The sequence below is a fragment of the Puma concolor genome, chromosome E1, assembly GCF_028749965.1.
Source record: "Puma concolor isolate L17-30 chromosome E1, mPumCon1.1.hap2, whole genome shotgun sequence".
Classification (NCBI taxonomy): domain Eukaryota; kingdom Metazoa; phylum Chordata; class Mammalia; order Carnivora; family Felidae; genus Puma; species Puma concolor.
Genome location: NC_141680.1, coordinates 39,542,193 through 39,664,088, shown reverse-complemented (window position 1 = coordinate 39,664,088; position 121,896 = coordinate 39,542,193). Strand labels below are relative to the sequence as shown.

The window sequence follows — 121,896 nt, the reverse complement described above, 5'->3', positions numbered from 1 at the left end:
CGGCCTGGAGTAAGGGAGTTGACCCTGCGTGGAGGTTGGAGGGGAGTGCGGGCTATTTTTTTTGGAAAAGGCCGCTGCGGGGAGGTGTGCCCGGGCGAGGAGACAGACGTAGGCTGGTCGGCGCTGGGGCCCTGCGGGCAGAAGCCCGGTGCGGCCTGCGGAAGAGCCGGGAGGACGAGTCGTGGCGCGCTGCCATGGCAACAGGACCGCGGGGCGCAGTCCGCGGCCGACTGGTAACTGGACCGAGCAGCGGCGTTTCAACACAGCGCTCGCGAAACCGGGTGAGGTGCCAACCAAGAGGCCCAAAACGCGACGGCAGGCGCCGCCAATCTGGGCGTCACTGGCCGTGACGCTCGCGCTGCTGCGCGTCAGAGTGCGAAACGTCATCATCCCGCGACGCCGACGCTGTAATAGGACGCCCTCCCGGAAGTGGGCTCTAGATCTGGCAGTCGAAGTGGCAGCCGGTGGCCTCCGAGACCAGATCCGGGGAGGTCGCAGCTGAACTGTTTGTCTACGTTTCCTCCGGATCCCTCCTGAATCCTCCAGGCCCGCGCAGAGAGGAAACTTCTCCGTCGTCATGGGGGGCGGAGATCTGGTAAGTGGGGGAAGCCTGGGCGGGAGAGGACTGAGCGGGAGACCGACCGGGTCTGGGGACGGAAATTGGAGGGTGTGGGAGTGGGTGACCATGGCTACACAGCCGTGCTTTCGCGAGAAGGGAGCCGTAGCCTTGGAGAGGGGACCGATCTCTGGGGCCACGGAGGGACAGGGTGGAGACTTGGAAAGGTGTGTGAAGCGTGTCGCCAACGGTGGCGGCAGGTGTTTGCGTTGTTTGTTCGCGGGGACTCTCCCGACTGGAAATTCTGGGAGGGGGTGGTGGTGGTGGTGGTGATGGTGGAACCATGCTTACGAAAGGAGGCAGATATCGAGTCACGCAAGCTTTACTTTGTATGTCTTGTCTTGGGACACTTCTCTCTTCCTCAGCTGGGAGTTCAGTCATATTTTGGACTATAGTAGGAGTGGTTTGTGCCCCATTCTCTTTGCCCTTGAGCCGTATCCAGGGGTCTGTTTTAAACCTGAAGAGATCTTCTTCATGTCCACCTTTCTGACTTCCACTCCTCGTCAGTGCTTCATTCTGATCTGTAGTGACAGAGCTTTCTTCTGAATTTATAGCACTTAAATATAAGTGATGTGGCAATTTCTCCTGAACTGCATAGTTCATTTGTAGGGTGCTGAAGCCCCCGACGGGGCAAAAGACCCACAATGGCATGGTGCAAGGTCAGAAAGATGCTAATCTCTTTAAAGTGTAGCTGATTGAATCAGCAAATAGATCAATTCTACCTATCCAGTATCTGTATTAGAGTTTGTTAGGTGTCACTGATTAGAATGACACCTAATTCTAATGCTGAGTGTGGCTGGATCCCATGACCCTGGGATCATGACCTGAGCTGAAATCAAGAGTCATATGCTCAACTGACTGAGCCACCCAGGCACCGCTTTTTGTTTTGCTTGTGTGTGTGTGTGTGTGTGTGTGTGTGTGTCGGGGGTGGGGGGATGATGGCCCTATGCATTGTAGGATGTTTAGCAGCATTCTTGGTCCCTAGCCACTGGATACCAGTAGCACTCTTCTCTGGATGGGGCAACCAAAAATGTGTCTGGACATTGTCAAATGTGGAGTGCATGGGGGGGGGGGGCAAGATCACCCATGTTAAAGGAGAGAGAGGAAGACCAGTAGGCTAAGGCCAGGGATGGGGTGGGGACAGGGGATTGAGTGACCTGATGAAGGGAAAGGAAGGACAAGGAGGAAGAGAGAAAAGAAAGAAAAGAGAGCCCTCATTGACGGAATACCTTCTCCATGCCAGATACCTTGTGTTGGTTTTCTCATTTAGGCCTCTTAACCGGTCTCCTGGTCTCCAGTCTCTGCCGTCTCCAATCCATTCTTCACATGATAGCTAGTCATGCCTGCACTGTTTAGTGTTTCCTACTGTCCACAGGATAAAGCCCACTCCATTAACATGGTTTATAAGGCCCTTATTCTATTGCTTTCTTAGTTGGTTTTGTTGATTTCATCTTGGACCCCCACCCCCCGCCCCATCCCCCTTCATCCGCTTGCATGCCATCTTTAGCCACACGAAATCATCTGTGCTGTGTTCTTTGTTGCCGCTGGGCCTGCGGTTGTGTGTGCTGTTCCCTCTGGAAATCTGCCCCCACTCTACCCTGCTTCCTGCATCACTGGGCTAAATTGTAATTGTCCTTAGATCATCACTGCTTCCAGGAAACCTTCCCTGGTTGGGAAGCTGAACCAAAGTAGTGGCTTATGGGGAAGCGGGAGAGGAGAAGCATTCTTGAAGTCCGTCAAGGTGTAGTGCGAAGGGGAGCTCAGAACCAAGGGGAGAGTCCCAGGAAGGAAGGGTGAAAGAGGTACTCGGTGGGGTTGTAAACCACGAAAGGTTGGGGTTGTAAACCAAGGTGAAGGCAGGTTAAGTGGACTCGAGAGAAGGAAGATTGTGTTCGTGAAAATGAAAGGTCCCCTGCCAAAGACACTTGAGTTCTGTTGCCTTTTAGAGTTTACCTTCCCACCTCTCTGCCCATTCCCCCTTTACTGTCATCACTAACCCTTAGTTCAGGAATGGCCCGTGGAAGTCCGAGTCGTGTGCATTCCGAGTGAAAAGTGTTCAAAGGGAACCCGGACAAGGCCGGAAGGCTTACATACTTGAACAGAACCCCTGGATGTGTGGGAGATTGGTGGGGGCCAACCTCGCCGTTGTGAACGATGCCTTGCCCCTAGATGTCTGCCCTGGCACGCACAGGGAGCAGAGGGGTCGGTGGTGGTGGGGCCCACGCACCCACCGGCTCCCCGCATCGTCTTCTCCCTCCTTTCGCCACCACAGAATCTGAAGAAGAGCTGGCACCCCCAGACCCTCCGCAATGTGGAGAAGGTGTGGAAGGCCGAGCAGAAGCATGAGGCTGAGCGGAAGAAGATCGAAGAGCTGCAGCGGGAGCTGCGGGAGGAGCGGGCCCGGGAAGAGATGCAGCGCTACGCCGAGGACGTCGGGGCCGTCAAGTGAGGGGGCAGCCGGGGCTGCGGGGAGGTGGCGGGGCTGTGGGTGTTCCAGGGTGCGGGGACGGCCCCCAGCGGCATCATCCTTTGGCTGCAGACCTGCTGGTTAAGAGCATGGGTTTGGGAGTCGGCCCGGCCTGAGCGCTGAGGCTGGCTTGGGGTGTCCTGGCCTCACTGTGGCACCGAGAGCAAGTTCGGGGCCTCGGTGACCTCGGTAGGACCAAGGAAGGGAGAGTGTCCAGTTCCCAAGGTTTGTGGAGGATCAAATGAGATGACACCCAAAGGGCCTAGGGCAGGCCTGGCTTGTGGCAGGCGATCGACCAATAACCAGGCCTGAGGATGATTGCCCCCCACCCCGCCTCTCGGGACGTGTCCAGGTCTCAGACCTGCTTTTGTTTGTTTACGTACCGCGGACTCATTTCAGGGGCGCAGTGATGCCTCGTGGAGGGAGGCAGATGGTGCGTCTGTCCGTAAAAGCTACGTGAGCATGGACAGTCCCACCACTCGGTTTTACCTTATTTCAATTTCCTCTTGTATAATATGGGATAGGAGTAGCAGATAATTACCAGGCTACCCGTCTCATAAACTGAGGTGGGAGGGCATGAGAAAAATGCAAAGCATAAAGCGTACAGCGCGTTCTTAAGTTTTGCGAGAACAACACAGAGCCAGAAATGGGGTAATCGGCACCGTCTCCTTGTTCATTCTCCTCGTACGTTTGCCTTGCTCGCGTCCTTGTGGGCAAGTCCCCGGGGTGCCGTGTGGCATACTCTCCCCACTGGGTATCTAGGGCTCTTCCTTAATACTTGATGACAGGGTCTGTGACATTCAGGGTTGTGTGTGTACGTGAAACTCAGTTTCACTTCATGGAAATGGCATTAGGGACATTCTGGGGGCATTCAGGATAATGGATTGGGGAGAAGGCCCTTCTGACTCAAGTATGAAACTTGGAATGTTTTAAAATAAATAAGAGTTTTTAGGGGCACCTGGGTGGCTCCGTCCCTCGAGCACCCAACTCTTGGTATCGGCTCAGGTCATGATCTCAACGGCTTTGTGGGTTCGAGCCCTGCCTTGGGCCCTGCACTGACAGTGCGGAGCCTGCTTGAGATTCTCTCTCTCCCTCTCTCTCTGCCCCTCCCCCACTTGCGCTGTCTCTGTCTCTTTCAAAATAGATTTTTTTAAATTTGGGGAAAAAAAAGAATTTTAGAATTTTTAAATACAACAAAATATGACATTAATATATCCAATGAGATAAGGGGATGAAGTTTTATGTTTTTTGGTACCGTAGACACGCCTTAAATTATTTTACTTTATCTGCTTTATGTAAATTAAAGCCTGTAAAGCAAAAAAAAAAATTTACTTTTTTTTTTTATAGAGTGAGCAAGAGTGTGTGGGGGAGGGAGCCGAGGGAGGGGAGAGAGCGAGAATCTTAAGCAGGCTCCACCCTCAGCACGGAGCCCGAAGTGGAGCTACATCCCACAACCCCTGGATCATGACACTGAACTAAGCCACCCAGGTGCCCCTAAAATTTTTTTTTTTTTTTTTTTAGGTAAATTCTGCCCCCCGTGTGGGGGCTCAGACTCACAGCTCTGAGATCAAGAGTTGCATGCTCTACTGACTGAGCCAACCAGACACCTACGTTATAATTTAATGCAAATAGGGGCACGTGGATGGCTCAGTTGGTTAAGCAACCAACTCAGCTCAGGTCATGATCTCGTGGTTCATGAGTTCAAACCTCGCGTTGGGCTCATTGCTGTCAGTGCAGAGCCTGTTTTGGACTCTCTGTCCCCCCCTCTCTTTCTGCCCCGCTGACTCTTGCATGCTCCATCTCTCTCTCAAAAATAAGTAAAAATTAAAAAAAAATGTTTAATAAAAACTAATAATTGAATGTAAATAAATTTCACACACTCAAATTAATTCCTGGGCAGCTTACAAAGTGAACACACATTGTTCTATGTGAAATTTTAGACTTTGTGAACCCTTGATTTTCAAACAGGTACCAATTTTAGATTCAGTACTCACTAGTCATAAGAGTTTGCTTTCCCACTAACCAAAAGTAAAAAAAAAAAAAAAAAAAAAAAAAAAAAAATGTGAAATTCTCTCTCTGTCTTTTTTTTTTTTTAATTTTTATTTTAAAGTAATCTCTACACCCAGCATGGGGCTCAAACTCACAATCCCAAGATCAAGCACTGCATGCTCTTAGGACGGAGCCAGCCAGGTGCCCCTTGAAATTTTTATTCAGCAAAGCATTACACATCATATGCCTGATGTGTCTTATTTAATCCCCAACAAACCTGTGAGGTAGGTACAGTTTTATCCTCATTTTACAGGTGAGGACACCAGGGCTCGGAGAAGGTGCTTGGCTTTAGACCTGGGGTTCAAATCCCTGTTGCCCGACTCCAGAGCTAGTGCTCTTAACCATCATGTTGATTATACGGCCTTTCAGGAAAGTGAGCTTCCTAGAATGTTCTAGGCAACACTGATCTTCCTACTCAGACATCCTTAAGATCTGAAGTGGTCTGCCTTTCACAATCAATTCTTTTTTTTTTTTTTTTCGCCCCAGGCACAGAAATCCCAAAGGAAATGGTGGCCATGTTTCACGGTTATTTGCCCTTTGTCCTTGACCTTCTAAGCACTTATTATATATATTTTATTTTAATGCTATTGGACATTTACTTTAGTCACAAATACAGTCCAAGGGTGGATAAAGAAATGTATTCTCTCTTTACACCTCATCCCCTTCCCCCCGTGTGCTAAATGTCTCTTCATAGCCTGTTTGGCCATAGTTATCCTATGGTTTAAAAACAGACTGTACCTTGGTCTTCCCAAATCCTTCTTGAACTGCAACTTATTCTGTTAAAGAAGTCCTGGGAAAGAAGTCCTATTGGCATTGTCCATATAGTCTCCAATGGGGAGAGTGGTCACTGGGTTGAAGGCAACTGGGAGGAGTCTTCAACAAACTAAGGACCATTGAGAAACCACACAAAAGCAAAATAAGTCAGTCAGAGAAAGATATATCCTATGTTTTCACCCATATGTGGATCTTGAGAAACTTAACAGAAGACCATGGGGGAAGGGAAAGGGGGAAAAAGTTACAAACAGAGAGGGAGGGAGGCAAACCATAAGAAACTCTTAAATACAGAGAACAAACTGAGGGTTGATGGGGGGTGGGGGAGAGGGGAACGTGGGTGATGGGCATTGAGGAGGGCACTTGTTGGGATGAGCACTGGGTGTTGTATGGGAGCCAATTTGACAATAAATCATATTTAAAAAAAAAAAAAGAAACTGCACAAAAGCAAATCTTGTCAACCAGATACCACCTCGTCCAGTTAATCCTTGGATCACCCATCACAGCTGACCCAACAACCATGGCCGCTGGTCCATTTTTTGCTGCCAGTGTGGCTCCTATCAAGGCCGCACATGTGATGGAGTTTCAGAGGCCTTCGTTCCCTCTATCTTGAACCACACAACAATCGATCGTGGAGAACAGACCTCTCCAAACTACAAAGCTACCTCCCAACTGCGGAGGCCTGATTTTAATAGCTGTCAAAGCCTCCTGTAGTCGCTGGTTTACTCCAGCTGGAGAACGGTAAGAACCTTTCATTGCTCGAAAGACTCCACTCCCTGCGGCACTCATTGGAAAGGCCCCACCACAATCTCCCACAGTTCGCCAGGGCACGGCCCTGTCTATACTCCTCCATCTTGACTCCAGTGGGGCGAGTGAGGCTGGGCAAGCTGGGTGGAGCCCGACCCCAGTGGCCCACAATCAGTTTTTAATTATAGACCAGAGGGTTTCTCAAACCGCTCCTTTTCACAGGAAAAACAAAAACAAAAACAAATCTAAAACGAAAGCATTGTGACCCTCCATTGTTGGGTTAAAATATTCTTATTAAAAATGTCCAAAGACCTAACTAGGAAGACTTTCCTTCTGCTCATAGTTGTTACGTAATCGCAAACAAAAATAGATACGCCAGTTTGGAAAAGCCATATTCAAAAAACATTGAATTTCATGTTACGGGTAATACTGCTTTTGATGAAGCTACTTAGCCGCTCGCAGTGTAAACGTGCCATCGGCTGCTGCGGCGCATGCACTTAATTTGGCGTGCCTTTGCCGTCTGTTGCGGGAAGGTTCAGTTCTCCCACCATTTTTTCCCCCTCAGAAGCACAGGGCCATGTTTGTTTGGCAAATACCAGACATGACTGACATTACTGATACTGATAACTCTCTTTTGGCTTGAAAGCATAATTTCCTTCTTCACTTACCTCTGGTCTTTTCTCATCATCTTGAGTTATCTCAAATGTGGAATTCCTGCTTGTGCCCACGCTCCAAAAGACACCTCGAACAACCGCACACGTGCTCCCTGAAACTGCTCTCGGTCACGAGGTGATGCAGAATCTCTTTATTGTTTCAGATGATCCTCAAAATGAAAGCGTAACATAAGGACTTTGTAAAGGAGGCTTGAGAAGCCCTGAACAAAGGTCCGTGTCTCGGAGGATACTTTCTTCACAGAAATTGCTTTAAGTGTGGAGGAACGATCTCTCCACGAAATGGCGAGCTCCATGCCGGCAAGCACCATTTCTTCTCATGTGCCACGAGGAGCACAGCGTTTAGTCCCTACTAGGTGCTTGGAGAATGAGTCGTGCTCTTGCCAGCTGCCATCTCTGCCTCGTGTTGGGGTTGTGTGTGCAGGTCTGCAAGAGCCCTACGCTTCCTTTGATTGTAGTTTTTTTTGTCTTGACCTAGGAAAAAAGAAGAAAAATTGGACTGGATGTATCAGGGTCCTGGTGGGATGGTGAACCGTGATGAGTACTTGCTGGGGCGCCCCATTGACAAGTACGTTTTTGAGAAGATGGAGGAGAAGGAGGCAGGCTGTTCTTCGGAGACAGGACTGCTCCCAGGTTCCATTTTTGCCCCATCCGGTGCCAATTCCCTCCTCGACATGGCCAGCAAAATCCGGGAGGACCCGCTCTTCATCATCAGGTACTGGCGACGGGCCGGGGAGGGTTTTTTCATAGTTGCTCAGCTTTCCAGTCGGTTTCCTCTTGACTTTGGTCTGTTCTGTAAAAGGATTTGTCTCCATTTGGGCTTCCTGATGTTGGGAAGGAGGCTCCATCAAGTGTGTCTTATCTAGGCCGTATGGTAAGAGATGGCAAGTAGACCAGGGCAGACCAGATTTATTCATTTACCTTTGGCCCTTGAACAAAAAATAGGATAGAAGCAAGGTAAGGGGTACGTGGGTAGCTCAGTTGGTTAGGGGTGGTTTCGGCTCAAGTCATGATCTCGTGGTTCGTGAGATTGAGCCCCACACCAGGCTCTGTGCTGACAGTGCGGAGCTTGCTTGGGATTTGCTCTCTCTCTCTCTCTCTCTGTCTCTCAAAAAATTAAAAAAAAAAAAAAAAGATGAGAAAGGCTGGCAGCTTCTTGGAAGTTTGGGGATATGTATATCGTGGGATAGGTGGGTGAACGGGCCTTCTACCTACCCCCCGGCCCTCCTTTTTTGTGCAGCCAAACCCTTTAAAAAGAATCTGCCTCGAAACCCTAATGTGTAATGTATCAAAGTGGAGTTGCATTTTGCCATATGTATAAATTTGTTTGGTTTAATTTGCAGGATTTTATTTCAGGTGGATAGGTTGAACATTGAAAAACCTTTGTCATTTATATTTCTTCTTTTGAAAACATTTTAAAGTTATTTACATATTGGGGCACCTGGGTGGCACAGTCGGTTGAGCGTCCAACTTCAGCTCAGGTCACGATCTCACGGTTCGTGGGTTCGAGCCCCGCGTCAGGCTCTTGCTGACAGCTCGGAGCCTGGAACCTGCTTCAGATTCTGCGCCTGTCTCTCTCTCTGCCCCTCCCCAACTCACACTCTGTCTCTCTCTCTCAAAAATAAATAAACATTAAAAAAAATTTTTTTAATAAAAAAATAAAGTTATTTACATGTTAAAGGTATTGCATAGATATATATATAAAGGTATTGTATAAAAATTTATTTATTTTGAGAGAGAGAGAGTGTGAGTAGGAGAGGTGCAGAGAGAGAGAGAGAGAGAGAGAGAGAATCCCAAGCAGGTTCCGTGCTAACAGCTCAGAGCCCGACCTGGGGCTTGAACTCAAGAACTGCGAGATCACGACCTGAGCTGAAATCAAGAGTCAGACGCTTAACTGACTGAGCCACCCAGGCGCCCCACCATTTTGTTAGCCTCTTAATTAATTAAATTGTGGTAATTGTGTTAGCTGTGCTGACAGGTTCAGAGCCTGGATCCTGCTTCTGATTCTGTGTGTCCCTCTCTCTCCGCTGCTTCTCCACTTGCACTCTCTCTCTCCCAAAATAAATACGTTAAAAAAAAAAAAGGTTTTCACCTTACAAAGCTGAAACTCTTTACTCATGAAACAAGAACTCCACATTTCCCCTTGCCCCAACTCCTGCGAACCACCATTCTCTTTTCTTTGAGTTCTACTACTCTAGGAACGTCATATAAGTGAAATCATACAGTAGTTATCTTTTTGTGGGACTGGGTTATTTCGCTCAGTATAATGTCTTCCAGGTTCGTCCATGTTATACCGTGTATAACATGTCCTTCCTTTTTAAGGCCGAATAATACTCCGTTGTATACATTTTGTTTGTCTCTTCGTCTGTCGATGGACATTTGGGTTATTTCCACTTTTTGGCTATTGTGAATAATGCTACTGTGAACATTGATGTACAGATATTGTGCACATTATTTTATAAGCCTTTTTTTCACCTAATTATATATAGCAAGCATCTTTCTACGTCCCTATGTTTCTATAATACCATTTTTTATGTCGATATTGTGTGGTATACCATAATTTTTTAATACTCTCTTATGAGTTCCCTAATAACCTGTTTCTGAATTTTCATTGTTTTTTTTTTTTTTTAATTTTTTTTTTTTAACGTTTATTTTATTTTTGGGACAGAGAGAGACAGAGCATGAACGGGGGAGGGGCAGAGAGAGAGGGAGACACAGAATCGGAAACAGGCTCCAGGCTCTGAGCCATCAGCCCAGAGCCTGACGCGGGGCTCGAACTCACGGACCGCGAGATCGTGACCTGGCTGAAGTCGGACGCTTAACCGACTGCGCCACCCAGGCGCCCCTGAATTTTCATTGTTATAATATGGACGACTCTGTAGGGACCTCTTGATTATATCCGTACAGTAACAAATTCTTGGGAAAGAACTGGTTAAAGAGTGTGCATGCAGTGATAAGTATTGCCAAATTGTCTTCCATGAAGGCTGACCAGTTTACCCTCATGAATAATGAGAGTAAGACTCCTTTTTGTTTTTTTAAAATTTTTTTTAATGTTTATTTATTTTTGAGAGAGAGAGAGCAAGTGGGGGAGGAGCAGAGAGAGAGGGAGACGCGGAATCCGAAGCAGGCTCCAGGCTCTGAGTTGTCAGCACAGAGCCTGACGCGGGCTTGAACTCACAAGCTGTGAGATCATGACTTGAGCCCAAGTCAGATACTCAACTGACTGAGCCACTCAGGCATTCCCCATACTCATTCTTATACAACAGGGAGCCAGTGTGGACTTGCCCCACACCATTCAGTCCCTTCTGCAGATTTGAGGAAGAGTCCTGACTTCCACACCATCATGTAGCTTTTAACACACGTCCTGTCTGCGTGTATTTGGAAAAACGATTGCTATATGGATGGTCTTGTGGAGAGTACAATGAATGACTTAATCCCCTTCCCCAAAGAGATAGTCAGGATTTTTATAATGTTCTCTTTCTCTTTAGGAAGAAAGAGGAAGAGAAAAAAAGAGAGGTGTTGAATAATCCCGTGAAAATGAAGAAAATCAAAGAATTGGTAAGTAGTGCATCAAGTTAGGCACCAAGAGTGCCTTTTAGCTACTTCTCGTGAGAACTACTCACCATTCACTCTTACCTTGTGAGAGGGCAGACAGAATGGCTTTTACATTCTGGCTTTTAGAGACCTTCCCTTGGTGATTTTATGCAGTCTTCATTATCGAGCTCAATTAAGCTTATCTTCTCTTTTATTTTTTTGATTGGAAGAGCACCACGTGATGTCTTTTTTTGTTTGTTTGTTTAGAAAAAGGGGAGTATGGGATAGGCCTGTGCAAGTCCTAATCACACAGTGTGTTCAGGGGATCAGGTGATATCAAGCCTCGAGGGCCCATTTGTCGTTCACGTGACATATTCCGCGATTGTGTTTTGGATTAGTTGGCAAGGAGAATGGAAAGCTGGATCCTGCGGTCCCCGATTGCTTTCGGTGTTGCTGGGAGTTCCTCTGACAGATTGGAAATTCCCAGGCACCGGTTCTGGGGATGGTTTAAAAATACAGATTCCTAGCCCCACTCGCCAGAGATTCTGTTCAGTAGTCTAGGGGCTGTTTATGCACCCCCCAAGGTAAGACTCGCCCCTTCTTGTTGGTGGGGAAACTCCGCTGGGGTCCTGGGCCTCTGTAGTCCCAGAGGACGAAGTCAGGTAGTTTCGGGCGTGAACCAGGCCCCTCGGAGGGACCGACAGGGGCCTTCGTGATCTTGCATGGTTATGTTCTGGGTGTTTTGTAGTTGCAGATGAGTCTGGAAAAAAAGGAGAAGAAGAAAAAGAAGGAGAAGAAAAAGAAGCACAAGAAACATAAGCACAGAAGCTCAAGTAGCGATGGCGGCAGCAGCCAGGATGAGCGCAGCCGGGGGAGGTGAGCACGTGGGGGCGGGCCTCCATCATTGACTCATTCACTCATTCATTCCCCACGTAGTCACGGCTGCTCTAGGCGGGGAACTGCCAGGCACTGGGGTTTCAGTGGTGAACGCTCGTACGTGGGCCCCGTGCCCACAGAACTTTGCCATCTAGCACCAGAGTTCCTTGGAGGTCTTGGCATGGCCCCTAAAGGGCTGCCCGTAGCCTTGTAGGTCTTAGCTCAGACATCCTGGCTGTGACTTTCGTCTCAGCTTATGACTCCTCCAAGACCAAAGTGGGTTTTGTGTAGGCCTTTTTTTTTTTTTTTTTTTTTTTTTTTTAATGCATTAATGGGCCCATCTGGGTGCATTCTGTGTGCCTTCTCTGTGGGAACAGTGAGCATTGTCACCGCTGACTCACTCTTAGTCGCTGGAATAGCAAGCAGCACGAGGTGAGAGGAGAATGTGTTCAGGCGGTGGGGCTGAAGAGCCAGGCCCACGTGTTTTCACAGGAAAAACATGACTGTGCTGATGCATCTTCCAAAGACAGTCCAAAGCGAGAGCCACGCTCCCAAGTAATAGAAGAAGTGGGGAAGGTCACGTTTGAAGCAGGAGGAGGCGTGTTTCAGCACGAGACATTTAAACTAGACCTTCATACATTTTCTTTTTCAATGAATGTGTGTTTTAATCTCTTAGAGCTCAAAAGAAGACGGCAGATTCTTCCCCTGTTTTGTCCAAAGCCCCTGGATACGGCTTACAGGTAAGGGTGTGGGCGTCTCAGAGGGAGTGACCGTGGACCAGGGAATGCGTTAACTTGAGAGCCTTTTTGGACAGAGAGCATTTTGAGCAGCCAGTCAGGCATCACATGGGAAAAAGGGAGTTTGGGCAGCCAAAGCGGGCACCGCTGGGGAACTGGCCCATTCCTTGTCCTTGAGCCTCCCACCGGGGCTGGGGGCCCTCTGAGTGGAGAGTCTAAACCACCAGTGGGGCCTGCAGGCGTTCTGCCCGTCTCTCTGCAGATAACTTATGTGAAATGCAGGCATTTTAAGCCTCAAGGTTGATGACTTTTGACAGATGGACATCCCTCTGGATCCCTTTTTCCCATAGTAGGTTTAACCTTAGGGCCTGTTCTCCACGCTCTGTCTCTTGCTCCTGCTCAGGCTTTGGTGAAGCGCCAAACCAGTGGAGGTGACTGGGTGGGTACATTCTCTTAGGGGACTCTGCAGATAACTTTGCTAAGTTTGTGTGGTTCTCTGCGGTAACTGTGCGATGGGATCGGTACGCCCACTTAGCTTCGTACAGACCCTCATTGCTCATTCGTTTCCTTGCTTCACTGCATTTCCTCCTGAGCTGCACATTTTCCTCTGAATACCTTTTCTTCCTTTCCTTGGTGCTACAGATCAGGGACTCCTACCACAGCCAGGGACTGCAGAGTCCTCTGACGGCCAAGCAAAAGGGAATGCACGGGTTGAAGAATTATTCCAGGTCCAGAAGCTCCTCCCACTCACCTCCCAGACATGCCAGCAAGAAGAGCAGCAGAGAAGCAGGGTCCCGGGACAGGAGTTCTCGATCCCCAGGCAGAAGGTCACGGTCCCCAAGGCCAAGCAAACCGTGAGTGTAGGAATTCACTGGGAAATGGCTTGTAAGGGTGGGGGTTGCTCACCGCAGGTATTTCTGTTCATTCGTTTTTCCAAACGCCTTTGCTTTATTTCCTTTACATCATTTTCCCCCACCGCTATGTAAAGCTCAGTCCCCTAGAACTACATATTTATATATGTAGGCTCTTTGGAGTGAGTTTAGTACCAAATCTTCTGTTTCTTTAGGTATTTGTTTTTCTTCCACCTCTGCCCTCTGTTCCCTTCAATTTGGATTGCAATTCTAAGACTGTTAGCTTTTCTTCCATCCTTTGAGGGACACGATAAAACCCCTACCTTGAAAAGGCTTTTCTCCTTTCTGCCCTCTGTGTGTCTGTCCCAGGCACAACTCTAAGGTCAACAGGAGAGAGAGAGGCCGCACTAAGAGCCCATCGCCTAAAAAAGAGGTCTATCAAAGGCGCCACGCTCCTGGATACACCAGGTGAGTCAAGAGCCCCGTAGGTGAACTTCAGACTCTGCGGGCCTGAGTCTTGGAGTGGCTCAAACCAGGGCAGGTGGATAATCTAAATCACCTTTTTTCTTTCTTTTTTTAATTAAAAAAAAATTTTTTTTTAATTAAAAAAATTTTAACCCAAACCTCTCTCTTTGAGAGAGAAAGAGACAGTGCGTGAGGAGAGGAGGGGCAGAGAGAGAGGGAGACACGGAATCCAAAGCAGGCTCCAGGTTCCCAGGTGTCAGCAGAGAGCCCGACGCGGGGCTTGATCTCACAAGCCATCAGTCAGATCATGACCCGAGCCAAAGTTGGACGCTTAACCGACTAAGCCACCCAGGCACCCCTACATCACCTTTTTGCCAAACCTGCTTTTATTCTTCATGTCAGCTTTTTTTTTTTAATATTTTATTTTTTATTTTTGAGAGAGAGAGAGAGAGAGAGAGAGCGTGAGCAAGGGAGGGGCAGAGAGAGAGAGGAAGACACAGAACTTGAAGCAGGCTTCAGGCTCTGCACTGTCAGTACAGGGCCCAACGTGGGGCTTGAACTCACAAACTGTGAGATCCTGACCTCATGAGCTGAAGTCAGATGCCATCCAGGGGCCCCTCTTCCTGTCAGCTGTTAACAGTCTGTCTCACCTCCCTACACTGCGCACACCGAAAGGACAAAGTAAGAGTTTTAACTTGATGAACAATCGATTAAGCGACTGTCTCTGGACATCTAAGCATGTTAATTCTCTCAAGAGATTTCCACCGAGAAGCTTTTCTTGAGAGAGTGCTCCTTTCTTGAGGCACCAGCTGAAGGAGAAGCAGGGTGCTCTCCTTGAGGGCCAACACCCTACGATGGACTCCGTGTTCACGTTGGGTGTGTAGTGGGTCAGACGGAACAGGGACATAAAGCCCTGGGACCTGAGGGGAGTTGGTTGTGCCCATGAAAGGCTGTCCCTAGGGGTCCGTCTTGCTCTTAGAATTTAGAGGAGCCAGGCAACTCTTGTGAACTTCCTTTTACTGCCCAAATTGGCTACACGTTCGAATCACCTGGGAAGCATAAAAAAGAAAAAATCGGGGCGCCTGGGTGGCTCAGTCGGTTAAGCATCTGACTTCAGCTCAGGTCACGATCTTGCGGTCCGTGAGTTCGAGCCCCACGTTGGGCTCTGGGCTGATGGCTCAGAGCCTGGAGCCTGTTTCAGATTCTGTGTGTCTCGCTCTCTCTCTGCCCCTCCCCCGTTCATGCTCTGTCTCTCTCTGTCTCAAAAATAAAAATAAACTTTAAAAAAAAAAAAAAGAAAAAGAAAAAATCCCATTACCCAGCTACACCCCAGCCCTACCACATCAGAACCTCTGGGGGTGGGCAGCCAACGTTGAGAACCGCCGAGAGTCTATACCCACCTCTTTTATTCACTGTGTTAAAACAGAGGCAGACCCTACATGTCCCTTGCAACTCTTAATTGCCCGACTCCCTGAGTCTCCAAGGAACAGAAACTTTTAAAAGGTTTAGTCTTGACTGACAGCCTTTAAAAGTATGTTATATATTTCCCTGCCTTCCCAGACAGAGTATGTTACGTAGAATTTGACCTATTATCAGTTGGCAGTTTTTCAGCTGTGCTGTAATTCATGCTGCTCTTAGGGTAGATACTCGTGAGTGTAAGTATTTGTTTCTGTGTTTTAAGGCTTGTGGGCGGCAGGCTTTTTCAGATCCTGCTTTGTTTTTCTCTCTTTTGCCATCTACCATCACTTTAAGTTTATGTATTTATTTTGAGAGAGAGACAGCATGAGCAGGGGAGAGGCAGAGAGAGAGGGAGAGAGAGAATCCCAAGCAGGCTCCACACTCAGCACAGAGCCTGATGCGGGGCTTGAACTCAGGAACCGTGAGATCATGACCTGAGCCGAAACCAAGAGTTGGATACTTAACCGACTGAACCACCCAGGTGCCCCTCACTTTAGTTTGTTTTATTTTATCAGCCTTCCTTACCTCCCTTTCAATTTGTGTTGAATTTTGTGACGTAAATGGTTTAGAGCCCTCAAGACCTCTCTTCCCCAGGAGTAAAAGCACAGAAACTTTAACGCATAGACTTTATGATTTCATTGTCTGTTTTGGTTTGGTGTTCCAAGTGGTCAAGGTTGTTTTATGTACTTAAGATGATGCTGAATTAAGAAAAAGAAAAATTAGGGCCATAATTGAGAATTCTGTGAGAACTCTTTCTTTTGTGTATTTTAGCTGGTGATCTAAAATGACTTTCTTAATGGCTGAAAAGATGAAGGTTCTCTTTTATAGTGAGATGCTCAATTTAAAGTAATTTTTAGGGGCGCCTGGGTGGCTCAGTCGGTTAACCCTCCGACTTCAGCTCAGGTCACGATCTCACAGTCCGTGAGTTCGAGCCCCGCGTCGGGCTCTGGGCTGACGGCTCGGAGCCTGGAGCCTGCTTCCAATTCTGTGTCTCCCTCTCTTTCTGCCCCTCCCCCGTTCATGCTCTGTCTCTCTCTGTCTCAAAAATAAATAAATGGTAAAAAAATTTAAAAAAATTAAAAAATAAAGTAATTTTTATGGGCCAAGACTGTATTTTTTCTTGTAAAAAATTTTCGGGGTCTTTTGGGATTCCCATTTAATTAATATTAGTTTTGATTGCTTTTGAAATTTCTTACAGGCAACACAGCCCTTTTATAAGTTAAAAATATATGTGCTCAAAACAGACTAAAAAACCACTACTATGATGTCACACCCCAGAAATGCCTAAAATTCCTTCTATTGGGCTTATAAATTGCCCAGAATAAAAGTGGCTACAGGCAATAAAAAATAAAGCTATTACTCTTATATTAATTACTATTATTTTAGAGGCACAATTACTGTTATTATCGAGGCTTAAATTATTTTGATCAGATAATACCCTTAAAGATACATTTTATTTTATTTTATTTTATTTTTATTTTATTTTATTTTATTTTATTTTATTTTATTTTATTTTATTTTATTTTATTCTATTCTATTTTATTTTATTTTATTCTGTTTTGTTTTGTTTTCTTTTCTTTTATTTTACTTAACATTTTATTTAGTTTTAAAGAGAGAGTGAGCACAACCGGGAAAGGGGCAGAGAGAGACGGGGACACAGGATCCGAAGCGGGTTCTGTGCTCTCAGCACAAGCCTGATGCGGGGCTCAAACTCACATACCGTGAGATCATGACCTGAGCTGAAGTTGGACACTCAACTGACTGTGCCACCCAGGCTCCTAATGGTTGTTATTTTTTTTATTTTTGAGAGAGAGACTGCGAGTGGGGGAGAGGGGCAGAGGGAGAGGGAGATCGAGAGAGAATCCCAAGCAGGGGCTTGAACTCACAAACTGTGAGTTGATGACCTGGGCTAAAATGAAGTCAGAGGCTTAACCGACTGAGCCACCCAGGCACCCCTAATAATACACATTTTTAAAAGTTAAAAACTATTAAAAATCTTCTCACAAGAGGTGCCTTGTGAGACCCAGAGCCTGCTTCAGATTGTGTCTCCCTCGCTGTCTCTGCCCCTCCCCCTCACACTCTGTCTTTCTCTCAAAAATAAAATAAACATGAAAAAGAAAAATCTCACAAAAACTACCAGGTCCTTGCTCTGCCTGACCTCACTTCCAGTCATGCTGCCTAGTGGCAAACACTTTCAGCTTTTTGAGTGGTTTCTTTTGGCAGCTACCAGTCTCTAAAAATATGCACATGTTGCTGTCTCTTAAGTCATCAATTTTATGTATGTATGTATGTATGTATGTATGTATTATTTATTTATTTTAAGATTTGATTTTTTAAAGTAATCTCTACCCCTAATGTGGGGCTTGAACTCACAATCCCAAGATCAAGAGTCTCATGTTCTACCAACTGAGCCAGCCAGGCACCCCTTAAGTCATCAATTTTATCTATCTATCTATCTATCTATCTATCTATCTATCTATCTATCTATCTATCTATATTTGTATCTATTTACTTATTTATTTATTCCTATTTATCTATTTATTTTTAAGTTTACTTATTTTGAGAGAGAAAGAGCACAAGCAGGGGAGGGGAAGAAAGAAGGGGAGAGAGAGAGAGACAGAGAGGGAGAGAAACCCAAGCAGGCTCTGCACTGTTAGCACAGTGCCCGACACAGGGCTCGAACCCACAAACCGTGAGATCATGACCTGAGCCAGAGTCCAGAGCTGGGCGCTTAACCGATTGAGCCACCCAGCTGCCCCTTAAGTCATCAATTTTAGACATTAGGTATTTTCTTACTATTGGAGTAAATGAGCTCTTATACACTCCCAGTCCCATATTTCTTCTCCCTCCATTTATTCCATTAGGTAAATATCACAGTTTTTGGTTTTGTCAATAAGTGGATTCATGTTCTTCCATTATGTAAATATTGTTCATCGATACTTTTCATCGCCAAGCAGAATATTGAGGTTATATCCCTTTTCTTGTATGAGTTTCATATTTTTTCTAGGGTCAATATTTGCCTCTTTCAGTTTTGACTTACGGATTTTATTTCTGGGAAATGTTCTTGTATCATTTCTTTGATAACTTCTTTGTTCTCTCTGATTTTTCAGAGCTCTTGTATGTTCTGATTGTTCCTTTTTAAAAGCCTTTCTCGGGGTGCCTGGGTGGCTCAGTCTCTTGAGCATCCAACTCTTGGTTTCGACTTTGGTCATGATCCCAGGGTGTGGGATTGAGCCTTGCGTTGGACTCCGAGCTGAGCCCGGAGCCTGCTTAGGAGTCTCTCTCTCTCTCTCTCTCTCTCTCTCTCTCTCTCTCCCCGCCTGCCCCTTTCCCCTGCTTGCAGTCTCTCTCTCTCTCAAATAAAAAATTAAAAGCAAGTAAAACAAAAGCCTTTCCCATTTCAATGATGTAATATCTTTTATTTATCATCTCTGAGTGAGATTTTTAATCACTTTTTGTTGCCAATTTTAAATAGTTTTATTTAAGATGAATTGTACATTTTTTAAAAGTTTCGTGGTTTATCTTTGTTAAGTTCTCTTTTCCTCTTCCTTTGGTCGCTTTCATGTGAGAGGCTTTCCTGAAATGTTTGGTGATATTTCACTGTCTCTTCATAGGCATTAAAAAGCTGAGATCACTGTATTGTGTATGGGCAGGGCTTGTCTACTGGTGGAGATTGGTTTTTTGTACTGGTTTTTAGCTGGGGACATTCTTATACCCTCTGGTTACCTTTGGTTCTCCTGTCAGGAACCATTAAATGTTTGTAGAAGAAAAAAAAATCCCCTCTGGTTGCCTGACCAATGGCTCTAACTCTGGCTGCTGGCATTTTGGGACGTTTGGCTATGCCGGATACCTCTGCAACTTCTGATTTCCTATCTGGTTAATTCTTCAGACACTACAAGAAACGTCTCCCCTTTGGAGGGTCTCCTGTATTCGTTTGGGAGAAAAATCACTGGCCTCCCCCAAGTTAGGCATGAGGTCCCAGGGTGTCTTAATTGCTTCCCATACAGACTTTAAATCATCCCCTTTGTTTTCAGCCTTACTGCCATCCTTCAAAGTACTGGATGCCTGCAGTCCTTGAGCCTTTCCTGGATTTTGCTTCTGATTAGTATTGGGCAATTTATTTATTAAAAAAAAAATTTTTTTTTAATGTTTATTTTTGAGAGGGAGGGAGACAGAGCACGAGCGGGGAAGGGACAGAGAGAGAGGGAGACACAGAATCCAAAGCAGGCTCCAGGCTCTGAGCTGTCAGCACAGAGCCCGATGCGGGGCTCGAACTCACAAGCCGTGAGATCATGACCCGAGCCGAAGTCAGACATTTAACCAACGGAGCCACCCAGGTGCCCCCTAGTATTGGGCACTTTAAAGGGATTCAGGGGCGCCTGGGTGGCGCAGTCGGTTAAGCGGCCGGCTTCAGCCAGGTCAAGATCTCGCGGTCCGTGAGTTCGAGCCCCGCGTCGGGCTCTGGGCTGATGGCTCAGAGCCTGGAGCCTGTTTCCGATTCTGTGTCTCCCTCTCTCTCTGCCCCTCCCCCGTTCATGCTCTGTCTCTCTCTGTCCCAAAAATAAATAAACGTTGAAAAAAAAAAATTTTAAAGGGATTCAGTTTTCTCTAACCTGTTAAAGTAGTTACCACTTCTTTATCCACTTCCATCTTCCAAAAATTTTTAGACATCTCTTATCCAGTGTCGTCTCCTCTCCCGTTCTCTTTGTGGTTTTTTTGAAAGGGAGCATTGCCATTTCACTGTAGACAACCGAATGTCAAGTTTTAGTGTCTTAAGTTTGTTTCTCAAAATTTGGCTCCATTTATGTATGTATGTATGTATTTGTTTTAAAGTTTTATTTATTTATTTTTCAACGTTTTTTTTTTTTTTTTTTTTTGGGGGGGGACAGAGAGAGACAGAGCATGAACGGGGGAGGGGCAGAGAGAGAGGGAGACACAGAATCGGAAACAGGCTCCAGGCTCCGAGCCATCAGCCCAGAGCCCGACGCGGGGCTCGAACTCACGGACCGCGAGATCGTGACCTGGCTGAAGTCGGACGCTTAACCAACTGCGCCACCCAGGCGCCCCTATTTATTTTTAAGTAATCCTTATGCCCATTGTGGGGCTTGAACTCATGACCCTGAGATCAAGAGTCACGTGCTCTTCCGACTATGCCAGCCAGGCACCCCTTATTTTTTCTTTTAAAGGGGGATCTTTCATGGGGTACCTGGCTGGCTCAATCTGAAGAGCTGCGACTCATGATCTCGGGGTTGTTAAGTTTGAGCCCCACGTTGGGTGTAGAGATTACTACAAAAAAATAAACTTAGAGAGGGATCTTTTTTTTTTTTTTTCTCTAAAGACTTTATTTTTAAGTAACCTCTACACCCCACATGGGGCTTAAACTTACAACCCCAAGATCAAGAGTCGCATGCTCTACCAACTGAGTTAGCCAGGCACCTCTAAAGGGGAATCTTCCAAATGGGTACATCACACCCATTTGAGAAGCAATGGATTCCGATTTCTCATGTTGTTAAATAGTGATTGAGCTCCTTCATCACCTCCTCTTCTTGCTCTGACTTCATTTTCAATGAGTGCCGGGAAAGACTTACCTATTACTTTCTGAGGTTAAGTTGAGTTGACTTGAATTCTTCAGGCATCTGGCTTCTGGCTTAGTCCTAAAGTGGTATACTCATGGGCTGCGTCCATGAATTTCTACGCATTTCCAGTGGGTAGATGGTAGATGTCAACAGTCACATGGCTAACTTAGTCCTCCATACTTCGATAAGTTGTTGAGCAAACAGTGGAATATTTTGTTTTTTGGGGGGGAATATTTTGTTTTTAATGTTTCGGAATAATCACTCCAGGGATTATTGAGAGGGTATGGAATCCTTCATTACAAGTCTTTGAAATTTGGATGAAACCACCTGACCCAAGATGTTAGGAAGGAAGGAAACTCATGCTGAGTTTGGCCCTGGGTTGGGCATTTCCATGGAGAGAGCAGTGCGATGGAGAACCTGGGGTCCTACCTGATTTCTGTTCTCCCTGAAGTGTTTGGGTTTTTTTTGCTGGGAGAGAAGTAGACCTGATGGTTTTTGTGTTCAACAGAAAGCTCTCATCAGAGGAACTAGAGCGAAAACGGCAAGAGATGATGGAAAATGCCAAGTGGCGGGAGGAAGAGAGGCTAAACATCCTCAAGAGGCACGCTAAGGATGACGAACGGGAGCAGAAGCTGGAGAAGCTGGGCTCCCGAGATGGAAGGTTTATCCAGTGAGTGCATCTTCCTGCTGCCTAAAGGCTTTCATGGCTATGGTTCCAAGGAGGCAGTTGGGCAGCTGACTCACTCATCGTGTTCCTGGTGTTTCTGTGACTATGCAGAGAGAACGGGGAGGTCAGCCTCCAAGCCACCTTTGTTACTACTCCCAGCATCTAGCCAGACAGTGGGATGGTTTTGATTTGAGGAGAGGAGAAGTGAATTAGTATTTTCATTGAATCTCCTTGCCTTCCATGTAAATAAGAGTTCATGGCCCAGGGGGCCTTTTTCCTTTTCTTTTTTTTTTGTCTTTTTTTCTTTTTTTGCATGAACAGGGGAAGGGCAGAGAGAGAGAGGGGCGGGGAGGGAGAGAATCCCAAGCAGGCTCCACGCTGTCAGCACAGAGCCTGACGTGGGGCTTGATCTCACGAACTGTGAGATCATGACCTGAGCTGAAATCAAGAGTCGGATGCTTAACTGACTGAGCCACCAGGCGCCTCTCAGGAGGCCTTTTTCCAATGAGGCTTTACTTACTTTCCAAAACAGATAAATTTGCCCTTAGGGATATTGGTTTAAAGAATGGAGTTCCAAATGGACTCACTCCAAAGTTATCTACATGGGCTTAAAAGAGCTTGTATTTCTACATGGGCTATATGACTGGCAACCCGTTTCTTCTAATTCTGCCAAAGAGTTGACCAGCTGACAAATATTTGTAACTCATATTATTCTCCTCTCTTCTGTTCCTAGTCGCATGAAGCTGGAGAGTGCATCTACCTCCTCCCTGGAGGACCGGGTAAAACGGAATATCTACTCTCTGCAGAGAACCTCAATAGCTCTGGAGAAGAACTTTATGAAAAGATGAAAACCATCCCCTCTTTTGTTGGTTTTCCTGAATTTTCCAGGGAGGCTGCTGATCCCTTAAAAATTCTCTTTATAAGAGTTCAAGTGACTTCTTCCACAGTTGTCAAACCACCACTGTTCAAAGTGACTCTCCTCCAGCGATTGCCGAAACAGCTCACTTCCTTTAAGAACCAGTGTGACTCGCTTTATGGGACCCTCAGTAACTTTTGCTGGGTGCTGAGTGGGTTTTGACTGTGTTTTTAATGAGTGGGCACTGGACCGTGTAGGTGTGAGCACTTGCCCTGCCATGGAAGGGCTGCTCCCTGTGGTCGTGATACTGATTATGCCACTTCTTTCCCACCCGTGTAAACTGTGTGCCTCGGTATAGACCGGACCTTTCAGAAACCTCCCTCCAGAGTCACCCAGGTAGATGGCACCTAGTGGGGTAAATGAACATTTACTGGGTTTAGTAGATAATGGGACAGAATGATGTCTGCTTAGGGCAGAGCGAAGGGGGTGACAAAGAATCTGGAAGGGAAAACAATACAAAAAAGCACTGAATGAGCTGTTGAACTATTTGGACTATCTTTTCAACTGTAAAAGTGTAGTGTGTATGTGTATAAATGTATAATTTTTACAAGCTTTTTAAAAAGTTAGCTTTGTGAGAATATCTTGTTCGGTAAGTGACTTTACTATGTCATGGAAATGTATCTTGTTATCGAGTAATACGGTAAGGCAGGTCAGCTTTTTTTCCCCCTCTGAATCCAGCTAGCTTAGGAGAAGCCTGGGTTTGTAGATCGGATCTAGTGTATCTATCCTTTTACGCTGCTTATAGTCTCCCATGTGGGCAGTGCAGTGGTGAAGTCAAATGATTTTAGGAGTCAGGACCAAATTACCAGTGTGCTCCCACCCTGGCTCTTAAAAGAAAATAAAATGGAAGCTGTTCCTTTCATGGCTTCCTTTTTATCATGTAGTAATCTTATTACAATGCTAAAATTTCAGGAGGTGTTTGCTACTAATTTTTAGTCAGGTATTAAAAAAAACCCAAAACTCATGGGACCGGTCTCCTGTCTTTACTCCTTCCCCTTTTCTATTCTTTTACCAGAAGCCTTTCATTTGACCCATGCAGTCCTAGGCCCTGTTGACCCACACATTAGCTGGGCCAGTTCCTTGTTCTGCCAATCCCTAATTCTGCTTAAAACGACGTTGGATCTATATTTTTGAGCACTTACGATGCCAGGCACTGCAATACTTAAAGCCCAGTCTTTCCCCAGAAAGAAAGTAACGTACACTTGTTATTCATTTAATCACCTCATCGTGCTTCTCTATGCTAGAGTTAATTATGTCTTTTATTTTATTACTTGGTAATAAAGGCTACATTTATTTTTTGTAACTGTTTAAAGAGCAACCACGCGCGGAGTACCGAATTTACGAATTCCCCCACAGAACGATATTGACCTGTTAATTTGTGTCGAATGTATGGAGATCCTTCGTCCAAGAGGAATTATGTAACAAAGCGTGGGCAGTTTACCGAAAGATTTCATGAAGTGAGCCAGAGAATAAGACGATTATGTTTCTCGGCTGTAGGATAGAAGTCTTAAGGTGCCGCCGGTCTTTTAACTGGACCCTTTGGAGGGAGGAGGCCGAGCGGCAGGTGGGTGGACGCGCGACCCATTCATAAAACCCAGGGCTCTCGGCTTGCTTCTCTCATTGGCCCCGGGGGGAAGGGGCGTGACCCGCGGGTGGAGCGCGCTCCAGGCCCCAGGGAGCGGGAAGATCCACGCTTGGGTGGAGCGAGGGGGCGTTCCTTAGTTTTCCCGGCAGGACTGCCTTTTCCCCTCGCCGTGTTCCTCCTCTCTCCCCTGGGGTGGGATGGTACGTCCCACCCTCCTCGCATTCCCGCCCCCTCCTCCTCTCCGGAGCTGTGGCGCTGCCGCCATCTTGGCACGTCAGGTTGAGGGAAAGAGCCAAACCCTGGCTTCAGGGGGCCCGGACAGGAGGGACCCTCCGGCGGTAGACAGCGAGCCCTACCCCCAGCCCTCCTCCCGTTTTTGCTCCGGCGCGGGGCTCTGAGGCGTCCCAAGGCCGGCCGGTTCCTGTCAGGCCCGGGGAGGAGGGGCGGGCGGGGCGGCCTCTGCCTCCCCGGGACGGGCGCTACCACCCGGGCGGGGAGGAGAGCGCCTGGTGACGGTGGGGCGGCGGCGGCGCCCGGGGGCGGGGTGCGGAGCGAGCCGGCCGACTCCCTGGAGCGGAGCGGGGCGGGGCGGGGCGGGCCGTGGGGGCGGGCCGTGGGGCGGACGGAACCACCGGGGCGGGGTGGGGAGGTAACGGGACGGGCGCTACCATGGCGCGGTGAGGGAGCGGGGGTGGGGATCGGTCCCGGGGAGGCCTGGGGCCGCTGGCTTGTGCGCCGTCTCGGCCGCCCCCCCTTTTGCCGCCGCCGCCGCCGCCGCCCCGGGCATGTCGTCCAACTGCACCAGCACCACGGCGGTGGCGGTGGCGCCGCTCAGCGCCAGCAAGACCAAGACCAAAAAGAAGCATTTCGTGTGCCAGAAAGTGAAGCTATTCCGGGCCAGCGAGCCGATCCTCAGCGTCCTGATGTGGGGGGTGAACCACACGGTAACCAGCTCCCCCGCGCGCGCCCCTCCGAGCGCGGCGCCGCGCGCTCCCACGCCCCCCGCAGGCCCGGCCCTCGCCCCGCGGGCCCTGCCGGTGACGCCTGCAGCCCCTCGCCAAGCCACTTGCACGCCCACCCCACCCTTGCACGCCGTCCCGGCCGGGTGTGCACTCCCCGAGCGCCAAGCGAGGCCTGGTGTCTCCGACGGTGGTATGCCGTCGCCCCCTCCCTTCCCTCCAGCCCCTCTAGCTTCCTGCGTCTGGCTTGCTCGCTTCGGGCAGTCCCTGGAGCGCTGGGGGAAGGCCTGGGTGCGGCGGAATCGCTTTCATCCCTTCACCCTGTTTGTTGCATGTGTTTCCCCCCTTGTTCCTTTAACCGGCTGCCAGCTCACTGTCCAGTTGACGGAGCAAGTGGCATTGGCCTGCCTGAATATTCCTCTATTTCTGGTTATTTGGTTGGTGTGGCTGCTTAAAGTTTCCCACCCTGCAGATCTCCCTACCCCTGACTGTGGAAATCCTTCCTGGGTTTCCTTTTTTTCTTCTTGAACAAGATGTATCAACTGGAGAAGCACAGGCTTCCTTGAACCACAGACACTTTACCAGGGTCTTCCTTGGTTAGGGAGAAGAGAGAATGTAACCATTTGAGAGAAGGTGAGGCCTAATTATAAGGAGGGCTATTCATAGTAGAAATAATGTGTCTTCTTGCATTCGCCTATGGTGTTCATGTCAAAGACACTGACTTCTCTTTTGATTGAGCTTTCTGTTGTATGGTCATGAAGGGTGTGATAGTGGATGGTGGTTAGGGTGAGAGGGCGGTCCCCTGGACCTTTGGGGTGCTTTGAGATTGTCCTAGGAAGTTGGAGCCCAGCATTAGTGCTTGAGCTGGAAGACTTTGTGCCCTGATTGTTTAGGGTCTTTCTTTTCTTTTCCATCCACTTGCTCCTTGCCTTCTGACCACTTGCACTGTGAGTCCCTACACCAGGAATGAGCAGAGGAAGTTAAAGGACCTGAAACACCAACTTCACCAACTGGAAGTTTGGAATGAGGAAGATGAAGCTGATGGCTTGGGTTTCCTGTGAATTTCAGTTTAGGCACCTGACTTTTCAGAGCACTTGCAATTATCCTCAAGATCAAATGATGACAAAGGGGCCTGGGGCCAGCAAGACTTTGTGCTTTGCTTTGGTAGAGGAGCCTTCGGCTGGAGATCGATGAGCCTTAGTCTGAGCCAGGGCTTTAGATCTTTACATCTAGTACAGAAAAGTACATGCATATGATGAGGTCTTTGTTGGTGTTTTGGTCTTGGACAGGTTACGGTTTTCAGTAACCTCACTCAGGCGAGGGTCCTCCTGGCCAGGGGTAGGGACTAGCATTGCCTGGAAGCTGCTCTGGGCGAGTAGTCCAGCAGACTTTGTTTCTCCTGCTTCCTGCTGCTTCAGGGGTCATCTGACAACATTGCAAGGGAAACTGGGTCATCAAAATGTGAACCTTGTGTCCCTGCCTGGAAGTCAATCCTTAATTTTGTTCTACAGCCTGCTTCTCACTAGAAAGCATCCTGTCTATATAGAGAACTGGTGGAGGTCTGAGAGTCAGGAATATTGCAGCTAACTACCTTGGGTCCATATTTTATACACGAAGAAATGGAGGCCTCAGGTGGGGGATTAGCTCACCCATGGCCACGGCAAAAGATGCAGCTCATTGTCCGACACCATGGGCTGTGTTGGCCACTGGTGGTGCTTGAATGGCAGGTCTCACTTTCTGTGCTTCCTGTTGTTCATTCCATCTCTCAGCCGAGTGCCAGGATAGGTGGGGATTATCGTCTTGTTGGAGAACCTGAATGCACCCTCAGGTATGTGTGCTTGTGCACGCCGTTTCTTGGGAGTGTGTGTGACGTTTGGCCATGAGTCTGCCCAGATGTGGGCCTCTGAATGGCAGATGGATAGGCATCTGTTGATTCTTACTTTCTTGGACTAGAGGGTCACCCTCCTTCATTGCTAACTTGAAGAAAGTTCGTTTGAGGGCTAGTTGGGAAGGCATTGACTTTAAGTAAGGCCCACGGTTCTGGGTGTACTGAGTGAGCACCTCAGGGGAAAGGCACTGGGCACCACTCCCTGGACAGGCCAAGCAGCACAGGGCAGTTAGTTCCAAGCTTTATTGCATTCATCTCGGCCTGCCATAAGGTCTGATACTTTAGGGTCCCCATCTGGGAGATGGAGGTGTCTCTGCAGAAGAAGAGTGGTATAAAATCTTGCAGTTCTCTAGGGGGTCAGGACTGCATTGTTCTTGGTGGATTGCTAGCCTTTCTGGGAGGTTACCTTCCTTCGGAAGCCCACTGTTGCCACTCTTTGCAATCTGAGGTTTCAGATACCACGTTTCTTTGATTCTTTAGTCTCTCACCCACTTAGGCGTTTAGAGCATGAAGGTCTGTGACTGATGGTGCATGGGATGCTATGTCTTTATCGAGAGCAAAAGTCAGTTACTCTGTCCTGAAGTGGTTGATTGACTTCTAGATGGAAAAAGACAGGTTTTTGAGCTTGGTGTTGTTACAGGAGCTCCTCTCCTGGACAAGAGATGCGGCCCGTGGACTTTGTGGAGGGAGACTGAAGGAAAAGGAGAAGAGTCAGAAGACTTTGGATCTGTCAGGGAAGAACTAGTAAAGAGAGAAAACCAGGGTTTTTGTGGATGAAAAACAGTTTAGAGGCTCTTGAGTTAGGGAAGAGATTGTCTTGGAGAGGGGCGTGGAAACCAGAGATCTCCAGACCTGGGTCGATAACCTGTTGGCCATTTCAGGAATCAGGTATGTGTGAAGATTCACCCAGGTTATCAGAAAGAGTGGGAGCAATCCATGGTAGCGATATTTAACCATACAGGAAACTGATAGACTGTTCTACACCATTTTACATTTCCCCCAGCAGGGTTGTGGGGTTTCCAATTTCTCCTCATCCTTGGCAACACTTGTTATTGTCTGTCTTTTTTATTATAGCCCCCCTGGTGGATTTGAAGTGTTACCTCCTTGTAATTATGATTTGTGTTTCCTTGATAACTAATGGTGTCGAGTATCTTTTCATGTGCTAATTAGCCTTTTTTATGTTTTCATTGGAGAAACATCTAAGACCCTTTGCCCGTTCTTTTAAAAACACTATTGTCCTTTTTTTAACTGGGTTGCCTTTTTATTACTGAGTTGTAAGAGTTCTTTATGTATTTTCGATACAAGTCCCTTATCAGATATATGATTTGCAAATATTTTCTCATATTCTTTGGATTATCTTTTCTGCTTTCTTGATGGTATCTTTTGAAGCTCAGGTTTTTAATTTTGATAAAGTCCAATTTATGTATTTTTGTTTGTTTGTTTGCTTGTACTTTTGGTGTCATATCTAAGAAGGCTTCCCCTTATCCAAGGTCAATGAAAATTTACTCCTATATTTTCTTCTAAGAAAAAGTCTGATAGTTTTAGCTCTTACATTTAGGTCTGTAATCCATTTTGCATTAATTTTTGTGTACGGTGGAAGGGACAGATTCATTCTTAAGTCTGCTCAGTTCTCCCCCCACACTTCACCCCTGTTCTGCCCATGTATTTTCTTTGCCTAATGCAGAACCTCTTCTACCTGCCTTTTTGTCTTGCTCTGCCACTTTTAAAACCTTCAGTAAATATTCCCATTCTAGTGAGGCCTTTGGATAACTTTGCCCTTTGCCAGGGCTTCCCACCTCACCGAGAAGAAAAGGAGAAGAAAACCCACGGTGTGCAGAAGGACGAATAAACGTAGGGGTGAATTTGTTGGCACGTGTGGCTCTGTCCGTGCTTTTTTCCTCTCTGGTTTGAGGTCTTGCTTGGACTTCCTTGGTCTTGGGAGTGTGTTTTTCAACACAACATGTTTTCTGATGGAGGCAGGTGACACATGATTGTCAGCGGTAGCCAGCCCATTGCTTGAGCCAACCACAGAATTGCAGGACAGGTCAGGAAACCAGCACGTCCTGCCCACGCCTTCTGTGTAACAATTCCTATGAAGGTCACACAGGGAAGTAGAGGCTTCTGGAGTCAGAAGTTCACCAGACGAGAACTAGCGACTGAATTTTCATCTCCAGTGGGATCAGCCGAGGGCGAATTCTCTGCTCCTAGATTTCTCACTCAGCTTGTTTAGCCTCCTTATTATTCATGCTGATGGCTCATGGAGTTAATCATGTGGATAATCCAAAAACCACTTACGCGATGTGAGATACAACAGATTTACCATCCTAACACGTTGTATTTAGCGTGATACTTGGATGAATATGCATTCCGCAAGTGCACTTCTGCTGAAGGGCAGAGGGGTTGGTTGGCCCAGAAATGTGCTGGATAATAAAGGAAAGGCACATCTTCCTGAAATGTTGCTTTAAGTCATGACCTTTCGGGTTTCGAAACTTTTAGTTACTCCCCTTTACCTACCGAATAAAGTTTCTTCTTCTCTGCCTGGTATTTAAGACTTTTTAAGGTCTAGTCATAGCCTTCTCCATAGCTGACTTAATCTTCGTTCCCATGCTCCAGACCATGAGTCTTTGGCAAAGTCACAACAGCTTTGCTGTCTCTCTTCTCTTTGTCCCGGTGGTGCCATCCTTCAGTCCCCTTTTTCTAGCCATGCATCCCTCTGGCCAACATTTAGTGTGCAATTACTATGTGCCAGTCATTGTGCTAGGGGCATAAACATGGGTAAGGTGGTCTCTTCCTTCTAGGGGCTCACAGTCTAGTGGAAAAATCAAGCATGTAAGCAAACAGTTACCCAAGTGAGTGTGATATTTAGGTTATAAAGATGCACAGAGGAATGAATAATTAATTCAGCCTGGGAAAGACAGAGTGGGTCTCACAGAGGAAGTGTCATTTAGCCAGATCCTGTATGATTCTCTTAGCTTCATCCTTTCCTCAATTCCTGCTGCCAGAGTCTGTCACCTGAACTATTGTAATGGCCCCATAAATGGTCTTACTGCTGCTTATTTTTGCCTTTTCCAGTCCTTACTTGATTTTGATTCCAGGATACCTTTCTGTTCCATTTGAACATGTGAATTCCCAGACTTAAACCCAAGAGGACTTCCCATTTCCTGCCTAGTTAAGTCCAGATTTATATAGTGGACAAGTCTAAGTTCAAATCCAGTCTCTGCCCTTTGTTATAGCTTTGGAGCTTCATTTTCCTTTTCTATAAAATAAGCAAAAACACTTGCCTTGCAGATTATTAGAATAGAGGCAAGGGATGGAAAATGCTTCCTTAGTCAAGGTAGCTATCCATAAGAAGGATCACACAGCACAGTATAGGGGCACCAGACCGACCTGGGAGCAAATCCTGACTCTGCACATCCTGTCTATGTGACCTTGAGCAAGGTACTCTGAACTTCTTTTGCAAAATCAGATTAATAGCAGTTCATGTGACCAACCAGGTATTAGAAATAATAGCACAGAGCAGAAAATATGTGATACATGTGATATCTATGTATTTGTATATACAATATATGATAATATAAAGCACCAGCCACTTTTAGGTATTTGGTAAAAAGAAGCGGCTGTTCTTTATTAATACTGATAATATGAACATGTTAGACCAGTCACCTATCTTCCTATGTTGTCTCCCTCCACTCCTTAGTGCTGCTGACCTACCCTCTCACCCTCCAGCCTTCTCACCCCCCAGCTCTGTACTTAGGCTGGGCAATAGACTTTTACAACTCTGAGGCTTGGTTCTGACTGTTCCCACCACCTGGGATTCCCTTCCTCTTATTTATTTATTTATTTTTTTTTTTTGGAGAACTACCATCCTAGGCCTTTCTCACACATTCTCCACAGCTTCCTCTAGCCAGCAACTCTGACTCCCACTCCCAGGCAGCACCAGTTTCTTAATCTGTTTTGCCACCTCCCTTTATTCATAACTCCATAGCACTCATCACATTGTATTCTTTGTTGTCTGTCTTCTCAGCTAGACAGAGATCATGCCTTTTTATTTTTGTATCCCCAGCTCTGGCACAGCCCTGGCACATAGAGTAAGGCCCTCGGTACACTGAGTGGAAATTAGCTGAAGAGGAGTTTGGCAGAGTCTGAGCCAGGTCAGGAAAGGCCTTAAATGTCAGGCTAAGGAGGTTTGCCCTGCGGTTGATGAAGAGCCATGGAAGATCTTAAGTAGGGGTGTAACATGATCTTGTAGATTCTTCCAGTGTCAAGTGCCCTTGGCAATACCAGGAGAGGCATTGGGTGCCCTGTTTCAAGCCTGATGTGTGAGAGCCAGGAGTCTTTGTGACCACATTAACCTCACCCTCTGAGCCTCTCCTGTTCTTGATGTCTCTGTGCTGTGTTCGCACTTACTTGTATACTACTTGACTTTGAATTTCTCTTATGTCACGGGTTTGTCTCCTCTCCCTGATTAGAGGAGAAGCCTCCTACTTCTTTTGGGTACATAGTGTGCATGTTTCCCCCGCTGTGCGCCCCCTCCTCCCTAACATGAAGTGAAGCATGTAGTAGGTATTTTAGTAAGTGCTTGTTCAATTGAAATTGAATAGAACTCTCTGGGGATGTAAAATTTAGCACAACTAAAAAAAAAAAAAAAAAAAAATAGTACAGCTAATCCCCAGAGTGAATCATCTACATGGGGCCCAGTGGAAATGAGAGGTGAGTCTCCATAGTTCAGATGTATGGATTGTTCGCCAAAAAGTATCTCAGAAATTTCCTCCCGTTGGGTTGTGTAGTCAAGAATAGAGATGAAGGGAGAGCTGAAAACCAACCAACTGAACAACCACTCGAACTAGGCTGAACTAAAAGTTAACAGAGAATTAATGAGTGTTCCTGAATAGCTGCTGTTAGAATAATCCCCCCCCCCGCCCAGCTTGCCGCAGCTGACCCTCTCAGGCAAGGGCTTCAGTCTTTTCTAGTCCTCGCAGCATCAAGCCCTGCCCTGGCACCAAATCTGGATTTGAGACGATCCCAGAATCTATGGATAGCAAATACTAGAACATTTTGGTATAAAACTATACTCTTGGAGCCAGTGGTGTGTCCTTTCTAGTGTGGAGGTGTGAACTAGAAAATCCGGAAGCTGCACATGCTCTATGAACTTCTTAACTTCTTTAGCTGTCAGAGCCGGGCAGTATATGCTGGGGCGGGGGCGAGGGGGGCAGGGGGAGGAGGTGGGCCAGCTACCATGAATTGTTTGTGTTGGCAGGAAAACAAGGAAGTAGAATGGTTTCCTCCGTAGGCACAAGCTTAACAATCGGGCTCCCTTGTGAGCAGCCCCTGGAATGGGAAGAGTGTGTGTGTGTGTGTGTGTGTGTGTGTGTGTGTGTGTGTGTGTGTGTGTGTGTGTGTGTGTGTGTGTGTGTGTGTGTGTGTGTGTGTGTGTGTGTGTGTGTGTGTGTGTGTGTGTGTGTGTGTGTGTGTGTGTGTGTGTGTGTGTGGCTGGTAAGCCAATGGCAGGCATCACAGACCTGAATGCTGGGAATTTTCAGGTCCAGTCTGATGAGTTTCGGCAAATGTATATAGCCATGTAATTATCAACCCAAACAACATATAGAACACTTCTGTCACCCCAGAATCACACCTGTCATGTCCCTTTACAGTCAACCACCTCCAGCCCAAACCCCAGGCAGCCTCTTTTTGGATTTCTCTCACTGTAGATTTCTGCTCTAGAATGTCATGTAAATGGACCCATACAGGATATACTCTCGTGTGTATGCCTGTCCGTTTTTGCCAGCAGTTTGAGTCTCTGCCCCACTGCCAACTTCTGCCAGTACCCTGCTTACCCGCCCCCCCCCCCCGCCCCTCCGCCACATATATATGCCTGTGCCTTCCTTCATTCCCCCAGAAGCAAATTAGGTTTTTCACTAACTCTAGGAAAATATCGTTCCCCAGCCTGGTTACTGCATTAACTTGAACTTCTATGCTCTGACATTTCTAAATAAAAAAGGTTTGGAGCATGAAAGGGGCAGCAAATTAAATGCTGTTTCCCCCATTCATGCTCCTAATGACTCTAGGTTATTCCCTCACTGCCACATGGGCCTCATTGAGATAATAGGATTTGCAAGGAAAGTCTCTGGGAGACATAAGGCTGTGCGTCCCCTCCCCCCCAGCCATTAAGGCAGACCTAAGGTTTCCTCTGTAAATCCTGAATGCATTAGTGGCCACTGGGTAGAGGGTCAAGTGTCAAATACTCTGCTGTGAAGGGAGAGGACATCTGTGGCTAATTAGACCACTAATTGGCTAAGCTGGGGACAGGGAAGGGCAGGATGAGCTCTCAGCTCTGCACCAATGGGAAGCCTGCTCTCCAGCAGCCTCCTGCTCCCTGAAGGGAGAAGAAAGCCCATGGGAAGGTTTGTAAGGCACCCCACCCCTTCTCCCCCAGTTTAGCAGAAGGCAGGACCTGGCTTTAGGAACTGGCCCTTTTAATTTTTAATTATTTAAAATTTATTTATAGTTTTATTTTTTTATTTTTGAGAGAGAGAGCATGAACATCCATGAAGATGGAGTTGGGGGGGCGGCGGGCGACAGAGGATCCAAAGCGGGCTCTGCGCTGACAGCCCAGAGCCCAGTGTGGGGCTCGAACTTCACGAACTCTGAGATCGTCACCTGAGCTGAAGTCAGACACTCACCCAGGCGCCCCTATTTTTAATTAAAAAAAAAAGTTTGGGGCGCCCGGGTGGCACAGTCGGTTAAGCGTCCGACTTCAGCCAGGTCACAATCTCGCGGTCCGTGAGTTCGAGCCCCACGTCAGGCTCTGGGCTGATGGCTCAGAGCCTGGAGCCTGTTTCCGATTCTGTGTCTCCCTCTCTCTCTGCCCCTCCCCCGTTCATGCTCTGTCTCTCTCTGTCCCAAAAATAAATAAACGTTGAAAAAAAAAATTTTTTTTTTAAAAAGTTTATTTATTATGAGAGAGCACAAGTGGGGGAGGGGCAGAGAGGGAGAGAGAATCCCAAGCAGGCTCCCTGCTGTCAGCTCAGAGCCTGACATGGAGCTCAATCTGAAGAACCTTGAGCCGAAATCAAGAGTTGGCTGCTTACCCAGGCACCCCAAGAACTGGCCCTTTTTTAATCAGGAGAGTGAGAGTGAGCCAGTGGCCAGATGTCTACCTCATCTTTTCACTTAGTCCTTTATTCTAGGGGCACCTGGGTGGCTGAGTCGGTTAAACATCTCATTCTTGATTTTGGCTCAGGGCATGATCTCATGGTTCATGAGTTCAAGTCCTGCATCTGGCTGTGTGCAGGCAGCAGGGAGACTACTTGGGACTCTCTCTCCCTGTCTCTCTGTTCCTCTCTCTCTGTCTCAAATAAGTAAACTTAGGGGTGCCTGGTGGCTCAGTCGGTCAAGCGGCCAACTTCGGCTCAGGTCATGATCTCGCGGTCTGTGAGTTTGAGCCCCATGTCAGGCTCTGTACTGACAGCTCGGAGCCTGGAGCCTGCTCCCGATTCTGTGTCTCCCTCTCTTTCTAGCCCTCCCCCGTTCGCGCTCTGTCTCTGTCTTTCAAAAATGAATAAATGTTAAAAAAAATTTTTTTTTAATAAATAAGTAAACTTATAAAAATAAATTTAATCCTTCACTTTGGAGATGAGTTATCCACCCACACAAACTCATCCAGCTGCTTTAGTACCATAACCTGGTTTCTTGAGTGACCTCAATTTGTATGAAGATGTTAAAGGCCACCATACCCACATAGGTTGTGTGATGTTTCTTCATTGATCTACTTATTACTACATTTGACAAATATTTGTACAGTATCTGCCAGATGCAAATCATGGTGCCAAGCACCATGGAGCCTCTGGAGATCAGTTAGATGACCTTTGCTTACAAGGATCAGTAATAGGGTCTTGCCTCGCTTAGAGTCTAGCAAGCTTGTGAGGTTGATAAGCACTAACCGCAATATGAGGGAGGCTGTGTGATGGCCCAAAGGACAGATGCAAACACGGCTTCAGGAATTCCAAAATCAGAAAGAATATTTATGGTCTAGAGAATCACGGGGAGCTTCCTGGAGGGAGGTGCCTTTTGAGCTGGACCTTATCAGGTGGGGAGAATTTCAGTAGGTAGAGATGAAGTTGGGAACTTAACTTGAAGAGAAGAGCAGAAATACAAAGACCAGGAGGGACTCCATAGACACGTTTTTAGTGAGATGGCGGCATTCACGTTTGTAGCATATCGCGTCTCTTGCTTTGCAGATCAATGAGCTGAGCAATGTCCCCGTCCCTGTCATGCTAATGCCAGATGACTTCAAAGCATACAGCAAGATCAAGGTGGACAATCATCTCTTCAATAAGTAAGTTACCTACTGAGTGGGCTCAGGTTTATGTGGGCAGTCCTTTCCCTCAAGGCAGAGAGCTTCTGAAAACTGGCGCACGATAGTGCCAAGCCAGCGCCTGGCAGGGTATGACAGGGACACCTGGATCTCAGAGCTGACAGACTGGCAGGGAAAATCCATTCATTATGGGCCTCTCCCCTTTGCGGTGTTCTGTCATCGCCTTTGTCTACCTGCCTCCAGTGTCCTGCGGGGCATGTGGCCAGGCCCAGGGTGATTCATCTGGGGCCAGGTTAGGTAGCAGTGAGCTGCTCACGAGCTGTGGTGTCTAGTGTGAGGCTGACAGCAGTGGCCCTATCTTGATCTCCGTCTGAGGCAAGAAGCTGCCAGACATGTTCCTGGCCCGGAATGCAGCCAAGCTCTTCCCTCTCCAACGGGTGTGTGAAAGACAGGCCGAGCATGGGGCCCAGGGGCGCCATCCAAAGTAATTCTTCCCACTTTCGTTCACTGTGGCTTCTGGGATCGGCACTGGGGTCGGAAGCTTGTCTCAGGTTGTTGGAGCAGCCATCTCACCTGGTCCAGTGTGGGGCTGGCTCTGAGCCCTCTGGAAGCCTCACGTTTTCATCCTACTGTGGGTCACCCCGGGAACCATTCGCTGTGCACACTCCCCTCCGTTCTGCATTTGCATCCTGGCTCCACTTTCCATTGCCCCACCGTCCCCGCACCTCACCAGCTGGGCTCTGTCACCCCACCATTGCCAGACTGCTAGCCTGGAGGGAAGCTTGATTTGAAAATATCCCTTAGTGGCCTCTCTGCCACAGTAAGTAATAACGACATCTTATTCTAGAAGACATCTGTCTTCATGGCTAAGCGGCCACCTGTATAGATGGAAAACTCCTGTGTTTCTCACACCACTACCACACGTCACTTCACTGGGTTTTCCACACGTCAAGCAATTCTGTAGGACACTAGTCGGGTGCCCTGCCAATTCAGTTCAGCTCTGACACTGTCCACCTGCAGTTAGCATCAGGCCCCACAGGTGAAGAGCTTAGTCCCACAGAACTGCCCCCCACCTTCAGACGCCATTCGCAAATCTAGGTCGTCACCTGGGCTTCTGACCAGCCTGCTGTGGGGCCCATGTTCCCCCGACCCTCCCCCTTGGGTTCGGTTAATTTGCTGGAGGGGCTCACAGAACTCAGGAAAACAGTTTATTTACTTGATTACTAGTTTATCATCAAGGGTACAGCTCAGGAAAAACCAGTTAGAAGAGACACATGGGGGAAGGTATGTGGGAAGGGGTGCGGAGGTCCCATGCCCTCTCCAGGTACACCGCCCTCCCCACACCTGCATGCGTGCAACACCTGCGAACTCCGGAGCCCTGTCTTCATTAAGAAGGCATGATTGAGGAAATCGACTGGTGATTGGTTCAGCCTCTAGCCCCTCTCCCCTCCCTGCCATCCAGGGAGTGGGACTGAAAGTTCCAGCCCTCTCATCCTGGTTGGTTCCCCTGGCAACCAGCACCTATCCTTTGAGGCTTTCCAAAAATCACCTTATTCACATAAGCTCAGATGTGGTTGAAAGGGGATTGTTATGAATTAAAAAAAAAAGACCTCTTTATTGCTCTTATGACTTAGGAGATTCCAAGGTTTTTAGCTGCTCTGTGTCCGAAACAGGAATGAAGACCAAATATATATATTTCTTATTATACCACAATATCACACCCGGTAAGGAAGAAGAGGCAGCCCTTGGCTCTGAGGCAGGAAAGGAGATTGTTCTTTCCCAGGGGTCAGGGCTCTGGAAGTGGGCATCGAACCACTGCCCATTTCAGGGTCCGTGGCCTCTGGTGAAGTTCTGGGACCTTGACATCTTGGCCTAAGGCAGAGCATCAATTTCTTCTTTTCTTTCTTTGTTCCTTTTGACCTTCCAACGACTGTTTATGTGCTAGTTATTAGCCTGCAGTGCTCCTTACTAAAAGATGGGTACATGAGGCAGACCAGGCCCCTGCCCTCATGAGAAGCCACTGCTTTTTTATTTCCTCGAAGTATATCATCCTGGAGTAGTCAGAGGGATGTATTTCTCAAAGGGACCCCCCAAGGAAGGTGGCCATTGTAAAGACGGAGGATTTGGAGGAGGCATCCCTTCAAGGTGATTCTCTACCCTCCTGGGAGTCTGAGTTTTTGACCAAGGAGTGGGAAGGGTTGAGGTTGGTGCCAGCAGCCCACAGACAAGGCTTCCTGAAAAGAGAGGATTCCAGTCATTTGAGATCTCTTTAATCCGAAGCACCCTTGTCCTCTGTCCCGGGGGAAGCCCAAGGCAGGGCCTCAGGACGTGTTGATAGCAGCGTCCCCGAGGAGAGGGTCCCGTGGTGGAGGAAGTCCGCTCCGTTTAGCAGTCAGACTGCTGTCTGCCTCACAACTGCTGTTCCCATGCAGCCATTGACAGGTAGCAAGTACAGCTCTCGTGCAGGAAGGGCCTGCACTCTGTCTCACTTCTTGGCAGGTAAGGTTTTTTCCCTTTAATGTCGATTTCGTCTAAAGATAACACACAGGAAAAGTACACAGATTGTAAGTACACAGCTCGACCAATTTTTACCAAGTCAACACAAGGGATGTAAAGTTTTAAAACTCTTACGTGCTCAGAATCACCAGGAGTATTTGTTAAAAATGCAGTTTCCAGACTCCTCTCCAGAATTTCTGGGGCCTAGAAACCTCCATTCTAAGTGCCACAAATTGTTCCGATTCTGATGACCTGTGGACCAAACCCACAGAAGTTCTGATGTAAGGATTAGACGGGCAAGGAGAGGCTCACAAAGACATTTCTCTGCTTTGCCCTAGGGAGAACCTTCCCAGCCGTTTTAAGTTTAAGGAGTACTGCCCCATGGTGTTCCGGAATCTCCGGGAGAGGTTTGGGATTGATGATCAGGATTACCAGGTACCGGGTGTCTTTGCAAAGTCGGAGGGGTCAGGGAGTGAAGTGGGGCCAGGAAGCCACAGGACGAGGAGAGGCAAGACTGGTCCACCGTTCTTATGCTACATCTTCCTGTCCTGTCCTGCTCCCGCCCACCTGGCGGTCTTTCCCCCGGTGCTGGCAGGCTTCTGGAGGGGTGAGGGCCCTGGAAGTGGTTCTGAAACTGCCTCGAAGGCTCAGGCTGTCTCCCTGGGAGGGAGAGGCGCGGGAGGGAGAGGGCTGCGGAAGCTGCTTCATCTCAGTCTGACATTCCCAGTCTAGGCCGAAGAACCCTTCTCCTTCGTAGTTTGACTTAAAAGAGAATTGTTGCCAGCGGGAGATGAGGCCTCTTAAAGCAGATAAGACAGAGTAGAAAAGGAAGACTTCAAGGGTAGTGTAACCTTGCCAGGTATGAGTGCCACCTCCTAAACTTGTCCCCTGTCCTCTGTTGGGAGGGGGGGATTGGCGAGACTGGTGACTGCCCCCTCCAGGGGCTGATAATGCCATAGAGGCCTTTGGCCTGCTGGAAGGAATCAGTCCCAGTATCAGGGACGTTATAGTCTGACTCCTAGTGTGTGGTTTCTGTTACTGCTCCGCCTAGCACCTTCCTTGGACCTTCTCCCCCTGGCAGATAGCCTGCTGGTGATGGTGGGAGAATTTTCCACTTCACTTTGGTAGCAGTTAAGAAATACAACTGACTTTCAGTTGTCTGGGGGGGCAGGGGGGGAAGAAAAAAAAGGAGTGTACAGCCTACTGAAATCGAAAATGGACGCCCGAATCTTTTTAGAGACCATAACACCTCCCGGCCTGGTCCCAGTAAGCCCTTCATAGCGTAGTTCCTGAGGAGCAGAACGCGCCTCGGTGAGTCCCCCTGCCCTCCCCCTCCGCTCTGGAGGGCCTCCTGCAAAGACGCCATCCCCGAGAGGAGGGCACGGGGATGTGGGAGGAGGAGATGCCAGGCCCGGAACGGTCAAGAATGGCTGTGTCTAGGAGGTACTGGGAGGTCCCTCCAGCCCCGTCTGTTCGGACTGAGCCCTGAGCTGAATCACGACCTGATTGGAGCTGGAGGTTTTCTGAAAACTCTTGCCACTACTGCAACCCCACGTTGCTCGGACGTCTTCCTCCCGCCGTGGCCCCTTCCCTTCCCCTCGGTATTCTAACCACATCCTCTCGGTGTCTGCATTTTTCCTCTAATAACCTTGTGGGCGAATGATTGTGCTCACAACTGACAGAGGCAGGGCGGGCGTAGTTCAGAGAGGGGACTCGAAGGATTTGGAGTCAGAAAGCGCTGCCTGCAGACAAGGCAGCAGTGGAACCTTCCTTTGCACCTGGGCTGGAGGCCTGCATGTCTGACTGGGAGAAGGACCAGGCTGGGAGGGTGAGGCCCTCAGCTGTGTAGCCTACTCAACATTTCTGGGTCGGGGACACCCTGCTTTGGGGATGCCCTTTTAATTCAGGGAGCATCTCACCATGTCACATTTCAGTCTCCCCATGACGGTGGTGCTCCCTCCTTCCCCCGGGGTCCCGTGAGGAGGCATTCAGTGAGGGGAAAGCATCGAATCCTAGGTAAGAGCTGAGGAAAGGGCTTGGAGAGGAGGCGTTTCTGTGAGCAGATCCCCACATGTGTGCTTGGGAACGGGGACATCTGGGACCTCCCTCTCTGCCTCACCTTGCAAAGGTCTGCTTGGTGAACACATCCCTTTGGTTGACTCACGTGTCCCCCGCCACTCCCTCTAGAGGCTTCTACTGCTCTCTGATCCTAATGGGAGTAGGGCCTCAAGGAGGAGCGGTGGCACTAAGCTTTGTCTTTGTCGCCCCAGGAAAGTGGGAAAATCATCTCCGTCTGCCTCGTGTTCCAGGTCAGGGAATTCAGGAGTGGACAAGTTAAATGGCTCACCCAAGGTCATGTTACGTGTGAGCGTCAGGATTCAAGCTCAGCCCCAACGTCTGAGGCAGAGATTTAGTTTACAGGGCAGTTCTAGGGGGTCAGAATGAGAGGAAGTGTCTCATAGTCAGCCCTCTTCCCACCCAGTCAGGGATTAGGAGCTGGTGGAAAGGAACAGCTCTTGTCACTCTGCAGGAGGACTTTCGGGAGAGAGGTGAACTTCCGGTGAGGCAAGGGGTGGGTAAGGCCCTGCCTGTCTCGGCGTGGCTGGCTTCAGAGCAGTCTGGCCCAAGTAAAGGTCAGAGTCTTTGTTCCCCTCCCAAGACCAGCCCGCTTTTGTCTTGGTCCGTCAGAATTCGGTGACGCGCAGCGCCCCTATCAACAGTGACAGCCAGGGCCGATGTGGCACACGTTTCCTCACCACCTACGACCGGCGCTTTGTCATCAAGACTGTGTCAAGTGAGGATGTGGCTGAGATGCACAACATCTTAAAGAAATACCACCAGGTATGGTGAGTCCCGAGCCTGGGCGGTGGAGGAAGGATGGCAAGAGGGAGAAGAGAGCCCCTGGGGAGGGACGGGTCCTCTCACAGCGGCCCACACCTCCTGAGAACCAAGCACTTGGCCCTTCCCGGTGCCATGTGTCTGTGAGCTGAAATGCCTACTGGAAAAAAGGGAAAAAGGAGACATGAAGGCGTGTTACCGATTCAGTCCCATCGAACAGCTGCTTCTTGTCAGAGTCGGGAAGTTTCACACTCGGGCACCTGCCGCGTGTCTTCTAAAAGAGGCCCTGTGGGCTCGGCAGGCTCGCTGCTTCCCCCTTCTGACTCCCCGCTCATCAGGAACCGGTCCCGGAGAAAAGCAGGGGGCGGTGCGGCGGCCTGCTTGCGTCTTCAGGGAAAGCTGGCTTGTCTCTGGGGCCCCTGAGAAGTGGTGAAAGGGACTCCTGGTCTTTGGGGGGACAACGAAAACCCTGCCCGTGGCATGGCTGAGGCCTCCCGGTGCAGGGCCGTTCATTTTTCCCGGACAGCCGGACGGCAGCCCCGCCTCTGCACGCCCCGTGCCCTCCGGCTTGCCCGTTCAGGCCGGCAGAGGAGAGGCCAGACCCGTCTGAGGTGCTGACACACCTCTGAAATGGCAGACACGTTCAGTGGCGTCCCAGTAGTGCGAAACCAGAAGGGCTCTGCGACTGCCTCAGCCTCTCCCTCTGCCATGCCCGCTGGGGGCGGGGGTGGCCATGGCCCGCTGTATGTCCAGGAAACCCCTGTGACTTCACAGGACCCCTTTGAAACCGACCGGTCTGGGAGCTAGACTCCCTGGGAGCGTCTGAGCCTGGGGCGAGCCCCGTCCGTCCTGGCACCTTCACACGTTCCTCAGCATCCGCCTTCCTCCCTTCGCTCTAGTTCATTGTGGAGTGTCACGGCAACACCCTTTTGCCGCAGTTCCTGGGCATGTACCGCTTGACCGTGGATGGCGTGGAGACCTACATGGTGGTCACCAGGAACGTGTTCAGCCATCGGCTCACTGTGCACCGCAAGTATGACCTCAAGGTAAAGGGCTCTGTGGCCGCCCTCCCACGTGTCGGGAGAGCCGGGGCACGGTTTTGGCGTGGACGGGAGACTCGGGAGTTGATGTGCCTAATTCTTACGGGTCAAAGGCTGTTTGAGGTCCAGATGACAGTGACAGGGGGTTATTTATCGTACCATATTTATGGCACGGTCGATGTCCTTCAACTCCTGTCAGTGGGACGTGCACGCCGAGGGCAGCGCTTTAGGGACAGGCTGTGCTGATACACGCACTCAGGCGTGTGTCCGGGCCCCGCGGACTGACAGCACAAGCACGGTTCTGGACACGGAGAGGAACACGCTTGTGACTGTGAGCCACCGTGCTCCACTGTTCTCGAAGCTGGCTTCCTGACGTGTCCCCTCACACCTCTCTCTCCCTGCTACAGCCATGAGGGTTTCTTTCCATTCCAGTGCCTGTGCTCTCCTCCTCCAGCAGCTCGCGCGGGCTGCCTGGCCTGCGTTCCCTCCCTGCCCTTTTCTCCACCTCCACCAGCTCCCACCTCATTGCTTCCTGCTTTCCCTTCTGGGCTCAGCTCAGATATCACTTCTTGCAGGAAGCCGGCCTTGGCCTCCACCGCTGTCCCTCCCCAGTCTGGACCCGCCCTGTGCTAGTGCTCTTGGTGTCCTCCTCCCTCGTACCACCTAGTACTATTGTAACTAACGGATTAATTAGTCGCATAACTGCTTCTTACTGCCTGTCTCCCCTGTTAGAAGGAGAGTCCCCTAAGGGCAGGGACCGGGTCTTGGTTCGGGGCTGTTGGCCCAGCACGTGCCTAGTGTCCGATCAGAGCTCGGTCAGTGGTCCGTGACACGGGAAGTGAACAAGTTGCTGCCTCCTGGCCTCTAGGACTCTAACCAGCCTCCTTCAGTTCACCTGCTGCCTCTCCCCAAAGACTGGTGCATGTTTTCTCGCTCAAAGGACTTTGCCTCAGCTGGACCTCTCCTGACGGCTCTTATCCTTTCAGGGCTCCACTGTTGCCAGAGAAGCGAGCGACAAGGAGAAGGTATGCCGGGACCTGTACTGAGCGAGTGTGGAATGGGCTGCTTGGAATCAGAAACACCTTCTGTCGGTCACCCTGTCCCTTCCTCCACCACAGCCCCCAGCCCAGTTCCCAGACGTGTGGCCTGTCGGTGCTGTGTCACCGAGCTCCCGCCCATCCTCATCCTCGGCCCCGGCCTCTCTTTCCAGCCTTTAATCTCTACCCTTGCTGGGTTGGTCATCGTCCTACAGGGCTGGCGATCTCTGTCTCATAGTCCAGCCTGAAGTGGGGAGTGGCTGCCTGAGCCCCGAGGTAGTTCCGGCTCAGCAGGAAGACGTGCTTTGGTCAGTCCTCAGTGTCTGACGTATGTCAGATATTTGCCATCCCTGCCTGCCCGAGGCCTGGGACTGTAGCCTCCTGCGCCGAACCTATCGATTGGGCAGGCGACCATCTGTGCTCTAAGGACCCTTCCCTTTCCTGTACCATCACCTCTGGGGGTGAATGGTACCCAGCCTAACACACTGCTGTTGCTCTCCCAGGCCAAGGACTTGCCGACATTCAAAGACAACGACTTCCTCAATGAGGGGCAGAAGCTGCATGTGGGAGAGGAGAGTAAAAAGAACTTCCTGGAAAAACTGAAACGGGACGTGGAGGTACTTACTAACCCTCGTTTTCACCTTGGTTGAGGAGGCCCCCTCTTGTCCTCAGAGCAGGAGCCTGTTCAGCCTTAAGAAAAATTGAATCCGCTACTTTCCAGGAGTGTGGACAAAAGGAAGGCTGGTGATTTGAACAGTGTGGGTGCGAATGAGTATTCCATTGCGGGGGAGACATTTGTGCCGGTGGAAGCTTTGTAACTCAAGTTGGAATGCTTTCCTTCACCTCTTCGCTAATCTATTCCAGCACCTTTTTCAAACGCCCCGAAACTTTCTTTCTGGAGGTGTCCCTGTAGTGGAGAGGGTGGCAACGAGTTGCTGAGATCCACCAAGCAGGCCCTTCTTTGGCTCCCATTCTCCACTTACCCAGCAGCCTTCTGGTGGAACGGGGCTTCCCGTGGAGAAGTTCTTCCAGGGCGGGCAGGTGCTAAATAGTGAACGCGTTACTGGACCGCTTGATAACCCAGTGTTTCCTATTTTAACAAATTGGGAGCCTGCTCATTAAAACGAGACCCTACAAACTTTTAAAATGTTTTCTTTTTTTTATTATTGTGGCAAAATACGCATAAGATAAAATTTGCTGTCTTAACCATTTGTGAGTATATCGTTGAGTGACATTAAGTACATTCACGCTGTTGTGCAGCCGTCATCACCATCCATCTCCAGAACTTTTCATCTTCCCAAACCGAAACTCCGTACTCATTAAGCACTAATTCCCTGTTTCTCCTTCTGCCTAGCCCCTGGCAGCCGTCACGCTGCTTTCTGTCTCTGTGAATCAGACTTTTTTTTTAATGTTTATTTATTTATTTTGGGGGGGGCAGGAAATGTGATTGGGGGAGGGACAGAGGGAGAGGGAGAATCTCAAGCAGGCTCCATGCTGTCAGCGCAGAGCCCAACATGGGGTGTGATCCCATGAACCACAAGGTCATGACTTGAGCCAAAATCGAGGGTCATATGCTCAACTGACTGAGCCACCCAGGCGCCCCGTGAATCGGGCTATTTTAAGTGCTTTATATATAAATGGATTCATACAGTTTTTGTCTTTTGCATCAGGCTTATTTCACTTACCGTCATGTCTTCAAGGTTCATGCATGTTATATATAACACATGTCAAAGTGGCCTTCCTTTTTAGGGCCGAATAATATTCCACTGTATGTTTATACCACATTTCGTTTACCTGTTCATCCATCAGAGGGCAATTGGTTAAGGTTCTCCAGAGAAATAGACTAGGGTGCCGACAGATAGATACACAGACAGACAGACAGACAGATGTTTATTATAAGGAATCAGCTCACAGCTGTAGCTGGCACATTAGAGACCCAGGAGAGTGGGTGGTTGAGAGTGTCGCCCGGCTGTGGCTTTCTTTTTTTTTTTTTTTTTTTATTTTTAAAATTTTTTTAATTTGAGACAGAGAAAGAGAGAGAGAGAATGAGCGGGGCAGGGGCAGAGAGAGACGGAGACAGAATCTGAAGCAGGCTCCAGGCTCTGAGCTGACAGCTCAGAGCCGGATGCGGGGCTCAAACTCATCAGCTGTGAGATAGTGACCTGAGCCAAAGTCCGACACTTAACCAATAGAGCCACCCAGGCAGGCGCCCCGGCTCTGGCTTTCTTATGGGGTGTTTGTTCCCTTTTCTTTTCCTCCTCATTTTCATCCTGACTGTTAAAGAAGCTGAATTACATAGTTTTTCAAGCTTTGCCTGTGCCCCTCAATTAGAAGTACATTTTACCTCACAGCCCAACACGCACAACTGAAACACCGCCTGCCTACGTCGTGTTACATATGTTTTCTATCCTGTTCCGTAGTATTTAATAATAAAAACTGCCCAGTCCCAGCCAACTAAATTAGATTTCTGGCTCCCAGTGGGTTGAGACCTGTGGCTTGAAAGCCACTGCCCCGTCACACCCACCTCTCCAGCCTCCGTGCAGTGTGGGACTCCTTTCTTCGCTGGGACTCACCACAGCGTCTCTCGGGCGGTTTCCTCTTCCCTCAGTGTTCTACGTCCTCCCGCAGCTTCTGCCTGCCTGTCTGCTCCTCCTCCGTCAGGCCGCCTGGGCTCCTCTCCCCAGAGAGGCCCCTCTCCTTGCTGCCCTGGCTCCCGCAGCTACTTCCCTTGAGGGACGGCCTCGTCCCTCGAGGGACAGCCGTCTTCCCCACTGGGCACTGAGCTCACTGAAGGCGGAGACTGATGTTTTATTCTCACCCAGGGCTCAGAATCGGAGAATGGACTTGAAGGGAGTGCCTTTTCTCCTCTTTCCAGGGGTGTCCCTGTAACCTCTCCCTCCCATCTCTCCCTCCTCACCCTCCCTAGTTCCTGGCCCAGCTGAAGATCATGGACTACAGCCTGCTGGTGGGCATCCACGACGTGGACCGGGCGGAGCAGGAGGAGATGGAGGTGGAGGAGCGGGCAGAGGACGAGGAGTGCGAGAATGACGGGCTGGGTGGCAACCTGCTGTGCTCCTACGGCACGCCTCCGGACAGCCCCGGCAACCTCCTCAGCTTCCCCCGCTTCTTTGGTCCTGGGGAGTTCGACCCCTCTGTTGACGTCTATGCCATGAAAAGCCATGAAAGTAAGTGGGAGCCGCGTCTGTCTGGCCACGGGGCCAGCTGCTTACTGCCCTCCTCCCTGCCGCCTCTTCTTCCTTTCCTGCTTCCCTCCCCTGCAGGTGCCCCCAAGAAAGAGGTCTATTTCATGGCCATCATCGACATCCTCACGCCATATGATGCTAAGAAGAAAGCCGCGCACGCTGCCAAAACAGTGAAGCACGGGGTGAGTCCTCCCTGCCACGTCGAGGCCCGGGGCGGGCAGCCTTGGGCCTCCTGCTCTGAGCCGCTCCCTACCCCGCCCCCACAGGGAGCAGGCCCCCTCCCAGCCTCCCGGTTCTCCCTGCCACCCACCCCTGTGCTCTCCCCACCAGCTGATCTGCCCGGCCCAGTGGCCCCTACTTCTCAGCTTATCGGTTCCGTTCCCAGAGCTGCTGGGCAAGTTGTGCGTCCTGTTGCCTGCAGGGAATAGCTCTGTGTACACGCCCACGCTGCTCCCCAGAGGCCCTTTTCCCCATGGACTTGAAGTTACTGTCTCCAAACACAGACCCCGCCCAGAGATCCAGTCTCTCCACCACCTCCCCACCGCCTTGCCGCTACTCAGTGGGTTCAGGCGGGGGCTTGTAAGTCAAAGGAGCAAGGCCACGGTGGTTCTGAGACGGGAACTGCTCCTCGAGGGCCTGCCCAGGCGGGGGTACAGCATTCAGTTCAAACGCTGGGCCAGAGACTTCCGGATACCCAGGCTCCTCCCGGCTGTAGGCTCTCAGGGCCAGGGAGCTCGACCTGAGTCAGCCTCTGTGTGTTACAGGCGGGGGCCGAGATCTCGACTGTGAACCCTGAGCAGTACTCCAAACGCTTCAACGAGTTCATGTCCAACATCCTGACGTAGTTACCTTCTACCTTCAGCCAGAGCCGGAGAGCCGGATGTGGGGTCGGGCCAGAAAAGGGAGAGGGTGTATTTGGGCTAGATGGGAGGGTGGGGAGCGTGGGGAGCAGTGTAGGGGGAGGGGAGGGCTTCAGTGATGAGACTGCAGCCTGTGACATTGAAAGACTCTAGCTGGGGAGGAGGGGATGTGCTGTGTGAGCACGTACCCACAGGGTGTAGCCTTGATCTTTCCCCCATTTGACCCAGGTTGAAAAGGGGTTTCCTTTTTGTTCCCTTGTAACCTTTTTAACAATACGTTGGGGCTAGAGATGACTTTGTGGGTTTATGTGGGTTTTGTTTCTGAAATCTCATTGCTCCAGGTTTGCTATTTATAATGATGTGTGTCATCACCCCATCACCCTCCCCATCCCTGCCCTGCTCTCGGTTCCCTTCAGTGAAAGAGGCACCCCCATGGACCCGGCCAAGGGGCCTCTCAGGGCCAAGTGCTCTGATGGCAGAGGAGAGGTCAGACACTTCAGTCCTGCTGCATTTGATCTTGTCTGGATTAACTTTTTCATTTTATGGAGTATTGTGCACAAACTTCCTCCACCTTTTCACCTTGGATCCAAGTGAAATGTTACCTGATTCCTCCATCTAAATGCTGTCCTCCAAATCAACAGCAGGCATCTTGGATCAGAATCAGAGATCTCACAGGGGCGTGAGTTCATCCTCATGGGATGGTGAGGGGTGGGGGTAGCGGCTGGGCTCTTGGACAGCTGGTTCTCACAGAACCCTGCGATCATCACCCACGCCTCTGAGCTCCTTTGGCTGCTGGAGTTCAGATGTCCTCTGTCTAAAGCCTGCCTCCCGTTGGTCAAGAGGAACTAGAAAGCATCTTTAGGTACAGCAGGAGCCTTCATGCTTCGATGGTTATTTCCCCTTGGGAAACCCCCAGAACCTGATGAGTATCCAGTGAGGCCTTGTGCCCTCCATCCATTGACTTCCTCCTGACCTTCTCCCACGCACCCTCCCTTGTAGTTGAGCTTTTAGCTGGGGGAGACCTCCACGTGCCTGGGATGCTCCTTGCAGAGAGGCCTCCTCAAGCCCCAGGGCCACCATGTAGATAATCTGATGCCCGGTGCCTGTGGTCTGTCCCCCTGGACGGTTTTGGCCATCAGGGAGTGCTGCCCCCCACCGTGGAGTGTGGCACCCAAGCCTGAGCTTGCCGCGGAGTCACTTGAAGATGTGACCCAGGAAATCCAATGTGGAGGCCTGAAACGGGATTCGACCTGGCCCAGCTTTGGGGCTGTTTTCCTTGATGCCCCCGTCTTAACTCTGAGCAGATCTGCCACCCCAGGGGTGCTTCGGGAGTGGCTTCCTGCAGCTTCGTGCAGGGTCCCCACCCACCTGCTGAGCTACCCAGGCCTCAGAACTGAGCCGGGTGTCATTCTGTGATGCCATCAGAGCAGTCTGGTCTGGCTCAGAGAGAAGAGCCCTGTGTTGGGGGAGGTACATTCCTGCACCTTCTCACCCCCTCACCCGGAACTGGGGATTTGGGATGATCTATGGTAAAACTTTTGTAGATAACCCCACAGGTGCGATGAAAGTTTATGGAAACATTTCAAATGGATGGATTGGTTTCCTGTGGCTCCCTCCAAACCTGGCCAAGTTCAGCTTCTGGAGCAGGAACCACCGCCTCCGTGCCCTACCTGCAGCGTTTAGGTGAGGGGGGAATGGAGGCAGCATTCTTGGACTCCAGTGAGGCTGCTGGAACTGTTCTGGAAGAGGCGAATAGGTCAGACAACCGCCCCCCGGCCCAGGAAGGGGCCGTAGGCAGCTCTGAATGATCAGCAGCAGCAAGGCCATGAAGTGACTTGGGGAAGAACTTGGAACCAAGTGGCTCACGGAGAAAACAGATCTGACTTAGGACGGGATTACGTAGGAACGATGTTTGGACTTGATTTCCCCACCTCCTAATCAAGAATGGAAATTTGGATCTGTCCCTCGGGAGGCCCGCATCTTCTGAGCTTGGCGGGCTGTCCTCCAGCAGAGGCCACAGCCTTGGGCTCCCACCGGCTTCCTGCCTTTGGTCTGCTGATTATGTTGCCATCATGTGTGTGAAAAGTGTAACACAATCCATCGGTTAAAAATGAGCTACCAGGTATCTAACTTCTTTAACATTGAGTTTTGTGTTTTTTGTGGGGTTTTTGGGGTTTTTTTTTTTTTGTATATTGTTTACATTTTGAGAGTAGCATTCTGTTTCAAATGCTTTTTTTTTTTTTTTTTTTTTTTTTTTGACAGTATTGTTGTTTGGGTCAAAACATTTGAGCTGTGGTCGGGTGGACTTTAGATTTTTTTAAAAGGTCATTCTCTGTGCTATCTTCAAAACCTTGGGTTTGGCCCTCTAATTCCTTTGGCATTCAAATGTTTAAAAGCTATTTATCTTGGTTTATGCCAGTTTTCTTTCTCTTCTTTCTGTAATGATGCCGATGTGTTTGGTTTGTGGTCTGAATGTGGAGAAAGTGAACTGATGGCCAAGCCTTTGTCTGCCCCCACTCCTTTCTCAGAGCCCCACCTTCCCGCTCTCCCTGCAGAAGGCATCCGAGAGCAAAGGACTACCCTCAGCCTTCCTCTCTGGAGCCCTGAAGAAAAGCTCAGCTGTCCCACGGCACCCTAGAATAATTTGGGGGTCTCCTAAGAACCAGGTGTAAGGATAGGACGTGACGGACTGGGTGAAGCCCGGGATGGGGGTCAGGGCAGGATTCCTCTCCATTCCCCCCACCTTGACCACCTAGCCAGTCGCAGCTTCACCCGTCCTGAGAGTCTGGGGCTGAGAAACCCAGGCTGGTCCTCTGAAGACTCCGCGTAGACCACTAGATGAAGGCCTCTGGCCCTTGTTCCTGTTAGTGAACCACTGAGTCTTTGTTGTCCCCCCCCCCCCGCCCCAGTGCAAGCTCCTTCCCTGTGCCCTGCGGTTTGGGAGTACAGGGCGGGCTGGGAAGCCAGCAGTTCTGGGAGCAGACTGAAGCAGCGCTCCATCTCTCCTTATCTAGCTCAGGGGTTACTGGTCTGTGGCGGGTGCCACGAGTCGCTCCTGTGGCTGTTCTCAGTGGCACCTTCTAAGTTCCCACCACAGGCAGCTCTCCCTCCCCTCTCCCAACTCCTACTGTTTCTCTCGCCTGTGCTTTAGGCCTCAAACAGGTCCCCTGGTAGCGCTCAGGGCTTGGGACTAGACTCCTGCCCTAGTTGACTTTCCCTCTTCAGTCTGCCAGGGTCTGCCCTGGGGAGGTGGACCAAAGACACAGGACTTCTCTCAGTAGCCAATCCCCACCCCCCCCAATTGTCTTACCAATTCAAGTTGGGAGGGAAAAAAACTTCAGCACTCCCTAGCACCTGAGCTACTCGAGTGTTAGGGGCCAGAAGGGACAGTGTGTTTAAATGGCCCTTACAGCTCTGGCCTTATATGGCTCCCCCAAGTCTAGGGACCTCACTTCTTTCTGGCAGAAATGGGGGGGCGGGGGTCCAGCCTGAGCACATAAATCAAAGGGAAAACACATCCGAGCAACTGCCCCCAAACCTACCAGCCACCTGCAGGGGCAGTGACTGCCTAGCTTTCCTCTGAGATGTGCCACGTACGAAGAGTGCCTCCAGAGGGAAGGGGAGACTCAGCTGTCCCCAGCGAGTTGTGCCGAGATCCTTCAGAGGCTGGGGAGGAAACTTCCAGAGGAGTTCCTTCCCCCTCGCTCAGAGCTATTTTGTGAGTTGTGAACCAACAAACAGCCTTTAGGGGGAGGCCGGTGCCGCTCAGCACACCTCAACATCAGGTCAAATCATTGTAATCAAAAAATGTGAATGAAGCTGAGATTCAGCTTTTGGGGGAGCAGGATAAATACGACCCCTTCACGTGTGTGTCACTTCTCGGTTCTCACCGCACTCTCCATTTTTTAAATAGGAATTTTCAACCCCTTGTGCTTGTCTAATGTCTGCTCGGAACAGTTCGAGACACTGTTACTGTTTAAAAATGCATGCATGTGAAGATGAATCTCCAACCCAAGGAACAAATAAAACTCAAAAAACTTTGTGTACACATCTGTCATGTGTCAGTCCTTTGGAAACGAGCCTTTATTTTTCTCAGAATTAAAAGGTTTTGGCCCCAGTTTCAAAGGCTGCTTGGGTGAAATCAGTGTCTGGCTTGAGTTTGGAGAAAGAGTATATACAGGCCGTGACTTTGGCCGCCTGCTTTCAGATGTGGCTAACAGAGCAGCGGTTAAGAGCACAGGCACCAGAACTGGGCAGCCGTCGTGACCTTACTGCGCACATTGAGAAATGGACAAACCACCCGCTTCTCGCCTCTCTACGTAAAACCAGCACTGGCTAAGAGCCACACACAACTACCACCCCTGTCCCAGCTCTCCCTTGACTGGCTATGTGGCTGACTTTGAACAGGTGACCTCTGTGTACCTCATGTTCTCCATTTAGATTGAGCTTAAAAATCTAGTGATCCTTCCGGTGTGGTTCTGGGTGAGCAGGATCAGCAGCGCCTGGGAATCAGAAATTCCGTGTCCCTCTGCAGATCTGAATCAGAAAGTTTTTTTTAATTTAATTTTATTTAAATCCAAACATGAGGTGTAATAATGGTTTTGGGTGAATCAGTTTTAACAGGTCCTCCAGGAGATTCTGATGGAGGCTGAAGTTTGGGAGCCGCCACCACAGGTTGGAAGCTGGAATAATTTGGGGAACTTTTTGGAAAGACAGGCACCCAGGCCTTTAAAAGCCAGTTAAATCAGAATCTTGAAGGATGGTATCAAAGTATCTTTGTGGCTAATGTGCACCCAAGGTTAAAAGACACCTGGGTGGCTCAGTCGGTTAAGCGTCCGACTTCGGCTCGGGTCACGATCTCCAATTTGTGGGTTCGAGCCCCATGTCGGGCTCTTTGTGGACATCTCGGAGCCTGGAGCCTGCTTCGGATTCTGTCTCCCTCTCTCTTTCCCTTTCCCCTGCTTGTATTCTCGCTCTTTCAAAAATAAGCAAACATTTTAATAAAAACAACAAAACACTGATCCATAAGCCTATTACTTGTAGTTACTTAGCCAAATTTCTACCTGAAACTATGAAAGATTTAAGAGTTTTCCTATAGGGGTGCCTGGGTGGCTCAGTTGGTTAAGGGTCTGACTTGATTTCAGCTCAGGTCACATTCTCATGGTTTGTGTGTTGGAGCCCTGGGTCAGGCTTGTTACTGACAGTGCGGAGCCTTCTTGGGATTCTCTCTGCCCCTCCCCTGCTCATGTGCTCACTTTCTCTCTCTCTCAAGGAAAAAAAAAAAAAGTTTTCCTGTAGAATTGAGTGCAAAGCATTCTAGGCTTTGGGGTCAAATAGAATATGGGTTTACATCTTTGCTTTACCATTTATTAAAGTCACCCTGAACAAGTTAACTGCCCATAAAAGAAGATTACGTCAGCTGCCTTAAGTCACCATGATGATTAAATTCTAGAATGTGTAAAGCACTTTGTGCCGGGCCTACCACACAGCAGACGCTCAGCAAGTGACGTGTCGATGTTCTCCCCACTGGTGTACCGGTAGAGTTGGCTGCAAGTCCAGAAGAAAACCCAAGGGCTGAGCTACACCCTGAGGAGCTATCTGTAAGTGCCTAGCGGGGATCAAAGATCTCGGGTAAAAGTCCCAAAGACAAAGAAGCAGAAGTGAAAGAAAAAAACTATTTTATTTAAAAAAAAAAAAAAAAAAAAAAGTAGGCTCTGAGAACAGAGGGTTAGTCCATGCGGGCCTTCAGTGTCCTGGTGGTAATCCTGTCCTTCTCACTGCAGAGGGAGAAAAGTCACAAAACATCTATGCCATTCTAGACTGCAGAACGGAGCTGTCCAGCCAATTCTAGGTTTGACTGTCTTGCTCATGTTCCACTAACCTTAGCCTGTCTGCTCAGCCTGGGATGAGGAAGGGGGGAAAGACACGAGACTAGTGACAGCTCTCCAGGGCGGGAACCACCAAGAGTAAGAGGACGGCCTGACTGCACAGCCCGCCGAAGAAGGGTAGGAGCTCCCCCAGGCCCGGAGGACCAGTCATTTAGGAAGGACGTTTCATCCCAAGGAACATAAAAGGGCCCGAGGGTGAATTGTCTGCTATCAGCCCCAGTCTGTTTTTCGTGATAATTGAGCAAGCTATCCCATAACTAAAGGGTCCAAATGCTTATTTGGGGATGTGCCCAAGGAAAGCTGTCAGGAGGACATCTACTTCATCCATTCAGGTTCCTGGTGACAGCTCCAGACGAGAGGAAAGGGGATGGCAGTTAGGGAGCCGGCTGGGGCTGGAAAATCATTCCCAGCGCCCGGAGCACCAGCCAGTCATGGCTCAGAATGTCACCCAGAGGCGGGAGTTGGGAGAGGAGGGAGTCACCTAGAGTCTTGACCAGTCTGCAGTAGCGCTGCTGTGGCTCATCCCCACACAGGTCCCTGAGACTTTGGGGACACTTCCTACTGTGAGCAAGTAGGGAGGAAACTCAGGGTCACGGAGCCTCACCTGACAGAGGCCAGGGGAACCGCAAGAGGCTCCTTGCCGCCACCCTTGGAGAAACATGGATTTCTGCTATCCCAAGCCTGCCACAAGCACCTTTCCTCCCTCACTCCTGATCAGGGGGATGGGAAGATGGGGTGTTTGTGGGGGAGGGGAGAGGCAGGTGTACGCAAAGCTTCTAGACTTTTTCCAGCTCATACTCACATGACGTGGACAATGACTCCCATGCCTGACACTGCATCCCGATCCACGGCATTCAGCATGGCTTGTGAGATGGTTTCAAACAGGTGTTCTGGATCCTGCCAACAAGCAGAAGCCTCAGACCCTAACCTGGTTGAACCCTTTAACTCTCTCTTTTCTAGGCTCAAGATCCCCAACTCTGGCCACCCTCACGCCTGAAGTGAGGGACGGTTCCCGGGATGTGGGAAGCCCCCTCGGCCGCTCAGAAGGAAGCAGGTTACGTAAGGGAAAGCGAAGCCCTGAACTGCCTCTACTAACCAGCAGTGTGACCTTGGACAAGTCACATGTTCCTTCGCTAAGTTCAATCCCCCTTCTGTAAAATGGGGAGAATCCCTATTTGATTTCCACGTGCTTTGGGAGTTGTCTATGGGCTCTCCTCCTGGGTGTCACACAGGTACCTCAAAACTCGATCTGTCCAACCGTCAACCCACTCCCCAGCCCCCCAAACCTTCTCCTTCTCCTACGTCCTCCATCTTGGTTGGCTTAGTGAGAAAACTCACGACACCCTCATTGTCTCCACCTCCCTCACTTCTGGTTGAAATGACCAAATGCTCTAGACGCCAGAGGCACCCCTGCCCCTCCCCTGACGATCTTTGCTCAGGCCTCACTCAGCGCCTCCTGCAGGCGAGCACGAGAGCCTACGGCATCTACCTGCGGGTGCCGGTTCCTACCTACCTTTGACATCAGGTACCGGGGAAAAGTTCAGACCCTGGAACGGCATTCAAGGCCTTTTGAAGTCGCAGCCCACTCTTGCTCTCCGCCATCATCTCCCCCCACAGAGCAGCCACAGCAAGCTCTCTCATCACCGAACACACTCGCCCCTCTGGTACCTTGGCACAGGCTGTTTCTTCCGCCAATCAGACCTTTTGTTTCCTCTCATCCTGGCAAACTGCATTTTAACACGCGTTTGGGGGTCTGTCTTGCTTCACCAGACTGCAGTGAGCCCTTGAAGACAGGCCAGCGGGGCCCGGCAGAGCTGGCACAACAGCCAACCCTTCCCATCAGGGACCGTTCCAGTCTTCATGTGTTTCCCTCACACTGCCCCTCCTAAGGTAGACTACGCTGTTATCCCCATTCTACAGCCGAGGTAACGGAGGCACAAAGAGACAAAGTGACATACCTGAGAACATAACTAAGTGACGGGTGGATCCAGGTTTCCAACCCAGACAACCCGGCTCCAGAGCCCATTCCGCTGACCCGCCTCGGCTGTGACCCTACAGCTTGTTAAATGTTTGTTCAACGAACGGGTGTGAAAAGCCCGTAAGGAGTTACTCCAAGGTAAGGAACCATCTGCTGTTGCGGCAAATATCTGACCGGGGTCTCCTGACAGATGCTGTTCTCCCTGGAGCCAGCCTGCACCAAGGCCCGGCCGTTTCTGGACACCGTCCCGAGGCCAAGCAGCTGTGGCTCTCTCCTACCTGCGTCACTCTCTTCATCGTGTGCCACATAAACACATTTTTCCCCGATGGCCAAGGGGTGGACACCTCAGAGCCCGGCCCCACTCCATGCCACCAACTCACCATGTTGGGCTCCCAGAGGGACTCGCACATCCCATACATTTGTTCGGAGCAGGTGCCGCTGACCACAAAGTCGTCAGTCACCATGGGGCAGCCGATGAGGTCTAGGGAGCAGATGAAGGGCTTGAAAGTCTTCGGGTCCAACCCGGCGATGACTGGCTCTGTGTAGTAGGGGCCAAACCTGTGCAGGCCAGGAGCAGAGAGAAACCAGGACTCAAGAACAATCGCCTTCTTGTTCAGACCTACCCAGAAGACTTTTTTTTTTTTTTTAATGTTTATTTATTTTTGAGAGGGCAAGCGAGCATGAGTGGGAGAGGGGCAGAGAAAGAGAGAGAGAGAGAGAGAGGAGGGAGGGAGACACAGAACCCGAAGCAGGCTCCAGGCTCCAAGCTGCCAGCACAGAGCCCGACGCGGGCTCGAACTCACAAACTGTGAGATCACGACCCGAGCCAAAGTCAGTCGCTTAACCGACTGAGCCACCCGGGCGCCCCTCAAGACTCTAAGAGTCACATGTTCTACTGACTCAGCCAGCCAGTTGCCTCCCATAGGGCCAGCTTTGATTCACCCTTTGATTCACCCACCTCCTGGCATCTGACAATGCTTTAAGACTTCTTTTCCCTGACACCTGCCTTCATAGCCTCCGCCCCCCTGACCCTCTCTTCCACTTCCTATTTCTGGGAATTCTGAGTTCTTCTACTCTTCCCTATCCTCACCAAAGTCCTACCACCATTCAATTCTCTATTCATGTATCTACCTGTACCTCCACTCCTTTCGAAAACGGACTTGAAGCAGTTTATAGGAAACACACTAAAAAATAAAAATCATTAAAACAATAACAAGACACCCAGGCTGAACACAAAGTTTTGTTCTGAGTCTCCTGGCAGACAAGGCAAAGAAGGATACTCAGGAAGCTGGGTTATTTTCGTTGTCTGCCTACAGGAAATAGGAGATTATCGGACACTTGTCCTAGACCCTGAGCTCTGAGTAGAATTAATCTCAGAAATCTATCATAAAATACTCAAAAGCTGGGACACCTGGGGGGCTCAGTCAGTTAAGCGTCCGACTTCGGGTCAGGTCATGATCTTGCAGTTTGTGAGTTCCAGCCCAGAGCCTAGAGCCTGCTTCAGGTTCTGTGTCTCACTCTCTCTTTGCCCCTCCCCCACTCATACTGTGTCTCTCTCTCTCTCAAAAATAAACATTAAACCAAAAAAAAAAAAAAAAAAAAACGCAAAAGCTAATGGCCGTTATTCTCAATAAAAATAGTAAGTAAAGATGTCTTATCTTTATTTTTAAAAAATGTTTATGGGGGCGCCTGGGTGGCGTAGTCGGTTAAGCGTCCGGCTTCAGCCAGGTCACGATCTCGCGGTCTGTGAGTTCGAGCCCCGCGTCAGGCTCTGGGCTGATGGCTCAGAGCCTGGAGCCTGTTTCCGATTCTATGTCTCCCTCTCTCTCTACCCCTCCCCCATTCATGCTCTGTCTCTCTCTGTCCCAAAAATAAATAAACGTTGAAAAAAAAAAAAATTAAAAAATGTTTATGTATTTGTTTTGAGAGAGAGAGAGCAAGCACAAGCAGGGGAGGGGCAGAGAGAGAGGGAAAGAGAGAGAGGGAAAGAGAGAGAGGGAAAGAGAGAGAGGGAAAGAGAGAGAATCCCGAGCAGACTCCCCGCTGACAGTGCAGAGACCAACATCGGGCTAGATCTCACGAACTGAGATGATGATCTGAGCCGAAATCAAGAGTCGGACACTTAACTGACTGAACCACCCAGTCGCCCCATCTTGTCTTTATTTACCCATGTCTTATATTGGCTCTCAGTAATACCTAAGAGCATGACCTTAAATTATAGCTCCGTAAAAAATAATTCTAAAAAAAAAAAAAAAAAAAATCCTACTTAATTCTCAGGTGAAGGAAAGGGTTGAGACAGTGTGCTTTGGTCTTGTGTCTCTCCAACAGATCCCTGGGTATCAACTTCTGTAAGAAATTTAAGATCTTGTATGTTCTTCTCAATGAAATGGAAATAAACTTAATCTAAGAGTATTCGAGACTGGCTGGGTAACAACCTTAAAACTAAATACAAGGGACGCCTGGAAACCAATTTGACAATAAATTTCATATATAAATAAAAAATAAATAAATAAATAAATAAATAAATAAATAAATAAATAAATACAAGGGACGCCTGGGTGGCTCAGCTGGTTAAGTGTCTGATTTCAGCTCAGGTGATGATCACTTGGTTCGTGGGTTGGAGCCCCACATCGGGCTCTCCACTGTCAGCACAGAGCCTGCTTCGGATCCTCTGTCTCCCTGTCTCTGCCCCTCCCCTGCTCACACTCCCCTGTGCTCTCTCTCTCTCTCTCTCTCTCTCAAAAATCAATAAACATTTCCTGAGAAACTTAACAGAAGACCATGGGGGAGGGGAAGGAAAAAAAAAAAAAGAGGTTAGAGTGGGAGAGATCTATGCCTGGATGGATTCTCTGGGATCCATGAAAACTTTTTTTTTTTTTTTTAATGTTTATTTATTTTTGAGACAGAGAGAGACAGAGCATGAACGGGGGAGGGTCAGAGAGAGGGGGAGACACAGAATCCGAAGCAGGCTCCAGGCTCTGAGCTGTCAGCACAGAGCCCGATGTGGGGCTCGAACTCACGGACCGTGAGATCGTGACCTGAGCCGAAGTCGGACGCTTAACCGACTGAGCCACCCAGGCGCCCCAAAACTTTTTTCTTTTAAAAAGACTCAGGGGGCGCCTGGGTGGCTCAGTCAGTTAAGGATCTGACTTGGGCTCAGGTCATGATCTCCAGGTTTGTGGATTTGGGCCCCACATTGGGCTCTGAGCTGCTGGTAGACAGCCTGCGTGGGATTCTCTCTCTCTCTCTCTCTCTCTCTCTCTCTCTCTCTCTCTCTGTCTGCCCTCCCCCCACTTGTGCTTTCTCTCTCTCTCAAAATAAATAGATCAACTTAAAAAAAAAAAAAAAAAGGTTCTGTCCACTGCTCAAGTTTGCAAATCACAGAATTAGTCGATCCTGCTAGAAAATCCCTGACTTCAGGTGGGCTTGTACAGAAAGCTCCCGGTTAGCTGAGAAGCTAGGACTTACCAGGTCAGCCTGAAAAATCCTGTAGTGTTCTTTTTCTTGTTAAAAGATTGTTTTAAGTTATCTCTACGCCCAGCATGGGACGCGGACTCATGACCCTGAGATCAAGAGCCGCGTGCTCTACCGCCTAAGCCAGCCAGGTGCCCCCGTATTTTTATTTCCAATAAACACCATGGGGCACTGGCTCAGTCAGTAGAGCATGTGACTCTTTTCTTTTTTAAGTTTGCTTACTGATTTTAAGTAATCTCTGTACCCAGCACGGGGCTTGAACTCACTACCTTGGTTGTGAGTTCAAGCCCCGTGCTGGGTGTAAAGTTTGCTTGTTCTGTGCTGACGGTACGGAGTCTACTTGGGGATTCTTTCTCTCTCTCTCTCTCTCTCTCTCTCTGCCCCTCCCCTACTCTCTCTCTCTCTCAAAACAAATACATAAACATGCTAAAAAACAAAAACAGAAACATGAGCCATTATTCATATACTTAAATGTGAGGTAATTTTTACAGGTGTGAAAGACATTTCCCCCATCTACAATCAGTTTAAAAAATTGTTTAGGGGCACCTGGGTGGTGCAATCCGTTGAACATCCAACTCTCGAATCCGGCTCAGGTCGTGATCCCGGGGTCATGGGATCGAGCCCTTCATTGGGCTCTACGCTGAGTGTGGAGCCTGCTTAAGAGTCTCCCTCTTCCCCTCTGCCCCTTCTCCCTGCTCTCTGTAAAATAAAGTTTAATTTTTTTTTTTAACATTTATTCACTTTGGAGAGACAGAGCGTGAGTGGGGGAGGGGCAGAGAGAAAGGGAGACACAGAATCCCGAAGCAGGCTCCAGGCTCCGAGCCGTCAGCACAGAGCCCGATGCGGGGCTCGAACCCACAAAATGTGAGATCATGACCTGAGCCGAAGTCGAACGCTTAAACAACTGGGCTCACCCAGGCACCACACTCTAAAAAGACATCTAAGGAGCACCTAGCTGCCTCAATCAGAGTGGCGTGCTACTCTTGATCTTGGGGTTGTGAGTTTGAGCCCCACGTTAGGTGTAGAGATTACTTAAATAAAAACTTAAGACAAAAATCATTTAAACCTTTTTCAATTCGGGATTTTGATAAACACAGTTACACGTGGCAGACAATTCACAGCTGAGGATATTAAAATACACCTAAAAAAAGGTAACCCTTCTTACAGTTTTTAGCTTTTTAATACTACAAAGGCAACAGTATCGATCCAGGTATGAAAATGGCAACGACTCAGCTTTGAAAGCTAAAGAGTACTTCTGTGACTTTTCCATAAAGTTCAAAATTATTTCAAACTAAATGATTTAAAAAGAAATAAAGGGGAAAAAAAAAGAACTCCACTTGTCATTTTGCTACCCAGCTGTGCCCAGAGATGAGTAGAAAAGTCCCTGTGGGGGGTGCCTGGGTGGCTCAGTGGGTTAAGTGTCCGACTTCGGCTCAGGTCATGATCTCACGGTTTGTGGGTTCGAGCCCTGTGTCAGGCTCTGTGCTGACAGCTCAGAGCCTGGAGCCTGCTTCGGATTCTGTGTCTCCCTCTCTCTCTGCCGCTCCCCTGCTCGCACTCTGTCTCTCTCTCTCTCTCAAAAATAAATAAACAGTAAAAAAATTTAACAAAAAGAAAAAAAGAGAAAAGGAAAGTCCCTGTGGGGCTCTCCTTTGCTTCCATCCCAGCTTCTGCACTGGATTCTAGAGCTAGGCCTCTGCTTTCCTCGTCACAAAGTCTTCAAAGAAAACGGACAAAATTCAGGTACCCAATTCCTAGGTCCCGAGACTCTAGGGCACACTTTGGTGGGGTTAATTCTGCTGCCTGGAAGCAAGTTTGTCTGCTGTGTGCGTTCCCTGCCTTCTTCTGAAGTAGCCCTTTCTTTCCTGGTTGGTCGTCAGGCCCACAGAAAACAGACCCATAAAACAGGGTTATCACCCTGCAAATAAGAAATGGGAGAGGGAGGAGGAGGAATCATCCTCCAGCCATGACCACGTGGCCACAAAGTCCCGGGCTACACTTCCGCTCACCGTTTCTCATACAAGAGGTTGGCCACCATGCTCATGAGGGTGTAAGGCTTGATCTGCCGACCTTCCTTCAGCTCGTACAGGTTCAGCCGGAACTTGAGGCGCTGGGCACTGTGACAAGAGGAGAAAGGAGTTAGGACGTCACTCCTGAAGGTGCCCGAGCGTCCACTCTGTGGAGGGCAGGAGGTACGTAGGGAAACACACAATCGCCGCCCTTGCCAAGCAAGACTCCTCTCTTCCTCTCCCGGTGATTTTCTCACCAGAAGTCCGGCCTCATGTCCACGTTTCAGACTTGCCCAACAAAGGCCACCAGTGCCACAGCTCTGAGCCCAGGACAGGCCCTGGCAGGGAGGAGGAGCAGACCAATGCCAGAAGCAAAGCTGCTGAGTGGGTCAAAGGACGCCAGAACAAAGAGCCTTAGACACAACCTGAGCTTCTCTTACAGGTGAGGAAACTGAGGCCTTGCGAAATTAGCAGTTACCTCCCACAAGCCTACAAAGGCGGTGAGAAAGCCTCCAGAAGAAAAGGAAACGGTGTGAGGGGCGGAGAGGAAGGCTGACGGAGGCCTTCACAGTGACGGCAACTTGAAGCTGTTGCCCTGATGCCAGAAGGAAGCATTTCCAAGTCACGTGTTCTTGAGACTTAGGGAGCTTCGACGGAGATGAGAGAAAACGTTCTGACCAACTTCCACCCACATTAGTGAACTAGTCTCTTGATCTTCTAAGAACTAAGTCCAGGAACTGCTGTTCTTTGGGCCACCAGCTTCCTGGAGGACATGCCACTTGTGACATCTTCCCTCTTGAAACCCTAACCTGATCCTTTTCCTCTGGCCTCTCGTCTTCCCCCACCACTAAATGTACAGTTCAGCTCTCGAACGGCAGCTAATTTTTCTCCTCTACATATTCTGTCCAAAATCTGTTCCCAGAGGTTTAAAAAATCACCGATGCCTCTCTAGCCCCGAGATACGATTTCAAGTTCCCAACTGCCTGAAAGATGTTCCTTAGGTCGCCTCGTCCCTTCAAAAAATCAGTCATCACCTTCCCCTAAAACTAGCCCGCCCGAATTTCTGGATTTCGGTCAACACGCTCAAATCAAAAATCATCTTTAAGACATTTCTGGATCACCTATATGCCAAGTAGTAATCTAGACACTAGTAGCAGATGAAAAAGACACAGAGCCCACCCTCAGTGAATGACTCTTTGGCCTCACAATAGCCAAGCAGCCACTAAGGCTGTTACACTCTCAGAAATGCCTTCCTTTCCTTTCCCATCACTACCATCCCATTAGGACAATAACCCTCATACCTTTTTTTTTTTTTCTTTTGGACCAACACAATAGCTACCTCTTTCATCTCCCAGACTCCTCTTCCTCTTAAATCACAGGGCTTCTATCCACTAGATGAGGAATCTAGCAGTTAATATGCACTCATCTTGGATCAGGTATCTTTCTGTATCCCTTTCCCAGCTAGACCTGAAGTTATTTAGGGACTGAGCACAAGCCCCAGGAAGACCTGCATTGAGATCCTGAGTGACATTCATCAACTTGCACCTTGGGCAAGAAACTCTAAGACCTTCAGTTTCTTCATCTGCAAAATGGGACGGCAGCATGGTAATGTACTTAAGCGGTTTAAATGAGTCCCTGCATGTAAGGTGCTCCGTGCAGAGAAAATGAGTAAATGCTGGTGGAAGTTGGCTAGGATACAATTCTTTATGGCTTACGGTGTGTCCGGCAAAGTCTCTGATTCACTGGTGCTGTTTGGTAGATGGCTGATACCTGGGCCACTCAAGACACCAGGCAAGGCTAGTCCAAGAAGAGGCCTGCGTGTGGGCGGGGACCCCCGACACTTACACAGTCTGGACATCGGTGGCCAGTCCGGCCAGGCCTATGTACAGCCGATCGCCCATGGGAAAGATCTTCTGGAAGTCCGTGGTCACCATCTGGGCCTGGATCCCGAAGCGCCTGTCGGCAGCGATGGCCACACAGTTCTTCCCCTTCATGGCCATGACGGCCCCTCCGTTATAGGACATAATAGACTGCGGCAGACAGAGCGGAGGAACTCAGCGTGACGGGCCAAATGCGGCCAGAGCCCCCGGCGCAGCCCCTGATCCGAAGGCTCCTATGTGCACCGTCCTCCCCTCTGGAGGCGCCTGGACACCCCGAAGCCCAGCTGTGACATTAGCGCTGTGCAGCTGCGGGGAGCCGCCTTCGAACCCCTGGTCCTCACCGCGGTCGGCTTCCCTTCAAACGACCACCAGGCCCTCTCCGCCTCCCAAAGCTCCCGTGCCCCCTCCCCGTTCTTCAATCCCTAACCCGCGTCCCTTCTCGCTCCCCATCTCACCATGACTGCGGCGTACTGGGACCTGCAATCGCCACAATTCCACTCAACCGGCTGAGGCCCCCGCTGCACAACCACTCTTGCTGCCTTTTCCCTGTTCGCCCAAAGGCCGACCCTTCCGGGACATTTTGACTTCCTACTGGCTGTGCCTATCTGTCAGTCATCAGAACCGGAGTTTGGTTGAGGAGCCAAAACCGAGAATGGGAAGGCGGAAAGTGAAAAGTCACTGTTGAGTGCGGAAGAGCCTGGCGCCGCGGTGCAAGCTGGGATCGCGGCGGAACGGGACTCCCGGCTCGGAGGACCTGGGCTGGGACCTGTGTGCACGTGGGCTGGTGAAGCCCAGAATGGGGGCTGCGGTCCCAGCTGAAGGACCACGGTGTTGTGATCGCGCCGTGTGGCTCGGGTGTATTACGCTAGCTTGTTTCATTTATTCTTTCCAGAAATCCTTCCGTCTCTTATGTGCCAGGTACTATGCTAGGCTCTGCACATTCGCTGGCCTAGAACGGTGCCTGGTATTTAGGAGGCGCCGATTCAGCACATATTTAATGTTTCGAGGGGGAGGGGCAAAGGGAGGGCGTCGCGGATGGGCTGCGGCTGCAGGGGTTCAGGTTCAAAGGGGAGGTTTGGAGACCAAACGTGGTTATGCTTTTTGAGACCCCCCTCCCCACGTATCCCCCAAGACTCAGGTCACCCTAAAAAAAGGACGTTTCGGGCTTTTCCATCTTCTTATCTTCCCCTAAGAACGATCCAGAGGAAGCCCCGACTACCCCTCCCAGAACCAATAGAGGAGGGACGTAAAGGTCCCTCCTCCTCCCTTTCCTTGATTGGGACCCTTTCCTTTCTCCCCAGGGCCTGACTGCTTTCGCCCCGATTGCAGGGTTTCCGTTGGATTCCTGCGCCGTCATAGGCTCGCTCCCATTGACTCGGCTCACCGCCACGCTGGCAGTTGTCGCAGTCTCTGTGGCGCAATCGGTTAGCGCGTTCGGCTGTTAACCGAAAGGTTGGTGGTTCGAGCCCACCCAGGGACGCTGCCTTTTTTTTTCTCCCCCCCCCCCCCCTAAAAGAAAAACCTAAGCGGTATCCTCCCAACATCTAAGATGCCAAATTCCGTTTTGAAACGGCAGATGTTTTTATCTATAGCAAGTCAGAGGGTCATTGTGATTGAAAATTCCTTGATGTTCGGTCAATGATGGGATTATTTCTCCAGCACTTTCCTCCACCGCCTACCTCCCACCCCGCCCCCAGGCTGGATTGCAGGAAAGGCAAAGACAGAGGTTTTTGTCTCGCTGTGCAATACGTTTCAGGTTGCATTTTTCGTAGGATTAAGAATGAATTTACAGTGGAGGTGGGACAGTTTTCCATTGTCTGCCTCAATCGATGTTACCCTCTCGAAATACTATGTTTGGAAGGGAAGAAAGTGGCGCCAGAGACAAAGGCAGGAAGAAATTGTGGGATGAAGCAAAAGGTGAGAGACAACAGAGCGGTGATACAGAGAGACAGAAAAGGGAGATGACGGGGAAATAGGTGCGGTGAGTGGAAGGAAGACACCAAGAAAATGGAGGGAAAAGAGAAGCAGTTCATATGCGAAGCCTCCAAAAAAGGAAAACAACAACAACAAAACTATTTTTTCTAGAAATACCGAGCAGTGGGGCAGAGAAGGAGAAACAGAAGCAGAAACTGACAAACGACATTGTCTTGGGGAGAGAGAAGGAGCGAAGGACACAGAGGCAAAGACAGTCATAAAATCTCTAGAGGAGCCACCCTCTCCTGCCCTTGTCATCATCTTCTAGGGGATCTTAATTTCACAGTAGCTCTTGGCATGTGCCAGAAATAATTAATTAGATTTCCCAGCGCTCCTGCCCTCTGGAGGCTTCTAGTCTGTGCCAGACACAGTGATTCTTCTGATGAGAAGTCGTCAGCTAGAGACCCCTGTGAGATCGTACAACTAGCACAGAAGGCAGGGTAAGCATTGGCACCTAATGGCAGCCGGAGGCACATTCCAGGATGAAGAGCTAAGTAAGGGACTCAGGCAGTTCTCTTGGATATCTGGTTTCTCCTCAAGATTGGGCCCAAAGGACACCTCTTGTGAAAACCTTCCCCAGTGCTTACCCACCCTTACCAGGTGCTCACAGGGCTGGTGCGGGCAACCTGGAGGGATACCCAGTGCCATGGAAGCTAATGGGACAGGCTATGTAAACCCACTGGGCCGTGAGCTCCTTGCAGGCTAAAGCCTGGCTCATCAGCTTTAGGTCTCCAGTACCTAGTACAGTATTTCACATTGGTACATGACAGGTGCTTCTTTGTCAAGAGACCAGAGAGCTTCACATGTGAGAAAGATTGGCTCTCAGAAAGTTCTCCTGATAAGTCAGAAAGGCCAGGGAGGTGGGGACTGGTTGCCCAGGATGGAAACGATTAAAACGAAGTTTTAGTGAGTAGTAGGGTGTTCATCCCTCTGTCTTGTGGTTTGCTAGTGACTCTCCTAGGAACGAGTGGATGGACCGGCGTGAGTGTGATGGGCCCCCTAGCTGCAACACTCCGGGATGAAAGGACCAAAGTGCGGATTTATCAGCCCTCCTCCTCCTGGCTGATACCTGTCCCCCACCACCCCCCACTCCGGTACACACACTTGGAAGGCAGCCCTAGGTGCCCCTGTGGATCGTGTGTAGGATGGAGGTCTTCGGGAAGCCCCTACAGGTTTCTCTTGCCCCAGGAATCTTTTAGCAGGAAAGGAGTGACACTCCCTGCTGCGCTCCCCTCCCCACAAGGCAACTGGGGGACAGTAGAGGATGCGCGAGTCTTCCCTGGCAGAATTCGGGTTGCTGTCGACCCACTTGCCCTGGGGACAGTGGGTGTGTCCATGCCAAAAGCCCCCTTTCCAAGAGGGGCGGCAAACTCCTGGTATTCCCGCGTAAGGACAGGGGAGTAGGTGACCGGGCTATCTAACCCCTCCCCGCATCTTCTCCCGCGGGTTCTCCGAGCACCCCCTCTAAGAGGAAATCTCTCCCGCCCATCCTCTTCCTCTCCGCCCCATTTGGCTGCTGTGGGCTGAAGGCTGAAGCTTCTGAGGTCACTTGGCGGCCAATGTCCGCAGGTCTCCTTGTCGCCGGCCAAAGGGTGAAGGCATTCAGTCCAGGGGGGCCCGGCTTCGGGGCGGCTTGAGCTGCGAGCGCTTAAGGAAGCAGGAGGCAGGCGCTACGAAGCTTGCGGAATATTTGTCTCCTAATTTCCTAACTCGAGCCACCCACCGCCAGTGCGCTTAATGGCCCTTCTGGCCGGATAATCAAGCTCTCTGGAGGGACAGACCCGGTGACCATCTCTAATAAATCTTGAATAACGAATAAGCGAATCGACCGTCCTAATGAGGCAGGGCCCGGGTCGTCGCCGTAACGGAGTATCGATTGGCTTTCCCGGCGCCAGCCTCAGCCGCTCCTCCCTGCCTTTCCAAGCCTCCCTCTTCGTTTTCCCCTCCCAGCGGGAGCCACTGGGGACGGGAGCCCGAGCGCTGGGAGGAGCCGGGAGCGACGGTCGGAGGCGGACTGGCACCAGCCGCCTTTGCGCTCGCCCGGCTCCTCCCGCCGCCGGGGCGAGGGAGGCGCACCAACCGCGCAGGGCTCGGAGCGCCCCGGCGAAAAATGCGGGAAGCAGCGCAGGGGAGGAGAAAAAGCGCGGGCCCGCTTTCGGGCCCCGGCGCCTGGTTTTCTAGTCCAGTCGGGCCTCTTGCATTCGAGCGGGTTATTGTGTCCCGGACCGGGAGTGAGTCCCGGTCTTCAGATGGTCTCCCAGCCCAGGTTACGTTCCATTCTTCTCCGCGCGAGCACGCGGGAGGCGCCAGCCTCCACCCCAGCAAACCGACCCCCCCCCCCCCCCCACTCAGACTACCCCCTCGGCCTCTCCCTCCGTCCCCCGGCAGTTCGCTTCCCCCGGGCGCCCTGGCTGGGTCCCGGGCGGTGGCGTTTTAGAGCCAGTGATCCCGCCGCCGAGAGGGGCCAGGGGGGTGGGGAGGACACGCTCTCTTCCCACCGTTGCAGTTGTTAATTTTAAGGGAGTGTCCCTTAGAGTGAATGAAAATACCCTGGACGCGTGGCCGGAGGTGTCGGGTCCCCCGCCGGAACCCAGCGCCCTTTGGTCCAGGCCGTGTAGGACTGCAGAACGAACCACATCTCAGCCCGGTCCCCCTCATTTCACCATTTTCCAGGCGCCCCAGCTTAGAGGCGGGGATCGCAGGGTCAGGGGGTTGGGGGGCACACACACAACTTGGGGGGGGGAGGGTTAATTGCAGAGGTTAACAGAGAAGAGGATACATCCTCCAGGGTCAGGGTCTGTTTGGGAAGAGTGAGGTCGCATCCTAGTTTAGGGGGCCCCGCACCCGGTGTGGGGGCAGCCGCGTTAGCCTCTCCCCCTCCTCCTCTTCCCCTCTCCGCAAACACCCTGAAGGAATGAGGTCACGTGGGTGAGTAGTGGGCGGGACCTACTCTTGTCTGGAGGAAAAAAAGCCATTTTGTACCCCCCCAGCCCCGGTCCCTCCCCTCCCCCCTCCGTCCCCTCCCCTCCCCTCTCTCCCTCCCACCCCAAGCCGCTTTCACAAACTCCTTTCTTACCGTAGGTTTCTCCCCTCCCGCCGCCAGAGCGAGCGACACGGCTGCGGCCCCCCTCCCCCCCTTCCCTCCCTCCCTCCCATCCCCCCCTCCCCGAGACCCACCGGACCCCGAACCCAGGTAAGTGGAGGCAGACTCCCTGTCCTTTCCTTCTCCGCAACTGGAACGGGGCTGGGGGGCCGGTCCATCCCTCCTTACACACCCCTGCGGGAGGGGGAGACTCCGAACCGGGCCTGCTTCTCGCGTCCCCGCCCCACCCCGCCAGCCCCTATCCTAGCTCGCCCCGTCCGCCTTTCTTTCTCCCTTTTCTCTCCCCTTTTCCCTTTCCTCCCTTCCAAGATGGCCGAAATGGATTCCCCCTTTTAGCGATTTGGCGTCTCCCTCGACCACCACCTCTTTGTGCCGCAGCCCCCTCGCAGACCTGCTCCTGAGGTAGCGAGGGGGAGGGTCCGAGGCAGCCACCAGGGCTGTGGGCTGCGCGCGGGGCCGGATCTCTGCCCCCCTCGCCCGCCCCACGAGCCAGAGCGGCCTCTGGCCCTGCCCCACTACCCCTTTCGGTCTGGGGAGGGGTCGCTCTCTGCTTCTTCCGTGGGCACTGGGGCGTCGTGGACGCGCAGGGACTTGAGACCGGGAGGAAAGCGACATGCCTTTTTGATCGCTGCGGGGCCGGGGGAGGGCGCTCCTCCATGCCCGGGTCCCCGGCCTCTCGGGCACCTCCCCCAGCGGGTCCCTTTCCCCCCAGCCCCGGACTGGGCGCCCCGCCCCCTCCCCGAACCACCCGGGCAGAGCCTCTTTCTCCGGAACACCCCTCCTTGGGCTCCGCCGAAAGTTTGACTCTAGGGAAGGTAGGAACGGCCACCCGGTAACTGAGGTCCCTGATCCTCTGACCCAGGCTCCGGGGGAAGCCCGGGAGGAGGGAGTAGAAGGGAGAAGGGGGGAGAGTTATCGCGATATTTCCCATCGCCAGCGGAGGCAGGAGGGGTCTGACCGACTGGCCCCTCTTCCACCGAGGAGCCGGGCTGCCCCCTCCCTCCCCCGGCCCTCCTTCCTCTAGCCCTGAGGGGGTGGGACCTCTTGGCCAGCAGACACCCCTGCCCCTCCTGTCTCCACAGTGGGCCTAGGCATGCCTCTCCCCCTCCCCCACTGCCCCCATCTGCCCAGAATTGCTTCGGATGGCTTGAGGTGGGGAAGGAAGAGGCCTGGGGGTGGTGGATTTGCCTGTAAATATCGTGGAAGTGTTACCCCGCGCTTCTTCCTGGTCTTTGTCTCTTAGAGGAACCCCCACCATACGTATATATGCCTCAGTCTCTCCTGAGCTCCCTGTTGCTTGGGGGGCGAGAGGGGGGGAAGTAGGGGGTTTGTCTCCTGGTTGTCTCCCGCTGTCTTCTGATGCCTCCTTCTCTGGGCCTCTCGCAGTTTGTATCTGTTCCTGAAACTCATTTCTCTTCTTCTCCCCGTCTCCACTCTGTTCCAAGGTGTTAGTACTTGGAGAAGGAGCATAAAGCCGGCTCTGTTGCAGCTTTTGGGTAGGGAGGTTTTCCCAGGGGCTCCCTGGTTTGGAGTTGGAGGTTGTGGCCTTAGAGCTGTCTTTGGAATGAGGCCGGAAACAGACCCCAGGTGAGACCTGGGACTCAGTATCCACCCTGTGTGGCTTGAGTGGAGTTCAAGTTGGAGTCTTTGGGGGTGGGCAGGAGGGCGGGGGGGCTCTCTGCTGCCCCTGGCCTTGCCTGAGAGGTCTAGGTTGATGGAGCTGTTGCCATGGAAATGGAGACAGCCTGAACAGGAAGAGGCTACATCTTTGTGCAGGTCAGATGCCCACCCTACTCCTCCAGCCTCTGGCCCCCCGAGTGGAGGTTGGGAGCTGCACTGCCTTTGTTGCTGGAAGACTTATGTTATAATTTATCCTGGGTGGACCGGGGATGCACAAAAGGTTAGTGTGTATTTCCAGCTCTGGTTTCAGGCAGGGATGTCAGACGGTGTGCTGCTGGGGTGGGTGGGGGTGGCTTATACATCTGGCAAGTGTGGGCCTGGCTCTGGTCTGGCTGTATGTGTGATGGGGTGTGTCTGGCCTGGTGTGTGTGTGTGTGTGTGTGTGTGTGTGTGTGTAGTGTCGTGTCTGTCTGGCCTGGTGTGTTGTGTGAGAGAGATGGAGGGGGTGTGTCTGGCTTTGTGTGCCTCTGTGTATATTCGGCAATGTGTAGCCCTGGGTGTATATTTTGGGTTTTGTCTTTGTTTGATCTTAGGAAGCTGAAGGGGGAGAGCAGAGAGGGGACAATGAGCCCGGCTTCAGGAGACTAGAGGATGTTTTTGACGCCGCTGGCAAGGAGGGGCAGATCCCGGGGTCAAGGATCAGGGAACATCGAGAGGTTGACATTGTCCCCAGGCGGACCCCTGTGCTCCCCCTCCATACACAAATACACAGAGCTTGTGCAGTTGGACCCACACAGCTACCAGAGGAATGCACCTAGTACATTCTGGCTCACTGTGCTTCCATGGAGCCTCAGTTTCTCTAACTGTTCCGTGGAAGTGGGGTGAGGCAATTAGTCTCTGTCCCTCTTCCTACTTCAAGGTGAGAATGTGTGCTGATGGTCATGTTTGGGCCAGACTCTGACCTCCCCCAGAAGGCTCACTGAGCAGTCTTCTAAGGAACCTGGAGTCCTTCTGCCTTCCACCTGCCTGGATGGAGTCAGGCCAGGCTTATTGGTTTCTTAGATGAGAGGGGAGCCTGGCCTGGGTGCCAGTGTGTAGAGAGCACTGGAACAGGAGCCAGGCAGTTTCTACTCCTAGGACTGCCACTGCCTTACTGCATGACCTTAGCTAAGTCACTTCTTTCCGAATTTCTTCATCTGGAAAATGAAAGGATTGGACAAGACGCCTTCTAAGATCCCTTCTACTTCCGCAGTTCTAGGTGTCTGCATGTGACCTTGAGTGACTTTTCCTAAGACCTGGTGATTTTCTAGTGGGGAGTGGGGCTAATTTCACGTGCAGGAAAGGCAGAGCAGAGAATGCTGTCGTGGGGCATCTGAAGGAGCAGAGACCTCTGGGTTATCAAAGACAGCCAGTTTTGCAGAAGAAAATCAAAACAACACAAAACAAAAACAAGAGAGCCCTAAAGTGCAGAGAGCTTCCAGAAAAAGACTGGCTAGAATGGAGAGATGGGGGTGGTCTCTAATTAGTAGGGGCTTTGAAGAAGGGGAAAGACAAAGCTCAGGCTTGAATGGCAAGGAGGAGCTGGCGCTGGGTGCTGACCCAAGCTCCTTTCTTGCCACTGTGGCCAAGACCCGGATCCCCAGGGGCCAGGATGGGCTGCCCAGCCATCATGCCCTTGCAAAGAACAGTGGTTTGGGGACAAAAGGTGTTGAATGACTTGGCTGCAGTTGGGCATGGGGGACAGGGCACAGGTCCACTGTGGTGGTGTCAGTGGGACTGACCTGTTAAGGCCCCCAGAGCTCCACAGAAGCCACTTCCAAATGGCCCTTGGCTCCCTTTTCTGCTTCACGGAACTTCTCTGTCTTTCTCCCTCACGCTGTTTCCCATCTCCCAACCTCTTCCCTAACGTGATGACAGCTAGAAGTCCAGCCACCGTCACCCCTCTTCCGTCTCCTTCCGACGATACACCCGCCAGTTGCAGCTGGGAAGGAATTGGGTGTCAGGTGTGGGGGGCGAACAGTGGGGGAACCAAGCTCCTGTTTACAGTTGTTCTTGGCACCTGCTGGCAGGGCCCTGCAGGTAACCATGGCAATCAGGTGAGGAGCCAATCAGTGCTTCTCCCCACCCCCAGCCCCAGAGGTAGCAGTCTGAGGCCCCTGGGGATAGGGTGGCGGGAGCTGGGAGTGCGGGCGAGGGGGGCCTGCTCTTACACCAGACAAGGAGGAATATTTCTATACAGTCAGCTCCACAGCTCCTTCCTTCTCCCGCGCATCTAGAAAGGAGCTTGAGAGATGATCTTGGCCCGAATTCTCACAAATGCTCACGGAAGTGAGAGGGTAAAGGTCACGGCCCCTTGCCTAGGAACTCCTGCGTGTTGAGGCCACAGTCTACCTGGCAGGAACTGCATGCAAGTTCTTAAGAGCCAGTGTGTGTTGTGAAAATCCAGCCAGTGTGTGAATGAGGTGACTGAGGCAGTGGGAAGCGCCTGTGTGTTTTGTGTGTACGTACGTGTGCGTACGTGAGAGGGAGAGACAGAGCCGGGTGTGAGATGCGCTGATAGCAACCAGCATCGACCAGAATGTGTTGTTTCTGTCTGTGCATGCACACAGAGGTTCATTTGGATACACACACACACACACACATGCACACACGCACAGGTCAAGCAGTCGTACAAAGTAGTTTTGGAAGCCCAGACATCACGTACACATCCAATGGATATTACACACACTCAGCGAGACAGCCACTTGGAGTTTGTTCTCTCCTCTGGATGGTTGTAATAATATTTGGGCATCTTGCCAGGGACAGGGTTACTATGGAAACGACCAAACAGTGGAGTAGCCAGCAAGCCTTCTGCGTAATTGTTAAGGGGGGAACCCTTGCAGGGAGGCCGGCCTAGGCCGCCCTCCTTGGGACAGGAGCCCCTTTCCTTCCTTAGGCCGCTGTGTCTCCGCTGGCTCTCTGGGCTTGCTTGGTCCCCTCTGTCTGCCCTGCAGACTTGGTGTCTCTCCTGCGTGTGGCCTTTGTGTCTGTCTCTCCATCTCTTTGGGTCTCTGGCCAGCCTCTGTTGGCTGTTTGGGTCCTGGCCAAACTCATCCTGGGGTCTCTATAGAAACTGTTGATCCTGGCTGTGAATTTCTGGTCCTAGAAAACCCAATATGGTGGCTTTAGAAATCTCTCTGGAAAGGAGAGAAGGGTGTATGTTGTGAAGGAGTCATTGGGGCTTGGCCACTCTCCCAAGCCCCACGCCTTGGGCTTTTACTCTGGGAAAGAGGAGGGAGGGAGGGAGGGAGGGGCCTTCCCTTCTAGGTGCAGGTTTGGTTTTTATACCGAGAAGTTAGGCATATCAGCCAATTCAGAGTTGGGCTCTGACTGACCTCCCAGGTCCCTGCCAAGGCCTGGCTGGGTGCTCGGGGCTGCTGCAGAGAGAACTTTCTGCCCAGCTTTGGCGGGCATATCTCTGAGAGCCTGTGATGTGTCACTGGACAGCCTGGGGACAGGCAGCCGGAGTGGCAGCAGTGTCCACGTGGAGAAATTGCTGTGTGTGCCTGGGAGGGAGGTCCCGGACTGCGTGTGGGACCGGGGGACTTGCACGGTGGGCCGTCCAGCGGGGACTGTGCAGAAGGGGCAAGAGCAGTCTTTTTTGCCCAGGCTCTTTGCCACTACCTGCAGGGTCAGGGCTGGGGTCAGGCTGGAGCTGCGTGCTCCCAACTTCGGGCGTGTAAGGACCATCCTCCGTGTTTCCTGGCTGAGCGCCATACCTGCATGGCCAGCGTATGGTGGACCTCCAGGGAGCCACTCCGGGCCCAGTCTGGATGTAGAGCTAGGAGGACGAGGTGGTGCGGTGCTCCCTCTAAACCTAGGGTATCCCATGGCCACAGTGTTTCCGGGACTGCCTTCCTGGGGGAAGGGTGATGGGGTGGAAGGAGGGGAGGATGGAGTAGAAAGACCGAGGCAGGGGCCTTGCACCTGGGTAGAGGGGGGTCTAAGTGTCCTCAGCTCCTAGCACTCACTTCAGTGAATGTGGATTGGGATCAGGGACATTTTGAAAAACTCTGTTCTCTTCAATTTTCCTGCCTCCTCTGGAGAGTTGGTCTAACTTCATCTTTCCTCCTGCTCTTGAGATGGAGCCCGATGGTGTCGCTCAAGGTGGCACGCATCTCCAGAGCCCCCGTACCCGGTGAATACTCAAGAGGGGCCAGGAGGAGCCAACCCCATGCACGTAGCCAGTCTGGCCTCGGAGGCAGAGAGCAAAAGCCTTGGGCTTCGGGACAGACGTTGGGTGGTGTGGACTGTGGGAGGGGCTCTTGGGCCTCTGGGTTTCTGATTCCACTTTGATTTCTCAGGGTGACGCTCCCCAGGCCCCCTGCCCCCCACCCCGGCATCATGCATCGGACCACACGGATCAAAATCACAGAGCTGAACCCTCACCTCATGTGTGCCCTCTGCGGGGGGTACTTCATCGACGCCACTACCATCGTGGAGTGCTTGCATTCCTGTGAGTTGGGCAGAGGGGCCGCTGCTCAGGACGGGCAGTCTTTGGCCAGGTTGGAGGGGCACTGCCTGGGGAGGGCAGAGCACAAGGCCCTGCCCTGGAGAGCACGCGCGTCCGTGCACCCCGTGGCGGTCCCTGGCCGCAGAGAGACTCCTGAGGGGCAGGGGGGAGACGGGAGGGGTCAGCCCGGAGGTTTATTTCAGGAGCTTTCACCTACCTGACCCCTCGGTTCCCTCCTCCATCCTCTGGCTGGAGCTGCAGCCCCTGAAGATGCACGTGCCCCCCCACGTGCACACTGGGCTTGGTGGCAGAGGTCCAGGACCCTGGGAGGTGTCCAGCAGGCGGGCTGTTGTTTTGTACTCCATCGGACTTGGGGCTCCCCTTCTGCTTGGTACATGACACTGGCCTGACACCCGCACGCATGCACTCCCACGGCCCCTCCTCCCCCAAGGACGGAGGAGGGGTGAGACCAGGACCACGTTGAGCCTTTGAATGGGCTGAGCTGCGGGGACAAGGTGGAGAGGAAGGGATACCTGAATCTGAGCAGAGGCCGTCGGGGGCTGGTCCTGGATTACGAAGGGGGCTCTGACTCTCCTTTCTTTCTCTACCCCCCACCCCCAAGTCTGCAAAACCTGCATCGTGCGCTACCTGGAGACCAACAAGTACTGCCCCATGTGTGATGTGCAGGTCCACAAAACCAGGCCGCTGCTGAGCATCAGGTGGGCCCGGCACTGTCCCTCCCGCCCATGCGGACTCTCTGGGTCATCTGCCCTCTGTCCCTCAGCCCTCTTTGCATCCTATAGCCAAGGTGGCAGGTGGGGGAGAAGCAAGGCCCCTCCCCTCCCTCTGTGTCGTATCCGGCTTGTCTAGGCTGAGAAGTACTAGAGGGGTAAAGACCGTGCCTCTGGGGACCCTGGTGCCTGTGCCCCGGATCTAAGGAGGGGAGGTGGGAATAAGGGTTTCTGGCTGGGGAGAGCAGGGTGAGGTGGTTGCTGACGGGACTCCATGCTGTTTCCAGATCTGACAAAACCCTGCAAGACATCGTCTATAAACTGGTCCCTGGGCTTTTTAAAGGTATCTACCTCCGTTTCATCCTGCCCCCAGCCCCACGCTTCCCTGCCTAGTGCTCCATCCTCACCCTGCTTTCCTCTTCCAGATGAGATGAAACGACGGCGGGATTTCTATGCAGCATACCCCCTGACTGAAGGTGAGCGTGTTCGCTTGCCTGTTCCCCTGAGCAGGTGGTGCCGCCCTGGGCTGTCCGCCCTGCACGTGCCGCCGCGTCACTGCCCCGGCCCAGAGGATGGTTGTGCTCACCACCCCCCACCGAGCTGTGAGATCCAGGGTCCTTGGTGGGGCTCCTGTCCCCGTCCTAGGCCAGCCCCTCAGCTCTCTCTCCTTCTGCAGTCCCCAATGGCTCCAATGAGGACCGCGGCGAGGTCCTGGAGCAGGAGAAGGGAGCTCTGAGCGACAACGAGATTGTCAGCCTCTCCATCGAGTTCTATGAAGGTGTCAGGCAAGTCTGAGCCACGCCTGGTTTTGGGGGTCCTAGGTCTGGCCCCCTTCCCCTAGCCCTGGCCCCCTTCCCCACCCTGGCCCCCTTCCCCTAGCAGGAGAAGGTGTCTCCAGGAAGGTCTTCTGGATGTGTGTGTTGGGGGATCCTGCCTGCTTCAGGGGTTCCCTAGCTTCATTGTTTCTCCTCCCCCAGGGACCGGGAGGAAAAGAAAGGTCCTCTGGAGAATGGGGATGGGGACAAGGAGAAGGTGAGTGCTGGGGACCTGCCTAGGGGTGGGATGCGGACTGGGAGAGAGTGCCTGGGGCGGACCCCAGCCCTTGGGTGCTTCTCCCTCAGCAGACAGGGGTGCGGTTCCTGCAATGCCCAGCAGCCATGACCGTCATGCATCTCGCCAAGTTTCTTCGCAACAAGATGGATGTGCCCAGCAAATACAAGGTGAGTCCCTGGGCCCTCTCAGAAACTGAGTGCCTGTTGTGTGGCTGCATCTGGCAATCTGTGCATCCCAGCCACTGTTCTGAGCAGGCTGGGTGACACGAGGACCTGCATGGTTGTGTAATTGAGCTGAGTAGAAGGGTAATTGAAACCAAGATTAGGGTGGAGTAGTCTTTGTCTGTTGAAGCCAGTGTGCAGAGATGCACGGGAACCAAGACGGAGTGTACGTGTGTGTGTGTGTGTGTGTGTGCATATGTGTGCACATGTGCATGGTTGCATGTTCAGAACTGTGGCAGAGGTATGTGTGCAGAAATATAGGGGGTTGTCTGGGGCCACCTGGCTGAAGGAAGGCCAGTCTGAAATTCCACTGGAGGTCTTGGACAGCACTTCTCAAATTCGAATACGTCACTGGTTCTCTAAAGATCTTGTTAAAGCATAGATAGGTTCTGCATTTCTAGCAGGTTCCCAGGTGTTGCCAATACTACTGGTCTGTGTACCACACTTTGGGTATCAAGGCTCTAGGACAACGGATCCCAAACTTTGCTGCAGATCAGAATCGTGTGGGAGGCTTTAAAACTTGACTCATGTCATACCAATTAAATCAGAATCTCTGGTGAGATCCAAGCATGTGTTGTTGTTTTTTTTTTTAATTTTTTGTTAATGTTTATTTTTGAGAGGGAGAGACACAGAGCGTGCGTGGGGGGAGGGACAGAGAGAGAGGGGGTGCAGAATCTGAAGCAGGCTCCAGGCTCTGAGCTGTCCTCACAGAGCCTGATAGGGGGCTTGAACTCATGAGCGGCCAGATCATGACCTGAGTTGAAGTCGGACGCTCAACCGACTGAGCCACCCAGCTGCCCCAAGCATGTGTTTTTTTTTTTTTTTTTTTTTTTTTTTTCCAACGTTTTTTATTTTATTTTTGGGACAGAGAGAAACAGAGCATGAACGGGGGAGGGGCAGAGAGAGAGGGAGATACAGCATCGGAAACAGGCTCCAAGCTCCGAGCCATCAGCCCAGAGCCTGACGCGGGGCTCGAACTCACGGACCGCGAGATCGTGACCTGGCTGAAGTCGGACGCTTAACCGACTGCGCCACCCAGGCGCCCCAAGCATGTGTTTTTTTAATGCGTCCAGGGTCATTCCACTGCAGCCTGGGCAAGAGCCAGTGCTCTGCGAGATCTTTCTCACCTGGGCTTTTTCTTTGCCCCCCCCCCCGCCCCCCCTTTATCTCTGGAGGACCTGCCAGAGATTGAGGGATTCAGACAGCTGTGTGGGTGGCGGGAGGCAGGGGTTGTTAATGATGTGGGTATCTTCTCTGGATCCTTCCTTCTCCGTCTGGTGGTCTGGAGTTCGGTTGGGACAAGCCTGACCGGGAAGTCAAACCCACCGCGAAACCCCAAAGTAGTAAGGGAATACCTGCAAGTCCCTCCTCCCCATCGCCCCACTTCCCACCCCTAGCTAGGAGCCTCTCTGCCAAACGGCTGGAGCCTTGAACCTGAACCGGGTAATGGTGTTCTCCATCTCCTCCTCCAGGTGGAGGTTCTATACGAGGACGAGCCACTGAAGGAGTACTACACTCTCATGGACATAGCCTACATCTATCCCTGGCGGCGGGTGAGCTGGGCGGGAGGGTGCAGGGCGGGGCCGGGGCCGGGAGGGGAGCCCTGCAGGGTCTGGCATTGGTCTGTGGCCACAGTGACCACATAGTGACCAGTAATCACGGTTCATGCCTTGTCCCATGAGCTGGGCACGTCCAGGGTGGTCTGCCACAGCAGGCCGGCCGCTTCCGGCCGTCTTCCGATGATGGCCTCCCACACTCTAAAGGGAAAAAGGATCCTTTGGCAGGTGACATGCCCTGATTTGGGGCAGAAAGCAGGGTCGGGTGGCCGTGGAGGAGCGGATGCTGCTTCCTGCCTTCCAGCCTCTCTCCTCTCCGGTCCCTGGCCTTGCACGTTCTGTCTGCCTCTCTGGGTCTTTGTGTGCCCCTGTATCTCTGGCCTTGCTTGGTCAGTCTTGTTTGCCTATCTGCTCCTCTCCAAGGCCCGGACCCCGTTCCTCTATCTGGGCACTGTGGGGTGAGGGTTGGGTAGCTTCCTGGGTGGCCTCTTTCTCCCGACACCCTCCCCTTCACTGCCTCTCTGCCCCCTCTCCCTGCAGAATGGCCCTCTCCCCCTCAAGTATCGGGTCCAGCCGGCCTGCAAGCGGCTCACCTTGCCCACAGCACCCACCCCCTCGGAGGGCACCAACACCAGCGGGGCATCTGAGTGTGAGTCAGTCAGCGACAAGGCTCCCAGCCCTGCCACCCTGCCAGCCACCTCCTCCTCCCTTCCCAGCCCAGCCACCCCCTGCCATGGCTCTCCCAGCTCCCACGGGCCCCCGGCTACCCACCCTACCTCCCCTACTCCCCCTGCGACAGCCAGTGGGGCCACCACAGCTGCCAACGGGGGTACCTCGAACTGCCTGCAGACACCATCTTCCACCAGCAGGGGGCGCAAGATGACTGTCAACGGAGCTCCTGTGCCCCCCTTAACTTGAGGAAAGGGACCCTCTCCCTCCTTTTCCAGCCATGCCTCTCCACCCCTCCACTTTTTCTGGGCCCCTTTTCCACCTCTTCTACTTGCCCCAGCTCCTCCCGCCTTCGGGGTGGGGGGCGGGTTTTATAAATAAATCTATATATATATGTACATAGGAAAAACCAAATATACATACTTATTTTCTATGGACCAACCAGATTAATTTAAATGCCACAGGAAACAAACTTTATGTGTGTGTGTATGTGTGGGGGGTGGAGTGTTCATTTTTAGGGGGTCTTGTGTAATTTGCCCTGCTCTTATTTTGGGGGTGTCTGGCGGTGGACCCGAAGGGCCACTTGAGGCTCAGTTAAAGCTCTACTCCATCCTCCTCTTTCCCAAGGCAGATGGGGTGTTGGGGGAGCCCCACCAGCCCCCAAAGCTTTAGGCACAACTCCAGCCGGCTGTGAACGGGGTCTACCCTCTCTCTTTCCCCATTTTGGCTGCTGTCCGGCCCCACCAGCACCCCTCCCCCCCCCATTGTTGAATGTCCAGAGACTTGCTAAGACAGTGCCTTTTACAAATGCAGTCTATCCCCTGGTTCTGAGGAGTGAGTGGGTGGTGAAGATGGCATCTCCCTTACCTCCTCCTCTTGCAGTGGAAACTTTGTGCAAAGAATAGATAGTTCTGCCATTTTCTTTTTTTTCCTGTGTGTGTGGCCTTTGCATCGTTATCTCGTGGAAGAGAAGATTCGGGCCATGGGAGGCCTCAGCCCTTGAAATTCCACCGTGGCTTTAGCAATGTGAACTGCTTCACCCGGTTCTGCCCCTGCCCCCCACCCCACCCCACCCCACCCCGAAACTCTGACTAGCAAGGCTGGGAGGAAAGTCCCATCTGGGGGCCTGGAGTGCCGTGGAGAGGCGGAGTGGGGCTAACCTCAGACAAGCACAGACCCCAGATTGTGCCAAAGGCCAGCAGCCCTCCAGTCCCCTCCCCACCCCCAGCTGAGGCAGAGTCAAGAAAGAGCGACAGAGGCATCTAAAAGCACAAGAAGACAGAAGCCTGTAGGCTCTGACCTCTGCTCCGTCCCGCGAGGTCAGTGGGCTGCCCCCTGAAGGGCAGACCCCACCAGATTCCTGCCCACCTGTTTTCCCTCCAGTGTACATAGCTCAGATCGGGGAGGAGGTGAGGAGGCTAGACTTCCTTGCAACTTAGGTGTTTGGGGTTGGGAGCGCCCCCCCCCCCCCCCCATCAGGTTTGTCTGTGTTTGCACCTTGTCCTGTGTCTGAGGTGCTGTGACTGTACCCTCCTGCCCTGGGACATTTGTATCTCCTGGCTTTGTAATAAATGCTGCATACTCTCTGGACCTGTAGTTCTTTGGGGGACAGGGAAAGTGGCGGGGGGGTCCTTTGCCCTCCTCCTCGTGTCTCTCGTCTCTGGGCTCAGCCTGCCTTGGGAGACCCCGTATGGAATGAAAGTGAGCTGCTCCCTCCCTATGGCCAGTGGGATGCCCCATCCCAGGTTAAGATCCCGAGCTGGGGTAGGCCACGCGCCTCACGCCAGCGACCACAGGAGCACCATTTCTGGGTGGGTATTCTGTTTAATGCCATTTTCACCAGCAGGCGTTGAACCAGGGGCATGTTCCCCAGCTGCCCAAGAGACCTCAGGAATTGGGAGCAAGCCCTTCACAAGCCAGCAGTGGGTACTGGGGTCCCTGGGTGGTCCCTTCTTGGGTTCAGCAGTTTCCTTCCCCACAAACGGGGTACCTGTCAGAGGCCTGGGAGCCACGCCCTCAGAGCGGGGAGCCCACTTCTGCCTTCTGCACCCGCTCACTCCTGTGAGTGCCATCGCAGTACGGGGGTTTCTGGGTGGCCTTGCAGGTACAGAGGGCCACTACACGGGTCTCCTGGGCCTTGAACTTGAGTGGGGATAGGCCAGTGCGTTGGAAGAAGTGGGAGCCATCACAGAAGGGCTGGTAAGGGAAAGACAAGTTAGAGACACAACCCCACCTGCTGGGCTGAATAGCGCACAGTGTTTAGGGCTCAGGCTCCTGAATGAGACTGCCTGGGCCCCCTAGTTTTACCTCCTTCATCTGCAGTGTGAAGGTAATAGGAGAGCAGTCCCTAGGCAGTAAAACAAATAATGGTTCTTTTGCATTTTGCCTGTAGGAAGCGTTAGGTTAAGTATGAGTCTTTAATGCATTAGTCTCTGGGGGATCCAGAGGGCCAGGATAAAAGGGCAGAATTTTCAAGGTGAAACAGCACTGATAGGTTTTTTGATTTTTGAAGGTTTATTTATTTATTTAATTTTTGAGAGAGAGATGGGGCACAAGTGGGGGGGGGGGCAGAAAGGGGGAGAGAGAGAGAGAAGCGGGGCTCAAACTTACCCAATTCGGAGCTCAAATTCCCCCGATGCAGGGCTCGAACTCACAAACTGTGAGATGATGACCTGAACTGAAGTCCGACGCTTAACCGACTGAGCAGTTAAAACCCCACTGATAGGTTTTTCTAAAACATCTCTGATGGGGAGTTTGGGTGGCTCAGTCGCTTAAGTGTCCCAACTCTTGGTTTCGGCTCAGGTCATGATCTCAAGGTTCGAGAGTTCGAGCCCCACACAGCATGGAGCTTGCTTGGGATTCTCCATCTCTCCTTCGCTCTCTGCCCCTCCCCAGCTTGTGTGCTCACTCACTCAACTCTCTCTCAAAATAAGTAAACTTAAAAAAATAATAAAGTAAAATGTCTCGGGGTCTCCACCGGCTCGTGAAATTCATTTCCATCCACATATTCTATGGGTAAAAACTTCTCCGTGTGGGAGACAGCCTGCCATGTACAACGCTTTAAGACTGGGGTATCAGTTTTGTTCGGCTCCAGGAAACATGGGCACACGTTACAGGGAGTGGATGTTACAGGGAGGAAGGGGATGTCCCACGGGGAACTGGCTGCCTGTTGTAGGAATATATTTCCCATCCTTCCGAAAGCTGCTCAAGCAGAGACTGGGTAATGGAAACTGAGGCCTGCCTTGACTTGCTAGTTAGTTAGGCAGGCCTCCTGACCTTGAGGTCAAGGTAGGGTAGGAGACGAGATGAGAGAAGTATACAAATAAAACCCAGCAACCTGTCCCAGAGGGCAAAAGCCAAGAAGGCAGAGTGCCAGGCTGTGCTAGGCCACACTATGGTTGGCATTCCCTAGAGCTGCTCCACCCTCACGAGGACCCGCTCAGGGTCAAGAGAGTGGCAAAGTAGGACTTGGGACCCTGGGCTGGGGCACCACATGACACCGCTTGGAGGCGCACAGTTCAGAGCTCAGTTTAGGAAGGAAAGGGGCTCAGAGGCTAAGAATGTGGGTCAGGTTCCTGCTGGAAGGAAGGCTCCTGGGGCGGAAGGGAGAGGAAGGTGAGGGCAGGCAAGGCGACCAAGGAAGCCCCATCACTAGAGGCTTTGCAGAAGACACTGGCAAGGGGCACCTGGGGGTCTTCCCAATGTTGGGGTCCAAAGCCTGGGAACCTTTGGCTCAGATGCTTCCTGGAAGGGGGAAGAGAGGGGGAGAAAGACAACCCAGACTCTCTCCTATGAGCGGGGAGTCCAGACCACGCCTCCGAGGGGTCGCACCAGAAGAGGGCAGAGCCCTCTCAGAACTCAAGAGAGACTGAGTTTCTCTCTGGCCTTGTGTCAAACAGTGGATACAGAGAACAGGGAGCTCAGGGCTGTGGGTGGTGGTGCTGGCCAGACAGCATTCTTTCACCCCCAGCCTCCCTTTTTGTGTGTGTGTGGGTGGGCGGGGGGAGGGGGGGAGGAAGAGGAAGGTCTTGGGCAGGAGCTCCCAGGAGATACCTGCTGTCCCAACCAGGGGTGTCATATGTTAATGACAGGGGGTAGGGGTCTCTCACCTGCTGCTTGCTGCGGCCACACACACACCACCTGTAGGTTTTCCCAGCCACCAGCTCCACCCTAATGGGTGTCTTCAAGGCCACCACGGACTTGGCTGGCGTTTTAGGGAACCATCGGGCCTGCGGCAAGGGAAGATGAAGGGCTTGGGGTCAGCCCCATGCCCAGCAAGCACTTTCCTGCCTTTGGACTTGTCCAGTTTCCCAGTGGCTTAGGGCAGGCTTCCTCTGCAAGATGCTGATCTGATGCCACCCCACAAGGACATTCCCCCAGGTTCCCACAGGACACCATAAGGACCCTGAGCTCCAGACAGGGAAGAGATTTCAAGCCCATGTAGGCGCTCCAGCTGGCTTCTGGGCCCAGCTACCTTCCTTTCAACTCCAGGCTCCCACTTGGGGACTAGGAAGGGAAGGGCCAGGATCCTGCCAGCCTAAGCAGGGTCACCTGCACCTGGGGCTGTGTTTATCAGGCGCTGCTGTTCCCAGCGTGGAAGCCTGGCTCCCTGCCCTGTGCCCTCTGGTCACCCTACCTCCCCTGAGCCAGTGGGAAGGTGGCTACAGTCAGGGCTTTCTGAGGTTGGAGTCAGGGAAACAGGGCCGACTCTCTCGTTCCTTCTCTGATCTCTAGTTTTAGGGTCTCTGGGACTGGGGGGACTTGGGCAGAGGCAAGGGGAAACTGGGTACTTACCAGCCAGGAGGAGACGCCCCGCCTCTGATTCAGCGTCTGCAAGGTATGTAGGCATGACTAGACGGTGGTTTGGAAACACACAAAAAGAAAAGAAAGAAAAAGTGGAAAGCGTTGGACTTCCAAAAGGGTCATCTGGGAGGGACGACAGGACCTGGCGGGGGAAGGGGGAGGTAGCAGAAATAAGAGAGTAAGAAAAAGGGGTCACAAGACAGGAAGTGGAGTTGCTGGAAGGTGCGGGGGGCACCCAGCCTGCGCTCAGCGGGAGAGGGCCGCAAGGCGCCAGGCGAAGCGGGACTTGGGGACGCGCAGCCGCGGGACAGCGGGGCGGGGCCCTGGAGGGGCGAAGGGGCGAAGGGGCGGGGGTGGGCAGGCGGCCGGCGGCGCGGGCTCGGGGTGCTCACCCAGGCCGCGGGCCGCAGGGGCGCCCCCACGCCACCCATGCCGGTCCCCGCCGCTGCGCCGCGCCGGCTCCGCCCCGCGCCCGGGTCACCTCTCGCTCCCGCCCTCCCGACCGGCCCAGCCCGCCGCGGCCCGGAAGACGCCGCGGGGCTCCGCGAGGGTGGGGGCCGGGGCCTGCGCGGTCCGGTGCCCGCCGCCGCCGGAAGCCAGGCCGCCCTCCCCCCACTCCCACCCCCGCCCCGCAGCCTCCCCGGCCCCCCCGGGGGCGTGTGGCGGGGGCCGTCCCGGCGTCCGCTCCGGTTGCTGCGTGCGCGCGGAGCCACCGGCGGGGAGCTTCGCCTCCGCCTTCCTGGCGTCCCCGTGTGGGCGGGGACCTCCCGGGAGCCGGCCTCTCTGGAGAAGGCCGAGGCAGCGGCTCCGTCTCCTCACCCAGGGAACCTGCTTTTTCAACAGATTCCCGCCTGGCCCAGGCGTACACATCACGTCCCTGTGGGTGGGCACAGGTATTTGGGTCTTTGGAGCATACCGGTGCGCGAACTACTCACTCTAAGTGCTTAGACAAATGGAACCGACCCCCCCCCCCCCGCCCCCGCCTCCCTCCCGAGGTTCCCACAGTTGGCACGCCCCTCCCTTTCCCTTCAATAAAGCCAGACAATGCAGGGGTCTTTGGATTTTTTTTTTTTGTAAAACATTCTTTTATTAAAAGAACAAGTGCTGTTTACGAACTGCCCTTCGTACAAATAACATCCGTTATACAAAGATACAAGATCCGGGTTATGCACAATTCCAGGCTCGGAAGTGAAAGGAGGGGGCATTGCCTTTTGGGCTGAGGATATAAAGGAGGTTCTAGAAAGAATGTAAAAGGAGCCCCTGGGTTTGCAAACTCTGGCTTCCCCTCCCTGCTCCCCTAGGAAGGGTCTGCTACATTGAGACAGGCTGGGATGGACAGAGGGAAATGGGGCTGGGAGTCAGGGTTTGGGTCTCCAGTCCTGCCACCTGAGTCCCAAGTTGGGCTGGAGGAAGTGAACAAAGGACAATGAAGGCACCCCTCAGTCCCCAACTTTTCAGTAGATCAAGTCAAAGTGGTCGGGAGCTGGACACACTTTGATTCCAGATTGATGTGACTGGAGGGAGCCAGGGTACTGTGCCCTGCCCCCTCCACATTCCCCACTGAAGGGACCTTAATCCCTCTGGGCACCTCTCCCCAGGAAAAATACATTGAGATAGAGGAAAATTGGGAGCAAGCTGCCTACTCCTAACTTTGGCCCACCGCTCACCAGGGAAGATGCTCGAAGTTGGCCAAGGGGAGCCCGTGCCTCTGAAAAGTTGTCTGCATTTCCAGCTCAGGGGGGAAAGGGAAGTGTGGAGGTTACCCTTTCTCAGAGCTGGCCCCTGGCTCTGGCTCCCCTCACTTGCCTAGGCCTTCCCCAGGAGTACTTCCCTAGCCCTCAGTACAGGAATGGGTGGGGTGCTCTTGACCTCAAGGTTAGGGCACCAGGAGGCAGCAGCAGACCCAGGAGCCTGAGGGGAAGACACACACAAATAGGAAAAACTTAAAAAAAAAAAAAAAAAAAAAGCAATCTTTAAAGTGTCATTGTCTATGGAAAGGATCCATCAGCTCTGAGCTAAGACAATCAGTGCTACATAGATACCCTCCCACCTGGGCACAGCCCTGCACTCACACACACAGGGACAGACAGACAGCCACATGGAGGTGGTGCAGTGGGGGGCAAGAGAGCCCAGGACCAGGAGGCCTGGGTCCTGAGGGCTGGTCCTGGCTCTGCCCCGAGCCCCTGCCCCTCCTAGGCTTGGAGCTATCACCTGTGAAGCAAGGAACTGGCTCAAACCACCCCTAAAGACAGGTCCCTTCCAGCTGTGACATTCATGCACCAGTCGTGACTTCGGAGCTGGACAGGGGTTCTGCATGCACAGCCCTCACACCTCCACACTGAGCGTGATTACACACGAAGCTCTGCTCATGCATTTTCAGACTTCATTTCCGCCCTGCAAACCACATCCTTTCGCTCTGCTAGGTAGAGATATACAAATCTGTGTCTTTTTCCCACTCCCCATCCAAATTCGTCCTGGAAAAAGGGACCAAGGCTGGGAAAGGAGGGTGAGGTCAGTATAGCCATTCCCCCTGCATTGGGACCCTGAAGCTCTCCAGAACTTTCTTATAAAGCTCCCTCCGAAGAAGGAAATGTACTCTCTCTCTCATGCCCCTCTGTCCCAAACTGAGGGACAACAGCAATCCATACCCAGCCTGGGTCCCTTCTTCAAATCTAACCTACCTGGTGCTGCACCCCAGCCTGGGGAAAGCTGGAAAACAAAAGACTCTTGGAGATGAGAACCCCAGACTCTCGGGTGCTGGGAGGGAGGGGGGAGGTCTTGGTTCCAGTGCACTAAATCATAGGGACCTCTCACTCTCTGCCCCAGCAGCCTTGGAGCGGGTTTACTTTCCTCAGCATCCAGAACAGAAGTTGACTTCAGTTCTTAGAGGGCCGGCCTTGGGCAAGGGTGTGAGTGTGAATGGGCAACTCTTCTAAGAACCTCTGAAGGTTATTTTTCTTTTCAGGGGTTCGGGGGCAGGGAATTAGAGAGCTTAATAGATGAAGATGAATAAAATGCTGAATTCTATCGTTTCTTCCTAATTGATATTTAGCATTAATAAAAAGTGAGTATTTCTGAGGTCATCACAACTGCCTTCCCCCCTCCCCCCAAGCCCTTGCAAGTGCCTAAGAAATTGCCTCTGAAGGATTCCCACCCACCCCCTCCTTTATCAGCTCCCTAACATCTTACAAAGTCTTATCAACAGGAATATTAATATTATTTTCAGTATCAGAAAAAAACCAGTTGAGCAGCACAGGCAAAAATATATCTGCACTACGTTTCTGTCGTTGCCAAAAATATACACATCTTCTTTTCTTTATTTAAAAAAAAAAAAAAAAACCAACAACAACAAAAACCCAAACGGAAACACACACAAAAAAATCCACACATGCAAACACTGACGAGACATGAGCTTCAGGGAAAGCTGGAAAAGCCTTCTCCTGGCTCCAACCCCAGTGCAACTGAAACACAGACACAGGCTTCACCCTTGCCCTTCTCTCCTGGCTGCCCTACTGGCCCCTCACTCAGCCTTTGCCACCAAAGGCTCTGAGCAGGTGGGGGCTCTTTAAGGTGAGAATTGCCCCCACACCCTGAGGGGGGGAATAGCTGGTGGGTGAAGGGACAGTTGTCAGGTCAGCTCAAGCTGAAGGCTCCCCTGGTCGGTGGGGGCAGGAGTGGGGGTAGGGTGCAGGGGAGCAAGCTGGCTAATTCAGGGAGGGAGGTTTTCACTAAAGGAAGTGGCACTTTACCCCCCCCTCTTTGCCCCATCCCCCCATCCCTGGGACTCCCTTCGTGCCAGGGAAGCAGGACAGACCATCAGCGGCGGGGGGGGGGGGGGGGGGGAGAGGGGAGGTTTGAGGGGGCACTGAGACCATGTGGGGTCTGGGGGAGGGAAGGCAGGATATTACCCTGATTCAAAGCCCCCAGCCCCCGGTTACTCTCCAATATTGGAGTACTGTTCTGGTTTTGTTAACCATTCACGCCCCAGAAAGGGACCAAAGTTGGTGAGGTGGGGAGGGTGCAAACAGAAGCTGGGAGCCCCCTTCTGGTGCCGCCTCATCTGAGCACTGCTCCTATCCCTGCCCTCGGCTGCCCCAGGTCCAGGGGGAGTCAGACAGACAGACGCGAGCACACACACACACATACACACACGCACGCAGACACACATGCACAGGCTCACAGGCACACGCTCTCTGAGTCAGGCAGCTCCATCTTCCCACCCTCCGCACTCCTAAATCCAATAGTGCAAACAAGGGACAGGGCACTAAAGGGGGCTGGGCCTCCTCCCCTGCCCTTCCCCAGCCCGTCACTGGGGGCTCCAGAGAGGTGGGGAGGCCTGGGCTGAGTTTGATGCCATCCTGCCCCTTCCTCAGCTCCCTAGTGTGTGGGCTTTTACAAGCTCAGCTTGTAACCCTTGTTGGGGTGCAGGGGCAAGGGACCGGTGAGACACAGTCCAAGGGATCTCTTCTGCCACCTGCCCAAGTTGGGAAGAAACTGCAGGTAAAGCAGGACTATTCCTTTCATAAGAGACTTCCGCGCAGGGGCAGGCCCAGGGCCTATCCCTCCCCGCCTCTCCCCACTCAAGTGCTGATCCATTTTATGTGGAAGGTCCAACCAACCCCCCACTTATGCCATGGCCCACTTTGCTCTTGGAGGACCTCAAAACATTTGCTGAGAGTGGGGGCTCCTAGGTGGGCTTGGAGCCTGTCCTCCCTCTGAGCCCCTCACAAAGGGGTCAGTGCAGAGGGAGAGGGGGCCAATGGAAGGGGCATCCCTCTCCGTCTCAGTCCTCGGCACCAGGAGCACCCCACACTCCCCAGGCCTCGGCACATGATCTGCGCTGAGGCTCTCCAGTGTCTGGGTGCAGGTGCCTGCTCCAGGCTAGGACCCCTCAGGCCAAGATCTGCCCCCTCCATCTGGGGGTCAGGAGGGGCTGGGTGGATTTAGCCTTTTTCCTGGTTGGCTGAGGTTCCTTTGTCAGCGGTCTGGAAAGAGAGGAAGGGAGGCTGGGGGTTTAGGAGGTGTCTGGTCCTAACACCCAGTTGAGAACAGCTGCCTGGGTCAAGGAAGCTGTTGTAGGGTACAGTGAGGGAGCCCCGCTGAAGCCCCTGCCCTGGGCTCTTGGGCTAACGTGTTCTTTATTTCGTGGGTGTTCGTGTGTGTGGGAGGGGGGGGAAGCGGGGAGGGGGGGCAAGTTGCCCTGCACAAGGGCACCCAGCTAAGCAGGTAAGTTCCAGCCAATACCAGCACCCTGGGCTCTGCCTGTATACCTTAAGAGGAAAAAGAGAGGACCTTTCTCCAAATGGGCCACCCAGAGCATCATCTTTTTCTAACTGGTCCACTCAAGAGAGGAAACAGACTTTTCTAACTGGTCTTCCCAGAGGAACACTATTTTCTAATTGGTCCTTTTTCTGTTAGCCCATGCTCAGAGTTTATCGTGGATCTAGCCCAGGCCCTGGGGTCTGGGGCAGGGCACTTTGCTGGCCTAGGGGTAGTTTCCTTCCTCCTGATGACACATCTAATGATGTACCTTCTGATGTTCCACCTCTGCCCATCCCGGAGAAGGGAGACAGGAGGACGGCCTTGGGCCCCCTACTCACCCCTCCTTTGGGACCACTGCCGTCCGCCCCCGACAGGCTGAGGAAGGGGTTGGTCTGGGCAGTGAGGACTGGAGGTCCGCCCGCTGCTGCTACTGCTGCGGCCGCAGCTGCTGCAGCCATGAGACTCGTGTTGTTGCCAAGCGAGGGAGCCACCAGGGCTCCGGCGGGCAGCAGAGGTGGGGCAGACGCCGTGGGCAGCAGGCCAGGGGTGCCCGCGGACAGCAACGGGGTGGAGCTTCCTGCCAGCAGGCTGGCCATGGGCAGCTGGGAGCCCCCGGCCATCTGCAGCCGCTGCAGCTCCCGCTTCTGCTGGATCTGCTGGATCATCTGGTAGACAACAGTCTGGTGTTCCTGCAAGGGGGCCACACCACTCATGGGCCAGTGGTCCCCAGGGCTAGCTTGCCCTGCTTGGCCCAGGCCCCATCCCATCACCCTGGAACTATGAGGAAGGAGACCTGGGGGACCGTCAAGTTTCTGTTTCCATCTCCCTACCTGGGGACTCAAATCTTCCCATCTGGATCAGAAAGCAGTCACTGCCATCAGTGTTTGGCAACTGGGGCACTACTGGCCAAGTGCTGGAGGATGTTTAACATCCTTGGCCCCACCCCCTCACTGAATCAGTTCCTGTTGTTATGACAACCACAAATGCCCTAGGGGTGGCACGACCCCAAGCTGAGATATAACTAAGCTAGGTCAATAGTATTCCAGCCCCCCCACCTTTTGTTTTGTTTTGTTTTGTTTCATTTAAGACTCATTTATTTTTGCTTTAAATAGGCAAGGCATTTTCAGTGTTCCAAAAACCAAAACAAAATATCAAGGTTTACCTTAAGAGATCTTGCCCCCACCCCTGTTCCCATTGGGCCCCTATAGGTAACCAGCTGAATTGGTTTCCTGTGTATCTTTCTAATGTTTCTTTAAGGGAAAATGATTATGTTTTCTATTTTTTCAACTCTCTCCTTTTTAAAAGGAAGAACTCCTTTTCTCCACAGGAAATCTTAGCAGAACCCAGCATGTAAGACAGACCCAAAAGGGGCTGCTCTGGTTGAGAGGGTGTCACCTGCTCAGCCACAGACCCTGAAGATCCCCCTGAAGATCCTTGGGGCTGGGATTGGAAATGCTCAGTAACTGAGGACCCACCACCCTCCAGACCTTGTCACTAGGATGTTATCTGGGGCCACTGGAGCACCCCTTCCGCAATGCCCAGGGGCCTGAGAGCAACCCTCATCCCCTTTGCCCCCACATGTCCCACAGGGGCCCAGCCTGGGGCTGCCCTCCCTCCTTCTATGCTGGCCTGGCCCAGGCTGGCCCAGCCCCTGACATGGGCCCCCCCTACGGAGCTGGAGCAGGCTGGGAGGGGCGGGCATTACCGGGGTCAGCTGTGGGGAGGCCAGGAGCTGTTGGAGCTGCTGAAGCTGCTGCTCTTGCTGCTGCAGGAGATGTCTCTGCTGCTCGGTTAGGCTGAGACAGGGGGACAAAACACACACTATGGAAAGGGGCAGGGACATATGCCTCCCCCCTCCCCGCCAAGTTCCCGGACTCCCTCAGACCCAGGTGGAGAAAGGCAGGGATGTTGCGGTTTTGGAGGGCTAAAGAGAAACAGAGCGAGTTCAGATACTGCCCTGGGAGGGATACAAGTCAGATGGAAGAGCTTTCCCAAAAGGGAAATCAAGATTGGGGGTGCAAGAAAGAAACCGGCGACTTTGTCCCTGGAGAGCTACCATCCAGAGGGCACTCACATCTAACATCTGGGGAGTACCTGGGACCAAGAAGTGACTAGATTCTATACCTTGTGAGACTGGAGAACATTTTTCCTTTAAGGGGGACTGTGGGTGTTTGGGGGAGTCCCTCCCAGAGCCAGCCTCCCCGTTCCCTTCCCCAGGCTGAGCTCTCCCTCACCTGTTAAGACAACCTGGCAGCTGCAGCGTGGGGGCCCCGCCAGCCTGGCTCAAGCCCGCAGGGTTGGGGGCGGCAGCCCCATTCAACCCCCCCAGGAGCCCATTGAGGGGCAGGGCCCCGCTGCCCGCCAGCCCCCCCAACAGCCCCTCAGCCATGGGCATGGCCCCCAGTCCCGCTGCCCCCGGTGCCCGACCCAGCCCGTTCTGCGGCTGGGGCGGGAGCGGGGCAGGGGCCCCGGGCAGGGCCAGGGGCAGAGTAGCAGGGCTCTGCTGGAGCAGGGGCAGCGGTGGGGGCGTGCTGTGGAAGGACAGCGACGAGCTGCTGCGGCTGGGGCAGCCTGAGTGTGGGTCCTGGGGAGGGAGGGGGAAGGGAGGGGTCAGAGGGGCAGGGGGCCAGCATGACCTCTCTGGCCCCCGGCCCAGCACCCACCAGCATTCTCACAGAGCACAGCCCCCCTCCACCTCACCCAGCAGAGCCACCCAGGAGAGAGAAGCAAGGCCCAGGGATAAAGGCTAAGAATCCAAAGAGTCCTTCACAAATCACGTTTACAAATCACTTCCTGGGGGCCCAGCACCCCTTGCAATCCTGGTTTAATCATGAACAGTGACGATGGTGGTGGCCATCTAGCGAACCAGAGCCAGGGTTCAATGTGTGACCTGTACCATCTCGTTATTCCCACACATGGGTGAAGCCATTGATTCTTAGACAGGCTCTGTTAACTCTGCAGGCAGGAGAGCAGTGGCTGGAGTGAAAGGCTCAGGTTCAAACTCTATGGTCCACAATTCAATGGCTTCACTGGCTTCTGTGTTAGTTTACTCACAATGTGGGGGTGATGGCAGTCCCTACTCCACAAGGTTATTGTGAGGGCTAAACAAGCCAATGCTTTGAAAGCCTCAGCACAGGACGTGATTTCAGAGAGCGAGTCTGTCATTAATATTCGCTATGATGATGACGGTGATTGCGCAAGTATGTTAAGAAGCCAGTTCGATTCCAGTAGCAACCACCACATAACAATAGCGACCGGTACCCCAACCCCCACCAATTACACAGGGATTGTTTTGTGTGAGGCACTGTGATAAGCCCTTCGCAAATACTTCTCAGGGGCCTTCCCTAACCACCTCATAACTCCAGAAGGACCCCACCCCCACTCTTCCTCACCACCCTCAAATTATTTCCATTTTAGCCCCTTTCCTGGTTCGTGATTATCATTTTCTTGGATTTACAGTCTACCTTCAGGAGCAGGACTGCGTCCATTTTGCTCACTGATTGCGTAGCCAGTGCCTGGCATCAAAAGTAGGCACTTCATAATCATTATTTATTGAAGGAATGAACGGATCAGTCAACCAATTGCTCGGCCAATCACTTCACTGCCCAGCCTCCAATAGCTGTAGGGTGGAGATGAGACCAGAAGGCCCTGGCGCTTCCCCTCCTGCCCCCCCTTGCCTCTCCCCGCGGCGCCCACCTCGGAAGACGTGGACAGAGAGTTGTCCAGGCCAAGGCTGTTCTTCCCCGGGGGGCTCTTGCTGGTGCTTAAGGAATCGCTGCTGCCGGCTGAGGGAGGGGAGCAGGGAAGGAGGTCAAGGGCTGGAATCAGGGCCACGTCGCATCGCCCAGCAGAGGCCCCTACTCCCAGACTGGGTGGGAGTCCCCTTACCTTGGGGAGGCAGGCCATAGGGCCCAGGGACTGGGCCGTTGGCGGCAGGCAGGGCGGCAGGCAGGGCGGGGAAGGGCACAGAGAGCTGCACGTTGAGAATCTGCAGCCGCTCCTTCTTGGCCGTCAGGCTCAGAATCTGTTCCTGAAGCCGCTGGTTTTCCTTCTGCAGCGCGTGCAGTGCCTTCAGCATCTCCACGACTGCGGAGAGAGGGTGAGAGCGCCTGAGCCCGCAGGCCTGGAAACGGGAGGCCAGGCCTGGGGGCGGGACGAGAGAACCGGAGGCGGGGCCTGGAGGGCGGGGCCTGGAGGAGGAAATCGGTCTGAGACCTAAAAAGAGAAGGCAAGGCGCCTGCCGGCGAGACTTGGGTGAGCTCGGAGAGGCGGGACCTCGGGAGCCGGAGGTGTGAGGACTGGGGGCGGGGCCTGAGGTTCGCGGGTAGAAGCTGTGATAAGGGTTGTGGAGGCCGGAGGAAGTTGGAGCATAGGAAGGTAAGGGCCAGGAGGCCGCGGGGGCCGAAGGCGGGGTGCACAGGTGGCGGGTCCAGGTGCGGGGCCTAGCAAAGGTTAAATACAGATCAGGCCCGGGTAGCCAAGAGTTAAGGCCGAGGCGGGGCCAAATGCGGAATCTTAAAAGGTCTGGGGACCTCGGAGAAAAAGGTGACCGAGTCTGGGGGTCCTAGGGCAGGTCTCCCAGCCCGGCTGCACCCCTCCTCACTGTTGACACCGGCCTCGCCGTCGCCCTGCTTCTCCAACAGCTGCTCCATGTTAGTTGTTCCGGGGGCTGCTGGGTCTAATTGGCTGCCCCCGCAGGATGCAGACGCTGTCTGGTCAAAGAGTGCGGGGAGGCTGCTGATGGGGGACCTGGGGTCAGAAGAGAAAACCAGGGTCAGGCTTACCTCACGTCCCCACTCCTGCCTCCCTCCTCCTCCCTCAGGGGTTCCAGTCGTCCCCTTTTGGACCCCACCCTCTCCTGGCGCCCTTCTCTCCGCCCTCTCCTCCCCTCAGTGTCCCTCCAGCCCCGCTCCCAGCCCCTCCCCCAAGCCGCCGCCCCCTCCCTCACATGGAAGACAGACTCTCCTGGGGGGAGGTCCCCCGACACCGGAAGCTGCAGTCCTCCAGGTCTGGCTCTTGGAAGGAGAAGGGGAGCAGGGATCAGCGGGGAAGGGGTGCCGTCGGCCTCACGGTCCCCGCCTGGGAAGTGGTGCGGGATCTGGGACTTTACCGCACACCCCTTTCCCCCAGCATCTCCCCCAACCCCAGACTGGCAGTTCTAGCTCTTAAGACGCTGGTAGCCCTGGCTTAGAAACCTGGCCCCTTGGGAGGCACAGCCAAGGGATCTGGTCTCTTCCCCTTTCTCTAGGCACAAAGGCGGCCGCTGCCTGGCTTCTTTTGGAACCCCCTCCCAATTTCTTTCCTGGTGTTTTCAGGGTTATAGAAATTCGGGGTCTACACAGTCTTGGATTGAACTTGGGCCCGATACTTGCTATGTGACCTTGGGCCTGAAACTAATATCTCTGAATTGGTTGTGATGAAGACTAACAATAAGGTAATAAATGTGAAGTGTTAGCTGTCCTGCAGCAAGCCCGTAATAACTGTAGCTATTATAGTTTTGTGCGACTTTTCACATTCATAAACTCACAAGTTGGGTTGCCAAACCTTTTTGTTGGGCCACAGAATTCCAATGTGCGGTTTGGAAAAGGTAGTCACCCTGCGCTGTCGGGTCATTAATTCTGGAGTCGGATTCGGCCCCTTTTAGAAAGTTTACCTGAACTGGCGGCCGGGAGGTAGGCTCCGCCCCCTAACCGGCCAGGTGGTGTCTCTGTGCCAATCAGCTCTCTGGGGCTGGGACAACTCTCCCGGGAGAGGGAGGGGCGCTTGTGATCCTCCCCCTTAACTCCTAAATACCCGGAGAGCAGGTTGCCCAGCTAGTGGACTCCCTAGACGCCCATCCCAAGGACTTACTAAGAGGCCAGCGGGGAATTACGCTGCAGTGACCAGAGAACGGGGCTTGAAGTCAGGACCAGAATTGAGCTCCAGCTCTGCCCTTCTCTACTTGAACTGCCTTGAGCAAGTCATTAAGCCTTTTTCTTCTGTGAGATGGAGCAGTAGTAATTAATTCTGCCAGGTCCTACCCGTCCCATCAGGGGATTTTAACGTGAAAGTATACCCTGGTTTGCTGTGTGTGGATTTTTTTTTTCAGGGTGGGCAACGGCCAGAGGGAGGGGGCAGCCAGAAAGCCCTCCCATCCTTTCTGGGGTGACATGCAGGTGACAGGTGCCCCTTTGGTCTTTGGGAAGAAAGGGGAATGGGATCAGAGACACGTACCTGTGTGGCTGCTCTCGGCCTGGGTGAGGAGGGGGTTAACGGCACCCATGGGGGTTCCAAAGATGTGGGTAGAAGGAAGGCTAAAGGTAGAGCCAGCCAGAGAAAACACCTGAGGGAAAGGAGGTATAGTCCAGCCTGGTGGTTATTCTTGGATCTAGGGCACAACTGTGTCGGGGGAGGAGGGGATCAGGTAGGTGTACTGGGGAGGAGAGAGGGCCAGTGAGAGGAAGACATTCTCAATCTCTCCCATGGAGACCTGGGGCCCTAGGCAGCCTGTCCCCCACATGTCTAGGGATGGAGGAGCCCAGGAGTAAGGCCTCACCTGAGTGGTGGAGATAGAAGCAGAGGAGGAGGGGAGGGTGCTGGTGAATGGGGAGCGGCTGAGGCGGGGCAGGGCCGAGGTCCCTGGGGGCCCCAGCAGGCTGGAGGAGAGGGGGGTGCTGCAGACAGCTCGCAGCATTCCACCACTGCCGCCGTGGGAGATGGGGTCCTTATTACTGGTGTAGATGCCTACAGGCAGAAGGAGGACACAGAGGGAAGCTTAGTCACCATTCCCCCTCGCCCTTCCTCCACCAGGTGGCTGGGGCAGCCCCTCCCCAGAGAGAACACTCCCCTGGGTCTGGCCACACACAGCAGTCTAATGCTCTCGCTACAAAGATGTCACATCTGCCTGTGACGTCTGCTTGATGTACCTGCTTATTAGACTGCCCTGCCCAGACCTGGGGGAGTCCTGGCTTTTCTATTAGGTAGGTCCTGTTGGCAGTCTACCCCAAACTCTCTCACTACAAGCCTGCAGATGATGGGTATGGGGGAGTGTCTTGGAGGTGACTATCTCTTCCCTCCTTTATCTCTGTCTTTTGGAGCAGTTTCTATCATTTCCCTCTCACTGCATGTTTATGCCTCTGTTCCCTCACTAGACTGGCTGGGCCCTGAGATGTCCAAGGGTCACTAACCTGCCCCTAGCAGGGGAGACTCCAGGCTCAGGCTGGGAAGGCTCCCTGAAGGCCCAAAGGTGCGGGAAGCCAGACCACCCAGGCCAGAGCTGACCAGGGAACCTCCGGAGAAGGGTGAAGCAGCAGTGGCAGTAAAGCCAGCCAGCTGGGCACTGGGCAGCGAGGGAGCAGCTGGACCCCCAGCCCCCTCCTTGTTCCGGCTGCCCTTGGGACGTCCTGGTCCATGTCGGCTCCTCTTGCTAGCTTTGTGCTTCTTCTCCTTCAGGCCTGTCTCGGGGGTCTCCTCAGCAGGTGCAGGGGCAGCACTCAGTGTGGGCATCCGCTTGTGGGTGGCTGCTGAGGCCCCGGACCCCGACACGTGGGGAGACTTATAGTCTCCAGGGGACGGGGCCCGGGCCCGGCCCGAGCTGGAGGTGGTGGTGGAGAAGCGCATGATGGGCCCAAAGCCAGAGAAGACCACCTTCTGCTCAAAGAGATCAGCCTTGGGGGGCTCAGGGGCTGAGGGAGAGGGGGGAGCCGAAGGGGTGGGGGCTGCGGGCTTGGAGTACTTGTCCTCCTCTGGCTGCTCCAACTTGGGGAATGCCGAAAAGTCGGGAGAGCTCTGCAGGGACGAGACTGCACAGAGGGAAAACGGAGTTACAGCTGGGCCCCATGTCCCTCCCACCCCACTCCCAAGGGCACTAGCTGGAGAGAGCTCTGGGCAGGGATTGGGGAAGCCACCGTTCCTGTCCCAGCTCTGCCGCTGTCTCTATGTCTTGGGATGAGGGTCCCCAGCTCCGGCTTTCCCACATGTGATAAAAGAGAAGGAGAAGAACTCCTGCCTAACTGATCTCACTGTACTGTAGAGATTATAGGAGATCATTAGTGTTGACACTGTAAAAATGGCACCTTATGGCACAAGGGGATAACAAGTGCATACTGTTAGGGCAGCAGAGGAGTGGGACCTGAGAGGGACCGGCTGGGGGGGTGGGGGTTGGAGAGGAGTCATTTGGTGGGGATCTCCCATCTTTAACCAATTTAAGAAGCAAATGAGATGCAAACCAGTATGCAGAGGCCCCTGCTAGAGAAGCTCTGGGCTGGCTGAAGGCTGTCCCACCCCCAGCTTCCTCCAGGATGCCCACACTCACCTGCAGGCTGGAAGGGCCCCCCAGAGGAGGAGGAAGAGGAGGAGGAAGAGGAGGAGGAGGAAGAGGCGGAGGTGAAACTGCTCACACCTTTCCCACTGCTCAGTTTCTTCCCCTTGTGACTCAGGCTATGGCTGGAAGACTTTTTCCCCTTCGAGTCCCTGCTGCTCTCAGAGGTCTCCTGAGTGCTGGCCTCATGGTGGGAGGAGGAGGAGGCTGAGGAGGGGACCTGAGAAAGGAGGAGAGGGAAGGCTCAAGGCCCGCTGTCCCTGCTCACCCAAACCCGGAAGTGGGGCAGGAGAACACAGGGCTCAGGCTCTACAGGGAGAGCCCAAGTTTGCTTTGGAAAGGACTTGTGGGTGGGGAGCTCAGAACAGGGAAGTGGGTGTGAGGAGAGAGGAGTTGGTCTATCCTTCACCTGAGGCAGAGGAGAGTGAAAATAGTCCCCAAGCCTGTACTGATGTGCCCATCTGATCATTCATCCTTTCAAGAAACGCTTAGTGGTGCCAAGAGGGCTGGACTTGGATGGGCCTGTGCTGGGGAGAGGGACCACTGCCCCGGCCCCATCCTTGAGGCCTCCAGTCACCACCCTGCCCTCCCCGCACACCCTGAGCTGCAGCCCAGCAGATACCCCATTTCCTGGCCACGCTTGTGCCCCTCCTAAACCACCTGAGCTCGCAGTGCCCAGCCCTCTGCCAGGACAGCCTGGCTTCGCTGTCCCTGGAAAACTTCTCATCCTTCCCAATTCAACTTGGAAGTTCATGAAATTCTTCCATGGGGCCACCTGGATCCCTGGGGTGGACCCAGTCACTCTCGTCCCTTAGTTCCAGAGCTCTGTGCACTCACATCAGCCACGTCAACAGTTGCCACACTGTTCTGAAATACACAGTCCCCGTGTCCGAGGCTTCCAGCAACCCCTCTGAGGGCAGCAGGGTACTGGCTGGAGGAACATGGGCTCTGGGGTCAGGCAGAGCTGGCTATGAGCCTCGTGGGCTCTACCATCGACTGCTGTTACGTTATTCGGTCTCTCAACCTCGCTGAGCTTGTGTCCTTACAAGACCAACTATGCCTCTTTGGAGAGTCACGAGGAGCACAGAGCCAGATACGTAGTACGGGGTCAATAATGATGATGGCTCTGATGCCAGTGGCTGCTATTATTATACCGCAGAGACAGTGTCCTGTGGTAGGTTAAGAGTACAGGCCCTCAAGACTGCCACTCCACCACTTACTAGCTGTGTGCTCTTAGGTAAATTACTTAACTTCTCTGTGCCTCAGCTTCTTCATTTATTGGACAAGGTTAAAAAAAAAAAAACAAAACACCTAATTCACTGGATTACTTTAAGGATTAAATGAGCTAATAATCCCCACGTACTCCTTCCATCCCCCTGTTCTAGAAGTGACATTGGCATGTGGTGAGTGAGTGAGTTAAGGCTTCGTATTACCGCCAGGGATGGTGCGTTTCCTCCTGGTAGAGACCAGGTATTTAGTACATGAACAAATGCTAGAGGAAGGATGGATAGGGCGATGAGAGCCACCCTTCCCTGGGTGGAGGCCTGGTCTCTGTCTTCCTCTTTGTTCTTTTCAACAGCTGGAGTTCTGAAGGGAGCCAGATGTGGTTCTGAGAGCAAGGGAGGAGAGGGGCTAGGGGGAGGGGTAGCTGAAATGCTGGGGTGGGTGGAGGGGGATGGGCAGAACGCTCCTACATGTCCAAGGGGACAGCTGGCCACTGGGGACTCCCATATCTCTGGCCATATTTCCACCTGCGTAAAGGCCCCAGGGAAAGGTCAGAGGGCAGGAATGACAAGCTTTTCCAGGTGAGCCCTGGAAAGCAGGCTGGGAGGGGGTTACCGGGAGGGACAGTTGCCACAACATCACCCTGGAAACCTGACACCTGAGCCTCCTGCTAAGATGCCCAGAGCTCCGCCAACCTCCTAAGGCAGGTGGAGGTGAGTGGGTCATAGTGGTGACAGGAAGAAGCAGCTTTTCTCCAGGCCCCTGTGCTCCTTCTGTGGGTGGGTGGGTTGTGGGGGGCGGTGGCTGGAAGGAAGGGAAGGAAGGGCTGCTCTGGCTTGGATTAGCGACTCCCTAGCCTCGGGTAGGGCCTGCCGGTTGCTCCTCCAGATGTTGCCCATTTCTGGAGACAGGCCTGACATACCAAGCCCTGGGAAGGGTGGGAAGAGTGGGGGTTTTGGGGTGCTGTCCATGGGCCTGCCCCATGCCACCATGGATTTCGGTTGGGAGCCAGGCTCTGGGCAGGGTCCTGATGTGGGGGAGGGGGGAAAGCGAAGGGGTCCTCTCTGCCTATCTCTGGGGAAATGGGCCCCAGAGCTTGGGAGAACCAGCTTGAGTATGGTGCCCGCAGACAACAGCCCAGGGCTGAGGCTCTGTCTGGACAGAGGCAGATGTAAACATCTGGCAGCCAGCCGGCAGGGCAGCACCCCCCACCCCACCCCACCCCTACCCTCCTGGTTGGTCAGTGGTTGGTGGGGCTGAGGAGCACAGGCACCCGCTGGGCTAGAATAGGGGAATGGAGAGGGGTGGGGTGGGGTGGGGTGGGCAGTAGAGGCACATTAACCAGAAGCTGCTGAGGCAGTGCCCACAGTCCCTGGCTCACTCTGACCCTCGCGGCGTACCTCCCTCCCCTACCGTGGCCGTTCCTCCTGGGTGTGGGCAGCAGTACCTTGTCAGCAGTGGGGACCACAGGCGGGGTGTGGATGCTGGGGGGTGACTCAGGCCGCTTCTTGTGCTTCTGTTTAAGGCGTTCTTTGTCCTTTCGACTCTGGGGAGGGAGAAGTGACCAGATACAGGTTGTGGGGGACAGTCTGGGGGAGGATAAACATGACATGTGCATGAGGAGAGGGGTCGCCTCTCAGGGATGGGCTTTGTGGGCATCATCTCCCCCTGTGGAGGGACTGGGGGACTTGGGCTGGAGGAGATCGGCTCAGGCAGGTCACTCTGAGAGCCAACAGCCCCTCCCCCTCATCCCCACTGCTTGCTAAAAATAGCCTGTCCCATTATCACGCCAGGGACACAGAGCACCACACACATGAGCGTGTACCTGTGAGGCTGTCCACCTGGGGCGTGGAGCCGTGCAGAGGGTTGGGGACCGGGTGCACCGTGATGTATGGCGCGAGGGGACATACAAAACTGGGCTGACACGGCTAGACTGTGGAGGTGTCTGCAAACGTGCAGGGCCATGTGTTGAGGGCTTGGGAGACACTGTCACGTCACGGGGAGGACATGGAGATACGGAGAGCCCCAGAGAAGCCACGCCCTCATCTTACCCTCCATGCCCCTCCTGTGTCACTTTCTCAGCCTCCTGCTGGCCCTCAGTGGCCCCAGAGGAAGGAAGGGGGCACAGGGGCACCTTGTGGTAGCTTCTTAAAAAAGTTATGTGTTTGCAAGTGTGGGCAGGAGGGGGAGAGGAAGAAGACATTTATTTACCTTCTTCTGGCCCCTTTCATGGTGGGAAGGGTGCTTCTCCTGCTGGGTGGACGGAGAGGCTGACCGGCTTCTCCGGCCAGCAATAAAGCCGCTGCCACCTGCCCCTGTACCACCGCCTCCTGCTCCTCCGCCGCCCCCGCTGGCATGCCGGGATGTCTTCTGGGGAAAGAATAGAGACGAAATGCCAAACCCTCCTTTCGATAGCTTAGGAGAAGATTCCTGAAAGTCAAATGATCCCGGGGGCCAGTTCTTCCCACCCGCCTTGTCACTAAAAGGACCTTGTATCTTCAGTGATGCTCTGCTCAGCAAAAGGCATTCTCTAGCCTTAAATGCCAGCACTTCCCAAGCTGGCTTATCCAATGCAGATTCAGCAGCCAAGGCCCAGAAGAGCTAGAGGCGTCTTGGCCCCAGCAAGGTACCACTGGAGGTAGGACGAGGACCTGGGGCTCTTATTTTCCACCCTCCTCTTTCCAGGGTGCCTCTCGACCCATCTCAGGCAGCCTGAGTCATGGCCCAGGTCTGCCTCTTTCTCTGGGGTAGAGGACAGAGGGGGGCCCTCATGGGGAGTCCCTGCTCCCCTGAACCCCATACCCCTCCTCCCCACCAGCCCAGACACTTCCCTCCAGCCATCAGCTCTTTCTCTCTTGATCCTGGCCCTCCCCCTCCACCAAACACAGTGGTTCCTTCCATCCCAAAGGACCTGATGCCCCTAAGAAGGGGGAAGTAAACATATGCAACAGCAAAAACCCAGATACATGATCCTCGTGCTGCCTCTCCCCCCAGCCAGGGCCTGCCGCCTCCTTCCCTTCACTGCTGATGACTGCCCCCTGCCTGACAGCTTCACCTGTGCCAGACTTGCAGGTGTTTCCTCTAAGGTCACCCACTACCTCCCAACTGCCAAATCCAAGGACTGATTGCAGGCTCCGTCCCACCCGGTTGCTCCCCCGTGGTGGGTACTGCGCCTACCTCGCCAAGCACTAGACTCTCCCCTTCACGGACTCCATCACACCTTGCCCCACCACGTCCTGCTGGGCACTTGAGGATTCCAGCCCAGCCTTCTATACTTGGGCCTGCCACCACTACCCTTCCTGGGGGACAGACAGCCACCAACACCGAACATCCCCATTTGGCACCTCCTATTAGCCACACTGAGCTCCCTACCTTGTCCTAAGTCATCATCGAACCCTGAAACCAAGGTGACTGTATGATTTATGATCCAAACCAGGATACTTTTGAAAACAAAAGGGGGAACTATTAATAATTACACCGGGGTGATGGGCATGAAATGGAACTATCGAGGCCAGAACAGGACATGCCAACCCTACAGAAGGCCACTGCACCCCCTGTTCATAGCATTCCCAGGTGTCCAAGCACTGAGAGCCAGGATCCTACATAGTACCCTGAAATCCTCCTTCTCAGCCATCCCCACATGTGAGCCTGTCTACCTAGAAATCATTCTAGAGTCCAGCCTCACCCCTCCAGCCCTGCCCCCCCCCCCCTTCTCACAGCTGTCTCCCAGCCGCCAGCCTCAGCCCTTCGGATCCAGCTTCACAGTGGCTTGCCAGGGCAATCTTCCTAAAAAACAAACCTGATCATGTTACCCTCCTGCTTACGAGCCTGTGGCCTGGGGGTGAGGTCCAAGCTGCATTCCCAGTCCGGCTGCAGCCTCCCTTGCCAGGATACCCCCTAGTTTCTGGAACATACAGGTCTCTCCACAAACATGGAATAGAACCCCTCCTCCAGCCTCTCCTTGGGCTCCTGAAGCCTAGGGCAGAAGCAAGCCCCGCTCCGGCCCTGCCTGAGCGTCCAGTCATCTCCTGCCTCATCCTCACCAAGCACCGTGTTCTGTTCACAAGTTCTCTTTTCCATCTCAGGACTTTGCCTATGCCAGTCCCTCCCCCTAGGACTCATTTCTTTCTGTCTTTGCTTGGCAGGTCCCCAAGGAGCTTGCAAGTCAAACTGTGTGTTCTGATTCCCACACACTAGCTGTGGGATGTTGCACAACCTAAGTGTGGGTCTTAGTTTACTCATCCGTAAATTGGAACGATACGGTACACCTAGTTCTTCGGGTTGTGGGGAGGACCACGTAAAATGACACACGGAGAGAGCTGAGACAGAGGCTGGGGCACAGTAACCCCCTTGGATGTCGGCTCTTACTGCTTCCACCTCCACTCAGCTCAAATGCTGCCTCTTCCTTAAAACCTCCCAGGCTCTGACAGGCAGAGTCTGAGCCTTGTCTTCTGGAACGGACTGCCTGGTTCAGCCCTCTTTCGCCCACCTCGGGCTGGGCTTCAATCTGTTCCTTATCCAGTGGCATGCTCCTCGGGGCAGACACTGGGTTCCTTCCACCTTTGTCCTACCAGTGCCAGGCACCAGCCTGGCCCAGAGCCCACACCCTCTAAAGCTGACTTAGAGGGTATGGCTGACTGACCCACTGGTGCCCTGGCCGAGGAGACTCACCATTTTGCTGAAGTGGTATTTGCAGTAGCCGCAGTACTTGACGTTGTCTACCTCCAGCACTTCCTCCTCGCACAGCAGGCCTGCCATTTGGGCACTAACCGGAAAAAGGTCAGCCTGAGAAGGGTGTGGCCACAGACCAGACCAGCCGCCTTCTCCCCACCCTCCGGGACCACCGCTAGGGTGAGGCCCAGACCATCTGGCGAAATCACCGCCATCACCACCAAAGAGACAGTTGTCCATGGCAAACCTCGGAGTGGGTCGGTGCGGCCGGCCAGGGATCCCGGAGAACCCTGGAGGGGGTGCGGGACGGGCAGGGGTCTCACCAGGTGACGTGGAAAGCTTGCCGACATCCGTGGCGGTTACAGGTCATACAGGCTCCTGAGGCTGCCTTGCTCTCCCGGCCCTGCTCCTCGCAGATGTAGCAGGTCTGCAGGACACAGTGCAATTGTCCCCTCCTCCCTTCTACCTGAGGGATCCCTTGGTCTTCTCCTCCACTCTATTCTCTCCCCCGTGATCCTAGGTCGGTGCCATCCAGTGGGAGATTTTGCGATGATGGAAATTTTCCCTACCTTGCTGTCCAATACAGTAGCCACGAACCACACAGACTACTGAACAACTGACAGGTGGCTCGTGTGACTGAGGAGTTGAATTTTAAATTGTGTTTAATTTCAATTAGTTTACATCACCACGTGTAGCCGGTGGAGACTAGATTGGATGGCACCGTCCTTGGGCGGGGAGCCCTGTAAGGCCGGGGACTATGTCTGCCTTGCTCACAGGGAGCTTATGCCCACCTCTGGGACTCTGCACATTGTTCCTTCTGCCTGGACCTGGAACCCCATCCTCCTCAAGGCTGGCCTCAGCCTAAATGTCGCTTTCCCTGACCGATTTATCTGATGTAAGTGCCGATGATTTATCTGATGTAAGTGCCCCCTCCCCCACCCCACAAGGTATTTATTTCAGTACCTTGTTTGTTTTCTTCACAGCACTTACCACAAACTGCGTTTTTTTTTTTTATTTGCCTGTTTATTGATATTTACAGCCTTCCCACACAGAAGTGTGGGTTCCATGGGGCAGGGACCACATCTGTTTTGAGTACCTCAGCCCAGGTTCGGCACATAGTAGGCACTGAGTAAAACGTGTCCAGCCAATGAGCAAGTGAACTGCTTGCTAAGGTCCACCCACTGGACCGTGCAGTATTACCGCAAGGGAGGCTACTGCTTCACTTTGAGCCCCAGAGCATAAGCACGTGCCAGTCAGTGGCAGGTGCCTACCCACCTCCTGAGTCCCCCCTTCGGCTGGACAGAATCAAAGGACACTGGATGGAGAGAGAGAAATGGAGGGACCCAAGGACGGTGGGCCGGGGCGCGGAGCGGGGGTTGGTACAGGGCGTGGCACGGGCGGCTGACCTTGTTGAAGCGATCGTGAGGCACGTACTGCAGCACGATGGGCTCCATGGTGAGCACGTTGGCAAACTGCACCTCCGGGATGTAGAGGGCACATACCACGTGGGCCCAGCCTGGGGTGGCGGGGGGCTGGCCTCAGCTGCCATGGCAAGCCTCAGACCCTGGCCCCTCACAACCCCACACTGCGGACAGTCCCCTCCTCCACAGCCTTCCCATCAGACTCCAACCTCCATCCCCACCCTGCCCCCCTCCCCCCTGCAGTCCACTCCTGACTTCCCAGACCCTGCTCAGGGGGCCTTGCTGACCTCAACCGATGAACTCTGGGGCTCAGGGACCCCCTCACCTCCATTATCAGTCCTCTTCAATGCCCCGTCTTTGTGTGGGCACAGCTCACACCTCTGCCAATGCAAGGGGGCACAGGGATTTGGAGGGGGGTTCCAAAAAGGAGTGGGGGATCTGCTGAGCTGGGCCCTTCCTCAACACACTCAGAGGGCCCCAGGACGAAATAAGCTGTCTACGGGGGATGTGTAGGGATCTGGAAGAAACGGGGTTGCCCATGAGTGGTAACTGTCGGAGATGAGTGATGGGGACAGGAGGTTCGTTGTAGTATTCCCTCCACTTTTGCACATGTTGGAAACTTTCCATAATAAAAAGTTCAAACAAACTAACAAAAATAAAAAGCTCAGTGCAGGAGGTGGCGCAGAGTGAAGGATGAGCTGCGGGAGAGCTGGGTTGGTGATAGATGTGCAGGAAACAGGAAGTCCTGTGTGACAGTCCCACCCCAGCCTCAGCCTCAGCGTCCCCTAGTTTAACTGGGAGGAGACGCTCAGGTGTACAGAAGTGGGGAGGGAGTCTCAAACTCACCACCCTGGCTGCTCGCTCCTGAGATTCACATTTCCGGCAGAACCAGGGTCCCGTTGGCACCTGGACGATGCCATAGCAAGCTGGGGGTTGCGGAGAAGAATTGCCAAGTCAGCCCTGGTTTTTCCCAGAGCAACTGGGGGAAGAGGGTAACTCTAAGGGTTGCGTGGGGGGGGGGGGTTGTTGTTCCCCTGTCTGGAGTCACTCACTAGACAGCAGGACCACAAGGAATGCCCCACAGCACATGGCCAGCCTTCAACCACACAACCAAACACTCCTGGCAGGGGTGAGAAGTCTGAGCCCTTGACCTTAAACTTCTAGAAGACTCCCTACCCCATGCTCTTTCTGGACCTGTTTCCCAACTCCTGCCTGGGAAGAGTCCTCATCATCAGGAATAGAGGAAACCAGAGGGACAACATTTACAACAGTCAAACACGTTTTGTTATGGGGAGGGGGGGGGCATTTCTTAAAGGGCCAGTAAGAGAAGAGGTGGGGAAGTAGGGGGTCCAGGGACCTCATCTTAAGCCTGTAACTGTAATAGGTACAGGTCAAAAGGCAAGGCCAAGGGCAGGTGCAAGTGCAGGTAACCAATAGGAGAGTGGCGGGAAGAGCGGGCAGCGATAGCATTAAGGGCTGTCCCGGGAAGGGGGGGGGGGGCAGCTGGCTGTGCCAGACAAGCCGGAGATGCCAGCCTGCGCCCTCGGCAAGACTCCTCAAGGAGTTAACTCCCGAACCATGTGCTGTTGGGGGAAACTCCAAACCTCCCTCTTCTCTTCCCGGCCCCCTGCACAACCTCGCTCCTATCCGCAGCTCTTCCCGGAGGATTTTAGGAGTCCCTTCTCCCCTGGGACCCTTCTCCTCCCTTCCCAATTCCGCTCCTCCCAGTATCCGGAAGCGGGAGGGGGGGATGACCCCCCCTTGACCTCTCCCTCCGGGAGCCGGGACCAAAATAACCGGGCGGGAGGGGACACCTCGCAGGTAAACATTCCCCCAGCAGCCCCGACACTGGCGGTGTGGGGCGCCGAGAGTGCACTCACTGCCCCCTAGTCTGTCCCCAAACTCCCTCAACTTGGGGTGGGGGGCGCGGGACTGGAACAATAGGCAAGAAAACAATGCCTGACCCGGTCCTCCAGGACCGGGCGGGGGGAGCCCCCTGACGCCTCCCTTCCCTTCAGGTGGGGTGGGGGAGGGGCGCCCGAGCCCCAGGAGGTCCCCGGAGGGCGCGGCCGGGGGCTCCCTGCTCGCGCCGCCCCCGGGGTCCCGCCGCCCCCCGCGGGCCACCCCCGTACCTTGGTGGACAGCCACGCTGCACGCGTGCCCATCACAGTAGACCAGCGGGTTCTCGGCCCAGCCCCTCTCGTCCGAACATACGCAGCAGCCTCCTACCATCTCCTTCATACTCCCATGAGCTCCCTCCGGGGCTGGGGCGGGGGGCCGGCCGGCGGGGGTCGGGGGTCAGGGGGGGAGGGAGGGAGCGGGGGGCCGCGCGCCTCCTCGCTCCCTCCTCCTCCTCCTCCGCCGCCGCCGCTTCTTTTCTTTGCCTCCTCCTTCCTCCTCCTCGGCGTCCTCCTCCTCCTCCTCCTCGCTCGCTCTGTCTGGCCGCCCCCCCCGCCGTGCTCTCGCCCTCATGCCCCGACGGGCCCCCCCCCCCCCGCAACAATGAGACCCGCGCGCCGGGTTCGCCCCCTCCGCGCCGCGCGCCCGGCTACCAGGGCCGCCCGGCCGCCGCACAGCCCGGGCCCGGCGGGGGAGGCGCCGAGTGGCACATCGCGGGCGCCCGCCCGCCCCGCGCCCGCCCCGCGCCGCCCGCTCACGCGCCGCCCCCCCGGCCCCCCTGCCCGGCCGCGGCAGCCATGGCCGCGCGCCTCCGCTCGCTCGCTCCCGGCCCGCCCGCCGCCCGCCGCCGGGTAAAGTCTTAGGTTCAGGGAACAAAGCCTGGCTTGGTAGGGAGCTTTTCGCTCGCTCAGTCGCTCGCTCGCTCCGCGCGTATTTTCCCTCTTTCTTTTTCTTTCGGTGGCTGTCGGCTGTTGCGCCTGAGCTCTCCCTGTGCCTGCCCTTGCGTCTCGGGCCGGGGTCCCCGATTCTCCATACCCCTCCGCCCCTGTCTTCGTCTCTTCTCTTGAACCCCGAGGAAACTCTGAGGTGGAGATCGGAGGAAGGGGCGCTAGAAGGAACAGGAGCTACGTGGGCCGCTTGCCCTTCCGTGTCGGGGGTGCTCTTTGGGTGGCCGTTCGTGGGCTCTTTCCTCGGAGGCCCCTCTGGAGGGTAGACACTTTCACACACAGACGTTTGTTCATTACACAAATATTTATTGAATGCTTACTGTGTGCAGCCGCTGGGACAGAGCAGTGAAACAACATACAAAACAGGTATAGATTCCTGCCCTCAGGGAGCTTCCGATCCAGCTTATAGACTCAGGCGCGCGCGCACAGGGACTCAGACCCCTTAGAGGCACACCGAGGCACCCACGGACACACAAACTCACCCCCAGCCTCATCCAGCCACACCACCGGACTCTCCCAGAGACACAAACCTCAGGTCCGACCCCGCAGGCACGCTTATAGACCCACGCCAGTTAAAGACCCACGACTACGGAAGTGCCTGCAAACAGCACAGTTACACTTGACCTCTAGGCACACACACCAGCACACAACATAAACTCACACACAGCACCCCCAAAGGATCAAAGCCTGAAATTGGGTCTGGGAAGAAGTGAGGGGCGTCAGCCCGATGGCTTTATCCCAACACCGGAGTGGACCAGGGGGACGCAATCTGATCCCCCTTCCCACTTCCTAAAGTGGGGGACGGACGCCCTCAGGAACCAAAGGTCACGCTCCCTCCGCGGGAGGTTGGGTGGCGGAGGGGAGAAGGCAGTCCGGAGGGCTTCAGCGACACTTCAAAGACCTTGCGCCCGGGAACGCTTCCTGCGGGGGAGGGGCAGACGGAGAGGAGAGGAGAAGAGCGGCAGGGGTACTTGAGGGTGGTGGAGGTTGCCCCCCTCTTCCGCGCACTGCCCCCCTGGCCGACTCTTCCGCCGGGACCGCCTCCTTTTCACCCGCACCTGTTCAACCGGAACATCAAGGGGCCAGGACCCGCCGCCACCCCTCCCCTCGCGTCTATTTAGTACCTTTCATCCGGGAAGCGGGGGGGGGGGGGGGGGGGGGGTGAATCCCCGCCCAGGACTGGGGGGGGGGGGGGAGTAGGACGGGGGAGAACTTGTCCTTGACCTGGTCTTTGGCGTCAGGGATTTACTCCCTAATCCCAGCGACACTGGCGTTTGGGGAGGTCGGGGAAGCTGAGCCCTGGGCTGCAGCCCTCCACCTCCCTCACTCCGGCGAGGACCCAAGAATCCCGGAGGGCTGCCAGGACGTAGAAGCTCTAAACGGGCGCGGCGGGGAGGAGGCCCGTCTCTGCTGCTTCCGTGCCTGGGGGAGGGGGCCGAGAGCTAGGGGTTGTCGGGGCCGGCGGGAGGACCCGGATTCCTGCGAGGACCGGGATCCCTGCGAGGAGTGCCAAAAGCCGGTATCCTGGTCCGCTTTGTGAACTTCGCTCATACGAAAAGTTAAGAAAAAGACGAGAAGTCTCACTTAGGAGTTTCTAACGAATTACTTTTACTGACAAGAATAAAACTTGAAGAAAATTAAACGCAAAAATGTCAGCCCTAGCCATGCACCATTTTCGGAATATTTGAATATTTGCTTTCGGGACCAACCGCGGCCGAAGTTTCGGGTTTCGCCGGACGAGGGTCACTCGAAGGCCCATCGGTCCCTGCATCCAGGGGCGGGCGACGTGGGGACTGGGGCGGAGGAGGCTTTGTCTTTGGGTCTCATCCCGTGCGGGTGCAGCGCCCGAAGAGTGTGTGGTGAACGCGAGATACTTGGGCACTTAGTAAGTGTATTAGGAACACGGTTTCGTTTAATCCTCCCCACAACTCTTGGGGGTGGGTGTTAATATCTTATTTTAAAATAGATTAGTTTTGGTTCCGGCGGATAAGTGACTTGCCCAAAGTCACACAGCCTGAAAGCGGCAGAGCGGGGACTTGAACCCGATCTGTCCTCTGGTAGGGCTGGGGGTCCGCCACCACGTGTAGGTCGAATGCCTGTGTTTAACTGAGATGTCCGCCCAGCGCAAGTGTTCCCTTCCGAGGTCACTGGGGAAACCCGGTGCCCCGAGGGTTGGGCTGGATTAGTGGCGGGTGTTCCCATGGCTGAGCTGTAAAGCTCGTTACCGGTCTTCCAATATTTTCCTGAGAACCTACTGTGTGCTTACACACACCACGAGCAAGAACAAGACTCAGCCAACAAGTGGTTCAAGTTCGTCGTGCTCTCTTCGGTGTAACTGAGCACTGATTTGGGATGTCACGCTGATCCTGGCTGTGCAATTTTTCGCGAGTGACTTGACCTCTCAGGCTCAGCTTGTTCCTCTTGAAATGGGACGTTAACTCCCTCTGGCAAGCGCTGCAGTGAAGATCTAACGAAAATCCTTTTGGAAAGCGCTGAGGCACACAGTAGGCGCTCAATCCCTGCTCCGCCCGCCCCTCTAAGCTTGCCAGGGCAGCAGCGTGTTCCCGCTCCCGCTTCCCGCCTCCGGCATCCTCGCCCGACTCGCGCGTCCCGCGGCTGAGGGACTGGGGCAGAGAGGACCAAACAGAAAATTATTTCCGCCCGCTCGGCCCGCCCCGCCCCGCCCCGCCCCGCCCGTCCCCGGAGCCAGAAGGGGATTGTGGGGCCGCCGCGGCCGCCGCCGGAGCCGAGCGGGGCGGAAGCGCGCGTAGCGCTGCTGCTCGGGCCCGACCGCGCCGGCCCCCGCACCTCCCAGCCCGGGACTTCGGGCTGTGGTCGGGGCGGTCCCGGGGTCCGAGGCGGCTGCCGCCGCGCGCGTTTCCACGAAGCCTGTCTCTCTGGTTCCCAGAACCGAGCGGGGGAGGCTGAAGAGTGTCGAGGTTTCGCTTCTGCCTAGCCGGCCGGGCGCTTGGTTTCGCGCGTCCCGGGGACTGGGGGCGCGCCCTCCCCGTTAGAAAGCCCCGGGCTCCGGGAAAGAACTGCGCCGGCGCCCGCGGGTTTGCGTTTCGTTTGCGTCTCGCTTTTCCCTCCCGAAAGCAAAGCTTCTGACCTTGGGGCGTTCAGAGAGGTTAAGTTACTTTCTCTAGGTAACCCAGTAAGAGGCTTCAGGTGGTTTCCTGCTGGGTGGGAAAGCCTGTACGTGGCCGAACAGAAAGAGGAGCGCTAGCGTCAGAAAGACGTGGGTTCAAGACCCAGCCTAGCCACTTACTGGCTTTGACCATCGGCTAGTATTGCGTTATCTGCGACCCTCAGTTCCCCCATCTCAGAGTGTGGACGCTAGTACCAGCCCCAGGGTTGATGTGAACAGTGACATTGTCAAGTCCCCGGCACAGGGAAGGGTGATTTCCCAGTCAAAGGTTATGACTCTGCGGTGATCTCTCCAGTAGGCCTGGCTGGGGTGCGAGGGCGGGTGTACAGGTTCTTTCCTAAGTCAGACCTCCTGTGCAAGAGGGAAAGAGGATTGATTTAAAGAGGAACTGGTGGGAGCGAGGGGATTCCCCAGGCATTAGGCGGCCAGTCGTCATGATTATTGTAAATAGTGACTCTGCATGGGTGGGATTTTTGACTTTTCAGATCTTTGTACGGGAACAGCACAGTACTTAGTGTCAAATCCTGCCTCTGCCATTAGCTAGCAGGGTGACACAGAGTCTCAGAACCAAAGTTTGCCAATCTGGAAGATGGGGACAATTGGATGCCCTCTTCCAATCGTCGGGGCTTTGGCAACTCCAGCCCGCCCAGGTCCCAGCAGGTGCTTTAAGAGCTTCGAGTGAGCCCAGGTAGTCCCTCGGATCACATTAGAGCATGGGGGACTTCCTTTAGGGATGGAAGATGGATAGGAAAGGAAGAGGTTCGTGGAGTGAAGTAGCCATCTGCCCCAAGTTTCCCCAGAGCTACCTGGAATCTAGTTCCAGCCCTGCCCCTAGCCGGCTGTGACCTTGGCCAAAGCACTTGCCCTCTCTGGCATTTGGTTGGGTGACCAGATCTTGAAAATCTCCTTGGAGTTAACATTTTGTGGTTGATGACTTTGCTCTTGGGAAGTTTCCAGACTGAGAGATGCCAGATGAATAGCGTATTTGCCCTGCTGTGTTCCCCTTTCCACCAGTTCCTCCTGAAGTCTCCTCTCCATTCTTCCTGTTCTAGTTGCTGTCACGACAGAAGTTGAAAAAGTTGTATTATTCAGTCTTTTAGCAAATACTTCATTGAATCATCATGGATGGGCCCTCGGAGAGACACAGCACCCAGGGTGGTGGGACTGACAGACCTATAGAGAAATAACTTCAAGGATATAAGAGCCATGCTAGTGTTCAGGACAGTGGTGACACGGGCAGAAAGAAAGTAACTGTGTTCATGGAGTCAGAGAAAGTCTCAGCTGGGACCAAGTGTGTACAGGCAGATAAGAGGTAGAGCATTCCAAGCAAGGTGGGGGGGGGGGGGGCGGGGGGGGCGGGGACAGCACGTTCAAAGGCACAGAGGTAGGAACCAGCAAAGTGTTCCTTGTGACACTGAAGGTGTGCCTTGTGGCAGCCACCAGGTGGTTTGTGTGGCCAGAGAGCAGGAGGGAAGGTTAGAGGGAAAGCCTTCAGGCGGACGCTAGATTAAGGAGACCTTGGATGTTTTGGTGAGGAGTTTGGGTTTAATCCTGAGGGCAGTGGGGAGTCTCACTAAGGGCTTTTAAGAGGTACAAACCATATTTGCACATCGGTTGTCAAGTCTGGGGTTGGTTAGAGTTGGGGGGAGGCTAGAGGTTGGGAGATTGGTTAGGATAGCAATTCTCAACCTTTAAAATGCATGGGAGTCCCTGGGGGGTCTTGTTAAAATGCAGATTCTGATTCAGTAGGTCCGAGGTGGGGGTCTGAGATGCATCATTTTTAACAAGTTCCCAGGTGATGCTGTGTTGTTGATCCGGGAGAGCACATTTGAATAGCAGGTGGTAGGAAACTTATAAGGGCCCTGCTGAGAGAAGATGGTTTGACTCCAGCAGAGCGGAGGGGGATGAGTGGAGGGCTGGGTATGAAGATGTCAAGAAGGTGGGATGTTAAGAGTAGGACTGGGGCTGCTTGGGGGGCGGGCAAGACCGAGGGGATGACTCCCAGAGGTGTAGCCTGGGGGTTTGGTGGATGGGGCTTGTCTGTCCTCTCACCGGTAGATCCCAGGCGTGAGGGGAGGGGAGGGGGTGGAGCTGGTAAGGAACCGCTTGAGACATGCTGGCATCGGGTGTGGCACACGGGGCGGTGATGCTCGGTAGGCAGTTGATTGTTTGTGTCTGGATCGGCAGAGTCTGGGCTGGAGAGACCCAGAGGGAGAGGGCCAGAAGGCTCTCCTGAGAAGTTGGAGGGTTCGCGTCATGGAAGTCAGAGAGGGACTTTGAAGAAGGAGGAAGTGATGCCAGGGTCACATGCCATTGGGAGGTCAAGAGAGGAAAGGGTTCTGCAAGGAGGAGGTCCCTGGTGATCTCAGCCCGGAAAATTCCAGGCGCTGGCGGTTGTGGGTCAAGCGTGGATTGGGAGGCGAGAAGGGAGGGGGTAGTGGGGTGCGCGCTAGGGGGGATGGGAGGGTCAGGAGACAAGGATGGACACCTGGGAGGATTGTGGTGCCGGCGGCAACAGCTCACTTTTGATGGAGCTGATGTGCCAGGCACGGTGCCAGACATGTAATGTGATCGGTTCTCTTCTTGTCCCCATTTTACAGGGGAGGGGACGAGCTTGGGGTCACAAAGAGCATACAGCCAGTAGGTACAGAAGCAGGATTTGAACCCTGCTTTTAAGCATGGGATCCAAATTGTCCGTAAGAGGGCTGTTCTGGAGCCAGTTCAGAACTCACCGTCCCCTTCTCCCCAAGCCTCTCCCTGTCTGTGACACCAGTACTAATTCACTGCCGGTTATTTAGCCCACCACCGTTTGCTGACCCCTACTATGTGTATGCCAGATAAGGGGGCAGACGGTGGTGATGCAGAGAGGATCGAAGCAGGTTGCAGCCCTGCAGACATTCAGGGTGGAGAGGAAGAGCCAGCTGGTGGGCAGGCGAGTGGCGCCACACAGTATGATGTGTTATGATGGGGGCTGGGCCACCCTACGGGGAGAGCCCCTTCCCCGGCATCTGCCTGGGGAAGTCGAGCAAGGCTCCTTGGAAGGGACAGGGTCAGAGCTGTGACTTGAAGGTGACCAGGAGTTTGCCGGGTGGTCAGGTGAGGGAAGCCCTGAAGGCAGAGGACCGGGAAGTGTAAGTGTTAGCGCGAGAGCACCACTGTGTTCTGGGGGGAGGAGGGTTCGGTGAAGGAGTAAGAGGAGAGGGCAGGGGAGGAAAGCGGACGTGAGAGCAGATGGGAGGGAAGGGATCAGGGCACCTCACATGTGGACCAGACTTGACCCCAGGAGCATGAGATCCCGTGGAAGATGCTGAGCAGATGCACATGATGACGAGTCCACTGTGGCCGCAGCAGAGTTGGAGGTCAGAGGGTTCACGCGGATGATGGAATGACCTCGGAAATTATTGCAGTGCCAGGATGTAAGTTCCATTGAGCAATGATTTTTTTTTTTAATGTTTATTTTTGAGAGAGAGAGACAGAGTGTGAGCGAGGGAGGGGCAGAGAGAGAGGGAGACACAGAATCGGAAGCAGGCTCCAGGCTCTGAGCTGTCAGCACAGAGGCCGACTTGGGGCTCGAACCCACGAACCGTGAGATCATGACCTGAGCCGAAGTCGGACGCTTAGCCGACTGAGCTACCCAGGCGCCCCTTCACTGATGTATCCTAAACATCTGGGTCAGCATCTGGCACGTAATGGGTGTTCAGTTAATACTTGCCGAATGAATGAATGAATCAGCCGATGAGTCAATGGATGAATGACCATTGCTGGGAGTAAGGAGTCAGGCCTGTACTGGAGTGTGGTACTGGTGTGTAGGGATGGAGAGACAGGAGGTGTAGAGGGTGAAGTAGAGAGAAGGGAGTGATGGACAGTAGGTAGTCATGGAGTGTGAAGGTGACTCCCAGGTTTCTTCTTCTTTTTTTTTTTTAAGTTTATTTATTTATTTTGAGAGAGAGGGAAAGAGAGAGAGAGAGAGCAGGGGAGGAGCAGAGAGAGAGAGGGAGAGAGAGAATCCTAAGCAGGCTCTGCACTATTAGCACAGAGCCCAATGTAGGGCTCGAACTCACGAGCCATGAGATCATGACCTGGGCTGAAACCAAGAGTTGGATGCTTAACCGACTGAGCCACCTAGGCGCCCCTACTTTTCTGTCTTAAACAGCAGGGCTCCTGAAGAAATGAGGAGGAGGGGGAACAGGATCGGGAGAGTTGATGAATTCGGACCGGGGCTTGCCGATTTTGAGGTCCAGCGGACTGTCCCTGAAGAGGGTTGGATGTGCGTGTCGCTTTAAAAGTTGTAAAATGCTTTTGAAGCACACGTGATATTCTTCCCACCTCCTCTGCCATATCCTTGATACTCTGAAAAAATATCAGAGATATCTTTGAGCATTGTCAGCAGTAGATGGTAACTGAAGCCCTGGTGTGGGTGAGATCACGCTGGGAGGCTGTGCAGGTGCAGAGAGCAGAAGGCCAAGGCCGGACGCATTTGAGAAGGGGCAGAGGGAGAGAAGCCAGGCAAAGAGCATGAGAAGTGTCCAGAAATGGAGGAGGACCACAGAGAAAATGGTGTCATAGAAACCAGGGAGGAGAGAGGAAGGAGAGAGGGAATGGCTTGCAGGGCAGGTGTCTCAGAGTGGGGCAGCTGGTCCACGTGGCGGAGGGGATGGCAGTGGATTGCATGAGGAGAGGGAGACAGTGTGAGTCCAGACGACCTCCCCAGGGGCTGGGCTGAGAGCTAGATGGAGACACGGCAAGGGGAGAGGCGGGGAGGTCAGGGAGGGCTGGCTGGCAGTTTTCCAGGTCAGTCTCCCGCACGAGGCTTGGGTGGACCAGAGCAGGTGCTCTACTTCCCCCAGAGAGAAGGAAGGAAGTGAAGGATGTCACTGGTGAATGTCTGAGTGTAGGACTTTTCTGCTTGTTAGCATGCATTTTCTCTTTTTACAACATTTTTTAGTCCTCTGGGTTTTTTTCCCCCAGTTCTATTGAGATACAATTCATAACTTTGTATTAGTTTCAGGTGCACAACATCATGATTTGATATATGTATATATTGTGCAATAATGATTACTGCAAGGAGTTTAATTAACATCCATGGTTCTCTATTTTTTTTTAAATCAACTTTGTATGGAATAATTGACATATAATCAAATGCACGCATCTTAACCGTACAAGTGATGACTTTTGACAAATCTATACAGCCACGTGGCCGCCTCCCCAGTAAAGATATAGAGCATTTACATCTCCCCAGAAAGTTCCTTCATATCCCATTACATTCCTCCAGACGCAGGCAAACACCGATGTGATTTCTATCACTGTAGATCAGGAGAGATTCATTTTGCTGGTTCTAGAGCTTCATAAAAGTGGCATCTTACAATGTGTACTCTTCTGAATTTGATTTCTCTTACTCTGCACGGTAATTTTTTTTTTTTCTGAAACAGGAAGCACAGCCATTGCTGGGTGGGGGGCTCAGGCGGAGAGCAGGAGAGGGAGCCCCTTGGGGCTGGGGGACATCGGCTGGGCAGTATTCCCCAACGGTGGCCCGCAGCAGAAGCAGAGAAAGCAGCTGCGTGGCTTTGGGTTCAGGTAGGAGTCGGTGCTCAGGTAGGGCGTTGAGCCTTCTGGGTGCAGTTTACCTTGGCCATGGCAGGGTGCAGGGTGAGGCCCCGCAGCTGGCTGGTGTGAAGATGAGGAAGTCTGGACTCAGAAGGGGACGCGGAAGGCCTTCAGGATGGATGGCGGAGTTGGGCTTGAAAATCCCAGAGTCGTGCCTGACTTCCCACTCTCCACTGTTGGCCTGGCCACTTCTGTCGAAATGTCCCTGGGACCCTTGTCTTTGTTCCCGGGCCCAAGCGCCTTGAGCTCGAACCTCTGCTTGTCTAGGCTAAGCCTCTGCTGGGACCCATCCCTCCTCCCTCTTGTGGGGTCTCTTTATCCTGATCTGCAACCCCTCTCGCATCTACCTCTTTCCTCTCACCCTCCAAATGGGCTCAGGCCACCTCCGTCCAAAAGGCCACTCCCTGGCACTTGTCCCCTGGTCTCTCTGTCTCCCACCCCTGCTCTGCTTTGTCAATCAGGAGACCTGATTTACACCACTCCAGTTGACTCTCCGGCCCTCCTCACCCCTGCCGAAATTGCTCTGCCAGGGGTCAGTCACCAGTCACCACCTGTCGCCAGTGTTTTCTGGAGGTCAGCGCCTGGCCAGTGCCCCGCTTTCTGTTTCAGAGGAATGCCTCACTGGGTGATCTGCCCTAGAACTCTCCATCTCCCCTTCGCTCCCCACCTCCCCCTGCACCAACTGCTTCCCCCACAGCCTCCTCCATCTCCACTGACGGCAACTCAATCTTTCTAGCTCTTCGGGCCCCAAACCTGAATTTCTGATTTTGCTCACGCTCTGCTCTGTCCGCAGATCCTGCCAGCCTCACCTTCACGATGCACACACGAGCCCAACTCCTTATAGGGAGGGGCCCGTAAGGTCTCACAGAGCCTGCTGCCCCAACCCCTCTGGCCCCGTCTCCACCCTTCCCCTCGTTCCTGTGCTGTGGCCACACCAGCTTCCTTGTTGTTTCCCCGTGCACAGCTGGCATGCCCCTGCCTTCTGGTGGGCCACCTTAAAACTGCAACCTGTACCCTTTCTGCCCCACCCCTTATCTTCCTTATACTTTTCCTTTGTCCTTAACCGGCTCATTATCCCTGTGTTTCTGTGTGCGGTTTGTGGCCCCCTCCGATGTAAGTGCCACGAAGACGAGGCTCTTTTTGGATTTGGTTGCTGTATTCAAGGGCCTAGAACTGTGCCTGACACATACTTGGTGCTCAGTAAACATTTACTGAAAGAACTGAAGGAATTCTGAGCATCTGTCTTCGTGCCCTGGACACGGAGCTGTGGGCCCAGGATCCAAGTGTCGCCAGTCTGAGGCCCTCATGCTGTGTTCTGGAGGAACCAAGTGGCCAGGACAGAGGCCGGTGGGGGGCCCTCTTGGTGGCTGTGCCCGCGGTGCCCAGGGGGTGCCGTGTCCGATGCCAGTTCCTGCTGAGAGACAGCTGTGCTCTTTGCCTCTTGGCCCCAGGGCTCCAACACTAGGCGATCCTTCCCATTTCTCTACTTTTCCTAAGAAGCCAGAGTCGGTTTCCCAGACCCCTGGCTGGTTCATCTCAGAATCGTTAAGGCCAGCAGCTCCTTGGTCACCGTCCTGCTTAACCTCTCCACGGCACTGAATCCTCACGACCGCGCTGCACGCCTCACTGTCTCACGTTTCCCAGCCACCTTTGCAGAGGTCCTTTGCCTCTGCCCATCCCACAGGGGTCCTCTTCCCGATGCACATGACTTTCCCTGGCAGAGCGTGTTCACACCTATGGTTTCTACCCTGATCCATGTCCCCGTGAGTTAGTCCTGACTGTTCTCTAATCCAAGACCTCCCCCCACCCCCAATCCCGGGCTCCTCAGACTGCATCCACTTCCACTTATATTCGGTCCCTGGGAACTGCGACCAAAACTGAAATGACATCTCCTCATCCCTGGGCCCACCCCTCCTCTTGTCCTACTTCAGTTAATAGCCTCCTCTCTCTCCTGAGAAAGAAACGTGAGGGTCCTTCTCGAATCTTTATCTCTCTCCCTCCTCCTGTGAATCAGCCCCCAAGTCTCATAAAACTTGCCTTGTAAATACCTCTTAAATCAAAGTTTCCCTAAACGCAGCCCCCTTTCAGCCCTAAGCATCCCTGTGGCAACCTCAGCAGGTGCCTCCCAGTGGACTTCTGTTAACCATCTTTCTCCTCACTGTACCTCCCAGTGGCTCTTGGAACCGATCTCTGGGCTACACTTCTGCTGGGCACGGAAGGTTCAGGTTCCAGGACCCAACCTCAGGCGGCTCCCTATCAGAGGGGGCATCCACACTTCTAAGCCCCAGAGGCAGACAGATGCTAGCTGAGAGGACAGACAGCCCATCCACTGGCTTCAGTCTCTGACCCACTCGAGCCAGGAGACAGACTGTAGGGCTCTAGGCTCACTGTCCTCCTGTACCTCGAAGAGAAAACAGGTCTCATCAGAATGAATGTAAGAGTGTCCTTGCTTTGAATGAAATGCCAAAGAAGGATAACTTAAGCTAATTATCGAGTCATGCCGGAAGCCAAATTATAGACATTGTCATGTAATAAACACCATTTCTCAAGAGAGCGGCTTGGAGACATCTGGGCAGCTGGAAGCCTGAGCTCATTATCTTCCCCTCCAACCTGCTCTGTCTCCTCCTACGTCCCACCCATGATGTGCGGGAAGCCTCAGCTTCCCCTCCTCCCCACAGCCAGCTGCCTCCAAGTGTTGCCGATTCTCCCTCAAATACCTGTCCATGCTTGTGGTCACTGCCTTCCATCAGACCTTCACCATCTCTTGCTGCAACCTTGGGTGAGTGATGGGTGATGCCTCCATTTCCCTCATCTGCAAAATAGGATTTTTCTTTTAAACAGAGCGGAAGGTTTCACTTTGATCAAGTATGCCAAACCCCGAGCACACAGTTGAGTTCAGGCTGAGCATTCAGGAAATGCTAGTTCTCCTTCCCTTCGTGCTTCCTCGCCCCTTTCCCTTGCCAAGTCTGACCACATGATTTCCTTTGCTTAAAAGTGGTCCTTAATTCCCAATCCTACAGGATAAAATCCAAATTTCTTATCAAGGCAGTCACCCCTTTGAGTTCCTGCCCACAGTCCTCATCACTGTTCAGCCACACTGACCTACTTCATTCGTTTATTAAAAACGTGGTCATCCATGGGGCGCGTGGCTGACTCAGTTGTTATAGCATGTGACTCTTGACCTTGGGATCCTGAGTTCGAGGCCTCTGTTGGGCATAGAGCTTACTTTAAAAAAGTAGATAAAAAAAAAAACAAAACAAAAAAACAAAACAGTCACTCCAGAGTATTATCCCACAGATTATTTGCTGGCCCTAAAGGAAGAAAATGCAACTTCTCAATAAATAAATCGGCTCTCACCAATGGCACCTACCAGTCAGTGTTCCGTTACTAAGGCTGGAACTCAGGCATTGAGGACACAAGACGTCGTGCAATATGAGGGAAGCATTACCCACGAGGTGTTTTTGCTAGTCTAGTCAACCTGAATCTAATCAAGACTGTAGATCTAATTTCCAGTTTTCAGGAAATACAGGATAAACAACATCACAAGGAAGCAATCAGAGAAATCTAGAAGGTGGGACATGATGTCTGTAATTTACTTAAAATACTTCAGCAATTCAACAACTCAATGGCATGGGGGAAAAAGTTATTCTAGATTTAAATGAGACTTAAGAGACATAACCAATTGCAATGTGTGGACCTTATTTAGATCCTGGTTGGAACAAACCAAATGCAGAAACATTCTGGGAGGACGCTTAGGGAAATTTGAATATGGGCTGGATGTTAGATGATATAAAGGAATTATGGTTAATTTTGTAAGGTGTGAGCATAATATTGTATTAAGAGAACTTCCTATTTAGGGATGAACAGTCATGCAAACCCTAAATCACTTGAAAATATTTTAGCAAAAATGATAAACATGCAAAAATGTTCATAATTCTTAAAAAATTTATTTTTAATATTTATTTTTGAGAGAGAGAGAGAGACAGAGACAGAGCTTGAGCGGAGGAGAAGCAGAGAGAGAGAAGGAGACACAGAATCCAAAGCAGGCTCCAGGCTCTGAGCTGTCAGCACAGAGCCCAACACGGGGCTCGAACCCACAAACTGTGAGATCATGACCTGAGCCGAAGTCGGATGCTTAACCGACTGAGCCACCCAGGCGCCCCCCCCAAATGTTAATAATTCTTTATATAACTACCCATCTAGGTAATGGGTACATAGGGGTTTATTTATTCTCTCCTTTCTAGGTTTTCAGATGTGCGTAATAAAAAAGATTTTTAGAACGTATTTGAGTGCCAACCACATGCCAATCACTGGGCTGAGGAAAAAATCTAATGTGCTTCTTGTCTACGTGAAACAGACTGTGGTAGGAGAGAGGTGAATAATCAGTTAATCACACTAATAAATAGTGACAACGGATGAAAATGCCTTGAAGGAAGGTGCACAGGTTTCGAGGGGGGATAAAGTTGGAAGGAAGCTGACCTGGCCACCGTCCGGAGGAGTGGGGGGAGAAGTTTTCTCCAAAGAAGGAATGCTTCATCGAAGCTCTGAATAGGAGCAGGCGTTGGCCAGGTACAGGCGAAGGGAGGTGGGGGGAAAGTTTGCAGTTGGAAGGAACAGTATGTGCTAAGGGAGGGAGCGGAGGGAGCTCGTTGTTTAGGCACTAGAGGAGACCTGGGTGGCTGAAGGGAGAGAGGATGGCACAGGGGAGGTGGGAGGGGGTAGGGGAGGGAACCCATCCCCTCTGCCCAGGAGGACCTGTGGGCAGAGTTGTCAGTCTTAGGTAACCCTGCCTGTGAGCCGAATTAATGATTTCACTCTGCATCCGGAAAGCAATGGGAAGCCATTAAAAGGTTTTGGCGGGGGGGTGGAGGGGGAGACACAACCCGACTTGTGGCTTAGAAAGATGACTGGTAGCTATGCAGAGGGCATGGCAGGATGTGGGGGTACTGCCAGGGCGGGGGGAGTGGAGGTGGGCAGAAACAGACACGGCCACATGATTTGCAGGAAGTGTTAGCTTGGAGGGCACTTGGGTTTCTGGCTATGGAAACCTTCCGGGACAGGTTTCCCTGGAAGTGGCACATGGGGCAGAGGAGGCGGGTTGGTGCTGGTCTGGGACAGGCTGATTTTGCTGGGCTACCGAAATGCGTGAGGTAGAGGCTGGGCGGGCAGTGGCGTGTCTCGGTCAGAGCGGAGAGGAGAGGTGTCCGCGAAGCGCTCCCAGCTGGACGGATGCTAACTGTGCAGTGCGCACAGAAGGTCCAGAGAAAGACGAGAGAAACTCCGGACAGAGCCTTGAGGACCCCCGCCCCTTGGGCTGAGGAGGGGAGAATGAGCCTGCGCTCGCACCACAGCGGGGAGCAGCCAGCGAGGCAGGTGGACGCCCAGGAAAGCGGTGCCCAGGAGGTGGAGGACTCGACGGTTCCTAGAAAGAGGAAGTGGCCAGTCATGTGGGATGCTCTTGAGAGGTCAAGACAAGAGGGCTGACAAGAGCCTGCCAGTTTTGATGAGAAGGAGGCCACCAGGACCTCAGCAAGAGCTATTTCGGTGGCGGGTGGGGGTGGCAGCAGATGGAAGTGGGTTGAGGAGTAAGTGGGAAGTGAGAAAAGGAAGACAGTGTGTAGACAGCTCTTCGGGGAATTTGACTGTGAAGGGGAGGAGAGAGGGATGGAGACCAGAGCCTATGGGGTCAAGGGAAGATCTGGCTTTTTAATGGGAGGGACAGGCTGATGGAGTTGGCTGTGTGAGAGAGATGAGGGATGGCCCGGAGGGCGGATGTGGCGGGACCAACGCCAGGGCGCCCCCTCTACTTAACGGGAGAGAGATGCTGATGGCAAGCGCCTGTCTTGATGGCAAGCGCCTGTCTCTGCTCCTTGCCCATACTGTTTCCTCAGTTGGAATTCTTCTCTCATGCTTCCTTTGGTATTCCCATTCATCCTTTAGAACCTAAGTGGGAGGTCCCCTTCTCTGAAAAGACTTCCCTTCTGTACGGTTGCCCTGACTGTCCTGTTCCAAGGACCATGGTCACCCCTCCATTGCACCTTCCCAAAGTAGCCCATAATGTCCACCTCGTCTACCAGCTGCATCCCCATGACCTCTGAGTACCCAGAGCCTGGTCTGGGGCTTGCCGCAACGAGGGGAGAGCGCTCAGTGACTGTGGGGTGAATAGATGAATGAACTCACTACAGACCTGTGGAGGAAATACAGCAGGAGGAGGGCAAGCCTGGAATAATTCCTAGGGAGATGTGGAGCAGGGGTGGGAAAAGGGAAGAGACAGAAGGGGGAAAGGCTAGACTGTTGCTGAGAACATTGCCATTCATCAAGGGCTTCTATGGACCAGGCATTAAACTTACGGGTTTCGGGGTGCCTGGGTGGCGCAGTCGGTTAAGCGTCCGACTTCAGCCAGGTCACGATCTCGCGGTCCGTGAGTTCGAGCCCCGCGTCGGGCTCTGGGCTGATGGCTCAGAGCCTGGAGCCTGTTTCCGATTCTGTGTCTCCCTCTCTCTCTGCCCCTCCCCCGTTCATGCTCTGTCTCTCTCTGTCCCAAAAATAAATAAACGAAAAAAAAATTAAAAAAAAAAAAAACTTATGGGTTTCTTATTTACTCCTCACAGTGTCCCCAGGAAGAGTATTGTCTGCTGGTATATTCCCTGGCTTCCCCCAGTTTCCTAGACTGTAAGCTCTATGGGGTGGTGGCGGTGGGGGGGGGTTGTCTGTCTTGCTCGCCACTGCGCCTCCAACGCTAGACGGGCACGCAGATAGGGTTGCCAGGTGGAACACAGGATGTTCAGTTAAGTCTGAATTACAGAGAAGCAAGCATTTTTCTAGTCTAAGTATGTTCTGCAATTTGTGCTACATTTGACGATCCTGTACACAGTAAATATTGATGAGTAAACCTTGCTTGGCTGAATGACACAATGGGGATGCAATCAGTAAATTCCAGATCGTGGGAACTATAATTTAAAAAAAAAAATTTTTTTTTTTTTTAATTTTTGAGAGAGAGCACCAGCGGGGGAGAGGCAGAGACAGAGGGGCACAGAAGATCCAAATCGGGCTCTGCTCTGACAGCAGTGAGTCTGATGTGGGGCTTGAACTCATGACCCTGAGATCAAGAGGCACAGGCTTTACCTACGGAGCCAGCCCTGCACCTCCAGACTGTGGTGATTCTAGTATCAATAAATTGCAAGGAGAAAATAAAAAAAGAGTTAAAGGAGGAATTTATGAATTAAAAGAGAGTTAAGAGACGTATCATCTACTTGAAATCCTTCTTTGGATCCTAATTCAAGTAAACCAAAGTGGAAAGAAAAAAATATTATAAGATAATGAGAAATTTGAACATTGGCTGGCTATGT

General features: G+C 52.9%; 5 protein-coding genes, 1 long non-coding RNA gene and 1 other non-coding gene across 16 annotated transcripts in view; 4 read left to right on the top strand and 3 right to left on the bottom strand.

Annotated features, from left to right (window-relative positions):
- Nucleotides 1-408: 408 nt before the first annotated feature.
- On the top strand, nt 409-23,365 carry CWC25 (CWC25 spliceosome associated protein). Its single transcript, XM_025917596.2, has 10 exons — nt 409-595; nt 2,889-3,061; nt 7,800-8,036; nt 10,810-10,879; nt 11,604-11,731; nt 12,408-12,471; nt 13,111-13,322; nt 13,689-13,787; nt 21,327-21,488; nt 22,219-23,365. The coding sequence occupies exons 1-10, from the start codon at nt 578-580 to the stop codon at nt 22,331-22,333; spliced, it is 1,278 nt and encodes a 425-aa protein (XP_025773381.2). The 5' UTR covers nt 409-577; the 3' UTR covers nt 22,334-23,365.
- A 1,277-nt stretch (nt 23,366-24,642) lies between these two features.
- PIP4K2B (phosphatidylinositol-5-phosphate 4-kinase type 2 beta) lies at nt 24,643-50,667 on the top strand. Of its 3 annotated transcripts, XM_086687168.1 has the most exons (11): nt 24,816-24,930; nt 25,479-25,578; nt 35,071-35,168; nt 37,982-38,078; nt 40,332-40,484; nt 41,381-41,527; nt 42,508-42,546; nt 43,062-43,175; nt 45,485-45,743; nt 45,840-45,943; nt 46,526-50,667. In XM_086687168.1, exons 3-11 carry the CDS (start codon nt 35,104-35,106, stop codon nt 46,604-46,606), a joined length of 1,059 nt encoding a protein of 352 aa, XP_086543294.1. In that variant the 5' UTR covers nt 24,816-24,930; nt 25,479-25,578; nt 35,071-35,103; the 3' UTR covers nt 46,607-50,667. The 3 variants fall into 3 exon arrangements, with proteins under 3 accessions (XP_086543292.1, XP_086543294.1, XP_086543293.1); XM_086687166.1 differs by lacking the exon at nt 25,479-25,578 and having other exon boundaries at nt 24,643-24,930; XM_086687167.1 differs by lacking the exons at nt 24,816-24,930; nt 25,479-25,578 and adding an exon at nt 25,608-27,721.
- Nucleotides 50,668-52,282: 1,615 nt separating this feature from the next.
- PSMB3 (proteasome 20S subunit beta 3) lies at nt 52,283-62,456 on the bottom strand. The gene is made up of 6 exons (XM_025917563.2): nt 62,306-62,456; nt 61,816-62,000; nt 59,971-60,078; nt 54,868-55,045; nt 53,312-53,406; nt 52,283-52,398 (listed from the first exon to the last, which is right to left on the bottom strand). Exons 1-6 carry the CDS (start codon nt 62,306-62,308, stop codon nt 52,350-52,352), a joined length of 618 nt encoding a protein of 205 aa, XP_025773348.1. The 5' UTR covers nt 62,309-62,456; the 3' UTR covers nt 52,283-52,349.
- Nucleotides 62,457-63,256: 800 nt separating this feature from the next.
- TRNAN-GUU (transfer RNA asparagine (anticodon GUU)) lies at nt 63,257-63,330 on the top strand. The gene has a single exon. It is a non-coding gene; the product is annotated as a tRNA-Asn (tRNA).
- A 9,375-nt stretch (nt 63,331-72,705) lies between these two features.
- PCGF2 (polycomb group ring finger 2) lies at nt 72,706-78,855 on the top strand. The gene is made up of 10 exons (XM_086687165.1): nt 72,706-72,724; nt 72,891-73,042; nt 73,662-73,758; nt 74,058-74,113; nt 74,196-74,246; nt 74,447-74,555; nt 74,748-74,802; nt 74,892-74,990; nt 76,517-76,597; nt 77,141-78,855. Exons 2-10 carry the CDS (start codon nt 72,931-72,933, stop codon nt 77,516-77,518), a joined length of 1,038 nt encoding a protein of 345 aa, XP_086543291.1. The 5' UTR covers nt 72,706-72,724; nt 72,891-72,930; the 3' UTR covers nt 77,519-78,855.
- A 218-nt stretch (nt 78,856-79,073) lies between these two features.
- Nucleotides 79,074-105,386, bottom strand: LOC112854035 (protein AF-17). Of its 8 annotated transcripts, none has more exons than XM_086687160.1 (22): nt 105,082-105,381; nt 103,796-103,875; nt 103,275-103,329; nt 102,935-103,044; nt 101,852-101,955; nt 101,529-101,622; nt 99,069-99,227; nt 98,305-98,403; nt 95,715-95,853; nt 94,501-95,115; nt 93,870-94,057; nt 93,548-93,656; nt 92,283-92,349; nt 91,938-92,083; nt 91,223-91,420; nt 91,031-91,119; nt 89,569-89,918; nt 89,040-89,130; nt 87,673-88,023; nt 82,064-82,120; nt 81,379-81,498; nt 79,074-79,465 (listed from the first exon to the last, which is right to left on the bottom strand). In XM_086687160.1, exons 1-22 carry the CDS (start codon nt 105,188-105,190, stop codon nt 79,286-79,288), a joined length of 3,510 nt encoding a protein of 1,169 aa, XP_086543286.1. In that variant the 5' UTR covers nt 105,191-105,381; the 3' UTR covers nt 79,074-79,285. The 8 variants fall into 8 exon arrangements, 7 of the variants coding, with proteins under 7 accessions (XP_086543286.1, XP_086543285.1, XP_086543284.1 ...); XM_086687159.1 differs by having other exon boundaries at nt 95,628-95,853; nt 99,069-99,224; XM_086687158.1 differs by having other exon boundaries at nt 95,628-95,853; nt 105,082-105,380.
- An 8,943-nt stretch (nt 105,387-114,329) lies between these two features.
- Nucleotides 114,330-121,896, bottom strand: part of LOC147574332 (uncharacterized) — a 17,908-nt gene continuing 10,341 nt past the window's right edge. Inside the window, exon 3 of the long non-coding RNA XR_015244119.1 lies at nt 114,330-117,359. This is a non-coding gene — a long non-coding RNA (uncharacterized LOC147574332). The remainder of the gene's footprint in view (nt 117,360-121,896) is intronic.

Bases quoted from the DNA above. Each gene is read 5' to 3' on its own strand.
- PSMB3 (XM_025917563.2), bottom strand. The intron at 55,046-59,970 runs GTGAGCGGAAGT...TGGCCTGCACAG, and splicing joins AACCTCTTGTATGAGAAACG to GTTTGGCCCCTACTACACAG. The intron at 53,407-54,867 runs GTGAGTTGGTGG...GCTTGTTGGCAG, and splicing joins CCCTCTGGGAGCCCAACATG to GATCCAGAACACCTGTTTGA.
- PIP4K2B (XM_086687166.1), top strand. From the start codon at position 24,772: ATGTCGTCCAACTGCACCAGCACCACGGCGGTGGCGGTGGCGCCGCTC. The intron at 35,169-37,981 runs GTAAGTTACCTA...GCTTTGCCCTAG, and splicing joins GACAATCATCTCTTCAATAA to GGAGAACCTTCCCAGCCGTT. The intron at 41,528-42,507 runs GTAAAGGGCTCT...TTATCCTTTCAG, and splicing joins ACCGCAAGTATGACCTCAAG to GGCTCCACTGTTGCCAGAGA.
- PCGF2 (XM_086687165.1), top strand. From the start codon at position 72,931: ATGCATCGGACCACACGGATCAAAATCACAGAGCTGAACCCTCACCTC. The intron at 73,759-74,057 runs GTGGGCCCGGCA...TGCTGTTTCCAG, and splicing joins AGGCCGCTGCTGAGCATCAG to ATCTGACAAAACCCTGCAAG. The intron at 74,803-74,891 runs GTGAGTGCTGGG...CTTCTCCCTCAG, and splicing joins GGGATGGGGACAAGGAGAAG to CAGACAGGGGTGCGGTTCCT.
- LOC112854035 (XM_086687158.1), bottom strand. From the start codon at position 105,190: ATGAAGGAGATGGTAGGAGGCTGCTGCGTATGTTCGGACGAGAGGGGC. The intron at 88,024-89,039 runs GTAATGCCCGCC...GCCCCCTTGCAG, and splicing joins CCTCCCCACAGCTGACCCCG to GAACACCAGACTGTTGTCTA. The intron at 79,466-81,378 runs GTGAGAGACCCC...TTCCCTTACCAG, and splicing joins GTGGCCGCAGCAAGCAGCAG to CCCTTCTGTGATGGCTCCCA.
- CWC25 (XM_025917596.2), top strand. The intron at 13,323-13,688 runs GTGAGTGTAGGA...TGTCTGTCCCAG, and splicing joins TCCCCAAGGCCAAGCAAACC to GCACAACTCTAAGGTCAACA. The intron at 13,788-21,326 runs GTGAGTCAAGAG...TGTGTTCAACAG, and splicing joins CACGCTCCTGGATACACCAG to AAAGCTCTCATCAGAGGAAC.